Genomic DNA, 144,179 nt, shown 5'->3' with positions numbered 1-144,179 from the left:
ACCCAGATCACTGTGATCTGCTGCAGCACTTCCTTCCTCCATCCCTCTCTCAGGGATCTTCTCTCCTCCACTCCAAACTCACACACTCTACTCCACTGAACACTGAACTCTCAACTGAAATCCTAAACCTTCCCGCTCTTTTATGTATTCTAACTTCACCCGCCTCCCAGCACGTTTCGCGTTCCAAGCAGGGAGCCACCAAAGGTGCTCTGCTACACTCCAAGCAGGGAGCCGCAATGTGGCTTTGCTGCACTACTTTGTGATGATGAGTGGAGCCGCAATGTGGCTTTGCTGCACTACTTTGTGATGATGAGTGCAGGTGTTGGAGCGTGGTCAGGAGCCCCCAACTTACCTGGATGGTGGGGTACCGCACCTCAGGAGGAGGTGCAGTACCTCTGTGGCAACCGAACCCTCAGGGGCGCCACCCCCCCCCCGTTAAGCACAGCACGTCCGCGGGCTGCAAGTTAAACAGAGACAAACAATCCTGGAACATACAAAAATTTTATAATGCTAAATAAACAATTCTTATCTAAACTTCCCAATGTGGGAGGCACGGTTTCTTGAACGCTGCAAACAGTTTTAACTAGCTATCTAAATTTAAAATTACGCTACCTAATTTAAAGTGCTATGGAAGGAAACTCAATATCCAACATCAATTCACATTTTCTAGCAACACATCTCCTTTCTGTTACTTTACACATTTTTCTACTTTCTTTCTTACATGACAACCTCTGGTGTCTGGTTCATCACCTGTAACTTCAATTCTTTATTCACATTCAAGGCATATTTATATTTTTATTTTTTTTTCAACACTTTTGGTATACCATTTACTATATTTCTTTCTCATTATAATGCATTAGTACTCTCAATACACACTATTACTTCCTAGTTCCTATTCAAGAATAACTTTAAACATATCAATAAGTGCAATTGTAGACACTAGTCCGGCCAACATGTCTGGAAATGTCCTTATGGTGAGGTAGTTCTTCTTTCACGAAGAGATTCCTATGTAAAACCAAGAAAGAGCAACTAAAGAGGTGCAAACTATATACAAAAACAGTTCTGGACCATTCAGCGTTCATGATCTCTGCAGTTCAATATGAAAGCTGCCACTATAACTGGGCAACATTGGAAAAACAAAACTAGAACATGATGATTAAAAACAGGAAACAGGTACAAAAATAGAAAACAGAAGGCATAACAGTGCAAATACCCTCCTGGGTAACGAGAGTTATTTTACTGCAGGTTACTAGTGGTGGTCCACTCCTGGGGTTCTGGAAGCTGGTTGCTGGGACTGCTTCCAGGGGAGATGCTTTGGGTGTCTTGATGGGTTGGTGGATTCATCAGGAACCTTGGGAGTAGCTGCTACCTGAGGTACAACAAGGGTGGCGACTCTTGGTTGTGGGACTGGTGCTGATGTAGCCTGGCTTGTCGGGACAGGTACAAACACTGTTTTTCGATGACTGGAGTTGGAGGGGCAGCGGGCTTCTTCTGCCTGTAGACCTCAATGAAATCCTCTGGGATTCGTCTTATGTTCATTGCGTACCATCCTCTTAGCACCTCATGCCGGGTGAAAGTTACGTGTACTCCCGGGTGCAGGTCTCTGGCAGGGTGTCCTTTCCTCAAGTGGGACTCCACGTCCCTCCGGTTAAAGAATAGGTCGGAAATTCGACTGGGATCATGGATAAAGCCGAACCCCCTCTCATGGTTCACATTTAGAATGTGTCCCCAACCTGCTGAGTCCCGGGGACCGTAGTGACCGGCACGGACCTGCTCCTTCCGGCCCAAATCAGGGCCCAGCACCGCCAACCGCCGTTGCTCCCTCTCCCTCTGCTCGGCTGCCAGCTGGCGGATGGTTTCCTGACAAAAGGCCCATGTTTTATCTTCCTCTTCTTCCTCCCGGGACCTGCTCCTGCCCACCGTGGACCGTGGTACCACTGTCAGGGGTTCCAGTGTTTCCCCCCGGGGACTGACATCCCAAACTAAGTCCAGCACTATCTGTCCGTCCGCAGTAGCCGGCGGGCACCCAGTGGCTTCCCCAACTGCAGGGGCAATGGGCCTACTTGGCGCTTCCTGGCGGTGCAGTCTCTGCTCCGGTGCAGGCATGGTGGCAGTGGACGCCGTTCGGTTGGATACCGGGGACAGCGGTGGAGCAACTGGCGGCTCCAGGTCTGCAGGGATCTCCGGTGGGACCTGCGCGGCCGCGTCAGGTCCAGGCGGGAACTCCTCTTCCTCCGCTTCGGCTCCCAGGGCCTCAGACAACTCCTCCGGCGGTGGCGGCAGGGAGAGGATAATGGATGCTGCTGGTGGTTTGGCAGCTGTCGCAGGTTCCACAGAGTCTGCCTGAGGAAGATCCGGTGCAGCAGCGACGGGTACCGGTGTTGCGGGTACCGCAGGTGTAGGCCCCTCCGGGGCGCGCTGCAGGTTTAAGGTCCATAGCGCCTCCTGCATCAGTTGCAGATGGCACGTCAGCTGGGCTATTTTATCCTTCAGCTGCTGGCGGTTCATCTCGGAAACTAGGTTGGAGCCTTCAGCCATGACGCCGAGGAGGTTTAGCTTTACCTCCCTGCGCTCCACAGGCCTCCTCCCTTCTCCTTCCAAGATGGCGCTCTCACGTTCTCCTTCCTGTCTGGGCTCTTTTCCCGCCACTGGCTTCCGCTCCTCCTTCTGGGGGCGGCATCTTCTTGCAACTCCTCCATACCAAGCCAGTATACGAACCCCTCGGGGGGTGGGCCATGTTGCTGTCGCATAGTAATTCAGGCAGGGGAGGCCCAGGACAGTTTGTGGTCTTTTCTTAGGACCTCCCATGTTATCATGCCCTTCTTCACCGCGCCAGCGGCCATTTTTAGCATTCATTTTACAGTCTATTAAATTGGGTCTTCTGCACATTTTCAAAAACCCTGAGTCTTAGGCACACAGAACCCGATGGCATCGGGTCTCATCATCCTGTTCGTGACGCCAAGTTGGGTCACCCTCCCAGGGCTGTGGGGTACTCGGCCAGTGTCAGCGGGATGTGTCACAGTGGCAGGGACCCGGTCCGTGGCCCTGGGCGCCCAAGTAATAGGGGAGATTGAATGGTGGAAATACAATAGATTAGATGACTAGTTCGTGATGCCACCTGTGTTGTTCGGCAATTAAGATGTTAAGCCAACGCTGCATGCAGATCCTCTAGGACTGGTGGTGTGGTGCAGCAAAGATGTTGAAGCTCCCCACAGGTGGAGCTGTAGTTCCAGGGCAGTGTAAAGGGGATGATAGCACGGAGACGTGGACGGTGCAGAGATGTAGCGGTGCTGAGGGTGTTGGCGCCAGAATGAGTGGAGGACATCAGGGCTTGTAGTTCCAAAGCTTTACTCACAGTCTGTAGTACATACAGGTGCCTGCCTCCGTGCTGTGTCCTCCGGGTCAGGGACTCGGTCAACCTCCAGGCAAGATGGAATGCTCCCTTCCAACACCCCACCAACATGTGCCTTTCTGAACGTCTAATCTATAGCGCCTTTGAATGAAGTACTCCCAGTACTGAGTTACACTGGAGTTCCTTGCTCCTAAGTCCCGGCTCACTATCAATGTTGCTGTTGTGCCCCCAAGTCTTAGATGGGAGTAGTGCATTTACAGCCCACTACTCCTCCGGTGTCTGCTGTAGGATCATTAGTATCCATACAACCTCGGGGACTGGGCCCCGGCCTTGCGCTTAGAACTTCTAGGCAGGGTTCTTCTCTAACCCACGTCCTCTGTTCCCTTTTACTCCTCACGTTCCGTACTAGTCTCTCCTTCTTATGGAAAATCAGGTTTCTCTTCAATGTCTTTCTCTTTCCTTCCTCCATCCCTCTCTCAGGGATCTTCTCTCCTCCACTCCAAACTCACACACTCTACTATACTGAACACTGAACTCTCAACTGAAATCTTAAACCTTCCTGCTCTTTTATGTATTCTAAATCCACCCGCCTCCCAGCACGTTTCATGTTCCAAGCAGGGAGCCACCAAAGGTGCTCTGCTACACTCCAACCAGGGAGCCGAAATGTGGCTTTGCTACACTACTTTGTGATGATGGGTGCAGGTGTTGGAGCATTGTCAGGAGCCCCCAGCCTACATGGATGGTGGGGTACCACACCTCGGGGGAGGTGTAGTACCTCTGTGGCAACCGAACCCTCAGGGGCGCCACATAAGTCCATGTAGCTGGTTGACCTGCAAATAATGAAGGACAAACTATGCAGATTGATTAAATACTCAATGAGAATTAATCTCATCCCACCTTCCCCCTGACTTGTGATGCTGGCATAAGGGCAGTTATGAATTATAAAAGGGGATCTGCCTCTGCTTCCAGAGACAATCTACCGGATATCAGCTTAAGGGACCAAGTTCCTAGCTGGAGGAATCCAGATCTGCTCCATTGCAGTCTTTGGCTTTTTCCGGCAGTGTTCATGCGGTGATGTCACCACACGAAAACTGCGGGAAAAAGCCGAAGACTGCCGAGTGCAGTGAATACCGGTGGAAGTTAATGAGCGGCCCCGGAAGCAGATGCGGCCGGGAGACAGCGGGATGGGAGGATGTGTCGCTGGACAGGTAAGTATAATTAGAATGTTTATTAATAATTTTCTGCTTTTTCTACAGCTCCCCCACCCCATCCCATATCTGTAAAGCCCGAGTTCAGGGTTCAGACACAAGTTCGCGTCATCACAGGCCCAAACTCGAACTTTTCAAAAAAACTCGGGCGAACCTGCTGATCCTGAACATCGGGGGGTTTGCCCATCACTAGCTGCAACACAACCCCAAAGTATGATTGATCCACTCCCATGCTTAATGGTTGGTGAGATGTTCTTTTCCTGAAATTTTGTGTCATTTTTTCTACAAACATACCTTTTATTATTGTTGTCAAAGAGATCTAATTTAATCTCATCCGTCCACAGGACTTGTGTCCAAAGATGCACCCAGGCATCTTCCCCATGCTATTCCCTTTCTATTTGAGCTCTATTTCAGTCCATTTCAATTATTTTCCTGTCTCCTCAGGAAAATTTCCCACCGCGCTCGCACTGACGTCCATAGGTGAAGTGAGTTCACTGGCCGTGAATATGCAGGACCTGTCTGATGGCACCACGAGCAGGAGAACTTTCTCACGCTTGCGGTGCCCTCCGACAAGAAATAGCAGTTCACAGGAAGACACTGAGCACACGGTGCTCAGTGTCTGCTGAATGACAGGTTGCATGGTAACATCATGCATCCATGCAGCCTGCCATCTAGATGTAAGAGAGCTAGACCCATTGTGGGACAAATGGATTAAAAGCATCTCTGTGGAAAGGTGAGGAACATTGTTGTTTTTTTACCTATTTTGCAGATGGTGAGGGCATCGGGGGATTGTGCAAGGTCGTAAGTATGGTTCAAATAAGATTATTAAAGGAAACTGTGACTTTCTTTCAATTAAAAGACTTTTTTCTAGGTGTCTGTGTTTTTATACAGTATGACTATGGGGTTAGTAATGGGGGTGTCTTATTGACGCCTCTCCATTACTAACCTCGGGGCTTCTTGTCACCTGACATTACAAAGGTTACACCAGCACCCCCAACTATCACCCCACTTGCCTCTGCTACAGGGCAAGTGGGAAGCTAAGTGCCAGAATAGGCACATCTTAGAGATACACCTTTTCTGGGGCAGCTGAGAACTGATGTTTTTAGCCTGGGGGCAGTATTCATGGTCTCTTGCTAGGCTATTAATATCAGCCCTCAGCTGTCTGCATAGCCTTTGCTGGTTATTAATTATAGGGGGACCCTACGTCATATTTTTTATTGTCGCCCATTTTAGTAACCAGTAAACGCTAAGTATACAGTTGTGAGCTCATATTAATAGCCTGGGAAGCTCCATTGGTATTACACCCTTCCCAGCCATAAACATTGGCCCCCAGCCATCGGCTTTCCCTCTGCTGGTTATGAAAATGGAATGAAAATGAAAATTTTTCCAAAAAATAATCTTTTATCAATTAAACACATGTACAGTAAGCTACACACACACTGTACTAATTGTATTTGCCACATACATCTGTATATCTACCTATTCTATTTGTATTTACCGTACATAATCCATCTCTTCTATCCTGTCGGCTCCTGCAGTGATTTTACAGTACACAGCAGATGAATTGCCGGCTTTTCTTCTATTTATGTAATAATATATATATATATATATATATATATATATATATATATATATATATATTGTAACGTTCCACACTTTCTGTGGACGGGGTTACTCACTTTGCAGGTCTTGGAGGTAGACACTGGCACATTCAGGGTTAAAACGAGTCCATTCAGTTTATTTGCTCCATAAACCTCACAGCAGCAAAACACAGTTTCCAGCCTTCACAGCAGTCAAAAGCAACATGAACAGTCCTTAGCTGGGCTTTGTTCCCTTAGGCCCTGTTCACACACAAGCCAGTGCAATGTCCATAGCAGAGCTCTATCTGCAGCTAGACACAGGAAGGCTTCTCATTCCTGAGAACACAAACCACTCTGTAGTGTCCCACCTGGACACATGGAAGTCTGTCCACACGCTGACAGACTCCCTCACACTCACTCACATGTGTTAAACACCTCAATTACATAGCCCTGTAACCACACCCATAGGTGAGGTATGGATCACATGAGCTGGTGACATGGTCAGGGCCTCACCACAGGTCCTGAACATACACATCTCTTCAGGCAAAACGGGGTACAGTCCGCACCCTCACCCAAAGGTGAGGCAATATGGGTAGCGAGACCCTCCCATCTCTCATAGCTACCCGCAACCCGAACCCAGTGCACTAAACGCCATATTAGTGCTCATGTACACTGACAACAAAATACTCCGGGTTGCATCGCAGGGAGCATCCATCCATGTGACATATACCTCCCATTAACCACGCGACCACCCATCACATCACAATCTATATATATATATATATATATATATATATATATATATATATACACAGTACCGTTCGAAAGTTTAGAGTCACTAAAAATTTCCATATTTTTTAAAGAAAAGCACAGTTTTTTACAATGAATCTAACATTAAATGATTCAGAAATACACTCTATACATTGTTAATGTGGTAAATGACCATTCTAGCTGCAAACGTCTGGTTTGTAATGCAGTACCTTCATAGGTGTATAGAGACCCATTTCCCACAACCATCACTCCAGTGTTCTTATGGCACTTTTTGTTTGCTAACTGTGTAAGAAGGCTAATGGATGGTTAGAATACCCTTGAAAACCCTTGTGCAAGTATGTTAGCACAGTTGAAAACAGTTTGGCTGATTAGAGAACCTATAAACTTGACCTTCCTTTGAGCTAGTTGAGAATCTGGAGCAATACATTTGTTGGTTCCATTAAACTCTCAAAATGGACAGAAAAAAAGAACTTTCATGTGAAAATCAACAGTCTATTCTTGTTCTTAGAAATAAAGGCTATTCCATGCGAGAAATTGACAAGAAAAAGATTTCCTACAACTGTGTGTACTACTCCCTTCAGAGGAGAGCACAAACAGGCTCTAACCAGAGTAGAAAGAGAAGTGGGAGGCTGCACAACTGAGCAACAAGACAAGTACGTCAGAGTCTGTAGTTTGAAAAATCGCCTCCTCACAGGTCCTCAACTGGCAGTTCCATTAAATATTACACGCAAAATGCCAGTGTCAATGTCTACAGTGAAAAGGCGACTCCAGTATGCTGGACTTCAGGGCCGACTGGCAAAGAAAAAGCCATATCTGAGACTGGCTAATAAAAGGAAAAGATTAATATGGGCAAAAGAACATAGACATTGGACAGAGGAAGATTGGAAAAAAGTGTTATGGACAGACAAATCCAAGTTTGAGGTGTTTGGATCACACAGAAGAACATTTGTGAGATGCAGAACAACTGAAAAGATGCTGGAAGAGTGCCTGACGCCACCTGTCAAGCATTGTGGAGGTAATGTGATGGTCTGAGGTTGATTTGGTGCTGGTAAAGTGGGAGAATTGTAAAAGGTAAAAGGGATTTTGAATAAGGAAGGCTATCACTCCATTTTGCAACGCCATGCCATACCCTGTGGACAGCGCTTGATTGGAGCCAATTTCATCCTACAACAGGACAATGACCCCAAGCACACCTCCAAATTATGCAAGAACTATTTAAGGAAGAAGCAGGCAGCTGGTATTCTATCTGTAATGGAGTGGCCAGCGCAGTCACCAGATCTCAACCCCACTGAGTTGTTGTGGGAGCAGCTTGACCATATGGTACGCAAAAAGTGCCCATCATGCCAAACCAACTTGTGGGAGAGGCTTCTGGAAGCATGGGGTAAAATTTCTCCAGATTACCTCAGCAAATTAACTGCTAGAATGCCAAAGGTCTGCAATGCTGTAATTACTGCAAAGGGAGCAGTCTTTGACGAAAGCTAAGTTTGAAGGAGACAATTATTTCAAATAAAAAATCTTTTTTTCAAACCTTGTCAATGTCTGGACTAGATTCTCAATTCATTTGGCAACCCATTTGATTAATAAAAGTATGAGTTTTCATGGAAAACACAAAATTGTCTGGGTGACACTAAACTTTCGAACGGTAGTGTGTATGTACTGTATATATATATGTATATATTGTATATGTGTGTGTACCGCTGACATCTATATACTGTATCTATGTTCTCTGTGTGCATTTATCTTTTCTATCTATTCTAACAGGTCACACATGAATTGCCGGCTTTTCAAAGGACAACGGTGCATAAAAATCAGATAGCACTCACATAGTCCAAGTGCTGTGCGATTTTTGAAAAAAATTTTTTCTTTCTCTTGCACACATAGACTTGCATTGGCGAATCTTGGCTGAGTCTCGGTGACAATCGCAGCATGCTATGATTTTACACGCACGCCGAATACAGCTGAGAAAATAAACACTGATGTGAGCTGCCCCATAGATTAACACTGGGCCGAGTGCTATGCGATGATTTTCTCGCATAACACTCACCCGTATTCTATGGTAGTGTGACGCTGCCCTTCATCAGCCGCTCCTGCGATGTAAATAAATAATTTTAAAAAACCCTGCGTGGATTTCACTGTATTTTTGATAACCAGCCAGACAGAACTCACAGCTGGGGGCTGCAACCCTCAGCTGTCAGAATCATAGAATCATAGAATGGTAGAGTTGGAAGGGACCTCCTGGGTAATCTGGTCCAACCCCCTGCTTAAAGCAGGATTCACTAAATCATCCTAGACAGATGTCTGTCCAGCCTTTGTTCGAAGACTTCCAATGAAGGAGAAATCACCACCTCTTGTGGCAGCCTGTTCCACTCATTGATCACCCTCACTGTTAAAAAGTTTTTTCTAATATCTAAGGCTGGTTTCACATTCGCGTTAAAACAACGCTGCGCCCTGCGTCGTTAAGCCCCGCCCCGATCCGGCTCCCTGCCCGCCCCATCCGGGATCACCGCCTACTTTCGCATTTGCACGCATGCGATCGGCGCACCCTATCTTTAGCATAGGGTGCGCAGATCATGCGCTGCCAGTGTGAAAGTAGCGTGCTGCGCACTTTTGACGGTGCGCCGTGCGCGCCGAAATGCAGCATGTTGCATTTCGGCGCGCACGGCGCACCGTCAAAAGTGCGCAGCACGCTACTTTCACACTGGCAGCGCATGATCTGCGCACCCTATGCTAAAGATAGGGTGCGCCGATCGCATGCGTGCAAATGCGAAAGTAGGCGGTGATCCCGGATGGGGCGGGCAGGGAACCGGATCGGGGCGGGGCTTAACAACATAGGGCGCAGCGTTGTTTTAACGCGAATGTGAAACCAGCCTAATCTGTGTCTCCTCCCATTCAGTTTCATCCCATTTCTTCTAGTCTTTCCTTGGGCAAATGAAAATAAAGATGATCCTTCTATGTGACAGTCCTTGAGATATTTGCAGACAGCTAATAGTTGTTAGGAGTGGCAGAAGACACTAAAATAAAAAATATAAATAAAGTGCCTTCGCCACTCGGGGTCCACCGTGCTGTAGATGGAACAACCGCTGCTAGGTGGTGGCAGAGCTATAGGCGGTAGAGTGCACAGGTTAAAGTGCGTCACCAAGTGCACTGAACAAACTCTGTTGAGCTCACAGAGCTCTAATTATAAATGGTAACACAAAAAGACGCTGAGTCTGTTCAGGACACAGAATCTCAGCGCAACACACGCGGTATGCGGTCACCGGAGAAACACAAGATACTAACTCCGTAAGGACCTACCGGAAATGTGTGTAAGGCGTCGCAAATGCAGCGCGGCTATAGCAGGGCTGCTGCAAAGACACTGCTGACTAGCAGGCGCAATGCTGACGCTTAGGCTGCTGTAGTATGGAGGATAACGCGCTGGCGCTTGGCGCTGGGTACTGGCACTAACACAAACACTCACACATGCGTAGTATCAGAGGGTAGGGGTTTCATAATAAGTCAGTCACCAGTCCATGCATCCATCAACAAACATGCAGCAGCAGTATGGCTACACTAGCGCATGGCGGAACGGCCATACGCACTTTTTATAGCGCACGGGACCTTCCGGAAATCTCCAAGAGTCCAGGAAGAGCCAATAGGATCCGGAGCGGGACCTGAACACCTGACTCCCGAAGTCCAATAGGAGCTCGTCCCATGAGCATGCCCAATAGATGGAATAAAGGACTTAGCCTCTGGAGACAGTTGTTGTGAGACAATCTCCTCAGCAATCCCTTCTGCTGCAGCAGATGGGCAAGAGACTGCAGCATGTGAGAATCTGGGTTTCTGTCTAGACGTGTCAGAAACCAGATTCCTAACAATAGCTCTCCTCTCAGTCTTCTTTTTTTGCAAGCTAAACATTCCAAAATCCTGTAACCGTTCCTCATAGGACATGGTTTGCAGACCAGTCACCATTCTAGTCACTCTTCTCTGTACTTGCTCCAGTTTGTTGATGTCTTTTTTAAAATGTGGTGCCCAAAACTGGACACAGTATTCCAGATGAGGTCTGACCAGAGAGGAGTAGAGGGGGATAATGATTTCACCTGAACTAGGCTGTATGCTTCTGTTAATACATCCCAGAATTGTATTTGCCTTTTTTGCTGCTGCATCACACTCTTGACTCATGTTTAATTTATGATCTATTAGAATACCCAAGTCTTTTTTCACATGTGCTGTTGCTTAGCCCAATTCCTCCCATTCTATATATGCTTTTTTCATTTTTATTGCCCAGATGTAGTACTTTGCAGTTTTCCCTGTTAAAAACCATACTGTTAGTTGCTGCCCACTGCTCCAGTTTATTTATATCTTTTTTGAATCCTCTCTCTTTCTTCTTTAGTATTAGCTATCCCTTCTAACTTTGTTTCATCAGCAAATTTAATCAGTGTACCCTCAATTCCTTCATCTAAATCATTGATAAAGATGTTGAACAAAACAGGGCCCAGAACAGAGCCCTGTGGTACCCCACTTGAGATATATTTCCAACTGGATGTGCAGCCATTTACGACCACTCTTTGAGTCAAATCACTAAGCCAGTTATGAATCCACCTAACAGTTGCCTTGTCCATTCCATACTCAGTCATTTTTTCAATAAGGATGGTGTGAGATACTTTGTCAAATGCTTTGCTAAAGTCAAGATATACTATATCTACAGTATTTCCCTGATCCACCCTGTCAGTGATTCTGTCATAGAAGGAAATTAAGTTAGTCTGACATGACTTATTACTTACAAACCCATGCTGACTCTGGTTAATCACTTCATTCTTATCCAGGTACTTAAATACATGTTGTTATAATCTGTTCAAAGCTCTTTCCTGGTATAGAAGTCAGGCTCACCATCCTATCATTCCCTGGGTCCACCTTTTTCCCCTTTTTGAAGATAGGAACAACATTTGCTCATCTCCAGTCTTCTGGGACTTCTCCTGATCTCCAAGAATTTTTAAATATTTTGGAGAGTGGTTCAAAAATTTCTTCTGCTATCTCCTTCAGTACTCTGGGGTGTAATTCATCTGGACCTGGAGACTTGAATTCATTTATGTTAGCTAAGTATTCCCTAACTATCTTTCTGTTTATAGATATCCTGGATTCTTCTATTCCTTTAATAGGACAGTGAAGATCAGTTGATGTTACATTTCCTTTCTGAGAGAAAACAGATGCAAAATAGGAATTTAAAAGTTCGGCCTTCTCAACATCCTTTCTTACCATTTCATAATTTTCATCTTGTAAAAATCCTATAGCATCTTTGACTTTTCTTTTACTTTTGACATATCTCCAAAATCCTTTTTTATTGCTTTTGACGTCTCTTGCAAGCCTTAATTCGCTGTCAGCTTTAGATAATCTGATGCATCCCCTGTAGGTTCTGCAGACAGCATTATATTCTGCTTTAGATATGCCTCCCTCTTTCCATTCTATAAACATTTCTTTCTTCCTTTTTAGCATGTGCTTAAGTTCTGTGTTCATCCATTCTGGTTTCCTTAAATGGTTCCTTTTCTTCCCTCTTTTCGGAATTGTTAACGATTGTGCTATGAGAATCTCATGTTTCAAAATTTCTCATCCTTCCTTGACTTTTTTGTCCTTAAGGATATCCAGCCATTGGATCCCTCCAATTCTCTTTCTGAGTCTCTTAAAATCTGCCTTTCTTAAATCTAACCTTGAAGTTGGAGTCTTCACAGGTCTTCCTCCTTTAGTTATCCAAAATTCTAAAATAGCATGGTTGCTACCTCCTAGGCTCCCAGCCACTCCTCAACCATTTCCTCCCTGTTTATAAGGATTAGATCCAAGGTAGCAGTTCCCCTTGTTTTCCCCCCTACCTTTTGGAAGATAAAGTTGTCAGCAAGAGAGGATAATAATTTGCTTGACCAGTTAGTTTTGCCTAAGAGAGAATCCCAACAAATGTCTGGATAGTTGAAATCTCCCATGACCAATATGTCATATTTTTGGAGAACTTGGCCATTTGATGCATAAAGAGTTTATCCATATCTTCAGCTTGCAGACTGTAGTAAATGTCTACAATGGTGTCCTTTCCATTGTTCTCTCCTTGTATTCTTACCCAGTTTACAGAGAACTCCCAGTCTCTGAAGCTTGGATATCTGTGCAGATATACGCTTTTCTAAAGGTACTGTCACACTTAGCGATGCACCAGCGATCCCGACAACGATATGACCCGGTCAGGATCGCTGGTGCATCGCTAAGTGGTCGCTAGTGAGCTGCCAAACAGGCAGATCTCACCAGCGACATAGCAGCGGTCGGCGGTCGCTACTTACCTGTCAGACGAGGCGATGAAGACGTCCTCCCGCCCGCGTCCACGCATCGCTTGTCGCCGCAGCAGGAAGCTGACAACGAGAAACTGCCCAGGCCGCTCTCGCGCGATCAGCGATAACCAGCGGGGGAGCCGGTCGGAGGTAAGTATCACACATAGCGATATCGCTAGCAATATTGCTGCTACGTCACAAAACCAGTGACGTTATAACGATATTGCTAGCGATATCGCTTAGTGTGACGGGCCCTTAACATACAATGCTACACCTCCTCCTCGTTTATCAAGTCTGTTTCTCAAAGATAAGTTCTATCTTTCTAGACTTGTATTCCAATCATGTGTATCGTCCCACCAAGTTTCAGTGATTCAAATGACATCATATTTCTTTTCTTGCTTTTCTTGCGTTAGTAGTTCCAGTTCTCCTTGTTTGTTTCCCATGCTTTGTGCATTTGTATAGAAACATTTTAGTTTGTGATTAGTTTCTCTTTCTCCAATATTTTTATTATTTAGATTTTTTTGTCTTCGTTCTTCCTTTCCACTTCTAATAGCAGAATTCTCAATAGTATTTGTCAGGTGTATGGATTTTTCTGGCCTTTTGCTTCCCTTCCCACATTGTTCTAGTGTAAGGCTCTCCTGATGAGTGTAGCAAGGCGACTTCCAAATACATGCTTTCCAGTCATCGTAAAGTGCACCCCATCTCTAGCAAGTAGTCCATCGTAAAGGTAATTCGCTCCATGATCCAGAAAGCCAAATCCTTGCTGACGGCACCATCGACATAGCCAGTTGTTCATCTGCAGAATCTTATTTTACCTCCTTGTTCCATGGTCATCCACTGGGAGGATGGATGAGAAGACCACCTGTGCTCCCAGTTCTTTCACTTTCTTACCTAAGTTTTCAAAGTCTCTGCAGGTTGTTTCCAGGTCTTTTCATGCGGTGTCATTTGTCCCCACAAATCCCCATAAAGCAGACAACTGGGGGCTGGTATTCTTAGATTGGTAAGGGGCCATAGATATTGCCCAACAGCCTAAAAATAGCAGCCTGCAGCTGCCCAGAAAAGATAAAATCTATTAGATGCGCCAATTCTGGCGCTTTGCCTGGCTCTTCCCACTTCCCTGTAGCGGTGGCAAGTGGGGTTCATATTTGTGGGGTTGATTTCACCTTTGTATTGTCAGGTGACACAGCCCTCGGCTTAGTAATGGAGAGTTGTCTATAAGACACCTATCCATTACTAATCCTATATTTACATGGTAAAGACACAGCAAGAATAAAGTCCTTTATTAGAAATAAAACAATACACATTTTTACTTTTTTATATAAAAATAACAAACACAGCTAATACTCACCTAATGCCTAATTCCACTGAAGCCCTCATTCTCCTGTAATAAAACTAAAATAAAAAAACAACAATATTCCTCACCTGTTGGTCATTCTATCCCACGCCATAATCCATGTCTGGGGGATAAACAGTTTTCAACTTGGACGGTGCCAAGATGCGACCGTCCAGGCTGAGAACCACTGGTGACTGAGCTGCTATGAGCGCAGCATCAGTGACCGGCGGTGATGTCATCAAGGTTACCTCCGGTCACTGAGGCTGTGTTCACAGCAGGGCTGAACTGCCGTGACTAGAGTTGAGCGAAACAGGTCGGTCAGATTCAAAAGTCGCCGACTTTCGCCAAAGTCAGGTTTCTTTAAACGAAACCCGACCACAGTGTGAAGTCGGCCATGCGGTCGGCGACCAAGCGTCAAAGTCGGGTTTCGCCGCATGCTTGCACATGACTTTTTTCAGCCAATGAGAGAAGCGGAGCGGGAGAAGGAGAGAGAGCCAGAGAGAGGGAGGGAGAGGGAGAGGGAGAGGAGAGAGAAGAGAGAGAGATTTCGCTGCCTCTAGTGTTAAAATTCATGCCAGGTGTGTTTACAGTCCTCCACTCACTGCCGACTTTTCTCCCCATTGACTTGCATTGGGTTTCGTGTTTCACGACTTTTCCCTATAGTCGGCCGATTTCGTTCGACTCGACTTTTGAGAAAGTCGGGTTTCATGAAACCCGACTCGACCCTAAAAAAGGCAAAGTTGTTCATCTCTAGCCGTGACATCAGCACCGTGGGAAAAGTCAGTGATGAGGTCACCGCAGTTCAAGCCTATTGACTTCACCGCAGATTATGGTGAGAAATTCTCACGGTGATCTGCTGTGAAGTCACTGAGCTTGAACTGCAGTGACTTTTACCCACGGTGTTAGCGAGGATCTCACTGAGGTCACAGCAGTCCAGCCCGGCTGGGAAAGTAGCCTCAGTGACTGAACGTAACCTCAATGAGGTCGCCGCCGGTTACTGACGCTGTGCTCGCAGCAGATCATTCAGTGGTTCTCAGCTTGGATGGTCTCATCTTGGCACCGTCCAGGTTGAAAACGATTTCTCTCCCAGACATGGATTACACCATAGGACAGAATGGCCGATAGGTGAGGGATATTGTTGTTTTTTAATTTTAGTTTTATTACAGGATGTGAAGAAACCAGAGTATATCTTAATTGCCCAGACGGCTATGTTTTACCAGGCCTGGATGAATTGACTTTTTGTCTGTATATTTGGCTTGTGTATTTAAGTATGGATTCTGGTGGGTCAAGAAGGCTGACTTGCACAATGATATACAATGTAACAGTGTGTGATTATCTGATGTTTGTTTATATTCTGGAATCAGTTTGTTGACTTGAATGTAGATAGGGAATGCTGTGAGGGTGTACTGTAGGACGCTGGGTAATTCTAAAACAAGCTTACCTGCCTCGGGTATAAAAGACCCTGAGACAGAGAGACGGTGTCTGATTTCATCACATTCTGCTAAATACTAAACGGACAAGAAACTGTTCAGGATCCCAGCTGAGGGTATGTCAGACCTGGCTGAAAGAACACAGGACTGCTCTCGGTTACCTCCCTACGCTTGTCGTGACCTCCTCTCTGTGTGTTATCACAGGTGGAATAATGACCCTGGGAGCTCTAACATAACATCCACTAGCATCCCTATGAGCCAGCGGAGGGGAGAGACCTTGTAATGTGCACCATCTTGGGGAAATTGCTGGAATTGTTCTGTTTTCTACTGGGTGTTGTGGTTCAATAAAGCTTGGCCACACTGGTTTACCCTAACCCTGTGTTGTCTGTGTAGTGTTCTGGCCACAAGGAGATAGATTGGGCGTTCAGTGGTATGAGCCCTGGTCCATGCAGTCTTGCTAAAGACAGCCGGGCCAGCAGACGAGAGCACCCACTAACCCCATTTTTTTAATTTTAGTTTTATTACAGGAGAACGAGGGCTTCGGTGGAATAGGTATTTGGTGAGTATAGCTGTTTGTTATTTTTAAATAAAATGGAAAACTGTGTTTAGTCTTGTTTCCTAATAAAGGACTTTATTCTTGCTGTGTCTTTATTTACCATGCAACTATAGGATTAGCCTTATAGATGCCTCTCCATTACTAATCCATGGGCTTGATGTCACCGGGCAATAAAAAAGGTGACATCGACTCCACAAGTATGAACCCCACTTGCCACCGCTACAGGGCAAGTGAGAAGAGCCAAGCAAAGCACCAGAATTGGCGCATCTAATAGAGGTGCCTTTTCTTGGCAGTTGCGGGCTGCTATTTTTAGGCTGGGAGGCCAATATCCATGGCCCCTTGCCAGCCAGAGAATACCAGCCCTCAGCTGTCTGCTTTAGCAAGGCTGGTTGTCAAAAATTAAGGGAGGACCGACTCAGCTTTTAAAAATTGTTTATTTAAATAATTAAAAATATGGCGTGGGGACCCCTCTATTCTTGATAATCAACCTTGCTGACAGCTGAGGGTTGCATCCCCCAGCTGAATTTTGCCTGGCTGGTTATCAAAAATATAGGGGAACCCACACAGGTTTTTTTTTTACTTATTTATTTACAGCGCAGGAGCGGCTGATGAATGCTCCAATCCGCTGTTATTATCGGCAGCAGGTGTCGGATGATGAGAGCTGTAGTCCCATCAGCTGACACCAGTGACCGGAGGAAAACTTTATACCTCCGATCACAGCTGAGTGCTCACGGTGTCTTTGCTGTCTTCTGACAATGTGGGAATCGTGGCTCTCTGACCGGCAGGGATGATTTCACCACCGATCAGAAGCACTATGCTGGCGTTTCCAACACTGCCACACAGCATGGGAAGCACCGGCTTTTGTGCTGTGTATGTGTAAGAGGGGGCCAGGATGGTAGACGCAGCCAAGGACACTGGGGCTCTGGTGTCCTGACCTCCTCCCACAGAAAAACCATCAGCTTCTACCGGCATACCTGTTCGGGGTGCTGGTCCACTGCTGGTCCTGCACACTTGGTTCCAGTGCTCAGGGTTGAAATAACGGACACAGGTACCAGTTCGGATGCTAAATCAACGATTTTACTTTCTTCTTTTACAGTCTTGGACATATAAGTTATACTACAGTTCACACAGCATTCCTCCTGCACTTTCTCTTGCTTACTTTCTGTATCCACACGCACATTCTGGGGTAGTAGCGCCCTTGGCGGTACCACAGCATCACTCCGGTAGGACCTCAAGTTATAGGGGATCCCATTCATCCGCTTCGCCTCAGATTTGCAAGTTTCAGCCCTATTGAAGATCTGCCACATGGTGAATACTCTGCGCCCTGCATGACTTTTGGACCACTCCTTCCTTTCTGTTCCTGCTGCTGTCATAAACTGTAATTTCCCCGGGTGCTCTGGTCTTACCCAGCCCCATCTGACTGTGCCCGTGCTTTTCTTCTTTTCCACAACGTTGCGTAGCTGCTATGGCATCCTGGGCTTAGAGCCCTTGTGGACTTGTCGGGCGTGCTCACCCTTCTGACTTATTCCTATAACCTATGCTTGCTTAATCCATAGCAGCTCCTCCTACAGTAAACCCTTATGTGAACTACCTATCAACTATACCTAACAAGGCCCACTAGTATACCCCCATCTAGTGGTCCACAACAGAACTACGCTTACCCAGTCTATGGAACTATTTTCTAACAATGCCCTCTACTATTGAACCCAAAGGATGCACTGGCTTACCCTAATCTAAGCATTAATATATGGCATACAATACAATATAATACAATATATTACATCATGGTAACACATAATGTGGCAGTACCAATGAACAGGAGGTAATACACCGTAGTGTAGCAGTACTGAAACATCATAAAATCTGTATATTATTTACAATATATATTACTATTAGAACTCCTTAAAGGGGAGGTGGCATTAAAGGGATATTCTGCTCAATCCCTTACATATGTTCGGCTTTAATTGGCAATTTAATCGACAATTAAATTGGCGAATATTGCAAATTCGGCGATTGTGAGCCGAACCGAACATTGAAATATTCTATCATCTCTAATATTGAACGCTGTCTTCCACTCATTCCCCTCTGTAATGTGAATGAGGTTATACACCGCCTGAGGTCCATTTTTGAGACCTACTTTACACCTACAATCTGATTAAAGAGGTCGGGAATGAGAGGGAGCGGATAAAGATCACGGACAGTGATCGCATTAAGTTCGCAGAAATCCATGCATGAGCGTAACCCACATCATTTTATTTAGAAAAAGGAACCACATGGCAATGGGGGATAAGTATGGTCTTATATGACCTCTAGCCAGGCTTTTGAAGATGTGGTCCTTCATGGCCTGCCTCTCTGGAGCAGAGATATTATAAAGTCTGCTTTTAGGCAGCTTGACACCAGCGATAATGGCACAATCATAAGGACGATGGGGAGGGAATTTTTGGCACCTCTGCTCTGAGAACACGTCCCCAAAATCCAAAAACTGGGAATCCACCATAGCAAATCGGGTACCCTAGCAGCATCCTTGACAATACCCACTCCATTTTACTACCTCCTGACTCTGCCAATCTATCACAGGATTGTGCAAAGTGAGCCAAAGAAGTACCCCAGGTGAGTCAGACCCTCTAGCACATAACAGTCTATCACCTCAGAGTGCATGGCCCCCATCTGAAGCTGTAAGTCTCAGACGACTTGAGTAAAATGCCCCTGTCTCAAGGGGGTGGAGTCGAAGGCGATTATGGGTCTGGACAGAATATGTGGATTGAGGCTTTGCACCTGGACGAACTTAGCGTTGATCAAATTAAATCCTGCCCCACTATCCTGAAATGCAGACACGTCCACCTTAAACCCACCCAGGAGGAAAAATTGTGCGCTTCCCACAGAGGTGATTAGGACACCCGGGTTGCTAACCTCCCTGCCACCCGGGCCACCTAGTTTTCCTGGTAGTTGTTTACTATGTGGTTGGGAGGGAAACATGCCCACGAAATGGCCCTTTTTACAATTGAAACCACCCACTTTCTCTTTACGCCAGACAACAGGCAGTTTACCAGAGTGAGGTGCTACATCCACCTCCATGGGTTCCTCAGTAGGCTCAGTACTGACTTCCCTCATCCCCAGACCTCCCTCACATGGGGGGGACTCCCTATGTCTCTGGCGAAGACGGCAATCAACCCGGATCGCCAGAGACATGGTTGCCTCAAGGGAGACTGGAGTCTCATAGACGGCTAAATCATCCTTCACCCTTAAGGTAAGCCCCCCACAGAACTGACTACGGATTGCAGGGTCATTCCATTTAGTGTCCGTGGCCCACCTCCGAAACTCAGAGCAATATTCCTCTACCGGCCAGTCTCCTTGCTGAAGTTGGCACATTGTGGACTCAGCTAAGGAGATGCAATCGGGGTCATCATGTATAAGGCCCAGTGCCAGAAAAAATTCCTCCATTGACTGAAGCGACTGAGAGTCAGACAGGAGAGAAAACGCCCATGCTTGGGGGTCCCACTGGAGTAGCGAGATTACTATCCCCACACGTTGCTCCTCTGTACCTGAGAAACCCAGACATAACCTGAATTTCAGCTTACAGGCCTCCCAGAACACAGCAAACTTGTCACGCGCCCCAGAGAACCTGTCACGCAAAGCAATCTAGGGCTTCAATATGGTTTGCCTGGGAGATGAGAGTCCCACACCAGATGTATTAGGGTGCTGCAAAACTACCATGTATAAGTCTGCTACCTTCAGACTGAGCTGCCACAGTTTCCCTGTCAGAGTTATGCATTATGGATACATATTTGATCAGAAAAAATGGTTACGGTCAGAGTTAATGTGATGACACAGCTGTCGGGTGACCCAGGACCAGGGGCTCCTTCCCTGTCCCTAACACTAGGGGGCGCTCTAGCACTATTAATTTCTATTTTATTGTTGACATACTCTAGGCAAACACTCCTGAATTTTACTCCTCAATTCACAATGACAAAGAAACATATAGGAGTAACCTTCCACTAATGTAATTAAAGACTCCAATTTCTCAAGATATAAATTCAGTACAATATCGCATTCTGCTAGCAAAATTTTCAACAAGTTGCAAATCACATCACGACCTCTTGGTTGCCACATATAGAAACATATGGCATAAGCAACTCCTGTCAGAGTAAGAAACCCGATAATCTCACACCAAACCACATAGTCTGTCAGAAGCCGTCAGCCCAAAAGGCTACCTCAGACAGACTTATCTATAGCCACACCAACTAGCACAACCCAGAGGAACCCTGGCCGTAACCCTTTAACCCTTATGTAGGGATCTGGACTTTTTTCAGAGTCCACTGGGTTGTGTCCACAAAGTAGCTGCTGGCCGGAGAAGTGAGTCTAAGGCAAGTCAATAACAGGAGAAAAGGAGTCAAGAACAAAATTGGAAGACAAAACCATAGACAGACTTGCAACTGAGGTGAGATACCAGGTGGTCAATCAAGGTCAGGCTAGTCAGTGTCAGAGTGAGAAGAGATATAGAAGAAATGAAGTCAGGGTCACATGATGGGTCAATATCAAGATCAGAACAGGAGAAGAAATACTGAGGCACCAGGAGCAAAGTATGATTTACAACTCCCAGCAGTATTCTGGGTTAGGAAGCTGTTTAGGTCGGAACTACAGATCCTAGTCACACCAGAATACCTGGCTAGTCACAGACACTTTATGACAGAGGCTGGAGCAGTTCCTTGTAGAGATGGCTCACAATCATTTCAGGACATGCTGAGCCAAAAGGACAACTATGTAAGTAGCTTGGTAAACTTTTCAGTAGGACCAAGATTATAACTGTTCGATGATAATTGTATGTTAAAACATTTCATAGTAGTAACATGAAGCTCATAAGCCCCATTGTAAAAAGAGGAGCAAGAACCCCCCAAACTTTCCTTATAGTGCTGGTCTACTCATTTGGAACAGAGATAACTTTTTTGCACCCTCTATAGCTACTCCCTCATGTATTGTATTTTACCAACCATATTACAATTTTTTTTCTACTCATTTTGCTCATCATAACCTCACCTTGTGCTCATCAAAGCACCACACTGAATGGACCATTTGTCATTGACTTTTGCACTTAACACCGGAACACAATACCAGCAAACAAAACCCGCACAGACGTGCACAATGAACACATATGTCCCTTGACCAGAAGTGCATCAAACATTTAATTTGATTAAGTCTAATGCAGATGAATTTATTTGGTAATCAATCTTCTAATACGAGGAAGGACGCCAGGTTCTTCATTAAGAGTTCATGCCTGTCTTCATTAACATCATTTAGTTTTTTTTTTAGACTTTTCCCTAATTAGGTCTGGTTCCCACCAGCAACTGCTAAAAAATCCCCCGTCTCTTTCATTATATTTGTTTCTGCACTTCTAAATTACTTTTGATCCCTATGCTGATTAAATTACCTTTGTGGGCCTCCACTAAAATCTTGGGGAAATTATCTAAAAATCATGAAATCAATTTCTTTACGCTGCTTTAATCTTTTATGTGTTGGCCACATAGAGGGATGGCTCAACACGTACAGACCCTATGAAAGTGTGCAGCCCGGGATCCCTTGCCAGTCCTCTGCTGCCTTTGAGAACCATCTGGGTCAATTTCCTTCCAAGTTAATGAAATGCAAATATAAATTCCAGCAGTTCTTCAGCTGCAGGCTGCCCAACTCATTAGCATGACAGAGGCTGTGAGATGAGGCCTGACCCTGTGCACTTCCCCTCAATCTCATTAAGTTGTAACTCTGTCCTGGCCACATTCATGGTGTCTATTGACGCTGAAAGGCTTCTTTATACTAAACTACCTAAATTCACATTCGCACGTTTTTATTTACAATGCTGTTCCACTACTGCATCCACATGAGTAAATCTTTCATGTCTGGTGTGAATGTCTTCTTCTATTCCCCAGAAAAATACGTATTCACTGCATTTTTAGAAGTAGAATTATCAGTCTATGCCAAAATTTGCAGAATATAGATATACAGTGAATATAAAAAGTCTACAAGCCCCTGTTAAAAGGTTAAAATGCCAGGTTTTATACCAAGAAGAAACATTTCAGAACATTTTCCACCTTTAGGCTATGTGCCCATGTTAGCATTTTTAAACGCTCAGGAAACTGATCCCCTTCCCAGAAAACGCGCGTTTTATTTCTGTGCGTTTCTTGCGCATTTTTTGCACAAAAGACGCGCGTTTTTGACGCGTTTTTTTCCGCGTGTTTTCTGGGAACATTGGAAAAGGCTAAAAACGCTTAGCAATGCTGAAATTAATGAGCATGCTGCATTTTTAGCTGCTAAGCGATTCCTGAGCGCTTAAAAACGCATGCATTGGCACAAAAAGCCAAAAACGCATGCAATTTAATGTGAAGCTTCTTTTAAGCATTTCTGCAGCGTCTGAGCTGGCACAAACGCTGCGGAAACGCTTAAAAAAAACGCAACGTGGGCACACAGCCTTAATGTCACCCATATTCTGCACAATATCATTTTAAGGAGTGTGGTGTAGTAACCACTGAGTCCGCTAGGGGGCGCTGTGTTGATGTCCCAGGAGAAAGGATGAATGGCAGAATACTGAATGGCCGTTATGTATCTCAAAGTGGGTGGCTTTGGGATGGAGACTTATGTGTTGATCAGCATTGATACTGCTGAGGTGTTGTTTCAATGTGTAAGGGAGAAATCTCCAGGTAACTAGAGAGATGGGTGGACCTGGTTACCTACAAACCCACCCAGGGGGTGTGTTTAAAGCACTATTGTAAAGAGTGTGTAAAAGCTTGAAGGACCTGTGATGAGGTCAGAGTCATGTGACCCGGTGGGCGTGGCTATGGACCATATAATGTGGCCAGGCTAGGTCACATGGGGGTGAATGCTGGGACCTGGTTGGTTCAGTGTGGAAGGTCCCGCTGAGATGGGTCTTCCTTCCTGACAGCACGTGTGGACGCTGTGTTTAATGGCTGCAAGTGCCTGAGAGTTCCCTGGAGGGAATGAATGTCTGCAGTATGGAGAAGCAGCCATGAGAGAACCCTGACGGGGTGAGATATAACTGTGTGGCTGAAAAGCCTGCGTATTGGACAATGCTAACAGAGTGAAGCTCTGTCATGGACGCTATGCCGTTTATATATTGCTGGTCATGGACTGTTCTGAGTTTATGGAAAACCTGTGCCGGATCTGATTTTGTGGCTGCCAAGCGAGTCATCCCCTACTTAAATGACAGCGCTACCACACAGGAGGAAAATAAAAATAACAAAACTGAAAGAATATGGTTACATAAGTGTGAACATCTTCTTATAATTGGTGATGTGATTGTGTTCAAACTTAGCCAATCATGTTTACACTTATGTTAAAAAGTTGTCCGTAAACAGCTGCCATCCGTATGATCCCATGGTCAGTAAACATTGCGGATTTGATACTCTGTACACCCAGAGCGTTAAACCTGCAGCGGCCAGATGTTACAGCATGGTGGATGGGATTTCAAGAAATCCCACCTCCACTATGCGCTCAGAGATGCCCGCGGCTTCCCTGCATAAACAGACATGCGGCGCGTCTTTCCAGACCGCAGCATGTCTATTTATGTTGCGTAGACGCTCAGTCTCCGCAGCATAAATTACCTATAGACTATCATTAGACGCAGAAAAACCGTATTATCTATAGTCACATGGGTATTAAGTGCGGGAACGCAGCTTACTACGCATGTGAACTAATTTAAATAATGTCTTACCTTGTGCCACAGCCAGAAGTTCGCATCCACTGCAGTTCTCACATTGAGCTGAGCTGACCGCAAGAACAGCCGGGCATGTGACCGCCGGGGACTGGGTTATCTTCGGTCACTTGCCAAGTTCTCACGGTCAGCTGATCAGCTGATTGTGAGAAATGCAGTGCAGGTGACCACCGGGGATTGAGTTATGTCCGGTGGTCATCTACATGCTCTGCTGTGTCTGGATGTCAGGCTGGATGGTGGCATAATGCCACCATTCAGCCAAAGGTATTCAGATTTAGCAGAGCTGGACTCATCGTGGGACAGTATGTATATCTTCTCCACGGACAGATATGGTATATTGTTGCTTTTTTATTTTATTTTTTTTACAGGAGATTGAGGGCTTCGGTGGAATTAGGCGATGCACTAAGTATGGTTTAATTAAGATTATTAAAGGAGTCTGTGTCATTATTTCAATTAAAGGACTTTATTCTGTCTGTGTGTTTATTTACCATGTAACTATAGGATTAGTAATAGATAGTTGCCTTAAAGACGCTTCTCCATTACTAATCCATGGGCTTGGTGTCACTGGACAATACAAAGGTGACATCAACCCAGAAATATTACACCACTTGCCACCGCTACAGTGCAAGGGGGAAGAGCCGGGTAAAGTGCCACAAATGGCGCATCTTTGGATGCGCCAAAATATTTTAAAATATTGTTTAAAAACAGTCAGTGAAATATTTTACCTCACAAAATGAATCCTCTGTGATCCCCTGCTGTAATGTCAGTATTGTCTTTTGCTTCCTCCCCTGCCCAGGAGATGTGGTATGCTCCGTACATGGTCAGACACAGAAAATTTTTAAAATTAACTTTCGTTTGTGGGAAAACCCCTTTAATATGACCGGCTTTCTCTGCCTGTAGACACATTGCGGGATCAGCCAAATGATTCACTGTGCCTGTTCAGAATTTGCGCAGGCGCAGTGCGACGGTGTTCCGCTTGTGGCACCACGCAAGAGGCTGCGTTAGTATGTGAGTGTGTGAGTGAGTGTGAAGTCCGCGGAAGAGGAGGACAAAAGCAAGCCATTTTTCTGGCAACCTACGTGTCAGCAGGGGAGGGTGGGACAAAATCCTTTGAAACCCATGCATGGTTCATTTTAATGACGGTTAGATCATCAACATTTTGGGTCGACAGACGGGTCCTTTTTTCTGTCAGGATTGATCCAGCAGCACTGAAGACTCGTTCAGATAACACACTAGCAGCTGGGCAAGCGAACTCCTGTAAGGCATATTGTGACAATCCAGGCCAGTTGTCAAGTTTACTGGCCCAATAGTCAAAGGGGAATGACCAGTGAGGGAGAACATCGATATGGGAGGAGAAGTAGTTTGCTACCATAGTTGACAACTGCTGTCTCCTATCACTTTCGATCGATGCAGTATTACCAGTCGTGTGAGCGGTACTTGAAAAATCAGTCCACAACATGGTCATGAAACCCCTGTTGCCCCCTACGGCTCGTTGGAAAAACATCACCGCTGCTGTGTGCTGGGAATGCCTCAAACAAACGGTTTACCAGAGTTGCTTGTTTGTTAGCCAATATTAGCTCTAGGTTCTCTTGTGGCATGATGTTTTGGAATTTGCCATTATAGCGTAGATCCAGGATGCTGGCCAACCAGTAGTCGTCATCGTTCATCATTTTGGCAATGTGGGGGTCCCTTTTTAGGATCTGCAAGGCATAATCAGACATGTGGGCCAATGTTCCATGTGTAAATGATGCACTACGAGTGCTGGGTGGAGGAGCACTTTCTGGCAAATCAACGTCCCTTCAGTCACGTACAAACCCTGTACCTGACCTTGCCACACCAACATTTTTTCTTGACCCCTGAGAAGCATCCTCCTCCCCAAAATAATCATCCTCCTCCTCCTCTTCCTCTTCTTCCTCCACCTCATCCACGAGACTTCCCTGAGCAGACAATGGCTGACTGTCATCAAGGCTTCCCTCCTCTTCCTCCTCGGCTGCAGACGCCTGCTCCTTAATGTGCTTCAAAGTTTGCATGAGCAGATGCATAAGTGGGATGCTCATGCTTATGATGGCGTCGACTGCGCTTACCAGCCGTGTGCATTCCTCAAAACACTGAAGGACTTTACAGAGGTCTTTCAGCTTCGACCACTGCACACCAGACAACTCCATGTCTGCCTGCAAACTGCCTGCCCGTATATCCTCCCACAAATGAATTACAGCCTGCCTCTGTTCGCACAGCCTCTGAACCATGTGCAGGGCGGAGTTCCACCTTTTTGCAACGTCGATAATTAGGCGGTGCGCTTGGGAAGGTGGAGCAATCGCTGCAGCTTCTGCATATGGCTGGAGTGTTCGGGCGACGGGCGGATGTGCGAGCACAGTCTTCGCACCTTATGGAGCAGGGCTGTTAACTCCAGATAATTATTGAGGAAGCACTGCACCACTAGGTTCAAGGTGTGAGCCAGGCAAGGTATGTGTCTGAGTTTTGAAAGGGCTATGGCTGCCACAAAATTCTGGCCGTTATGACTAACTACCTTGCCTGCCTCAAGATGTAGACTGCCCAGCCATGACTCAGTTTGTCGCTGCAAGTAGTCGGCCAGTACCTCCGCAGTGTGTCTGTTGTCGCCCAAACACATCATCTTCAACACAGCCTGCTGACGCTTACCACTAGCTGTTCGATAGTGGGACACCTTGTGTGCAACACTGGCAGCTGCGGATGGAGTGCTCGTGTGACTGCGTTCTGTGGACGAGCTTTCGCTTCTGGAGGAGGAGGAGGGTCGAACGCCTACAGCCAACTGTTTCCTATACCGTGGGCTAGGCAGCACTGTCCCACCGCCGCTGTTCCCTGTGTGGACCCTGCATCCACCACATTAATCCTGTGCGCAGTGATGGACACGTAACGGCCCTGGCCATGCCTACTGGACCATGCATCTGTTGTGAAGTGCACCTTTCCACTCACTGATTGCTTGAGTGCATGGACAATGCAGTCTTTCACATGCACGTGGAGGGCTGGGATGGATTTTCGCGAAAAGAAGTGACGACTGGGTAGGTCATTGCATGGTACTGCGTAGGCCATGAGCTCGCGGAAAGCTTTGCTTTCAACCAACCGGTAGGGCATCATCTCTAACGAGATTAATTTGGCAATGTGGGCGTTCAAAGCCAGTGTACGTGGATGAGAGGATGAGTACTTTCTTGCCCTACTCAGTCTCTGGTAGGGTGAGCTGGACTTGAGAGCTGCATATGGCGGAACTAGCGGTGGACATGACGGACTGAGAGAGGGTTGGTGATGGTGTTGGTGGTGTTGCTGAAGGCCTAGATTCAGTCTTTCATAGCAATAACATTGTGATTCCATGACTGCTTTGCCCTTGCGACGACACCTTGACATTTGCTGCTGGTGGTGGGCTAACCGGTGGGCTTACAGTGGGGGAAGCGATGTAGCATTGCTGACTACCTTCATTCGGAGCAGGTGCTCATGTGGTACATGAGGTTTGGTAGTCCTTCCACGCTTGCAAGTGCATGGTGGTTATATGTCTAAGCATGCAACTGGTATTCAAATTTCTCAGATTTTTCCCTCAGCTAAAGGTCTTTGCGCACTTCTTACAGATCACTTTTGCTTGATCATTAGGATTTTGTTCAAAAAAGTGCCACACTGCACTCTTCCTACTATGGAAGACATTTTGAGACCTTGCACGCTGTGCTAATTTGACCGTCTGACCAAGCTGTCCTGCAACTCTTATGGTTTTTGTAACACGTTTTTGGACTGCTACGGTCCTGCCAGATAACAGCTGTTGCGATGTCGTTGCCTGCTGCGGATCCTCCTCCTCCTCTTCTGAGCTATTGGCAGCGGCACCCTCTTCCCCCAATCGATGCCAATCTGGGTCAACAACTGGGTCATCCATCACCTCCTCTTTAATTTCATGTGCACCTTCCTCTGTGTCACCGTGTAAGGTGGTATAGTTTGCGGGAAGGGGCACCTGAGTTTCATCAGGGTCTGATTCTGCCTCAGTACATTGCGAGGACAATGTAGTGCTCTGAGTGAATGTACCAGCAGAAAAAACTAGTAGTGGCTGTGCATCAGTGCACTCCATGTCAGATTCATCTTGGACTGGGGAATTCACGATTTGACTTGCTAACTCAGGCATGGTATGTGAAAAGAGCTCCATGGAATAATCGGTAGTGTGGCCTGCCACATCCTTCAATTTCGGTAGGGGTGAAGGTCACAAGGAAAGGTGTTGTTCCTGACCAGGGGCCTCCAATGACGACTCAGTGCTTTTATTTTTTGAAACTTCAGAAGAGGAGGCGAGAGAGCTAGAGGCTGTGTCAGCAATATAAGCCAAAACCTGTTCCTGAAGCTCCGGCTTTAAAAGTGGTTTACCTACTCCCAGAAAAGAGAGCGTTCGAGGCCTTGTGGAGCCAGACGATGACGCAGGCTCAACACCGTCTGCCTTAGGTGCTATTGTGCTTTTGCCACTACCAGCAGATGCACCACCACCACCATCAGTCCCAGCTGGCAACCCCCGCCCACTTCCATGGCCTCTTCCACCATACTTCCTCATTTTTGGAAAAATGTACCCAAAATACCACCAGCTATATGGTACTGTAAAAGAAGGTAGAAGGTGTAACTACTATTGGTGAGAATTTGAATCTCACTAGAGATTTGAGGACGCAGAACTATTGTCTCTGGCCCAGTAGAGATTACACCTCAATGTAACAGGCTGAAATTGGGTGGTATATGACAAGGTGGAGGGTGTCTATAGGATTGGTGAGAAATTGGATCTCACTATAGATTTGAGGATGCTGAACTATTGTCTCTGGCCCAGGAGAGATTACACCTCAATGTAACAGACTTAAATTGGATGGTGTATGACAAGGTGGAGGGTGTCTATAGGATTGGTGAGAAATTGGATCTCACTAGAGATTTGAGGACGCTGACAATGATGCTCTCAAGTATGGACGCAGGCAGCCTAATAAGCAGGACCAGCGTCGGACTGGAACACCTTGGGCCCACCAGAGAAAATCATTCTTGGGGCCCACTATGTAGCTGCATAGAGTTAAATACCAGACCACCAATTATGCGGTAAAACACGCTAATATCTGGGTATAATATAAGGTTGTACATGTCTTAATTATGTAGCAGGAGTTGGGGTAGCCCCCTCATAGAATATAAAGCAGCCCCCTCACATAGTATAATGCAGCCATCTCATAGAATATAATGCAGCCATCTCATAGAATATAATACTGCCCCCCTCATAGGGAATAATGCACCCCCTCATAGGGTATAATGCACCCCCTCATAGGGTATAATGCACCCCCGCATAGGGTATAATACTGCCCCCCTCATAGGGTATAATACTGCCCCCCTCATAGGGTATAATGCTGCCTCCTCATAGGGTATAATACTGCCCCCCTCATAGGGAATAATGCACCCCCTCATAGGGTACAATGCTGCCCCCTCATAGGGTATAATACTGCCCCCTCATAGGGTATAATACTGCCCCCCTCATAGGGAATAATGCACCCCCTCATAGGGTATAATACTGCCCCCCTCATAGGGTATAATGCTGCCCCCTCATAGGGTATAATGCTGCCTCCTCATAGGGAATAATGCTGCCCTCCTCATAGGGTATAATGCTGCCTCCTCATAGGGTATAATGCTGCCTCCTCATAGGGTATAATGCTGCCCTCCTCATAGGGTATAATGCTGCCCCCCTCATAGGGTATAATACTGCCCCCCTCATAGGGTATAATGCTGCCCCCCTCATAGGGTATAATGCTGCCTCCTCATAGGGAATAATGCTGCCCTCCTCATAGGGTATAATGCTGCCTCCTCATAGGGAATAATGCACCCCCTCATAGGGTATAATGCTGCCTCCTCATAGGGAATAATGCTGCCCTCCTCATAGGGTATAATACTGCCCCCCTCATAGGGTATAATGCTGCCTCCTCATAGGGTATAATGCTGCCCCCCTCATAGGGTATAATGCTGCCCTCCTCATAGGGTATAATGCTGCCCCCCTCATAGGGTATAATACTGCCCCCCTCATAGGGTATAATGCTGCCTCCTCATAGGGAATAATGCTGCCCTCCTCATAGGGTATAATGCTGCCTCCTCATAGGGTATAATGCTGCCCCCTCATAGGGTATAATACTGCCCCCCTCATAGGGAATAATGCACCCCCTCATAGGGTATAATGCTATATAGATATATAGATATAGAGTTAGCTAGATATAGATAGAAAGATAGATGTAGAAATAGATAGATATAGAGATAGATAGTAGATAATGGATAGAAAGTAGATAATGGATAGATATAGATAGAAAGATTCATAGAGATAGATAGAGATAGATATAAAGATAGATATAGAAAGAAATATAGATAGATAGATAGATAGATAGATAGATAGATAGGTAGATAGATATAGAGATAGATAGAAAATAGATAATGGATAGATAGATAGATAGATATAGATAGATAGCTATAAATAGAAAGATATAGAGATAGATAGATAGATATATAGATAGATATAGATAATAGATAGAGATAGATAATAGATAGAGATATACAGATATAATAATAATAATAATATAGACATATATAGATAGATATAGAGATAAATATATATAGATATATGGCTATAAATAAAAATAGATATAGAGATATATAGAGATAGATATAGAGATAATAGATATAGAGATAGATAGATAGATATAGAGATAGATATAGAGACAGATAGATATAGAAAGATAGATATAGAGATAGATATAGAGATAATAGCTAGATATAGAGATATGTATAGAGATAGATAGATAGATATAGAGTTAGAAAGATAGAGATATAGAGATAGATAGAGATAGCTAGATAGATAGATGAATAGATAGATATAGATAATAGAGATAATAGATAGATATAATAGATAGATATAGAGATAGATGGATAGATCAATAGATAGATAGATAAAGAGAGAGAGATAGAGATAGAGATTGATAGATAATGAGATATAGAGATAGATATAGAGATATAGTGTTAGATAGAAAAATAGATATAGAGATAGATAGATATAGAGATAGATATAGATATAGAGATAGATATGGATATAGAGATAACAGATATAATGGTAAGACAGGATGTTGAGAAGGCTGAACTTTTAAATTCCTATTTTGCATCTGTTTTCTCTCAGAAAGGAAATGCAACATCAACTGTTATTCACTGTCCTATTAAGGGAATAGAAGAATCCAGGATATCTATAAACAGAAAGATAGTGAGGAAACACTTAGCTAACCTAAATGAATTCAAGTCTCCAGGTCCAGATGAATTACACCCCAGAGTACTGAAGGAGATAGCAGAAGAAATTTTTGAACCCCTCTCCATAATCTTTGAAAATTCTTGGAGAACAGGAGAAGTGCCAGAAGACTGGAGAAGAGCAAATGTTGTTCCTATCTTCAAAAAGGGGAAGAAGGTGGACCCAGGCAACTATAGGCCGGTGAGTCTGACTTCTATACCAGGAAAGATCTTTGAACAAATTATTAAACAACATGTATGTCAATACCTGGATAAGAATGAAGTGATTAAACAGAGTCAGCATGGGTTTGTAACTAATAAGTCATGTCAGACTAACTTAATTTCCTTCTATGACGGTATCACTGATTGGGTGGATCAAGGAAATGCTGTAGATATAGTATATCTTGACTTCAGCAAAGCATTTGACAAAGTCTCTCATACAATCCTTATTGAAAAAATGACTAAGTATGGAATGGACAAGGCAACTGTTAGGTGGATTCATAACTGGCTTAGTGATCGGACCCAAAGAGTGGTCGTAAATGGCTGTACATCCAGTTGGAAGAATGTCTCAAGTGGGGTACCACAGGGCTCTGTCCTGGGCCCTGTATTGTTCAACATCTTTATCAACGATTTAGATGAAGGAATTGAGGGTAAACTGATTAAATTTGCTGATGACACAAAGCTAGGAGGGATAGCTAATACTAGAGAAGAGAGAGAGAGGATTCAAAAAGATTTAAATAAACTGGAGAAGTGGGCAGCAACTAACAGAATGGTTTTTAACAGGGAGAAATGCAAAGTACTACATCTGGGCAATAAAAATGAAAAAAGCATATATAGAATGGGAGGAATAGGGCTAAGTGACAGCACATGTGAAAAAGACTTGGGTATACTAATAGATCACAGACTGAATATGAGTCAACAGTGTGATGCAGCAGCAAAAAAGGCAAATGCAATTCTAGGATGTATTAACAGAAGCATACAGTCTAGATCACGTGAAGTCATTATTTCCCTCTACTCCTCTTTGGTCAGACCTCATCTGGAATATTGTGTCCAGTTTTGGGCACCACATTTTAAAAAAGACATCAACAAACTGGAGCAAGTTCAGAAAAGAGCGACCAGAATGGTGACCGGTCTGCAAACCCTGTCTTATGAGGAAAGGTTGCAGGATTTGGGAATGTTTAGTTTGCAAAAGAGAAGACTGAGAGGAGACTTAATAGCTGTCTACAAATATCTAAAGGGCTGTCACATTGTAGAAGGATCAACTTTATTCTCATTTGCACAAGGAAAGACTAGAAGCAATGGGATGAAACTGAATGGGAAGAGACACAGATTAGATATTAGAAAAAACTTTTTGACAGTTAGAGTGATCAATGAGTGGAACAGGCTGCCACGAGAAGTGGTGAGTTCTCCTTCAATGGAAGTCTTCAAACAGAGGCTGGACAGACATCTGACTGGGATGATTTAGCGAATCCTGCTTTGAGCAGGGGGTTGGACCAGATGGCCCAGGAGGTCCCTTCCAACTCTACGATTCTATGATTCTATGATTCTATGATTCTATGATTCTATAGAGATAGATAGATAGATAGATAGATAGATAGATATAGAGATAGATAGATAGATATAGAGATAGATAGATATAGAGATAATATATAGATAGATATAGAGATAATATATAGATAGCTATAGAGAGAGATATAGAGATAGATATAGAGAGAAACAGATATATATATAGATAGATATAGAGATAGATAGGTAGATAGATATAGAGATAATAGATATAGAGATAGATAGATATAGATATAAAGATAGATAGAGATAGAGAGAGCGGTAGATAGAGAGAGATAGATATAGAGAGAGATAGATACAGAGATAGATAAATAGATAGAGAGATAGATATAGATAATAGATAGAGATAGATAGATAAAGATAGATAATAAATATAGAGATAACAGATAGATATAGAGATAGAGTAAGATAGAAAGATATAGAGATAGGTAGATATAGATAATAGAGATAGCTAGATAGATAGATATAGATATAGATAGATATAGATAGAAAGATAGATATAGAGATAGATGTAGAGATAGAAAGATAGATATAGAGATAGATGTAGAGATAGAAAGATAGATATAGAGATAGAGCGATAGATAGAGATAGATATAGATAATAGATAGATATAAATAGATAGATAGATAGAGAAAGATAGATATAGAGATAGATATAGAGATAGAAAGATAGATAGATATACAGAGAGATAGATATAGAGATAGAGATAAATAGATAGATATAGAGAGATATAGAGAGAAATAGATATAGAGATAATAGATATAGAGAGAGATAGATAGATATAGAGAGAGATAGATACAGAGAAAAGATATAGAGATAAATAGATAAAGATAGATAGATATATAGATATAGAGATAGAGATAAATAGATAGATAGATATATAGAGAGATATAGAGACTAGAGAGAAATAGATATAGATATAGAGATAATAGATATATATAGAGATAGATAGATATAGATATAGAGAGAGATAGATACAGAGAAAAGATATAGAGATAAATAGATAAAGATAGATAGATATATAGATATAGAGATAGAGCGATAGATAGATATACAGAGAGATAGATATAGAGATAGATAGAGATATATAGATAGATAGCTATAGAGATATATAGAGAGAAATAGAGATAGATATAGAGATAGATAGAGATAGATATATAGATATAGATATAAAGATAGATATAGAGATAGATATAGATATAGAGATAGAGCGATAGATAGCGAGAGATATAGATATAGAGATAGATAGATACAGAGAAAAGATATAGAGAAAGATAACGGATAGATAAATAGATAGATAGGTATAGAGATAGATAGATATAGATATTAGATAGAGATATATATAGATAAAGATAGATATAGATGGTAGCTAGATAGATAATAAATATAGAGATAATAGATATAGAGATAGATAGAGTAAGATAGACAGATATAGAGATAGATAGACATAATAGATAGATATAGAGATATATATAGAAAGATATAGAGATAGATAGATATAGAGATAGATGTAGAGATAGAAAGATAGATATAAAGATAGAGCGATAGAGATAGATATAGATAATAGATAGAGATAGATATAGAGATAGATAGATATAGATAATAGATAGAGATAAAAAGATAGATAGATATGAGAGATAGAGAGAGATATATAGAGAAATAGAGATAGATAGATAGATAGATAGATAGAGAGAGAGAGAGAGCGAGAGATATAAAAAAAAAACAAAAAACCACAATACTCACCTCTCCTCCTCGCTCCCACGCTGATCTCGGCTTCAGTGTCAGGAGCTGCCCCCTCTGCCAGACACACAGCGGGTGCGCGATGTAGTGACGTCATCGCGCACTGGCTGTGAGCCAAGAGCAGAGAGGACTGAGGGCGGCGCCGGCCCTGATGCAGAGCGGCTTACTGGGCTGGGGGCGGGGCCTCTGGGGGTGGAGACTGTGAAATGATATTCACTGCTTCGCAGTGAATATTCATTTCTCTTTAGCAGCGGGGACAGGGGCTCCTGCCTCCTGACACCCGCTGCTACTCCGCTGGCAGGGTCCCCCATAGCAGCTGCATGGTGTGCGACACACCACTGGCTGGGGGCCCCTGGAGCAGCGGGGGCCCTAGGCAACTGCTGACCCTGTATGCCAGCAGGTGCCAGGGCCCACCAGATGCCAGGGCCCACCGGAGAATCCTCCGGTTCCCCGGTGGGCCAGTCCGACGCTGAGCAGGACTGCTGCAGATTGCACACAGAAAAGGGTGGAAAAATGAACGCTTGGTAACTGTGCAGAAAAGAGGAAGAAAAGTATTTTTGCTTTTAAAATAGCAGTTTGCACAGCAGTGTGCAAACAGCAATGCAGCTATCAGGGAGCCTTATAAGGCAGCCTAATAACCAACAGAGCTGATGCACAAAAATAGAGCCTCCCCTGTCACTGCACACAAAGTGTTGTGTTGTAAGTGGATATCGCTAACAGCAAAAGCAGTTTTTTTGGTTCTTCTTCCCTGCCTAACGCTCTCCCTATAGAATCAGCAGCAGCAGCAGCACCTCTCCCTATGCTAAGATCGGCATAAGTAAGATGGCGGTCGGTGTTCACGCCCTTTTATAGCCCCTGTGACGCCACACAAAGCCAGCCAATCACTTGCATGCCCTTCTCAAAGATGGTGGTGACCGATGCCTATGTCATCGCGTTGCCCACAGTGTGCGTTCTCCATCATTGGCTGAAAAAGGGCGCTGGAAGCATGTTTTGAAACGTGACTTTGGCGCTCTGGTCGCCGACTTCGTGGCTGACCTCACGCTATGGTTGGGTTTCGTTTCATGAAACCCGACTTCAGCGAAAGTCGGCGACTTTTGAATATGACCGGCGCATTTCGCTCAACTCTAGTCATGACATCATCACAAGTCCTTTAGCTTCCCAGGATCTCGCATCTACTGAGAGTTTAGACAGGGAAGAGAGGGAAAAAGCAGCAGCAAGCGGAGTGGGGCAGAACCATCCTCTCTGGCAGCAGTGATGGCCCCTCTCCGGAGTTTCACTCTGTCCGCACTGCTCGCCGCCGCCAATGTGTTGATTGGAACATAAAGCCCAGAAAATCTCCGGATTCGGGATTGGATCTGTGCACCAGCTACTGGCCAGGCAGGAAGGAGGAAAGAAGAAACCCACCACACACAGGCGGACCCCCCACTGTCAGTATGTGCTGGAGAAGAGCAGCAATATGAACACCAACATCATGTACGCCAGCAGGAAGAGGCGCAAACCCGTGCAGAAGGTGTAAGCCACTCCAGTTATGGATCACTGTAAGCCTAATAGGGATTAACGTGAAAGACCTGAGAGCGGTGGAGGGCCACTGCTGGCATGGAGGGGATGGGGCAACGCTGTCTGTCCGGTCATACTGCCTGCCACTGTGTGTATATAAAAGCTATGCTGCAGAAAAATGCAGTGTATAAAGAAGGAGCGTGAGGTGCCGGAGGAGGCTGTGTAGAAAGGAGGATGAGGTGCCGGAGGAATAAGGCCCCTTAACTGCTGCCGTTATTTGTTATAACTAACCACAGTTAGTTATTATCCCCGGGCAACGCCGGGCTATTCAGCTAATATATATATACATACATAGAGTGCCTTGCAAAAGTATTCGGCCCCCTGGAACTTTTCAACCTTTTCCCACATATCATGCTTCAAACATAAAGATACCAAATGTAAATTTTTGGTGAAGAATCAACAACAAGTTGGACACAATTGTGAAGTTGAACAAAATTTATTGGTTATTTTAAATTTTTGTGGAAATTAAAAAGCTGAAAAGTGGGGCGTGCAATATTATTTGGCCCCTTAAACTTAATACTTTGTTGTGCCACCTTTTGCTGCAATTACAGTTGCAAGTCGCTTGGGGTATGTCTCTATAAGTTTTGTACATCGAGAGACTGAAATTCTTGCCCATTTTTTCTTGGCAAACAGCTCGAGCTCAGTGAGGTTTGATGGAGATCGTTTGTGAACAGCAGTTTTCTGCTCTTTCCACAGATTCTCGATTGGATTCAGGTCTGGACTTTGACTTGGCCATTCTAACACCTGGATACGTTTATTTGTGAACCATTCCATTGTAGATATTGCTTTATGTTTGGGATCATTGTCTTGTTGGAAGACAAATCTCTGTACCAGGACAGGTCTTTTGCAGACTCCAACAGGTTTTCTTCAAGAATGGTCCTGTATATGGCTCCATCCATCTTCCCATCAATGTCAATGGGTCGCCCTCCCAGGGCTGTGGGGTACTCGGTATCGGGCCGGTGTCAGGGGGTTATGTCACAGCAGCGGTGACCCGGTCCGTGGCCCTGGGCGCCCAAGCAATGGGGAGATGTAGTTAATGGTAGAATAGTTTGTGACGCCACCCGTGGTGTTTGGCAAATATGGTGTTAGGCCAACGCTGCATACAGATCCGCTGGGACTGATGGTATGTGCAGCTTAGATAGTAAAGCTCCCCACAGGTGGAGCTGTAGTCCCAGGGCAGTGTAGATGTAGCTGGCACGGGGATGTAGCAGTGCCGAAAGCATAGGGAACAGACAAGACACAGCGGTTGTAGTTTCTGTACCTTTACTGAGTATATGCAGTCCAGAGTCCTGATTACAGATGGTATTGGAGCAGGTTAGCCTGGAAGCAGATCAGGATTCTCTCTCAGTCAGCAGAAGGGCTGTGCAGTCTCCTTCCTAGCGCTTTGTAGTGTGAAGCACTCCAGTACTTAGTTACTCTGAAATGCCTCTCTTCAGATGTTCCTAGAACTTTACTTGTATGACAGACAGCTGTAGCCTCTCTCGGGGACTCCTCTCCTGAGTCCTGGCTCTCTATTCAGTTGCTGTTGTGTCCCAAGTCTTTGGTGAGAGCAGGGCATTTACAGCCTCCTACTCCTCTGGTATCTGTGGCAGGACCATTAGTATCCGTACCACCGTGGAGACCAGGCTCCAGTCTTTGCGCTCTAGCGGTGAAGGAGCTCTCCTCCCGGAGCTCAACCTCCACCCCGCTCAACACGTCTGCACACATGGATCTCCTCACACTCTCTTCCTACTCCTTTCTCCTGACCCTCAGAGAGTACTCTGCTCCTCAATCCTGGTTCAGAGTTCCCCCTGGTGGCCCGGAGTGGAACTGTGTTGCATGCATTAGGTTAACTGCTGGAGAGACCCATCACTGCTTCCAAGCCTGGCATTACCCTCCCCTGGTGGAAGGCAAAGCGAGTGTGGCGACCGTACTCCTGGGGGCGCCACATTAACCATCTTCCCTGTCCCTGCTGAAGAAAAGCAGGCCAAAACCATGATGCTACCACCACCATGTTTGGCAGTGGGGATGATGTGTTCAGGGTGATGAGCTGTGTTGCCTTTACGCCAAACATATCATTTGGCATTGTTGACAAAAAGTTTGATTTTGGTTTCATCTGACCAGAGCACCTTCTTCCACATGTTTGGTGTATCTCCCATGTGACTTGTTGCAAACTTTAAATGACACTTTTTATGGATATCTTTGAGAAATGGCTTTCTTCTTGCCACTCTTCCATAAAGGCCAGATTTGTGCAGTGTACAACTGATTGTTGTCCTATGGACAGACTGTCCCGCCTCAGCTGTAGATCTCTGCAGTTCATCCAGAGTGATCATGGGCCTCTTGACTGCATCTCTGATCAGTTTTCAACTTGTTTGAAATGAAAGTTTAGAGGAGCGGCCGGGTCTTGGTAGATTTGCAGTGGTATGATACTCCTTCCAATTCAAAATGATCACTTGCACAGTGCTCCTTGGGACGTTTATAGTTTTGGAAATCATTTCGTATCCTAATCCGGCTTTAAACTTCTCCACTACAGTATCACTGACCTGCCTGTTGTGTTCCTTGGTCTTCATGATGCTCTCTGTGCATCAAACAGAACCTTGAGACTATCACATAGCAGGTGCATTTATATGGAGACTTGATTACACATATGTGGATTATATTTATCATCATTAGTCATTTAGGACAACATTGGATCATTCTGAGATCCACAATGAACCTCTGGAGTGAGTTTGCTGCACTGAAAGTAAAGGGGCCGAATAATATTGCACGCCCCACTTTTCAGTTTTTGCATTTCCCCAAAAACCAATAAATTTCATTCAACTTCACAATTGTGTCCCACTTGTTGTTGATTCTTCACCAAAAATTAACATTTGGTATCTTTATGTTTGAAGCATGATATGTGGGAAAAGGTTGAAAAGTTCCAGGGGGCCGAATACTTTCGCAAGGCACTGTATATGTATGTATATATACTATATAATCGTCTTATTCTGTCTGTCTGTAACAGAAATCCCTCGTCGCTGATTGGCTGCGGCCGGCCGCGGGTCATCTCCGGCCGCACTGACGTCAGCGGCGACGCAGCCGGGAGATGACCGGTGCTAGCCGGTTCCCAGGGTCCGGAGGAGAGGAGACTCCTCCAGACCCTGGGTACCATAAACCTGTAAAAAATAGAATTAAAATAAAAAATGGTGATAAACTCACCTTCCGACGGCCCCCGGACTCTTTCTTTCCTCTCCCCACGTGCCCGGCATCTTCTGGTCCCAGTAATGCTTTGTGCGAAAGACTGCGGATGACGTCGCACTCTCTCGAGAGTGACATCATCTCCGGTCCTTCGCGCTAAGCATTACTGAGAATGGAAGATGCCAGGAGCTGTTGTGAGTTCATTTTCCCCTTCGTCACTGAGGTCTGGTGAACTCCCTATTCTGGTAAAGGAAGGTAATGAGCCTGATTATCAGGCACCTGAGGATAATGATGATGACTGGCTGAGTGGAGTCACGGACTGGATATAAGGCTGCCGACGCCCTTCTGCCCTGCGGGTGATTTCTCTGTGGACTTCTAGGAGACCAGTCTGATTCCTGCTCCTCTAAAGCTAAGTTTTCTGCTTTGCCTTTTAGCATTTGTGTTTTGTTTTTGTTTGCCTTGCTTTTCTGGGTTCTGCCATTCCCTGCTGGGGTGAGCTGAATCTCCTTTTGCCTGTTGCTCTGTCTTCAGAATATTCCTGAGTACTGACATAGTCTTTTTGAAGCCTAGCGTCTTCAGGGCCTTTTTCACTGTCAGTCTGTTGGCTCTTATTTTTCATAGGGTTTTTCACGGATTGCAGACAGCAGCCTTCCTGTCCTTTCCTATCTAGTTAGCTTGGGCCCCGTCTTTGCTCAGTCTATCTTTCTGTCTGTGTTGTGTTCTTTCTTCTTGCTTCACCGTCATTATATGTGGGGGGCTGCCTTTTGCTTTGGGGGTCTGCTCTGGGGCAGTTTAGATTTCCCTTTCTGTCTTTAGGCTATTTAGTCCTCCGGCTGTGATCGAGGGGTCTAGGGCTTCGTAGGAACCCCCCACGGCTACTGCTAGTTGTGTTGATAGGTTCGGGGGTCTGCAATCCGATAGCTGCCAACCTCTCTGGTTTTCTGGACTTAGCTAGCATTTCTGTCTTTGCCTCCTACGGTGACTCAATCATAACAGAATCACCCGCCATACCGCAGATCCTAGGGTACTCAATAGCAGGAAAGAATTGTGTTTATAAAAAAAAAAAAAAAAAGAGTGTGTATATTCTTTCCTCTATATCTCTGAGGCCGTAGGGGGAATTTTTTTTCTCTCAATGGAGATAAAGCAATTGTCTGATCGTGTGGAGCAGCTCGCTGCGGAAGTGCGGGGAATTTCCGCCTACCTTGCTTGTTCGCATGCTGTTGAACCAAAGATCCCTACACCTGATGTATTTTTTGGGGATCAATCTAAATTTTTGAGTTTCAAAAATAATTGTAAATTATTTTTTGCCTTGAAGCCTAACTCGTCAGGGAGCTCCGCGCAGCAGGTTAAAATTGTCATCTCTTTGCTGCGTGGCGATCCCCAGGATTGGGCGTTTTCTTTGAAACCAGATGATCCTATTCTGACTAATGTGAACGCATACTTTCAAGCCTTGGGGTTGTTGTATGACGAACCTAATGCTATTGATCAGGCTGAAAAGACCCTGTTGGCATTGAACCAGGGTCGAGATTCTGCAGAGTTGTACTGCCAAAAGTTCCGAAAGTGGGCAGTCCTTACTACCTGGAATGATAATGCCTTGGCTGCTCTCTTTCAGAAGGGTTTGTCAGAAGCCGTAAAAGATACTATGGTGGGATTTCCTGTTCCCTCTGGTCTGGACGATTCTATGTCATTAGCCATTCAGGTTGATCGGCGTTTACGTGAACGCAGGATTGCACGAGAGGTGTTGCCACCGGTTGAACAGACGTCTGAACCTATGCAATGTGATAGAGTTTTGTCTCAGGTGCAACGTCAGGAGTTCAGAAGGTGTAATAAGCTGTGTTTTTTCTGTGGAGATGCCTCGCATATTATTTCTGTTTGTCCTAAACGAGAGAAACGCTTTGCACACACGTTTTCTGTTGGTGGTGTTCAACCTAAGTTTCTTCTGGCAATTACTCTGATCTGCTCCCTGTCCACATTTTCCACCAAGGCTTTTGTGGATTCGGGAGCAGCGCTAAACCTAATGGACTTGGATTTTGCTAAACGTTGTGGATTTCCGATGACACCTCTGCAGGCGCCTATCCCTTTGAGGGGGATTGATGCTACTCCTTTGGTGAAAAATAAACCTCAGTTTTGGACCCAGGTGGTCATGCGGGTCACCCCAGACCATCAAGAAAATTGCAGATTTTTGGTGTTGCATGGTCTGCATGATGCCGTTGTTCTGGGGTTTCCCTGGTTGCAAATTCATAATCCGGTTTTGGACTGGAAATCTGTGTCTGTGGTGAGTTGGGGTTGTCGGTGTGCCTTTAGTGAGGCTCCGGTTTTTTCCACCTCTCCTCAGTTGCATGATGTTCCTGACTATTTGGCGGACTTTTATGATGTATTTAGTGACAATGAGTCTGCGTCCTTGCCTCCTCATAGGAGTTATGACTGTGCAATTGAACTGAGCCCGGGGTGTAAATTTCCCAAGGGTCGGCTCTTCAATTTATCTGTACCCGAGCACGAGGCTATGCGGTCCTATATTAAGGAGGCGTTGGAGAAGGGTCATATTAGACCATCCTCTTCACCCTTAGGTGCCGTTTTTTTTTTTTGTGGCCAAAAAGGATGGTTCTTTAAGGCCTTGTATTGATTATCGTGCCCTCAACAAAATTACTATTAAATATCAGTATCCGTTACCCCTGATTTCGGATCTATTCTCTAGAGTTAGAGGTGCTTGCTGGTTTACCAAGCTTGACCTCAGAAGGGCGTATAATCTTATCCGCATTAAGCAGGGGGATGAATGGAAGACGGCGTTTAATACTCCGGAGGGACATTTTGAGTACCTGGTGATGCCTTTTGGGCTCACTAATGCCCCTTCTGTCTTCCAGTGCTTCATGAACGATATTTTCCGAGACTTTGTCGATAAATTTTTGATTATCTATCTGGATGATATTTTGATCTTCTCCAAGGATTGGGATTCTCATGTGGAACATATTCGGACTGTGTTCCGGATCTTGAGGGAGAATTCCCTGTATGTCAAAGGATCGAAATGCCTTTTTGGAGAACAGAGGATTTCATTTTTGGGATTTATTTTGTCTCCGTCAACTATTGAAATGGACCCGGCCGAGGTACAGGCCATTTATGATTGGGTTCAGCCCACTTCTTTGAAGGCCCTCCAGAAGTTTTTGGGTTTTGCTAATTTTTATCGGAAATTTACAGCAAAATTTTCTAGTATTGCCAAGCCATTGACTGATCTGACTAAGAAGGGTGCTGATGTGTTGAATTGGTCTCCGGAGGCTGTTGCTTCCTTTCAGGAGCTGAAGCGAAGATTTACCTCCGCCCCGGTTTTGCGGCAACCTGATGTCTCACTCCCGTTCCAGGTAGAGGTGGATGCTTCTGAGATTGGTGCAGGAGCTGTTTTGTCCCAAAAGGATCCTGTAACATCTAAAATGAATCCCTGTGCTTTCTTTTCCCGAAAGTTCTCTCCATCTGAACGTAACTATGATGTGGGGAATCGGGAACTGTTGGCCATGAAATGGGCATTTGAGGAGTGGAGACATTGGTTGGAGGGAGCTAAACATCAAGTTGTGGTCCTCACTGACCACAAGAATTTGATTTACCTAGAGTCGGCTAAACGCTTGAACCCTAGACAGGCTAGGTGGGCCTTGTTTTTTACACGTTTTGATTTTGTGGTCTCTTTTCTTCCTGGAACTAAGAATGTCAAGGCTGACGCCCTCTCTAGGAGCTTCTTTGCTGATTCTCCTGTGGTGACCAAGCCTGCTACCATCTTAGGCGAAGGGGTAGTTCTTTCTGCCATCTCACCCGATTTGAGACTTGCTCTGCAAGAGTTCCAGGAGGACAAACCTGAGCGTTGTCCCAGTGGAAAGTTGTATGTTCCTGACCAGTGGAAGAAGAGAGTGATGTCTGAAGTTCATTGCTCTGCATTGGCTGGTCATCCAGGTATTTTTGGTACTAGAGATCTGGTGAGTCGCTCTTTTTGGTGGCCCACCTTGTCTCATGATGTCAGGAATTTTGTGCAGTCCTGTGGGACTTGCTCCCGGTCTAAATCTTGTTCTCGCTCTAGTGGGTTGTTGATGCCTTTGCCGGTCCCCAGGAGGCCATGGACCCATATTTCAATGGATTTCATCTCTGATATGCCGGTCTCTCAAAGAATGACTGTAATTTGGGTGATTTGTGATAGGTTCTCTAAGATGGTTCATCTTGTACCACTCCCTAAGTTGCCGTCTTCCTCTGAGTTGGTACCCCTGTTTTTGCAACAGGTGGTTCGCTTGCACGGGATTCCTGAGAACATTGTATCTGACAGAGGAGTTCCGTTTGTGTCTACATTTTGGAGGACTTTCTGTTCCAAGCTGGGAATTCAGTTGTCCTTCTCCTCTGCTTTTCACCCTCAGACCAATGGGCAGACAGAGAGAACAAACCAGACCTTGGAGTCGTATTTGAGATGTTTTATTTCTGCTGATCAGGATGATTGGGTTTCATTTTTGCCCTTGGCCGAATTTGCTTTAAATAATAGAGCTAGTTCTGCCACTTTGATGTCACCTTTTTTTTGTAACTTTGGGTTTCATCCTCGATTTTCTTCAGGGCAGGTGGAGCCTTCTGCCTGCCCAGGTGTTGACACTGTGGTGGAGAGAATGCACCAGATCTGGGACCAAGTGGTGGATAAGTTATCTCTCTCCCAGGAAAAGGCCCAGCGGTTTTCCAATCGACATAGGAGCATTGGTCCCCAGTTTAAAATTGGTGATATGGTGTGGTTATCATCAAAAAATATTGCTATGAAGGTGGCTTCTCCTAAGTTTAAGCCTAGATTTATTGGACCTTACAAGATTTTCGATATTATTAATCCGGTCTCTTTTCGTTTGGCTCTTCCTGTCACATTTAAAATCCATAATGTGTTTCATAAGTCCTTGTTGAAGAGGTTTGTTGAACCAGTTGTTCCTGGGGTGGCACCTCCGGACCCTGTATTGGTTGAAGGTAACATGGAATATGAGGTAGAGAAAATACTGGATTCCCGTCTGGCTAGACGGAGACTCCAGTATTTGGTTAAGTGGAAGGGTTATGGTCAGGAGGATAATTCCTGGGTCTCTGCCTCTGATATTCATGCCAAAAGATTGTTGCGTGCCTTTCATCGAGCTCACCCTGATCACCCTGGTGGCGTGGTTGAGGGTTCGGTGACCCCTCCTCAAGGGGGAGGTACTGTTGTGAGTTCATTTTCCCCTTCGTCACTGAGGTCTGGTGAACTCCCTATTCTGGTAAAGGAAGGTAATGAGCCTGATTATCAGGCACCTGAGCCTAATGATGATGACTGGCTGAGTGGAGTCACGGACTGGATATAAGGCTGCCGACGCCCTTCTGCCCTGCGGGTGATTTCTCTGTGGACTTCTAGGAGACCAGTCTGATTCCTGCTCCTCTAAAGCTAAGTTTTCTGCTTTGCCTTTTAGCATTTGTGTTTTGTTTGCCTTGCTTTTCTGGATTCTGCCATTCCCTGCTGGGGTGAGCTGAATCTCCTTTTGCCTGTTGCTGTGTCTTCAGAATATTCCTGAGTACTGACATAGTCTTTTTGAAGCCTAGTGTCTTCAGGGCCTTTTTCACTGTCAGTCTGTTGGCTCTTATTTTTCATAGGGTTTTTCACGGATTGCAGACAGCAGCCTTCCTGTCCTTTCCTATCTAGTTAGCTTGGGCCCCGTCTTTGCTCAGTCTATCTTTCTGTCTGTGTTGTGTTCTTTCTTCTTGCTTCACCGTCATTATATGTGGGGGGCTGCCTTTTGCTTTGGGGTCTGCTCTGGGGCAGTTTAGATTTCCCTTTCTGTCTTTAGGCTATTTAGTCCTCCGGCTGTGATCGAGGGGTCTAGGGCTTCGTAGGAACCCCCCACGGCTACTGCTAGTTGTGTTGATAGGTTCAGGGGTCTGCAATCCGATAGCTGCCAACCTCTCTGGTTTTCTGGACTTAGCTAGCATTTCTGTTTTTGCCTCCTACGGTAACTCAATCATAACAAGGAGCGTGGTGAGAGGAAAGAAAGAGTCCGGGGGCCGTAGGAAGGTGAGAATAACTTTTTTTTTTACATTCTATGTTTTACTATTGATGCTGCATAGGCGGCATCAATAGTAAAAATCCACACTTGCGGACAAAAAACAATATTACTCCTTCTCCAAAATGAAGCGAACCACAATTATATTAAAAACATATAACTTTATTAAACAAAATAAAGACATTTAAAATTGGCTACATATTCATTGTTTCCTGATAACATACCCCAAAAGGGGGAAAAAACCAGCAGACAATAACAATGGAGGTTCTAATCCATACGCATATCCAAAGTGTTATTTCATATAAACCTGTACCTAAGTATCATTAATAATACACTAAGAATAGCAGTTTATTTAATCACCATCCAAAACAAACATTAATATTCCTATCCAGAAAAAATCATCATTGATCTCCAAGGATATGATTTTTTCTGGATAGGAATATTAATGTTTGTTTTGGATGGTGATTAAATAAACTGCTATTCTTAGTGTATTATTAATGATACTTAGGTACAGGTTTATATGAAATAACACTTTGGATATGTGTATGGATTAGAACCTCCATTGTTATGGTCTGCTGGTTTTTTTTCCCCTTTTGGGGTATGTTATCAAGGAACAATGAATATGTAGCCAATTTTAAATGTCTTTATTTTGTTTAATAAAGTTACATGTTTTTAATATAATTGTGGTTCGCTTCATTTTGGATAAGAAGGAGAAATATTCATGCGAATTGGCCATATTCTAGAATACCCGATGCGATAGAATCGGGCCACCATCTAGTATATATATATATATATATATATATATATATATATATATATATATAAATCATCCCGTTTCTCCCCCATTAAAAATTAAGAAATAAAAAATACACATTTTTGGTATCACTGCATCTGTAAAAGTCTGATCTCTCAAAATATCAACGCAAAAAATGTAATATGAGGCGAACAAACTATCGTATCTACCCAAACATGATATCAATAAAAACATTGGTTCAGGGCTCAGAGAATGAGCACTTATACAGCTCCATATCCTGGCAATGAAAAATGCTAGGGCTCTCAGTAAATGGCGACAAAATTTTTATTTGCTTATAAATGTCTGAATTTTTTTCACCAATAAGTAAAGCAGAAGCTATACATGTTTGGTATCTGCATAACCATATTGACCTGGAGAATCATTTTGCCAGATCATTTGTACCATAAAATGAATGCTGTACATAAAAAAACACAATTGCAGAATTACGCTTTTTTTCTCACGCTATTTTGCTGCACTTGAACATTTTTCCCTGCTTTCCAGTACATCACATGATAATATGAATGGTTTAATTCAAAAATACAACTTGTCCCACAAGAAACAAGTCCTCACATGGCTATATCGACGGAAACATAAAAAGTTAAGGCTCTTGGAATAAGGGAAAAAAAATTGAAGGTGCAAACGCAGAAAATTACCCTGTCAGGAAGGGATTAAAGAACATGACGTATACCTCACATATTAAGTCATGCAGGTAGTGCACGTTATTAAATTTATTATATATGAAGTGTTAAAAATCTCCCCAAAACTCAGATTCAACCATTTATGTTTTCATAAAGTAGCCTGTGTAAAAATCATACCTGCAGTGTAAGTCTGTGTGCACACGATGCAGATTTGTAGCGGATCCGCAGCGTATTTTACCGCGCAGAAACGCTGCATTTCTGCAGTGTGATGTACAGTAGCCTTAAAATCAATCTAAAAAAAAAACCGCTGTGCAGACGCTGCGGATTTTTCCGCGCGGTTTTCCCGCGGTACAAAATCCGCAGCATGTTACTTCTTTTGTGCGGTTTTCCATCTCCCCTGTTACCAAATCCGCAGGGGGAAAACCGCGATGGAAAACCGCACAAAAAACGCATGAAAAATGGAAGAAATCCGCAGGAAAAATGCAGGTCATTTGACCTGCGGATTTCTTCCATTCTGCGCGGAAAAATCCGCAGGGCCAAAAAGTCCGTCTGCACTCACCCTAAATGTAACTTATTTCCATTTACATAGAAAACATTTTATTACACATGTTAATTAGGGATCCTCGGTGCAACATTTTCTTGGCCAAGGGCTTCCGTGCACTATTCTGCCCCCTCAATTACAATCCTCTGCACCGCCACTTGTGTTGATTGACAGCGCTTACTCTGGAGCTGAGTAGTAAATTTAGTTGTGCTTTGATATTTTAGGAATAGGGCCATATTTATTGGCTAACCCAATGTTAGATGTTTGAACGACAGTATTCTGAGCAATAAATTAAATAAAAGAGAAGCAACAGCATCCGGGTAAATGTTAAAACCATTCCAATTCATACTTCTTTAGATTAAAACATAAGGGTCTGTGCACATTTTGCGGTTTTGTCGTGTTTTTGTTGCACTTTTTCTGCGCAGAGTGCCAGCAAAGTGAATGAGATTCCATAAATCCCACATGCTACTTATTTTTTCCTCGTGGATTTGCTGCAGATTTAAATCTGTAGCATGTCAATTCTTTAAGTGTTTTTGCTGCAAATTTTATCCAAACAAATTTGCTGGCAGCGGATTATTCAGGATACTTTCCAAGCGTGTGGCAACAGAGCTTCTTTATTCAGGAACAAACAGGAACAATATATGATAAGCTTAACAGATAAGGAATAAATCATTTTTGTGTCTATCTGGGCAGCATCTACAGCAGATTGCTTCTCTCATACACTGACACAGGAAAAGCAGGAAAAACAGTCACATGCTGTCCCTGTGTGAGCCTTTGGGAGTTTTTTTTGTTCAAACTTTATGAACAGCATACAAATCTAGCAACTAAACACTCATAGACAGGAATGGAGTTGTTGCACCAAACATATTCCAACACCCCAACTCAACAACTACTTATCCTGTTAGTTCCACTGCAGTTCTGAAGTCCATAAACTTGGCTCTTGATAATGGCTTTGTCATACCATCAGCTATCATCTTGTCAGACTCGCAATAAACAAACTCAAATACACCACGTTCCACTAAGTCATGTAAGTGGTGATGTTTAACATCAATGTGCTTAATCTTTGCACTAATCTTGTCACTGCTGGCAAGTTTAATGCATCCTTGGTTGTCTTCAGAGATAACTGTTGGTTGAGCTAATGTCTTGTCGAAATCTTCCAAAAGTTGTTTCAACCAAATTACTTCTTGACTTGCATAAGCAGCAGTCTCATATTCTGCTTTTGTAGAAGATAATGCGACTGACACTGACACTTGTTTTCTGCTGGACCAAGTGTCAGCTCATCATCTGGTCGTGCATCTAGTGCAGTCACAAGTGTGTCATAACTCTCTGGAAGACCATTTAATGGAAGTGCAGCAACATGAAAATCTTAATTTTTTCTCCAATACCCCTGAGACAAATCTCTAGGGTGTTTCTTATAAAGTCCTGCATATTCTGTCCATCACTTAGCTTAGACTGATACAGCTTTCTCATGAGATAAAGCTTATTGCCGATATTTGATCTTTCATGCACTTTCTGTAACTCATCTGATTATCATCTACACTGAGGGCGATAGTGCTTTGTGCTTTCTGATCCTTCTCAAGCCAATCATCTGGTAATGGATGAGGCACTTGTTCCTGAGTATATTTCCATGTACCTTCTCTTATGAGTAGCATATTCACCTTGAATTTCCAGGACTGGTAGTTCTGGTTAGTGAGGCTTGGCACTGAGAACTTGATAGGATTTCTGCTAGTGGACATCTTCTCTGTTACTCTGTGCTGCTTTTGCTCTGGGCTTCTGTTGCTGTGTTACTCTGGGGTTTTGTGTCACTCTGGGCCCATAACTTATTGGCAGCGGATAATTCAGGATACTCTCCAAGCGTGTGACAATAGAGCTTCTTTATTCAGGAACAGTATATGATAAGCTTAACAGATCAGGAATTAATCACTTGTGTGTCTGTATCTGTGCAGCATCTACAGCAGGCTGCTTCTCTCATACACAGACACAAGAAAAACAGGAAAAACCGCTGCTATGTCGCTGGGGAGATTTGCCTGTATGGCAGCTCACTAGCGACCACTTAGCGATGCACCAGCGATCCTGACCGCGTCATATCGCTGGTCGGAATCGCTGGTGCATCGCTAAGTGTGACAGTACCTTAAGGGACAGGGAGGTCGGAAATAAAATCCATTGATATATGGGTCCATGGCCTCCTGGGCACCGGCAGTGGCACTAACAATCCACTAGAACGAGAACAGGGTTTGGACCGAGATCAAGTCCCACAGGACTGCACAAAATTCCTGACATCACGAGATAAAGCAGGCCACCAAAAAGACCGACTCACCAAATCTCTGGTACCAAAAATACCAGGATGACCAGCTAACAGGGAGCAATGAATTTCAGACATTACTCTTCTCCTCCACTGGTTGGGGACATACAATTTCCCCATAGGGCATCGTTCAGGTTTGTCCTCTTGAAATTCCTCCAGGGCAAGTCTCAAATCGGGTGAAATGGCGGAAAGAACCACACCCTCATTTATAATGGTAGTAGGCTTAGTCACATCAAGAGAATCCGCAAAGAAACTCCTAGAGAGGGCATCCGCCTTAATATTCTTAGTGCCTGGAAGAAAGGAGACCACAAAATTAAAACGTGTGAAAAACAAGGCCCACCTAGCCTGTCTAGGATTCAATCGCTTGGCTGATTCGAGATAGATCAAGTTCTTGTGGTCGGTGAGAACCACAACTTGATGTCTGGCCCCCTCCAACCACTCTTCAAACGCCCACTTCATAGCCAACAACTCCCAATTCCCCACATCATAATTGCCATGCCATGTTGCGCTTGGAGAGCACCTGTTGTGCCCAAACAGTGGAAACCCCCCAATTCTAACTCCAACCCTAACCCCAACACACCCCTAACCCTAATATCAGCCCTAAACCTAGCCCTAGCCCGAACCCTAGCCCTAGCCCTAACCCTAATGGGAAAATGGAAATAAATACATTTTTTTAATTTTATTATTTTTCCCTAACTAAGGGGGTGATAATGGGGGGTTTGATTTACTATTTATGGCGGTTTTTATATTTGGCAGCTGTCACACGCTAAAAGACGCTTTTTATTGTAAAAATAGTTTTTGCATCACCACATATTGAGAGCTATAATTTTTCCATATTTTGACCCACTGAGCCATGTGAGGTCTTATTTTTTGCGGGACGAGTTGACGTTTTTGATTGGTATCATTTTCGGGCACGTGACATCTTTTGATCGCTTTTTATTCCGATTTTTAGGACGCAGAATGAACAAAAACCAGTGTTTCATGAATTTCTTTTTGCGTTTACACCGTTCTGCGTGCGGTAAAATTGATAAAGCTGTTTTATTCTTCGGGTCAGTACGGTTACAGCGATACCTCATTTATGTCTTTTTTTATGTTTTAGTGCTTTTATGCAATGAAAACTATTTTATATAAAAAATAATTATTTGTGCATCGTTTTATTCTGCGAGCTATAACTTTTTTATTTTTTCACTGATGATGCTGTATTGCGGCTCGTTTTTTGCGGGACAAGATGACGTTCTCAGCGGTACCATGGATATTTATATGTGTCTTTTTGATCGTGCGTTGTTGCACTTTTTGTTCGGCGGTATGATAATAAATCATTATTTTTTGCTTTGTTTTTTATTTCTATTTTTTAAGGGGTTTGCTAAAGGGGTTAACTAACGGGACAGTTTTATAAGGCGGGTCGTTACGGACGTGGCGATACCAAATATGTGTACTTTTATTGTTTTTGTTTTCTTTTTATTTCCAAAATTTTTTTTTATTATTTATTTAGCGATTTTTAAAAAATTATTTTTACACTTTTTTTTTTTAAGCTTTATTACGTAGGTTGTCCCAGGGGGGACATCACTGTCCTGACAGATCGCTGATCTGTCACATCACAGATCACTGTGATCTGTCACAGGCATAGACGCAGATTTCCTCATGCCTGCGCTTTGCAGGCACTGAGGAAGCCAGCTCCCTGCAGGCCCCCGAAGTCCCCGTCGCCATCTTGGATTCGGGGACCTGCAGGGTTGGAGCCCCCCGCAGCAGCGCTGCACATTGCGCTGTTGTGGGGGGCTCAGGGAAGCACGGAGGGAGCCCCCTCCCTGCCGATGCTTCCCTTTAACCCCCGGTACACCGCGATATGTTTGATCGTGGTGTGCAAGGGGTTAACGTGTCGGGGGCGGTCCGTGACGCCCCTGACACATTGTGCCAGGTGTCAGCTGTGATAATCAGCTGACACCCGGCCGCGATCAGCGGCGCTCACCACGTGGGCGCCGCTGATTGCTATGACGTAATATTCCGTCCATGGGACTTAGGTCCCAGGTCACATGGACGGAATATTACGTCTATTGTAGGAAAGGGGTTAAAAGAGGTTAACCTACTCCCAGAAAAGGTAGCCTTCCAGGCGTTCCAGAGCAAGACCATGACGCAGGCTCAACACCTCCTGCCTTAGCTGCTATTGTGCTTTTGTCACTACCAGCAGATGCACCACCACCATCAGTACCAACTGGCCCCCCCACGCCCACGTCCGCGGCCTCTTCCGCCATACTTCCAAATTTTGGAGAAAATGTACCCAAAATAACATCAGATATATGGCACTGTATCAGAAGCGTACAGCTCTATACAGTCAAAGGATAATTGTCAATCTCCCTATATATTTCATGAGTCACACAGAGACACTCACAGGCTCAGTATGGATTAGACAAGAATATAAAAAGTAGAAAAAGGGTACAGAATCATCAGATAGCAGGTATATATAGTATAGTTTAAACATTCTAAATCTCCGTATATATTTTAGGAGGCAGACAGAGACGCTCTCAGGCTCAGTATGGATTACAACACAAAATAAAAAGCCGTAAAACGGTAATGGATCTGAAGTGTACAGTTGTATACAGTGTAGGGGTCATTGTCAATCTCAGTATTTATTTCCAGAGTCAGAAGCAGACTCTCACTTGGTCAGTTTGGATTAGACCAGAATACAAAAAGCAGTAAAAGGGTAATGTATCACAAGCGTAGAGCTGCATACAGTGTTGGGGTAATTTTTAAATCTACATATAAATTGCAGGAGTAACCCACAGACTCTCACATGCTCAGGATGGATCACACCACAATATTCCAGGTGTCAATGATACACTTAGGGTGGTGGGTGGAGGAGGACTTCCTGGCAGAAAGGGTACAGTATCACCAGATACCAGGTATATATAGCATAGTTTAAACATTAAAAATGTACGTCTATATATCAGGAGTAGTGTTGAGCCACCCCGCTAGTGTTCGAGTTCAGTTCGGTTCGTCGAACAGGAGGCAAGTTCATCGAATGTTCGTCGAACGTTCGACGAACACCGTCGAACCCCATTGAAAACAATGGCAGGCAAACACAAACACATACAAGCACAAAGAAAACAAATTACAAAACACCTTAAAAGGTGTCCCAAAGCAGACAAAATGCTCAGAAGACACAAATAACATATGGAAAAGGGCAACTACATATAGAAAAGAGGTGGAGGAGTAAAAAGAGGAGGAGGAGACACAGATATAGGCATGTCATGCCCTTATAAAGTCAAAAAAGGCTGGAATAAAAATCTAAAATAAAAAAAATCTAAAATTCTAAAATCGAAGACGATCATATACCGTCGGACTTTACAACCATAAATCATGCCAACTGCCGATTGGGCGGCTTATTCCCACGGCCCTCCAAACAGCGTCCATGAAGGAAAAGTGTTTGGTTTCCGGGGGCAGTATGGTTGCAAAGTTGAACCTTAAAGGAATGTCCACAAGGGCACCACCAAGAGTGGAGCCTGCGGCTTAATTGGACTCCACACGGGTAACCTCAACTATGCCAACCACGGAAAGGATGGACAGATTGCAAGCTTTGTCGATTCTGTGGGTGGTGGCGCATGGCCGTTTTTAGTTGTGCTAACGATTTGTCAGCTTAATTCCGTTAATGAACGAGACTCCGGCATGCCCCCGCGGTCCGCGTCCAGCTTACTAGAGGGACACGCGAGGCTCTGGCACACGGGATCGAGCAATAATAGGTCTGTCATGCCCTTACATGTCCGGGGCTGCATGCGCGCTACACTGAAAGTACCAGCGTGTGTTGCTTACAGGTGTGGATAACCCACTGAACCCCGTAAGTGATGGGGATCTGGGATTCCAATACTTCCCCATGAACGAGGATTTCCCAGTAAATGCAGGTCAACTGGAATTCCGGAATTAGGCCTAACCGGCATTCCAGAAAGAATGTGAAAAAATTAAGTGTCCAAACCACAGGTGCTGTAGCTTGCTTAACAGCTGGGCTCCTCTGCTGAGTAGCACGCAGTTCTTACATAAACAGGCAGCATAGCTTGGTTCACGGGTGGGCAACTCTGCTGAGTAGCAGACAGTGCTTACATAAACAGGCGGCATAGCTAGGTTCATGGGTGGGCTCCTCTGCTGAGCAGTAGACACAGGTACTAGGCCCAAAGTATTCACTGGGCTAAATGGAGTTAAAAAATGGTTCTTACATAAACAGGCGGCACAGCTTGGTTCACGGGTGGGCTCCTCTGCTGAGTAGCAGACACAGTTACTAGGCCCAAAGTATTAACTGGGCTAAATGCAGTCAAAAACTGGTTCTTTCATAAGCAGGCGGCATAGCTAGGTTCACGGGTGGGCTCCTGTGCTGAGTAGCAGACAGTGCTACAAGGCCGAAAAGGATTTTCTGGACAAGATGCGGTAAAAAATTGTTAGAAACACACATGGTGTAGCTCCTTGACAGGTGTGCTACACTGCTGGCTACCAGACACCGCTACTATGCCATGAAACTGTCTATAAACATTGAAAACCATTATTAATGTGAAAATAAAGTTACGCTTTTGGTGAACGAACCTGTTGTGAGTTCAATTTCTGGTCTACCATTTGTGAGTTCTCCTTCCAGGCTCCCTCTGGTGGTAACAGGAGGTAGTGAGGCTGATTTAATCAGTGGAGATCTGCCACCTGATAAGGAGGATGACGATTGGACCTCAGGAATCTCAGACTGGATTTAAGACAGCCGACGCCCTATTCTGGTGCTGGTGATTCCTTCTGGTTTGTCAGGTCTTGGTTCTCAGCTCTGTTCCAGTCAGCTCAAGCTAAGTTTTTCTGCTAATGTTCACACTTGATTTTGTTGGTCTATTCAGTTTTTTGTGTGGTCAGCCAGCTCCGGCTGGGGCTGTGCTGAATTTCCACTCTTATTTATCTGTATTTGCCAATTTGCTTTTTGTCCCTTATTAGATTGGCCTCTTTTTGCTCTGTCTCAGAATATTTCAGAGTGCTGATATAGTGGGAGAAGTCTAGTGATTTCAGGGTTAATTTTGTTATCAGAAGTGTTGGACATAATTTTTGTAGGGTTTTGGCAGATTGCAGACAGTGTCTTTCCTTTCCTATCCTTTCTAGATAGTTTGGGCCCCATCGTTTGCTCAGCCTATTTTCCTGCCTCTGTTTGTGTTTTCATCTTGTTTCACTGTCAATACATGTGTGGGGACTGCCTTTCCTTTGGGGTCTGCTCTGGGGCAGTTAGTTTTCCCCTTTTCTTGCTTTAGGCTTATTTAGTCCTCCGGCTGTGACGAAGCATCTAGGTTCATCGTAGGAACGCTCCACGGCTGCTGCTAGTTGTGTGGTTAGGATCAGGGATCTGCAATCTGCATAGTTACCAACCTCTCTGGTTTTCTGTGACTTAGCTTGTTTTGTTTTTTCCTCCTCGGTGACCCATTCATAACAGAATCACCAGCCATACCGCAGATTCTAGGGTACTCAAAAGCAGGAAAAAGTTGTTAAAAAAGAAGAAAAAAAAGTGTCAGAATTTTTTTTTCCATGTATTTTTTTCCTCTTTTTTTTTCTGGGGCCGTAGGAGGATTTTTTTTTCCTAATGGAGATTAAGCAATTGTCTGATCGTGTGGAGCAACTTGCTGCTAAAGTGCAGGGAATTTTCACCTACCTAATTCAGTCACATGCTGCTGAACCTAAGATCCCTACTCCTGATGTGTTTTCTGGGGATCGGTCTAAATTTCTGAATTTTAAGAATAATTGTAAATTATTTCTTGCCTTGAAGCCTAACTCATCGGGGAGCTTTGTGCAGCAGGTTAAAATTGTCATCTCCTTGCTGCGTGGCGATCCCCAGGATTGGGCTTTTTCTCTGACACCTGAAAATCCTATTCTGACTAATGTGGATGCATTTTTTTCAAGCCTTGGGGTTGTTGTATGATGAACCTAGTGCCGTTGATCAAGCTGAGAGAACCCTGTTGGCATTAAACCAGGGTCAGGATTCTGAGTTATACTGTCAAAAATTCCTAAAGTGGGCGGTCCTTACTACATGGAATGATAGTGCATTGGCAGCTCTCTTTCGGAAGGGTTTATCAGAGACCGTAAAAGATGTTATGGTAGGATTTCCTGTTCCCTCTGGTCTAGATGATTCTATGTCATTAGCCATTCAAGTTGATCGGCGTTTACGTGAACATAAAACTACACGGGAGGCGCTGCCACCTTTTGAACAAACGTCTGAACCTATGCAGTGTGATGGGGTTTTGTCTAGGGCGCAACGTCAGGAGTTTAGAAGGCGTAATAAGCTGTGTTTTTCCTGCGGAGATGCCTCTCATACTATTTCTGTCTGCCCTAAACGAGAGAAACGTTTTGCACACACATTTGCTGTGGGCAGTGTACAAACTAAGTTCCTTTTGGCAATTACTCTGATCTGCTCCTTATCCACGTTTTCCACTAAGGCTTTTGTGGATTCAGGAGCAGCATTGAATCTGATTAATTTGGACTTTGCTAAACATTGTAGTTTTTCTATGACGCCCCTGCGGACACCTATTCCTCACCTATAAACCTCAGTTTTGGACCCAGGTGATAATGCGAGTTGCCCCAGATCACCAAGAAAATTGTAAATTTTTGGTGCTGCATAATTTGCATGATACTATTGTTCTGGGTTTTCCCTGGTTGCAAACTCATAATCCAGTTTTGGATTGGAAATCTGGGACTGTGGTGAGTTGGGGTTGTCAGTGTGTTCTTAGAGATGCTCCTGTTTTCTCCACCTCTCCTCAGTCTCATGATATTCCTCATTATCTGGCCGATTTTTCTGATGTATTTAGTGAGCGTATGTCTGCGTCTTTGCCTCCTCATAGGAGTTATGACTGTGCAATTGAGTTGATGCCTGGGTGTAAATTTCCTAAGGGTCGGCTTTTCAACTTATCTGTACCCGAACATGATGCTATGCGATCCTATATTAAGGAGTCGTTGGAGAAGGGTCATATTAGACAATCCTCGTCACCTTTAGGTGCTCGGTTTTTTTTGTGGCCAAGAAAGATGGTTCATTAAGACCGTGTATTGATTATCGTTCCCTTAACAAGATGTCGGTTAAATATCAGTATCCGTTACCTCTGATGTCTGATTTATTCTCCAGAGTTAAGAGTGCCTGCCGGTTTACTAAGCTTGACCTCAGGGGGGCGAATAATCTTTTTCGCATCAAGCACGGGGATGAATGGAAGATGGCGTTTAATACTCCGGAGGGATATTTTGAGTACCTGGTGATGCCTTTTGGGCTCACTAATGCCCCTTCTGTCTTCCAGTCCTTTATGAATGATATTTTCCGTGACTTTGTGGATAAGTTTTTGATCATCTATCTGGATGATATTTTGATCTTTTCAAGTGATTGGGATTCTCATGTGGAACACGTCCGGACTGTGTTCCGGATTTTGAGGGAGAATTCCCTGTTTGTTAAGGGATCGAAATGCCTATTTGGTGTACAGAGGATTTCATTTTTGGGATTTATCTTGTCTCCGTCGACTATTGAAATGGACCCGGCCAAGGTACAGGCCATTTATGATTGGGTTCAGCCTACTTCTTTGAAGGCCCTCTAGAAGTTTTTGGGTCTTGCTAATTTCTATCGTAAATTTCTAGGTAGTTTTTCTGGTATTGTCAAACCACTGACTGATCTGACCAAGAAGGGCGCTGATGTGCTGAATTGGCTGTCTCAGCATTTCAGGAGCTTAAGCGGAGATTTACTTCAGCTCCAGTTTTACGGCAACCTGATGTGTCACTTCCATTTCAGGTGGAGGTAGATGCTTTTGAGATTGGTGCAGGAGCTGTTTTGTCCCAAAAAGACCCTGTGACTTCTAAGATGAATCCCTGTGCCTTCTTTTCTCGAAAGTTCTCCCCATCTGAACGCAGCTATGACATGGGGAATCGGGAATTGTTGGCCATGAAATGGGCATTTGAGGAGTGGAGACATTGGTTGGAGGGAGCTAGACATCAAGTTGTGGTCCTCACCGATCACAAGAATTTGATTTATCTGGAGTCGGACAAACGCTTGAATCCTAGACAGGCTAGATAGACCTTGTTTTTCACACGTTTTAATTTTGTGGTCTCTTTTCTTCCGGGCACTAAGAATGTTAAGGCAGACGCCCTTTCTAGGAGTTTCTTTGCCGATTCTCTTAATGTGACCGAGCCTACTACCATCCTAGGTGAGGGGGTAATTCTTTCTGCCATTTTGCCCGATTTGAGACGCGCCCTGGAGGAATTTCAGGAGGATAAACCTGAGCGTTGTCCTATGGGAAAATTGTATGCTCCTGACCAGTGGAGAAAGAGAGTGATGTCTGAAATTCATTGCTCCACATTGGCTGGTCATCCAGGTATTTTTGGTACCAGAGATTTGGTGAGTCGGTCTTTTTGGTGGCCCGCCTTATCTCATGATGTCAGGAATTTTGTACAGTCCTGTGGGACTTGTTCTCGGTCTAAACCCTGTTCTCGTTCTAGTGGGTTGCTGATGCCCCTGCCGGTGCCCAAGAGGCCATAGACCCATATCTCAATGGATTTTATTTCTGATCTTCCTGTCTCTCAGAGAATGACTGTTATCTGGGTGATTTGTGATAGATTTTCGAAGATGGTCCATCTTGTACCACTCCCAAAGTTGCCATCTTCCGCTGAGTTGGTACCCTTGTTTTTACAACAGGTGGTTCGGTTACTTGGCATTCCTGAGAACATTGTGTCCGACAGAGGAGTCCAGTTTGTTTCCAGATTCTGGAAAGCCTTTTGTTCCAATCTGGGAATTCAGTTATCCTTCTCCTCCGCGTTTCATCCCCAGACCAATGGACAGACTGAGAGAACAAACCAGACCTTGGAGTCTTATTTAAGATGTTTTATATCTGCTGATCAGGATGATTGGGTCTCATTTTTGACCTTGGCCGAATTCGCGCTGAACAATAGAGCTAGTTCTGCCAATTTGATGTCACCCTTTTTCTGTAATTTTGGGTTTCATCCTCGATTCTCTTCAGGGCAAGTGGAATCTTCGTCCTGCCCAGGTGTGGACACTGTGGTTGTGAGAATGCAGCAGATATGGGACCAAGTGGTGGATAAGTTGTCACTCTCTCAGGAAAAGGCCCAGCGATTTTCCAACCGGCATAGGACCATTGGTCCCCGGTTTAAAGTGGGTGATATAGTTTGGTTGTCGTCTAAGAATATTCCTATGAAGGTTGCATCTCCAAAATTTAAGCCAAGATTTATTGGACCTTATAAGATTTTGGAGATTCTTAATCCTGTTTCTTTTCGATTAGCTCTTCCAGTTACGTTCAAGATCCATAACTTATTTCACAAATCTCTGTTGAAGAGGTTTGTTGAGCCAGTGGTTCCTGTTAGGAATCTGGGTCAGTCTATGCTTATGCAGCAACCCAGATTCTCACATTTGTCTCCAAGTCCTTTTTCCCTGCTACTGAGCATGCTCACGGGACGAGCTCTCACTGGAGTTCAGGAGTCAGGTGCTCAGGTCCTGCTCCTGATTTGATTGGTTATGCTCGGGGCTCTGGAGATTTCCGGCAGGTCCCGTACGCTATAAAAAGTGCGCATGGCCGCTATGCCATGTGCTAGTATTTTCTATACTTGCTGCTGTGTGCTTGGTGATGGATGCTTGGTCTGGTGTATGACTTATTATGAAACCCCTCCCCTCGGATATTACGTTTGTGTGAGTGATTGGGACAGCAAGTATTGCGCTAGCGCCAGCGCGCTCAAGCATCATTCGTTACTGCAGCCAGCGTTCTGCATTGCGCCTGCTAAATTCGCGCTTGCAGTCGTTTTTGGCGTCCGCAGTTGCAACGCTGTGCACACGGTCTGCCACGGTAAGTCTATCCGGTTGTAGTGTTGTCTTGAACTACTCCGATCCCTGGCTACCGCACGTGTGCCGCTGATGGTCTGTGAAGCTGATACAGACTCAGCGTTCTTTGTATTTTTGTTTTGCTTGCAGCTCTGTCTGGGAAACAGCCTGCTTCTGCTTTACTTTTCATGTGCAGCTCTGTGACCTCAACAGAGCTACTTTTGTGCACCAGGTGCAGTTAAACCTTATGCACATTATCGTCCCTACAGAACGGGCCAAGGTGGCCTTTATTATCTCCCTACTGTCGGGCAAGGCGCTGGAATGGGCGACGCCACTTTGGGAGCATGGTGACCCGGATGTTCGGACCGCGGCTAATCTGCTCACCGCTATCAAGCAGGTGTTTCTCGGTCCTCGGGTTACACACGATACCTCACTCCAATTACTTGCCTTGTCTCAAGGCTCACTCTCAGTGAGTCAATACGCCGTCCGTTTTCGGACACTGGCGTCTGAGTTAGAGTGGTCTGACAAGGCACTTATTCCGTTTTTTTGGAGAGGTCTAGCTGAGCACGTGAAGGATGCTCTCTCCACTAGAGAGATCCCTACCACTCTGGAGGAATTAATCGCCATCTCCTCCCGTATCGACCTCCGTTTTTCGGAGCGTGGTTTGGAACGTGCTCACACCAAACGTAGAGGTACTCCGGCTCCCAAATTTTTTGAGCCTTTGGATCTGCCCGAGCCAGAGGTTCCACCCCCCGAGCTCATGGAGGTGTCTCGTGCTATTTCGGAGACATCTCCGGCGCAGGAGACCATGTGCGGTTGTCACCATCTGCCTGCTGCTTCCCCGGAAGACAGCGCCCCGCAATGGTCTGATTGCGAATCGATAGGCGAGACTTTTGTCCCTCCTCGCCAGTGGCCTAAAGTTCTCGCGTGGGCACACGCTCCCAATGCGGACGGCCATCGTGGCTATATGCAGACCACGAAGTCACTGGCCGGTTCGTATTGGTGGCCGCAAAGGGCTCGGGATGTAAAAAAATTTATTCGGGCATGCACCCTGTGTGCTCGGGATAGCTTTCCCGAACGGAGAGTGGCTACGCCCGCCCATACACGGCGACCTTCTCCTAAAACTCCCACTGTCTCCTGGGTGTCCCTCCTGAGACCTGGTGATCTGGTCTCCCCCGGTACAGTCCGCATCTCTCGGTTCTCGGTTTCACCTACCAGGAGATCAGGCTCGCCTTTTGACGAGTCTGAGACCTGTGCTGCTGTCGGGCACAGGCTGGTGGATCGGAGGGTTCAGGGAGGAGGGGGCCCTAGGGGGGGTAATGTTAGGAATCTGGGTCAGTCTATGCTTATGCAGCAACCCAGATTCTCACATTTGTCTCCAGAGGCTAAGTCCTTTTTCCCTGCTACTGAGCATGCTCATGGGACGAGCTCTCACTGGAGTTCAGGAGTCAGGTGCTCAGGTCCTGCTCCTGATTTGATTGGTTATGTTCGGGGCTCTGGAGATTTCCGGCAGGTCCCGTACTCTATAAAAAGTGCGCATGGCCGCAATGCCATGCGCTAGTATTTTCTATACTTGCTGCTGTGTGCTTGGTGATGGATGCTTGGTCTGGTGTATGACTTATTATGAAACCCCTTCCCTCGGATATTACGTTTGTGTGAGTGATTGGGACAGCCAGTATTGCGCTAGCGCCAGCGCGCTCAAGCATCATTCGTTACTGCAGCCAGCGTTCTGCATTGCGCCAGCTAAATTCGCGCTTGCAGTCGTTTTTGGCGTCCGCAGTTGCGACGCCATGCACACGGTCTGCCACGGTAAGTCTATCCGGTTGTAGTGTTGTCTTGAACTACTCCGATCCCTGGCTACCGCACGTGTGCCGCTGATGGTCTGTGAAGCTGATACAGACTCAGCGCTCTTTGTATTTTTGTTTTGCTTGCAGCTCTGTCTGTGAAACAGCCTGCTTCTGCTTTACTTTTCATGTGCAGCTCTGTGACCTCAACAGAGCTACTTTTGTGCACCAGGTGCAGTTAAACCTTATGCACATTATCGTCCCTGTGTTCTGCCATTTTAGCAGCGGTTATTTCACCTGCCGCACGGTGGACCCCGGGCGGCCAACATGTTTATTTATATTTTTTTAAGCGTGTTCCGCCGTCGTAACAGTTCCTATGGCAGCACCTCCTGACCCTATGTTGGTTGAAGGTAATGTGGAATTTGAGGTAGAGAAAATATTGGATTCTCGTTTGGTTAGACGGAGACTCCAGTATTTGGTCAAATGGAAGGGTTATGGCCAGGAGGATAATTCTTGGGTCTCTGCCTCTGATATTCATGCTAATAGATTGGTTCGTGCTTTTCACCGGGCCCATCCTGATTGGCCTGGTTGCGTGGATGAGGGTTCGGTGACCCCTCCTCAAGGAGGGGTACTGTTGTGAGTTCATTTTCTGGTCTACCAGTTGTGAGTTCTCCTTCCAGGCTCACATGGTGTAGTTCCTTGACAGGTGTACTACACTGCTGGCTACCAGACACCGCTACTATGCCATGAAACAGTCTATAAACATTGAAAACCATTATTAATGTGAAAATAAAGTTACGCTTTTGGTGAACGAACCTGTTGTGAGTTCAATTTCTGGTCTACCATTTGTGAGTTCTCCTTCCAGGCTCCCTCTGGTGGTAACAGGAGGTAGTGAGGCTGATTTAATCAGTGGAGATCTGCCACCTGATAAGGAGGTTGACGATTGGACCTCAGGAATCTCAGACTGGATTTAAGACAGCCGACGCCCTATTCTGGTGCTGGTGATTCCTTCTGGTTTGTCTGGTCTTGGTTCTCAGCTCTGTTCCAGTCAGCTCAAGCTAAGTTTTTCTGCTAATGTTCACACTTGATTTTGTTGGTCTATTCAGTTTTTTGTGTGGTCAGCCAGCTCCGGCTGGGGCTGTGCTGAATTTACACTCTTATTCATCTGTATTTGCCAACTTGCTTTTTGTCCCTTATTAGATTGGCCTCTTTTTGCTCTGTCTCAGAATATTTCAGAGTGCTGATATAGTGGGAGAAGTCTAGTGATTTCAGGGTTAATTTTGTTATCAGAAGTGTTGGACATTATTTTTGTAGGGTTTTGGCAGATTGCAGACAGTGTCTTTCCTTTCCTATCGTTTCTAGCTAGTTTGGGCCCCATCGTTTGCTCAGCCTATTTTCCTGCCTCTGTTTGTGTTTTCATCTTGTTTCACCGTCAATACATGTGTGGGGACTGTCTTTCCTTTGGGGTCTGCTCTGGGGCAGTTAGTTTTCCCCTTTTCTTGCTTTAGGCTTATTTAGTCCTCCGACTGTGACGAAGCATCTAGGTTCATCGTAGGAACGCTCCACGGCTGCTGCTAGTTGTGTGGTTAGGATCAGGGATCTGCAATCTGCATAGTTACCAACCTCTCTGGTTTTCTGTGACTTAGCTTGTTTTGTTTTTTCCTCCTCGGTGACCCATTCATAACATGAACCGTTCTCGGATGGAACCTCGAACAGCCGAATTTTAAGCAAAGTGTTCGAGTTCAACGAACGGCTCGAACACCGCCCAAAATAGCTCGAATTTGAACTTGGCGAACAGGTCAACTCGAACACTGCTCATCTCTAATCAGGAGGCAGACTCAAACAGTCTCAGGCCCAGTATGGATTCGACAAGATTGTAGAAAGTTGAGAAAGGGTACAGCATTATCGGATAACAGGTATATATGTAGCATAGCTTACACATTAAAAATCTATGTCTATCTATCAGGAGGCAGACTCAGATGGTCTCAGGCCCAGTATGGATTCGACAAGATTGCAGAAAGTTGAGAAAGGGAACAGTATCACCGGATACCAAATATACATAGCATAGCTTAAACATTAAAAATCTCCGTGTATATTTCCGGAGTCCGACAAAGACACTCACAGCCTCAGTATGGATTAGACAAGAATCTAAAAAGTAGAAAAAGGGTAATGTATTCGAAGCGTTCACCAGTATACACTGCTGGGGTATTTTTCAATATTCATATATATTTCAGTCTCAGTAAGACAGTCCAAACTCTCCGCAAGAGGAAACGAGATGGATACAAGTACAGATGGAAAGTCGAGTGATTGCAGAAACTTTGGAATTACTAATCACGGGAAAAACTCCCAGGAGAATTCTCAGAGGCGATGCTGACCCTCAATTACTTCATCTGTGGAGACAGTGAAAACAGTTCTTTGTGAAGAAAGGTTTGCTGTATCGCAGTACCGTGGATCCCATCACCGTTACTCATCTCCATCAAATTATGATCACAGGGAGAGATGCAGACATTGTCCTCACTGCCTATCATGATCTATCAGGTAACTTTGGAGTGCAAAAGACAGAAGCCACAGGCCGTAGGCGATTCTATTGGATTGGCATGAGAGGACACATTTAAAAATGTGGGCAGGAATGTCACACGTCTGTGAGTAAGAAAACCGTGAAAGCTGATGATAAACCACCACTGCATCTCATTGTGAGTCGACGTCCATAACAAATGGAAGCCATTGATCATCTGAAGATAGAGCCCAGCAGGACAAGGCATAGCTACGTCTTAACCATCATCTATCAGTTCACCAAATTTGTATTGGCAGTCCCAGTGAAGGATTTAACAGCACAGACTACACAGCGGTGGAGCAGGGAGAGGTACGTATTGCAAGTGCTGGGGCCCTGAGCAAGCAGGGGGGGCCCACTCATGGGCGGCGGTACTGGCACAGGGCCCCTCATAGTACGCTGGTGTGTCTGACGGCGGGTGTGCACCCCCACCGTCAGAGACACTTGATTGTACTATGAGGGACCCTGTGCCAGTGCCGTCGCCCAAGAGTGGGCCCACCCACCTGTCCAGATCAACGGCACGGGTGCGTGCGCCAGGTGGTGACCACGGCCCTGGAGGGGGAGGCAGCCCAGTTAGGGAGGTTGAAAAAATGGCATATGTTGATGTTGGACATTCAGCAGCTGCAAATGGAGCAATTGGAGAAGTTCGAGGAAGAGGAGGACAAAAGCGAGCCATTTTTCTGGCAACCTACGTGTCAACAGGGGAAGATGGGACAAAATCCTTTGAAACCCATGCATGGTTCATTTTAATGAAGGTTAGATCATCAACATTTTGGGTCGACAGACGGGTCCTTTTTTCTGTCAGGATTGATCCAGCAGCACTGAAGACTCTTTCGGATAGCACACTAGCAGCAGGGCAAGCGAGCTCCTGTAAGGCATATTGTGCCAATTCAGGCCAGGTGTCCAGTTTACAGGCCCAATAGTCAAAGGGGAATGACCTGTGAGGGAGAACATCGATATGGGAGGAGAAGTAGTTTGTAACCATAGTTGACAACTGCTGTCTCCTGTCACTTTCAATCGATGCAGTATTACCAGTCATGTGAGCGGTACTTGAATGATCAGTCCACAACATGGTCATGAAACCCCTGTGTCCAACGCCACTTCGGCTGTGTGCACCACGAACACCTCTTCCATGTTGCCCCCTACGGCTCGTGGGAGAACCATCACCGCTGCTGTGTGCTGGGAATGCCTCAAACAAATGGTTTACCAGAGTTGCTTGTTTGTTAGCCAATATTACCTCTACATTCTCCTGTGGCATGATGTTTTGTAATTTGCCTTTTTGCGTGGATCCAGGATGCTGGCCAACCAGTAGTCATCATCGTTCATCATTTTGGCAATGCGGGGGTCCCTTTTTTAGGATCTGCAAGGCATAATCAGACATGTGGGCCAATGTTCCAGGTGTCAATTATGCACTGCGAATGCTGGGTGGAGGAGCACTTTCTGGCAAATCAACATCCCTCCAGTCACGCACAAACCCTGTACCTGACCTTGCCACGCCAACATTTTCTCTTGCCCCCTGAGAAGCATCCTCCTCCCCTAAATAATCATCCCCATCATCCTCCTCTTCCTCTTCTTCCTCCACCTCGTCCAGAAGAGTTCCCTGAGCAGACAATGGTTGACTGTCATCAAGGCTTCCCTCCTCCTCTTCCTCCTCGGCTGCAGACGTCTGTTCCTTAATGTGCGTCAAAGTTTGCATGAGCAGACGCATAAGTGGGATGCTCATGCTTATGATGGCATCATCTGCGCTTACCAGCCGTGTGCATTCCTCAAAACACTGAAGGACTTTACAGAGGTCTTTCAGTTTTGACCACTGCACACTAGACAACTCCATGTCTGCCCTCAAACTGCCTGTCCGTGTATCCTCCCACAAATGCATTACAGCCTGCCTCTGTTCGCACTGCCTCTGATCCATGTGCAGGATGGAGTTCCACCTTGTTGCAACGTCGATAATTAGGCGGTGCTTGGGAAGGTGGAGCAATTGCTGCAGCTTCTGCATATGACTGGAGTGTATGGGCGACCGGCGGATGTGCGAGCACAGTCTTCGCACCTTATGGAGCAGGGCTGTTAACTCCAGATAATTATTGAGGAAGCACTGCACCACCAGGTTCAAGGTGTGAGCCAGGCAAGGTATGTGTCTGAGTTTTGAAAGGGCTATGGCTGCCACAAAATTCCGGCCGTTATCACTAACTACCTTGCCTGCCTCAAGATGTAGACTGCCCAGCCATGACTCAGTTTGTCGCTGCAAGTAGTCGGCCAGTACCTCCGCGGTGTGTCTGTTGTCGCCCAACCACATCATCTTCAACACAGCCTGCTAACGCTTACCACTAGCTGTTCGATTGTGGGACACCTCGTGTGCAACACTGGCAGCTGCGGATGGAGTGCTCGTGCGACTGCGTTCTGTGGACGAGCTTTCGCTTCTGGAGGAGGAGGGTCGAACGCCTACAGCCAACTTTTTCCTATACCGTGGGCTAGGCAGCACTGTCCCACCACCGCTGTCCCCTGTGGACCCTGCATCCACCACATTAACCCAGTGCGCAGTGATGGACACATAACGGCCCTGGCCATGCCTACTGGACCATCCATCTGTTGTGAGGTGCACCTTTCCACTCACTGATTGCTTGAGTGCATGGATAATGTGGTCTTTCACATGCAGGTGGAGGGCTGGGATGCTTTTCGATAAAAGAAGTGCTGACTGGGTAGGTCATAGCGTGGTACTGCGTAGGCCATGAGCTCGCGGAAAGCTTCGCTTTCAACCCACCTGTAGGGCATCATCTCTGACGAGATTAGTTTGGCAATGTGGGCGTTCAAACACAGTGTACGTGGATGAGAGGATGAGTACTTTCTTGTCCTACTCAGAGTCTCTGGTAGGGTGAGCTGCATATGGTGAAGCTAGCGGTGGACATGGCGGACAGAGAGAGGGTTGGTGATGGTGATGGTGATAGTGTTGGTGGTCTTGCTGATGGCCTAGATTCAGTCTTTCGTAGCAATAACATTGTGATTCCCTGACTGCTTTGGCCTTGCGACGACACCTCAACATTTGCTGCTGGTGGTGTGCTAACCGGTGGGTTACAGTGGGGGAAGCGATGTAGCGTTGCTGACTACCTTCATTCGGAGCAGGTGCACATGTGGTACGTGAGGTTTGGTAGTTCGTCCATGCTTGCAAGTGCATGGTGGTTAAATGTCTAAGCATGCAACTGGTATTCAAATTTCTCCGATTTTTCCCTCGGCTAAAGGTCTTTGCGCACTTCTTACAGATAACCTTTGCCTGATCATTAGGATTTTGTTCAAAAAAGTGCCACACTGCACTCTTCCTACTATGGAAGACATTTTGAGGCCTTGCACGCTGTGCTAATTTGACCGTCTGGCCAAGCTGTCCTGCAACACTTTTGGTTTTTGTAAACCATTTTTGGACTGCTACGGGCCTGCCAGATAACAGCTGTTGCGATGTCGATGCCTGCTGCGGATCCTCCTCCTCCTCTTCTGAGCTATTGGCAGCGGCACCCTCTTCCCCCAATGGATGCCAATCTGGGTCAACAACTGGGCCATCCATCACCTCCTCTTCAATTTCATGTGCACCTTCCTCTGTGTCACCGTGTAAGGTGGTATAGTTTGCGGGAAGGGGCACCTGAGTTTCATCAGGGTCAGATTCTGGCTCAGTACACTGCGAGGACAATGTAGTGCTCTGAGTGAATGTACCAGCAGAAAAATCTAGCAGTGGCTGTGCATCAGTGCACTCCATGTCAGATTCATCTTGGACTGGGGAATTCACGATTTGACTTGATAACCCAGGCATGGTATGTGAAAAGAGCTCCATGGAGTAATCCGTAGTGTGGCCTGCCGCATCCTTCACTTTTGGTAGGGGTGAAGGACACAAGGAAAGGTGTTGTTCCTAACCAGGAGCCTCCACTGACGACTCAGTGCTTTTATTTTTTGAAACTTCAGAAGAGGAGGTGATAGAGCTGGAGGCTGTGTCAGCAGTGTAAGCCAAAACTTGTTACAGAAGCTCCGGCTTTCAAAGCGGTTTACCTACTCACAGAAAAGGGAGCCTTCGAGGCCTTGTGGAGCCAGATGATGATGCAGGCTCAACACCTCCTGCCTTAGGTGCTATTGTGCTTTTTCCACTGCCAGCAGATCCACCACCATCAGTCCCAGCTGGCAACCTCCGCCAACTTCCACAGCCTCTTCCACCATACTTCCTCATTTTTGGAAAAATGTACTCAAAATTCCACCAGCTATATGGTACTGTAAAGCAAGGTACAAGGTGTATATAGTATTGGGGAGAATTGGAAGCTCCCTAGAGATTTTAGGAGGCTGACAATGATGCTCTCAGTCCAAGTATGGCAGCAGGCAGCCTAATAAGCAGGACTGCTGCACACAAAAGTGTGGAAAAATGAACACTTGTTAACTGTGCAGAAAAGAGGAAGAAAAGTATTTTTGCTTTTAAAAAAGCAGTTTGCACAGCAGTGTGCAAACAGCAATGCAGCTATCAGGGAGCCTTATAAGGCAGCCTAATAACCAACAGAGCTGATGCATAAAATATATCCTCCCCTGTCACTGCACACAAACTGTTGTGTTGTACAGTGGAAATCGCTACCAGCAGAAGCAGTTTTTTTGTTCTTCTTCCCTGCCTAACGCTCTCCCTTATTCAGAATCAGCAGCTGCAACCTCTCCCTAATGCTAAGATTAAACGTGCGCTGCTAGACAAAACGACTCCTTTCCAAATTGCGTACTTGTATACTTTTATTTCCCAACGCGTTTCGAAGTTAAAACTTCTTCCTCAGGGGATGATATGTACAAACAGACAAGGTAGTTCCCAGTTTTATACATACAAATTTCAAAAAATGGCGCCAAAGGTCACATGTTACAGGGAAAGAATGTCAAAGGTCGACAGTATGAAAAAATGTACAAAAAAATGTTTAAAACTATATTGTTTCCACCTTAATAAATTCTCTTAAAATATTTATTTACAGATCATATGAAAAAAGAAAAAAAGAAAAAGAAGAATAAACGAAAAAACGAGAAAATAAGAGGATAGACCTGTATTAGAACTATAAAAGAAACTGGAAGGAGCAGTAGATCACAACTCAGACCATCATCCTACATGAGCAGACGAATGAACATGAGAAAGAAAAAGAAAGGAATAAAGAAGGATAATGAATATACATATATATATATATGTTAAAAACAATTTTTTATTCAGTATTAAATAAAAGTGTTTTATATATAAAAAATGTGATCACGTGATGAATACTTGATAAAAATGTGTGATATGAATAAAATAATGATTATTGGAAAAATTATGTGCATACTATATTTAAGTATAAAAATAGACAATTATAATTAAAAATGATAGAATGATAAAAAAAGGGGGTCATCATATGCAAATAAAAGATCGTAAAGATCGTAGTTATCTGTGAAAAGTCAGTGGCTCAACAGAAAAAAGAAATCATCTTTTTTGGATCTATAGGTTAAATACCTTAAGACCAAATGGTTTAAACGAAATAACTGAGGTTTTTCTGTGAAGGCGCTTCAAATTGTTATTCTTTACTCTGAATGATTATTGTGGGTTAATCTACATTTTATTAATGTTTGTTCTTATTCACTTTTTATCATGTTTTGCGTTTTTGTCAGTGCGACTTTCTGCTGATCTCATCTGTTTTATCTTTTGTCAGTGCGATCCTCTGCCGATTTTATTTGATTGATCTATCTTTTGTCAGTGCGATTTTCTGCTGATTTTATTTGATGTATTTAGTATGGTTATAATCTAAATGTTTTTTCCAGCCTTAATGTTTCAAAAAAGCTTTTCCTTCTGTTTCTTTGCACTGACAACTTTATATCGTCCTGCGGTCTGGACAGGTGCGGTTCCTCCCCTTCTTGGATGCGATCCGTCTTCCCTGGGTGCTCCCCTCCTTCGGGAGTTTTCTCTTTTTTCTGTTGAGCCACTGACTTTTCACAGATGTCTTTGTAAATTTATTTTTTATTAAATCCCCATCATCAAGTACCTTTCACATGTGCCTATAACTACGATCTTTACGATCTTTTATTTGCATATGATGACCCCCTTTTTTTTATCATTCTATCATTTTTAATTATAATTGTCTATTTTTATACTTAAATATAGTATGCACATAATTTTTCCAATAATCATTATTTTATTCATATCACACATTTTTATCAAGTATTCATCACGTGATCACATTTTTTATATATAAAACACTTTTATTTAATACTGAATAAAAAATTGTTTTTAACATATATATATATGTATATTCATTATCCTTCTTTATTCCTTTCTTTTTCTTTCTCATGTTCATTCGTCTGCTCATGTTCATTCGTCTGCTCATGTAGGATGATGGTCTGAGTTGTGATCTACTGCTCCTTCCAGTTTCTTTTATAGTTCTAATACAGGTCTATCCTCTTATTTTCTCGTTTTTTCGTTTATTCTTCTTTTTCTTTTTTTCTTTTTTCATATGATCTGTAAATAAATATTTTAAGAGAATTTATTAAGGTGGAAACAATATAGTTTTAAACATTTTTTTGTACATTTTTTCATACTGTCGACCTTTGACATTCTTTCCCTGTAACATGTGACCTTTGGCGCCGTTTTTTGAAATTTGTATGTATAAAACTGGGAACTACCTTGTCTGTTTGTACATATCATCCCCTGAGGAAGAAGTTTTAACTTCGAAACGCGTTGGGAAATAAAAGTATACAAGTACGCAATTTGGAAAGGAGTCGTTTTGTCTAGCAGCGCACGTTTAATCCAAAAATTATTTCTTTGAAATCTGATGATCTATGGTCACGGCGTGGCCATTTGGATGTGCAGCAGCTTGACCTCTATTCCTTTGTGCCTAAAACTCTCCTGCTATTGGTGAGTATAACAGCTTGAATCATATCTATTTTACTTGGGTAAGACCCTATTGCGCTCTTTCTCTTTTAGTTTTAATGCTAAGATTGGCAGAAGTAAGATGGCGGTCGGCGAGCACGCTCTTTTATAGCCCCTGTGATGCCACACAAAGCAAGCCAAACACTTGCATGCCCTTCTCAAAGATGGTGGTGATCGATGTCCATGTCATTGCATTGCCCACAGTGTGCGTCCTCCATCATTGGCTGAAAAAGGGCGCTGGAAGCATCATTTGAAACGCGACTTTGGCGCTCTGGTCGCCGACCTCGTGGCCGACCTCACGCTATGGTCGGGTTTCGTTTCAGCGAAAGTCGGCGACTTATGAATTTGACCGATCCGTTTCGCTCAACTCTATGTATAAAGAATCCGTTATTTTTGGATCTTGAAGAGGGACATCAGAGACCTTGGTAGGGTTTAAGTTAAAATCTTTAACTATGAAAGATAATGTATCTTTAAAGAGCTTCTTGATAAAAGACTCAGAGGCTTTTACTGTATTTGTTTGTTGAGTATCAGATATTTTAAATTCCTTTTCAAATATATTAGTACCCTTTCCCAAGATATTTGCCAATGCTAAAAGGGCTCTACAGATATTAATCATAAAGCTCTCTGATGGGTAGTCGTCAGAAGCTGGTATGTTGTCTATTAAAGAAATATTAGAGATATGGTCCCCAAGTCCCGCGCCAAATTTCTCTTGACCCAAATTTATTTTATTTGTCTGAAGTAGGGATTTTTCTATGGGCTCGTGAATTTCATGACTAAGGCTGAGTTCACACGTGGCGTTTTTTTCGCGTTTCCGCGGCGGTTTTAACCGCGCGATTTTGCCGCGAAAACGTGAAAAATAAGCATCCCATGCATTCCTATGGGATTCCGCAATGCTGTACTAATGCTGCGGTTTTTACCGCGGCGGAATCGCTTTGCGGTAAAATCCGCAGCATGCTCATTAATTTGCGGAATCGCGGCGATCCCGCACCCATAGGAATGCATTGTTCCGCTTACTTCCCGCAAGTGGCTGTGCCCACCATGCGGAAAGTAAGCAGAACATTTGCGGATGGTACCCACGGTCCGGAGGAGAGGAGACTGTCCTCCGGGCTTTGGGTACCATATCCCTGCAAAAAATAGAATTTAAAAATAAAAAATATTGTTATTCTTACCTTCCGACGTCCCGCGCAGTCTTCCTGCTTCTCTTCACGCTCTCGTTCCCAGTAGTCCTTTGCGAAAATGCCCGCGATGGCGTCCGTTCTCGCGGGATCGCGAAGTTTCGCGGTCATTCGCGCGACGTCATCGCGAATTACCGCGAGACGTCGCGATCCCGCGAGAACTGACGTCATCGCGGGCATTTTCGTAAAGGATTACTGGGAACGCCTGCGCGGGACGTCGGAGGGTAAGAATAACACTATTTTTTATTTTTTTTTTACATTCTATCTTTTACTACTGATGCCGCATAGGCGGCCTCACTAGTAAAAAGTTGGTCACACTTGTCAAACACTATGTTTGACGAGTGTGACCAACCTGTCAATCAGTTCTCCAAGCGATGCTACAGATCGCTTGGAAAACGCTAGCATTCTGCAAGCTAATTGCGCTTGCAAAATGCTAGTTTTTCCGCTGGAAAATCGCGGGAATTTAAAATGCGATTTTCCAGCGGACTGGAATTCCGGAATTCTCGCGGTAATTTCCGCGAGAGTTCCGGTACGTGTGCACTTAGCCTAATAGAATTCTCTGAGGAAGAATGTTGGGATGAAATTTCTGCAGAATCTGTATCATTGGTAAAATCACTATCCCCATATTCAGAGGAACCCAACATTTCAGTAAACTCTTCTGAGTGGACACTCTCTAGCCCTTCCATTGAATTAGAAGAATTATATGTGTCATGATTTAAATCCAGCTGATCTGTTTGATCATCTATGTCGATGCTATTTTTATTAACTGGTTCCATAGTACAGGTAGAATTAGGAGATTTTTTTTAAATTAATTCTTCAAAGCTTTTAACACAGATAAGCCTGGTTTCATCTGTTATGGATTTTTGGTATGCCAACATTTGTTTAAAAGGGTCGCTTTCGTCACAATGTACTGCCAACCTGATTTGTATATGGCAGTGTTCCCCAACTCCGGTTCTCAAGAGCCACCAACAGGTCATGTTTTCAGGATTTCCTTAGCATTGCTCAGGTGTTTGAATTCTTGTCTGTCCAGGTGATGCAATTATCACCTGTGCAATACTAAGGAAATCCTGAAAACATGACCTGTTGGTGGCTCTTGAGGACTGAAGTTGGGGATCACTGGTATATGGATTCTACACTAGATTTCACCCAACTTGCTTGTCAGATCTATACAAAGATGGTGTTGTTGTATCAGGGCACAAGCCCCTACACATCCACACCGTTACTTCCATATGTAATATCATGCTGACAGGCTCCCTTAAAATAACAAATAATCTTATTATTTTATATATTTAAATGATGTTTTTCTTTAGGCCAGACTAAACAAGACGCAATTGTTAACAGATTAACCCTAAGCGACATCGGATCAACACATCACACATGGTTTCACCATGGCCAGCTCTCCTAATGAGATACCATAGACGAGACCTGATTGCCAATATAGTGATGCTTGTAATGAGCTAACTGAGGACATTTTCCATTAAACAGCCCCTTTTGATTGGTAGTAAAACCTTCCCCATTAATTCCTTATCAACTTTTGTTCCAATATTTATATCCTGGCACATATCACGTTTTAATTGGCTTTGCAAATTACCAATTGTGCGCTACCATTTTACCACATCACACATATAAAGGCTGCTTTTGTTTTGCTCCCATCATTGTTTCCATTTGAGTCTTATTTGTGGGATTAAACAGTTTTTGTTCAGAAACAAGTTCAGCAATGTTAAGAAAAAGAAGACGGGGTATTTCAATCTATGGCTTCTCCCTGTGTACTCCCTGCTTACAAAGTATTCCATAGACTGAAAGGGATTTGCTTTCAATGTATAGTTTCCACTAGATTTGCTTCTGTAAGGAAATTTAGTCATTTGATCCACAAGGGATTACTCCGGAGATATAGACCACCTAATCTTTTCAAACCCATTGATTGATGGTGGTCAGTACGATCTCCCACTATTAACTGTTCAATCGCTAGAACATGGCTGACATGGACTAGTCTTTGAATATAACCAATGCCTTGTCATGTCTCAATTTGGTTTATTTGGCCATAAAAGAAGTATTGAAAATGCACAATAAGGATATAATAATTATTTATTATATTAACAAATATTAACTCTAATTTTATTAACCACTTTTTATGATTATTTTCTGTTTCCTCTCCTCTCCTCCCTTTTTCTCCCTACATACATAATCTTTTAACAGGATGTAGTTCTTCCGTGATAGAACACATATTTTTGGGATGACTATTATGTTTAAACGATATTCTATTTAATTTTGTGCTCGTTATTGATTGTTCTTTCTGTTTGTAATTCTGATTTGTTAAGTTACCACTGACCACTAAGAAAGTCAGAGGTAATAACCAGTTTGTAAATACCTGAGGATAGAGTTGAACCAACTCTGAAACTTGTAGTTCCAATAAAACATTTGTGTTCTTCCGTTTCTAAACATCCTTTTCTATGCTGCAGTCTTCTCTCTTCATCCTGGGCAAATCATAGTTCTGGTCTTCATGAGCGTCAAAACTAGTGGTCAAAGCAGCCTTATTGCGGATCTACCTTTACTCTTCTCAGTGTTGCACCTGAAGTCAGGTGAGCAGTGCACAAGCACTCACTAATAGAAATGAGCAAAACTTTTAAGATTTGTTTAGGGTTGGACTGCCGAACTTCCTGATTTTCACCGAATTTATCCACACCCCATTGAATTCAATGGGAGGTAAAACCAGACACACAGACAACACCTTCAGGGGGGCCAAAAGCTGCCAAAACAGCTCAAATTAGTTGCAGACACCAGGAAAAGTGGCATCAATTGTTCCAGAATGCAAGTAGTATAATTGTGCAGCATGGATGCATGGGACGGAGCCTGGGACAGGGCTTGGAGCAGCATTTCTAGCTTATCATTGATCAGTAACAGGTGGATAAGTGACAGGTGTAGGCCTTGTGCTCTGAGAGCCCTGCCAAATTCAGGCAACACACATGAAGGAGACCCAACTTGGAGTCCAAACATTTCCAAAAATTAGGGGCAGACACCAGGAAAAGTTACATCAATTGACCCACAGTAGAAATTTAAAAATGGCGCAGCAGTCAGCCATGGGCCATGCATAAAAGGTTGGTGAAAGACCGATGTAGGCCTGCTGTGCTGGGAGCCCTGATACATCATGCAACAGCTCAAACTGCTTTCCTGCTCAGCAACACACAGGTGGTACAAATATCAGCTTCATAGACTACTATTGTTAGAAACATTTAACCCCTTAGCGACAGAGCCAATTTGCAGCTTAATGACCAGGCCAATTTTTACAATTCTGACCACTGTCACTTTATGAGGTTTTAACTCTGGAACCCTTTAACGAATCCCACTGATTCTGAGAATGTTTTTTTCATAACATATTGTACTTCATGTTAGTCATAAAACTTATTCAATATGACTTGCGCTCATTTATGAAAAAAATGGAAATATGGCGAAAATTTTTAAAATTTCACAATTTTCAAACTTTTAATTTTTATCCCCTTCAATCGGAGAGATATGGCACACAAAATAGTTAATAAATAACATTTCCCACATATCTCCTTTACATCAGCACAATTTTGGAAACAAAATTTTTTTTCGTTAGGAAGTTATAAGAGTTAAAATTTGACCAGCAATTTCTCATTTTTACATTAAAATTTACAAAACCATTTTTTTTAGGGACCACCTCACATTTGAAGTCACTTTGACGAGTGTACATGACAGAAAATACCCAAAAGTGACACCATTCTAAAAATTGCACTCCTCAAGGTGCTCAAAAGCACATTCAAGAAGTTAATTAACCCTTTCCTTGCTTCACAGGAACTGAAGCAATGTGGAAGGAAAAAAGGAACATTCAACTTTTTTTCACAAACATTTTACTTCACAACCAGTTTTTTTTAATTTTCACAAATTTAAAAAGGGAAAAGGAACCACAAAATATGTTGTGCTATTTCTCCTGAATATGCCGATACCCCATATGTGGGGGTAAACCACTGTTTGGACGCTCGGCAGAGCTCAGAAGGGAAGGAGCATCGTTTTCAATGCAGAATTGGCTGGAATTGAGAGCTGACGCCATGTCGCGTTTGGAGAGCCCTGATGTGCATAAACAGTGGAAACCCCCCACAAGTGACACCATTTTGGAAACTAGACCCCCCAAGGAACTTATCTAGATGTGTGGTGAGCACTTTGAACCCCTAACTGCTTCACAGAAGTTTATAATGTAGAGCCGTGAAAATTAAAAATCATATTTTTTCCACAAAAATGATCTTCTCACCCCCAAATTTTTATTTTGCCAAGGGTAACAGGAGAAATTAGACCCCCAAAGTTGTTGTGCAATTTGTCCTGAATACACTGAAACCCCATATGTGGGGGTAAACCACTGTTTCGGAGCATGGCAGAGCTCGAAAGGGAAGGAGCGCCGTTTGACTTTTTCAATGCAGAATTGGTTGGAAATGAGATTGGACGCCATGTCGCATTTGGAGAGCCCTTAATGTGCCTAAACAGTGGAAACCCCCCAGTTCTAACTTCAACCATAACCCTAACCACAACCCTAACCCCAACACACCCCTAACCCTAATACAAACCCTAACCACAAACCTAACCCTAACACACCCCTAAACATAATCCCAACCCTAACCCTAATCCCAACCCTATCCCTAATTCTAACCCTAATTCCAACCCTAATCCCACAATTTACAGCTTTGAAATTAAGGGACCGGTGTAGGCCTGCTGTGCTGGGAGCCCTTTCCAATTCCAAATTCAGGCAAAGCACATGAAGGAAACCCAACTTGGAGTCAAACCATTTACAAAAATTAGGGGCAGAAACCAGGAAAAGTGGCATCAATTGTCCCACAGTAGAAATTTTATAATGGCGCAGAGTTAATGAATAGTACAGGGCCTGACCCAGCATTTCTAGCTTACAAATTGATCAGTATGAGGTAGATGAGTGCAGATCTGGTGCTCTGAGACCCCTTCCACTACTGGCAACCCACCAGATGGAGACCCAACTTGCAGTTTCCATATTTAAAAAAAATACTGGCACACACCACTAAAGTGGCATCAATTTCCTCAGAGTAGAAATAGTACAATGGTGCTCTGAGACCCCTTCCACTACACGCAACACACAACAAGGAGACTCGAACAAGAGTCAATATTTACCAAAAATTTGGCTGGTCGTTAGAATGTAAAAGGAGGAGGAATAGGGGAGGAGGAATAGGAGGAATATTATGTGCTTTAAAAAAAGGCAAATTGGAATAGTAACAGCGGTGGACACCAAGGTACTTGTTAGCAATGACAGCAGCAGTAGAAACAGCAGCCACAGAAGCAACAAAAAAGGTGTCACAGACTGCAATAATGCAAGACCGATGTAGCACACTGAAAGATACACCATTGACTAGTCTGCCCAGTCTACGACTTGAGTGCAAAAGTCATTGGAGATCCATGACTTGTCATCTTGATGAAACAGGCTGTCTACACTTTCATGGGACAGCTGGATGCACTTGTCCACCAGGACACCACCAACGGTGCTGAAAACACGTTCTGAGAAAACGCTGACGGCCGGACATGACAAAACATTTAAGGCGTGACTGGCGAGCTCAGGCCACTCTTCCATTTTTAAAGACCAAAATGCAAAATGTTCCAACCCCCCCTAATGGCATTGATATTGAGTTTGAGATACTCCTGCATCATTCTCTCCAGTCGTTCACTACGTGTCAAACTTGTACTCTAATCTGCTGGTGCATGGGCTTGTCTAAAAAGCGAATCACAGAAATTGCTTCTGCCACTTACGCTGCTGATGCTGCTAATGTTTTTGAGTTAACAACTCGGCGTTCCATGGGTTGGAAGTCTAGAACTGCACAGTGTGTCTCACTGCTGTCTTGGGCAAAACCTTGCCTAAGATTATCTACAAGCGTGTTTCAATACTCCAGCATGCACACGTCCCTTTCCAGGAGGGGGGGGAAATCTGGCAAAATTTACTCTTGTACCATGGATCTAACAGAGTGGAAACCCAATAGTCAGCACTTTTTCTAATCCTAACAATGCAGTCATCATGTTGCAGTGCAGAAAAAAGGTGCTCATGTGTTGGACGCTTCCATGAGGCCCAAATACATAATGTTTTGGTGGAGGGGTAACACCCAAGCTTGCTTCCTCCAGACAACCATGCACAACAGAGAGGGGATCATTATCCTCTTCATCTCCTGATTGATGTGCATCCATCACCTCTTCCTCCTTGTATTCCTCCATTTATTCCTTAGCTCCTGCACCTTCAGTAACAGTTTTTCTGGTACCCTGAGCTCCCTCGATCACAACAATCCACCCTCCAATGTTACCCAACTGTGCAATGACAGTCCAAAACTTAGAGCTACTGTTATCCTTTCCGCATGGACCACCACCTCCTCCCATAGACTATTCAATGTGTATGTAGATGTAGATGACCAGAATAGTGATGCTGATGATGGCATCGTCAGCGCTAATTATTTTAGTATTAGTATTATTATTAGTAGTATTAGTATATTAGTATTTTAGTAGCCATTTTGAAACTGTGGAGAAGGGTGCAGAGGTCCTTCATCTGTGCCCACTCTGCAAGAGTGATTTGCACCACATCTATAATACATTGGCTCAGGCTATGCAAAATGACATACTGCACCAGGGCTTGTCACTGCGTCGCAGCAACATGTGCAGAGTAGAATTCCGTCATGTTGGCACATCGCATATCAAACATTTAACCATTAGTCTGAAAGACCTCAGTAGCAATGTAAGTCGATGCGCACACAGCGATTGTACTTCCTGTAGCAGCATATCTGGCCGGGATAGTGGTGGAGAAATTGCCACCAGGTACAATTTGCCCCTGTGTAAGGCCGCCACCAGGTTTGAACCATTATCGCACACAGCCTTCCCTGGCTCCAGGTTCAGTGGAGACAGTCATTGCTCAAACTCCAAGGCACAATAATTTTAACACTGCCTGATTGTGGTGAGCCCTGGCTGCACAGAATGGAGGTGGGGGGCATTATACCTGCACTGTAGGAACGCCTTTCTCATTAAGGGAGAGGCAGAAGCAGTGGAGGAATTGTTAGATACAGAGGTTTGTCCTGCAAGCTTTGCGGAATTCAAGACTTGTGGAGCAGCCCCTACTTTGCCTGGTCCCACAGCCACCAGAGTCACTTAGTGCACAGTTAGCAAGATTTAACGCCAGTGGCCATGCTTGCTTGTCCAGGTGTCAGTGGTTCAATGCAGCCTGTCTGACATAGATTTTTTCAATGAATGGGTGATGAATGCTGGTGTAGCACAGACACAGCTTTCTTAGAGAAATAATGACGACTGGGCAACTTGTAGTGAAGGACTGCGACAGCCATCAACTTTCAGAAACAGTTTGTATCTACCAGGTGGAAAGCCAGCATTTCCGAGGACAACAGATTAGAGATGGTGGAGTTCAAGCTTTGGCATGTGTAGGAGGAAAAAATCTTTTACATGACCACAACTGCAGGACCAAGGGCTGGTTACAGTGCAGAGAGAGGGTCGAGTAGGGTGTACACGACAAATTGCTGGACTGTGAGTGAGGTTCAGGCAGAAATGTTATGGTGGATTGAGAAAGATGTGGTATGCTCGGTGCTGAGATCGGTCAAAACAGCAGGCATGTCCACTTGCATAACAGCTGACGGGCTCTCACCCCAACTGTAGTGGATAATCAATGGAGGTTCTGCGGTTGGAGACCTCTGTGAGAACATTTGTCACAGAGGTCATACAGCACCACTATCCTAGCCAAAGTCCTAACAAAAGCATTAGTAGAAACTCGATCATTACTGAACTTTGACCGAATGTTGCCGAATTTGAGAAAAATGTTCGGGAATCCGAACACAAATCCGAATCTGCAAGGTTCGTGCCGACTTTAGGATTGGCAAACTATTTTCGAACAAGTTCGCTTAGCTCTACATACGAACATCAGGTTTTAGAGATAGGTACAGATTCAGACACTGCAGATGTGGAAATAAATACTGTATCAGACAATGCAGGTTTAGTACTGATTCAGACAGTAGGTTGTAGAGATAGGTATAGATTCAGACACTGCAGGGTTAGTACTGATTCAGACAAAGCAGGTTTTAAAGATAGATCCTGACTCAGACACAATAGGTACAGAGAAAGGTCCTGATTCAGGCACAGCAGATTCAGGGAGCGACAGATACAAGGTACAGGTTCAGAGTTCAGGTCTAGGCCATACAGACCTAGGGAGGATTTCAGACAAGATGAGATACAGGTACAGGTTCAGGGTTCAGGCTTAGGTCATTCAGACCTAGGAAGGGGTTCAGACATGATCAGATGCAGTTACAGGTTTAGAGTTGAGGTCTAGGCCATACAGACCTAGGGGAGGGTTTCAGACAAGATTAGATACAGGTACAGGTTCCGAGTAAAGGTCTAGGCCATACAGACCTCGGGAGGGGTTCACACAAGATCAGATACTGTTACAGCTTCAGAGTTCAGCTTAGCGTATACAGATCCAAGAAAGCAAATTTAGACAAGATCAGATACAGATCAGAAGTGAAATGTGATGTTTTCTTGTTTCCTTCCTCAGAGTTGTCCCTCCTATATTACTATGTACAGTATATATTGCTGTATTATAATGTTTCTGATTAACCTCTGTGGTACTGCTACATAGAAATATGTATTATCGCCAGTCTTTAATGGTATTGCCACATGTACGTGTTACCATTGTGTATTGCATAATATTATGTGTCTGTTGTCTATGTATAGTTAGGGTAAGCTAGTGCATCCTTCTTGGGACATTAGAGGAGGGAACTCTTAGTAGATAGTTCCCCCATAGACCAGGTAGATGTAATTATGTTGCAGGTCACTAGATGGGGGCATACTAGTGGGGCCTGATAGGAAGTTCATAGAGATTTAATTGTAGGAGGGGCTGCTGGGAGTTAAAGTTAGTGCTGAAGAGCAGTTTAGTCAGATGGGGCCAGGGTGCTCAAGTGTCCACATGGGCTATAGGCCCAGACAGTCTGCAGCCACGTAACGTTAAGTCGTTATAGCCCACGTTACCCACGGCCACTGCGTGTCTTAGCACTGGGCCAGAACAGGAAAGGAAAGATGTGGCATCTCATTGCCTGGGTCAATGCTTTTAGGGCAGAAGTTGGCTGGACTGAGGAGATGAAGGGAGTTGGAGCTTCGACAAGATCGGTACAGATGGGCTGGATGCTTGACCATGGGCCACCAAATGTAGTGACTGATGAATTTGTGTCTGGGGCGAAACAGACTGAAGGAAAAGTCATTATAGTGAGGTGAGGCCAGGAAGGAGCTGGGTAGCAGTCTAGGACGGTCCGGTCCAGGTGTGTATTGCACAGAAGTGACAACGAGCCAGGGAAAGATGAGGAAGCAAGCAAATGTTATGATGTACCAATTGTGGATGTAACGTGTGAAATCCTAAGTAAAGAAAGTTTTAAAGTTGTCTTGGACTGTGTCTCCATTGATGGGGGTCGCCCAGAAGAGGGACCGCTATGGCCTAGGAAGTGCCCGGGTGAAGCTGAATCTGGAGATTCAGGTATGCCGAGGAGAAGAATATTGTTTCATGTAGGGGAAGGGCTGGATACCGCTGCTACAGTTATACAGGTCACGACTACAGTCCTGTCCCTCCCTTACACTGACCCAGGAAGTATTTGGGTAAAGACAGGACCTGACAACAGACTTAGCAGCTTAAAGACAAGCTAGATACTAGATGTTATCCTACATGTTAAACAGGTATCTCGCTATAGGGGCGTGTTAGGGACGGCAGAACGCACTAAATATTAAATAGCAGAAACTGAATTCGCTGCCCGGGGTCCACCTTGCAGAGGTGTTAAACTGCTGCTAAATAATGGCAGACGCGCTATATGGTGGTATAGCACACGTGGGTTATACGTCACCCGATGTGCGCTGGCGAGCTCTGTTAACCTCACAGAGATGCCTAAAACATAAATGCCGAGGCTGTTGACCTCACAGGTCTCAGCGGTGTGCACACACAGTATACGGTCACAGGACTAGGCCCAAGATTCAGGGTCAATGTTAGTCTAGACCAAAAAAAAGTTGTAACTTGCATCAGACATGATTGTTGGTGGTGTGATAGGAAATGTGAATCATAATCAAAAGATATACTACCACGTGTTACAGCGTTGTTCTCTTTGTGTATTAATGCCATTGATACCTGAATTTTTCCTTTTTTCTAATGTAACGTCCTACAATAAAAATTGATTGGAATAAAAAAAAAAATGTTAGTCTAGACCTACCGTGCGTGCGACGTCGCTACCACGGACACTAATAAGTGCTGCTGACTGCAGTGCAGCGACCGACTCAGCCGCCACACGACAATACCCAAGAGGGGGCGCACTGTCGGACGCTAGTGCTGTAAGATGTGAACTGTGGCCTGTAGCGCGCCACTGGCTGGCGCTGACTCTATGACTAAGTCTCTATCCACACACGTAATATCAGACGGAGGGAATCTTAATGAGTCATTCGCAGGCACATGTATTCATCATCATTCACACAGATAGCAATTAGAGTCTATACTAGGGCATGGCCGAGCGGCCATGCGGGCCTTTTATAGCCGTGCGCTTCCGGGACCTTCCAGATCTCTGAGATGGACCAATCAGATCAGGAGAAGGACCTGAGCACGTGACTCCCGATCTCCACTGGGAGATTGTCTCGTGAGCATGCCCAGTAGGGCAGCGAGAGGACTTAGCCTCTGGAGTGGCTTTCTGCAGAGCAGGCTGCGCTTCCATTGCTGGTCCAGAGGTGGCAGCAACAACCAGACCCAGAGAGCTGGTCTGAGCAGGGCGTCTGGATCGCTGAGATTGCTGTGCAGGTATCTGAGAGGTCAGAGGGGAATGGGAGACCGCTGGCTGCATGGCTCCGGATTCCTGCTGTGCAGCTGCAGGAACCCGACGTCTAACGGGATGATGCCTTATATACCAAGTGCCTCCCAACAATTGGCTGGGGACATTTCAGAAGCGTGTGCCCAATCTCTTTAAAAAGCAGGAAGTGCACGTGCATTTACCAGAGACCTGCAAAGCATGGGGATCTGGGAGCTGTAGTGTATAGCAGCTACTGTAGTCAGGATGGTGAAGAGAGGAAGGCATGCTGAGATGGTGGTGATACCTTGCTGGATTCTCGGATTTGCTTGATTAACCCCTACCTGACATCAGACGTACTATCCCGTCCATGGGACCCGGGCCCCTATGCCCATGGATGGGATAGTACATCTACCGCGATCAGCGGCGCCCATGTGGTGAGCACCGCTGATCGTGGCCGGGTGTCAGCTGATTATCACAGCTGACACCTGGCACAATGTGTCAGGGCCGGTCACGGACCGCCCCTGACACGTTAACCCCTTGCACACCGCAAACAAACATGATCGCAGTGTACCGGGGGTTAAAGGGAAGCATCGGCAGGGAGGGGGCTCCCTCCGTGCTTCCCTGAGCCCCCCACGTCAGCGCAATGTGCAGCGCTGCTGCCGGGGGCTCCTTTCCTGCAGGCCCCCAAATCCAAGATGGCGACGGGGGCCTTCGGGGGCCTGCAGGAAGCTGGCTTCCTCAGTGCCTGCAAAGCGCAGGCATGAGGAAGCCTTGTGCACTGCCTGTGACAGATCGCTGATCTGTGATGTGACAGATCAGCGATCTGTCACAGAACAGTGATGTCCCACCTGGGACTATTTAATAAAGTAAAAAAAAAAAAAAAAAAAGTGTTAAAATAATTTTTAAAAAATCGCCAAATAAATTACAAAAAAAAAAAAATATATTCCCCCAAATAAATCCATTTTTTGAAAAAAAAAGAAAAAAAAAAACAATAAAAGTACACATATTAGGTATCGCCACGTCCGTAACGACCCGCCTTATAAAACTGTCCCATTAGATAACCCTTTTAGTGAACCCCTTAAAAAATAAAAATAAAAAACGAAGCAAAAAATAATGATTTATTATCATACCGCCAAACAAAAAGTGTAATAACGCGCGATCAAAAAGACGCATATAAATATCCATGGTACCGCTGAAAACGTCATCTTGTCCCGCAAAAAAAGAGCCACCACACAGCATCATCAGCAAAAAAATAAAAAAGTTATAGCTCGCAGAATAAAGCGATGCAAAAATAATTATTTTTTATATAAAATAGTTTTCATTGCATAAAACCGACAAAACATAAAAAAACGACCTAAATGAGGTATCGCTGTAACCATACTGACCCAAAGAATAAAACTGCTTTATCAATTTTACCTCAAGCGGAACGGTGTAAACGCACCCCCCCAAAAGAAATTCATGAAACGCTGGTTTTTGTTCATTCTGCGTCCCAAAAATCGGAATAAAAAGCGATCAAAAAATGTCACGTGCCCGAAAATGGTACCAAAAAAAACGACAACTCGTCCCGCAAAAAATAAGACCTCACATGACTCAGTGGGTCAAAATACGGAAAAATTATAGCTCTCAATATGTGGTGATGCAAAAACTATTTTTACAATAAAAAGCGTCTTTTAGCGTGCGACAGCCGCCAAACATAAAAACCGCCATAAATAGTAAATCAAACCCCCCGTTATCACCCCCTTAGTTAGGGAAAAATAATAAAATAAAAAAAAAGTATTTATTTCCATTTTTCCATTAGGGTTAGGGCTAGGGTTAGGGTTAGGGTAGGGTTAGGGTTAGGGTTAGGGATAGGGCTAGGGTTAGGGCTAGGGTTAGGGCTAGGGTTAGGGTTAGGGCTGAGATTAGGGTTAGGGGTGTGTTGGGGTTCGGGTTGGAGTTAGAATTGGGGGTTTCCACTGTTTGGGCACATCAGGGGCTCTCCAAATGCAACATGGCGTCTGATTTCAATTCCAGCCAATTCTGAGTTGAAAAAGTCAAATAGTGCTCCTTCCCTTCCAAGCTCTGACATGCGCCCAGTGTTTTACCCCCACATGTAGGGTATCAGTCTACTCAGGACAAATTGCAAAACAATTTTTGGGGTCCAATTTCTCCTGTTACCCTTAGGAAAATAAAAAATTGGAGGCAAAAATATCATTTTTGTGGAAAAAAATGATTTTTTTTTTTTCACGTCCGAGCGTTATAAACTTCTGTGAAGCACTTGGGGGTTCAAAGTGCTCACCACACATCTAGATAAGTTCCGTGGGGGGTCTAGTGTCCAAAATGGGGTCACTTGTGGGGAGTTTCAATAGTTTAGGTACATCAAGGGCTCTCCAAACGCACATGACACCCGCAGACCATTCCATCAAAGTCTGCATTCCAAAACGTCACTGCTTCCCTTCCGAGCCCCGACGTGTGTCCATACAGTAGTTTTCTCCCACATATGGGGTGTCAGCGTACTCATGACAAATTGGACAACAACTTTTGGGGTCCAATTTCTCCTGTTACCATTGGGAAAATGAAAAAATTGGGGACTAATTGATCATGTTTGTGGAAAAAATATGATTTTTTTTATTTTCATGCCCGGGCATTATAAACTTCTGTGAAGCCCTTGGGGGTTCAAAGTGCTCACCACACATCTAGATAAGTTCCTTAGGGGGTCTTGTTTCCAAAATGGGGTCATTTGTGGGGGGTTTCCACTGTTTAGGTACATTAGGGGCTCTCCAAAGGCAACATGACACCCGCAGAACATTCCCTCAAAGTCTGCATTCCAAAACGTCACTACTTCCCTTCCGAGCCCTGACGTGTGTCCATACAGTAGTTTTCTCCCACATATGGGGCATCAGCGTACTCAGGACAAATTGGACAACAACTTTTGGGGTTCAATTTCTCCTGTTACCCTTGGGAAAATAAAAAAATTGGGGACTAATTGATCATGTTTGTGGAAAAAATACGATTTTTTTATTTTCATGCCCGGGCATTATAAACTTCTGTGAAGCCCTTGGGGGTTCAAAGTGCTCACCTCACATCTAGATAAGTTCCTTAGGGGGTCTAGTTTTCAAAATGGGGTCATTTGTGGGGGGTTTCCACTGTTTAGGTACATTAGGGGCTCTCCAAAGGCAACATGACACCCGCAGACCATTCCATCAAAGTCTGCATTCCAAATCGTCACTACTTCCCTTCAGAGCCCCGACGTGTGCCCATACAGTAGTTTTCTCCCACATATGGGGCATCAGCATACTCAGGACAAATTGGACAACAACTTTTGGGGTCCAATTTCTCCTGGTACCCTTGGGAAAATAAAAAAATGGTGACTAAAAGATCATGTTTGTGGAAAAAATACGAATTTTTTATTTTCACGCCCGGGCGTTATAAACTTCTGTGAAGCCCTTGGGGGTTCAAAGTTTTCACCACACATCTAGATAAGTTCCTTAGGGGGTCTAGTTTCCAAAATGGTGTCATTTGTGGGGGGTTTCCACTGTTTTGGTACATCAGGGGTTTTCCAATCGCGACATGATGTCCGATCTCAATTCCAGCCAAAAACGTCAAATGGCGCTGCTTCCCTTCCGAGCTCTGCCATGTGCCCAAATAGTGGTTTACCCCCACATGTGGGGTATCAGCGTACTCACGACAAATTGCACAATAACTTTTAGGGTCCTGTTACCCTTGGGAAAATAAAAATTGGGGTGAAAAGATAATTTTTGTGGAAAAAATATGATTTTTTAATTGTACCGCTGTATGTTATAAACTTCTGTAAAGCCCTTGTGGGTTCAAAGTTCTCACCACATATCTAGATAAGTTCCTTGGGGGGTCTAGTTTCCAAAATGGGGTCACTTGTAGGGGGTTTCCACTGATTAGGTACATCAGGGACTCTCCAAACGTGACATGGCGTCCGATCTGAATTCCAGACAATTTTGCATTGAAAAAGTCAAACGGCGCTCCTTCCATTCTGAGCTCTGCCATGCACTGAAACAGTCGTTCCCCCCCACATATCACGTATCAGCGTACTCAGGACAAATTGCACAATAACTTTTGCAGTCCAATTTCTCCTGTTACCCTTGGTAAAATAAAAAAAATTGAACCTGAAGTATTTTTTTTGTGAAAAAAAGTTAGATGTTCATTTTTTTTTAAATATTAAAAAAAATTCCTGTGACGCACCTAAAGGGTTAATAAACTTCTTGAATGTGGTTTTGAGCACCTTAAGGGGTGCAGTTTTTAGAATGGTGTCACTTTTGGGTATTTTCTATCATATAGACCCCTCAAAGTGGCTTCAAATGTGATGTGGTCCGTAAAAATAAAATGGTGTTGTAAAAATGAGAAATCGCTGGTCAACTTTTAACCCTTATAACTTCCTAACAAAAAAAAATTTTGGTTCCAAAATTGCGCTGATGTAAAGTAAACATGTGGGAAATGTTAGTTATCAAGTTTTTTTGGGTGCCATATCTCTGTGATTTAAAAAAAATTCAAAGTTGGAAAATTGCGAAATTTTCAAAATTTTCGACAAATTTCCATTTTTCTCACAAATAAACGCAAGTTATTTGAATGAAATTTTACCACTAACATGAAGTACAATATGTCACGAGAAAACAATGTCAGAATCACCGGGATCCATGGAAGCGTTCCAGAGTTATGACCTCATAAAGGTACAGTGGTCAGAATTGTAAAAATTGGCCCGGTCATGAATGTGCAAACCACCCTTGGGGGTGAAGGGGTTAAAGTAGAGAGCATAATGGAAGTGAATGTGAAACTCAAGCATTTCTCACTCTACATCCTTGGAGTTCAACAGCTTGCAAAGAGTCCAGCGGATAGGCTGGAGTCACACTAAATGTATGAAAAATCGGTCCGAGTCTCACTGCCGAGAGTAGCATGAGTGTAATGTGAGAGTCATACGAGTACAATCCGATTTTTCACATCTAGCATCTTATTTACATTCGATAGAAGCGCGATTGCTATCTGGTTGAAATGCCATTTTAGCATGAGCTTTTACATAGTACAATTGTCTATGTCATTTATACACAATTTTCAAAGGAAATATTCTTCAAATATTATCTAGAGAGATATGGAATAGATAGATAGCTATAGATGAAAAGGCAGCTATTCATCTGCCGTGTACAGTAAAATCACAACACGACAGGTTAGAATAGAATAAATACAATAGATATACACATAGAATAGACAGATATAAAGTTGTCACTGACATAGATAGATAGATAGATAGATAGATAGATAGATAGTAGCCGTGTGCAGTAAAATACAGCAGGACCCAACAGGATAGAATAGATGGCTTACATACATCATATACACATAGAATAGGTAGATACTGTATATAGATGTCAGTGTATTTAGTTATTAAAAGATTGTTTGTCTGGAAAAAATGGCGTGAGCTCCAGTGTAATTTTCTTAATCAGCGGAGGGAAAGCTGATGGCTGGCGGCTGATGTTTATAGCCTGGGAAGGGAGTGATACCCTCGGTGCAGGAGCAGTCCTTTTCCAGAAGGTTTCTCAAGGTCGGAAGCATCCCTGCTTCTTCTTCTCTAAGACCTTCTCACCGGCGGAGAAGAACTACTCCATCGGGGACAGGGAGCTGCTGGCAATGAAGTTGGCCTTTTCCGAGTGGAGACATCTCCTGGAGGGAGCCCGGGTTCCCTTCCAGGTGTGTACGGACCATAAAAATCTGGTCTATTTACAAATGGCTCAGCACTTGAACTCTCATCAAGCTAGGTGGTTGCTCTTCTTCTCCCGCTTCCGCTTCACCTTGCACTATCTCTCTGCAGAGAAGAACGTCCGTGCGGATGCTCTCTCGCGCTCGGTGGTTTCAGCAGAGGAAGAGGAGGCTGAGCCTCGGCTAATTCTCCCTACTGAGAGTTTTAGGACCATGGCTCCAATTTTTACAATTCTGACCACTGTCCCTTTAACTCTGGAACGCTTCAGTGGATCCCGGTGATTCTGAAAATGTTTTCTCGTGACATATTGTGCTTCATGATAGTGGTAAAATTTCTTTGATGTGACTTGCGTTTATTTGTGAAAAAAAAGTTTCTTAATTTTGAATTTTCATGCCTTTAAATCACACATACTGTATATGTCACACAAAATGCATAAGTAACATTTCCAACATGTCTACTTTACATCAGCACAATTTTGGAACTCTTTTTTTTGTTAGGAAGTTACAAGGGTTAAAATTTGAACAGCGATTTCTCATTTTTACAAAACCATTTTTTTAGGGACCACATCACATTTGAATTCACTTTGAGGGGTCTATATGTTAGAACATACCCAAAAGTGACACCATTCTAAAAACTGCACCTCTCAAGGTGCACAAAACCAAATTCAAGAAGTTTATTAACCCTTCAGGTGCTTCACAGGAATTTTTGGAATGAACATTTAACTTTTTTCACAAGAAATTTACTTCAGATCCAAATTTTTTCATTTTACCCACGGTAACAGGAGAAATCGGACCCCAAATTTGTCCTGGGTAAGCTGACAACCAATATATTGGGGTAAACCACCGACTGGGTGCATGGCAGAGCTCGGAAGGGAAGGAGCGCCGTTTGACTTTTTCAACGTAAAATTGGCAGTTGGAATTGAGATCGGACTCCATGTCACGTTTGGAGAGCCCCTGATGTGCCTAAACAGTGGAAACCCAACACAAGTTACACCATTTTGGAAACTTTTCTAGATATGTGGTGAGCACTTTGAATCCCCAAGTGCTTTACAGAAGTTTATCATGTAGAGCCATAAAAATAAAAAATTATATTTTTTCCACAACAATAATCTTTTCACCCCCGATTTTTTATTTTACCAAGGGTAACAGGAGAAATTGAACCCCTAAAGTTGCTGTGCAATTTCTTTTGAGTACGCCGATACCCCATTTGAAGGGGAATACTACTTTTAAGGCACAGTGCAAAGCTCAGAAGGGAAAAGGTGCCATATTGGAGTTCAGATTTTGCTGGAATGGTTTGAGGATGTCATGTCACATTGGCAGAGCCCCTGAGGTGCCAAAACAACAGAAACCCCCTATATGTGAACTCATTTTACAAACTACGCTCCCCATTGAATTGATCTAAGGGTGCAGTGATCATATTAACACCACATGTGCCTCACAGAATTTTATACCACTGAGCATTGAAGAAAGAGTAAATTACATTTTTACCACTTAAATGTTGTTTTAGCCCCAAGTTTTTAATTTATCTTTGGGCTAATAGAAGTTTTTTTTACAACAAACAGAGCTCCATTTTTCTTGAGTGTGCCAATACCCTACATGTAATCGGGAAATATTTTTCAGGCACAGTGAAAAGCTCAGAAGACAAGGAGTGCCAGATTTTACTGTTATGGTTTGCAGGTGCCATGACCCACTGGGAGAGCCCATGAGGTGCCAGAACAGCAGGAACCCCCCATAAGTGACCCCATTTTATGAACTACACCTCTCAATGAATTCTATAAGGCATGCAGTGATCATATTGACACTATGGGTGTGTCACAGAATTTTATACCATTGGACAGTGAAGACAAAATTACTACATTTTTACCACCAAAATGTTGTTTTAGCCAAAGATTTTGCATTTTCACAAAAGAAGTGGGTAAAAATGACATCTAAATTTGTCCCACAATTTCTACTGAAAGTGGCAATACCCCATATGTGGCTCTAAGGTATTACTTAGGCTAGTTTCACACTAGCGTTACCGGGCGCAGCGCATGGCCGCCGCTAAGCTCCGCCCCGGCCGCTCCCCCTCTGGTCAGCTTCTCCTCTGATCGCATGACGCTGCATGTGATCAGCGTACCCTATATTTAGCGTTGGGTACGCTGGTCGTGCGCTGGTACAATTTTCACGGCGAATGCGTCCTTTTGGCGCTGCGCAGACGTGCGCCAAAAGCACTGTGTTGCATTTTTGTGCACTCGGCGCAGCGCCAAAAGGGCGCAAGCGCCGTCAAAATCATACCAGCACACGACCAGCATACCCAACGCTAAATATAGGGTACACTGATCACATGCAGCGTCATACAATCAGAGGAGGAGCTGGCCGGAGGGGGCGCGGCCAAGGGCAGAGCTTAGCAGCGGCCGTGTGCTGCGCCCGGTAACGCTAGTGTGAAACTAGCCTTAGCCATACAGAGAGACTTGGGAGGAACAGAAAGCTTATTCAAGTGAATAGGTCTGTGCACATGTCAGTGTGTTTCCATGGACCGTGTGTCCGTCAGCAAAACATGCTGACATGTCCGTTTTTAATGTCAGCATGGGCCACAGAATGTCCGCACATGTGCAGACGCATAACACATGGATGTCATCCATGTGACATGCATTGGCACCGGGAAAGAAGCCTTAAGCGCTGTTCCTCGGCGACAGGTGCTGAACATGGCTCTCATCATTCTCCCCTGCTCTGCTGGCAATGGCGCGAGCAGGGGAGAATGATGAGAGATACATTTAAGTGATAAAAGAGACAGCAGGTGGCCGCTGATGACCATATGATAGCGGAGATCTCACCGGATCCCACCGCAGTTCAGCCCGGATGGAAACAAAGCCTCACTGGCCAGAGGCAATCTCTATGACATCACCCCCGGTCAATGATTCTGCATTCCCAGCAGCTCATTCACCAGTGTTTTTCAGCCTGGATGTTCTCATCTTGGCACTGTCCAGATTGAAATCTAATTACCCCTCGGACATGGATTACGGAGTGGGACAGAATGACAGATAGGAATGGTATATTGTTGTTTGTTTTAGTTTAATTACAGGAGAACGAGGGCTTCGATGGAAGAGGCATTTGGTGAGTATAACTGTGTTTGTAATTTTTAAATAAAAAAGTAAAACTGTGCTTTGTTTTATTTTAGTTCTAATAAAAGACTTCTTTATTTACCATGTAATTATAGGATTAGTAATGGATAGGTGTTTTATAGATGCTTCTGCAGTGCACGTGACTGCTGGAGACCAAGCTATCTCTGGTCATCAGTGATCATCCTCTTCAAGGTCCGCTCTGTCTGGATGTCAGGCTGAGTGGTGGCATAATGGCAACTTTCAGCCAAAGGGATCCAGATGTAGCAGAGCTGGACTCATCATGGGACAGTTTGTATATCTTCTTGGCTGACAGGTATAGTATACTGTTGCTTTTTTATTTTAATTCTCTTACAGGAGGACGAGGGCATTGGTGGAATAGGTGGTGCAGCAAGTATGGTTTAAATAAGATATAGTAGAGGAGTCTGTGTCATTATTTCAATTAAAGAACTTTATTTTGGCTGTGTCTTTACCAAGTAACTATAGGATTAGTAAAGGATGGGTGTCTTATAGACGCTTTTCCATTACTAATCCGTGGGCTTGATGTCACCTGACAATGCAAAGGTAACACCAACCCCACAAATATGAACCCCACTTGCCAAAGCTACAGGGCAAGTGGAAGAGCCAGGCAAAGCGCCAGAATTGGTGCATCTAATAGTTGTGCCTTTTTTGGGCAGTTGCGGGCTGCTATTTTTAGGCTGAGGGGGTCAATATCCATGGCCCCTTACCAGCCTGAGAATACCCACCCAAAGCTGTGGGCTTTAGCAAGGCTGGTTGTCAAAAAGGGTGGGGACCACACACCATTTTTTAAAATTATTTATTTAAATAATTTTTAAAAAACAGCGTGGGGACCCCCTATTCTTGATAACCAACCTTGCTTAAGATGACAGCTGAGGGTTGCAGCCCCCAGCTGTGAACTTTGCCTGGCTGGTTATAGAAAATAGAGGGGAACCCACGCCGTTTTTTTCATTTATTTATTTATAGTGCCGGCATCTGATGAATACCCCAAACAGCCGCTGCTGCTGTCACTGTTATTAGCAGCAACATGGGAGTAGTAGTCCCATCAGTCGACGCCTGCTGTCTCTTTTATCACTTAAATATAACTCTTATCATTCTCCCCTGCTCTCGCCGATCGCCGGCAGAGCAGGGGAAAATGATGAGAGCCGTGTTCAGTACCCGGCGCCTTGGAACAGCGCTTACTGTAACGCTTCTTCCCTGGCGCCCGTGTGGTATTGATGCGGCACACGCGTGCCACATGTGTGCCGCAAGTATTACAGACACGGACACTGACATCTCTGGTACCGGAAATTTTAGGACGTGTGAAAGAGGCCGTATAGTGGGTTTTTATTTTTGGCTGCTGTCACACACTAGAAGATGCTTTTTTTTTGCAAAAAAAAAAGTTTTTGCATCACCACATTTTGAGAGCTATAATTTTTCCATATTTTGGCACACAGAGCAATGTGAGGTTTTGTTTTTTTGCGGGACAAGTTGATGTTTTTATTGGTACCATTTTCGGGCACATGACATTTTTTGATCACTTTCTATTTCTATTTTTGGGAGGAAAAATGAACAAAAACTAGCAATATATGAATTTCTTTAGAAGGGGGTTTATACCTTTTCGTGTGTGGTAAAATTGATAAAGCAATTTTATTCTTTGGGTCAGTATGACATGCACTGTGAGCTGTGAGTACGACTACAGCGATACCTCATTTACAGTGGGTACGGAAAGTATTCAGACCCCTTTAAATTTTTCATTCTTTTCATTGCTGCCATTTGGTAAATTTAAAAAAGTTTTTTTTTCTCATTATGTACACTCTGCATCCCATCTTCACTGAAAGAAAAACAGGAATGTAAAAATTTTTGCTAATTTCTTAAAAAAGAAAAACTGAAATACCACATGGTTAGGCTGTGTTCACACAGCGTTTTTTTAGCGGTTTTTACCGCGGTTTTCGCTATAAAATCACTATAAAAACGCTAAAAATAAGCTGCACAGTCATTTCTATGCATTTTGCACTTTTTGTGCACATTGATGCGTTTTTTACCGCAAAAAAAAGGCATCGCGGTAAAAAACGCAGCATGCTCATTAATTTTGCGGATTTTCCCCTTTTTAGGCCTCTTCCATGCGGTTTTAAACCGCTGCGGAAAAAAAACGCATCAAAAATGCATCAAAACCGCGCAAAAAACGCAAACGGAAAAATAGGTGCGGTTTCTGGGAAGGGATTCAGGTTTTTGAGCAGAAAATTTCTGCAACGTGTGCACTTAGCCTTATAAGTTTTCAGACCCTTTGCTCAGACACTCATATTTAAGTCACATGCTGCCCATTTCCTTGTGATCCTCCTTGAGATCGTTCTTCTTCTTCATTGGAGTCCAGCTGTGTTTAATTAAACTGATAGGACTTGGTTTGTAAAGGCACACACCTGTCTCTATAAGACCTCACAGCTCACAGTGCATGTCAGACCAAATGAGAATCATGAGGTCACAAGAACTAGCCAAGGACTCAGAGACAGAATTGTGGCAAGGCACAGATCTGACCAAGGTTACAATAGAGTTTCTGCAGTACTCAAGGTTCCTAAGAGCACAGTAGCCTCCATAATCCTTAAAAGGAAGAAGTTTGGGACCACCAGAAGTCTTCCTAGACCTTGCCATCCAGCCAAGCTGAGCAATCGTGGGAGAAGAGCCTTGGTGAGAGAGGTAAAGAAGAACCCCAAAATCACTATGGCTGAGCTCCACAGATGCAGTAGGGAGATGGGAGAAAGTTCCACAAAGTCAACTATCAATGCAGCCCTCTGCCAGTCAGACCTTTATCACGAAACAATCACTGACCTCAGCGAGACCAGTCAAAGAAAACACTGTGGCAGCCGGCAAAGGCGCTCAATCAGTGAAATCCTAGGTGCATTGCTCCCTGGGAAATACGAATATGCATATGTGGCACCCCTGAGGCTCAGTCGCCACAGAGGTACTGCACCTTCTCCTAAGGTGTAGTGCCCCACCGACTAGGTAAGTTGGGAACTCCTTTCCACACTCCAACACCTGCATCCCACACACAGGATAGTTTAGTAGGTCCACCTAGCAGCTTCAAGCTGAGGGTAGCAGAGCACCCTTCGTGGAACCCTGCTTCGTAACACGAGATGTGCTGGGAGGTGGGTGGAGTTAGTATAAAAGAGGGGGAAAGTAGAGAATTACAGGTCAGTCTTGGGTGAGTCCCAGAGGAGAAGGTCAGTCTGACGGGAGGTCAGGCGAGAAGAGTTCAGTTCTGAAGTTAGTTTGAGTTCAGTTTGAGTTCAGTTTAGAAAGAGTGCTGCAGCTGCCTCAGTGATCTGAGACAGCTGGCATGGGAAAGAGAAGAGAAGGAGAAGGACCTGCAACCTCAGCTTCCATAAGAGAGAGAAGGAACAGCGCGGAACGAAGAAGTAGGAGAACAGAGGAGTCGTGGGTTGGAAGAGGAACCCTGCCTATAGGTTCTCAGTGCAAGGCCGGGGCCCGGTCCCCGAGGTTGTATGGACACTTATGGTTCTGCAGCAGACACCAGTGGAGTACTTGGCTGTAAATGCACTACTCCCATCCAAGACTTGGGACACAACAGCAACCGATTCGCGAGCCAGGACTCTGAGAGGGGTCCCCGATAGAGTCTACTGCTGTCTGTCATGCAAGTGAGGTTCTAGGAACATCTGACAGAAGGAATTCCAGAGAACTACGGTACTGGAGTTCTTCCCACTAAAAGGCGCAGGAAAGGCACATGTTGGCTGAGTGTTGGAGAGGAGAACCCTGACTTGCCCGGGAGGTTGATTGAGTCTCTACCCCGGAGGACACGGCACGAAGGCAGGCACCAGTGGGTACCACGAACTGTGAGTAAAGCTTTGAAACTGCAAGCCCAGGTGTCCTCCATTCATTCATTGCTAACACCTTCATCACCGCTACATCTGTGTACCAGCATCTATACCATTCTGCGCCTCTCCTCATCCATTGCACCTACACTGCCCTGGGACTACAGCTCCACCTGTGGGGAGCTACACCATCTTTGCTGCACCACACCATCAGTCCCAGCGGATCTGCATGCAGCATTGGCTTACCATCTCCCTTGCCAAACACCACGGGTGGCGTCACGAACTATTCAAATAAACTTTAACATCATTAACATCACCGCCATTGATATTGGGCGCCCAGGGCCACGGACCGGGTCACTGCTGCTGTGACACATTCCCCCTGACACCGGCCCGGTACCGAGTACCCCGCTGCCCTGAGTGTGAGGGGCGACCAAATTTTGGCATCACAAACAGGATGACGAGACCCGATGCCATCGGGTTCTGTGCGCCTGAAATTTGTGAGACTTTGTGCTTTTGAAAATGTGCAGAAGACCAAATTTAATAGACTGTAAAATGGACATTAGAAATGGCCGCTGGTGCGGAGAAGAAGGGCGTGAAGAGATGGGAGGTCATAGGAAAAGACCGCGAAGAGTATTGGGCCTTCCCTGCCTGAACTACTATGTGACAGCAACATGGCCCACCCCCCGAGGGGTTCGTATACTGGCTTGGTATGGAGGCGCTGGAAGAAGACGCCGCCCCCGGAATGAGGGGCAGAAGAAGCCAGTGGCGAGAAAGGGGCCGAGGCAGGAAAAACGCGAGAACGCCATTTTGGAGAGTGAGGGAGGCCTGCGGAGCACGGGGAAACGGATCTCCCTGGCGCCATGGCTGAAGGCTCCGACCCAATCTCAGGGATGAACCACCAGCAGCTAGAAGACGAAAGTGCTGAACTGACCACCCGTCCGCAGCTGAGGCAGGAGGCCTTGGAGCAGCTGAGATGGCAGCAGGCCCAGGAGGGGCCTACGCCTGCGGTACCCCCAACATCGGTACCCGCCGCTGCCGCACCGGAGGCCCCCGCGGACCCGGAGCCACCACCCGCTGCCGCCGGCCCGCTTCCACCGGCACCGGAGCAGAGATCACACCGCCAGGAGGCCCCAGGTACGTCCGATGTCCCGACACCGGGGAAGGCCCTGGGGTGCACCACGGTCGCAGCGGCTGGCCAGGTTGTGCTAGATCTGGTCTGGGACCGGGATACCAGCCCCTGGAGGGAAACAGCACTAGTAGCCTAAAATTTAAATCTCGTTACCCAGGAGGGTTTGTTTGCACCAGTTGTGCCCTTTTGCTATAATGTTTTTGTTTTTCTGGTAGCACTTTTGTTGCCCTGTTTTTGATTGGCAGCGTTTCTGCATTTGGAACTGAGGAGATCATGAACGCTGTATGATCCAAAACTTTTATTGTAAATAGTTTGCACCACTTTAGGTGCCCTTTCTTGGTTTTACATAAAAAGACACTTTGCGAAGAAAATGTTTTTGCATGGACACTTTTCGAAGATGATGTCTACCGCAAAGGACACTGCAAGAGATCCCGGCTGGGAGCGGTGTCCAGCACCTTACAAGAATAACTGTTGAATGTTTTACTGTGAAGTATTTGATAATGTGTTTTATGAGTATTAGTAACTGAGAAATGGATTTTATAGAAGAATTAGGAATGTCTGATATAGAGATGAGTGATATGAATAAAGAATTGAAAGTAGACAGGTGACGGACCAGGTATTTGCGTTCAGCGTCTTGTGTCTAGAAGAAACAGTGAAAGTAGAAAAATAAATGTGTATTAAAGAAGGAAAATGCAGAGAATAGCACTTTGAATTGAGAATTGCACTTAGAAATAAATATTTTAGATAGGATTTAAGATAGAATTGTTTGTAACGTTCAAGATGAGTACCTCCTATACTAGGAAGATTAGTATAAGAAATGTTTATGCATTGCAAAATTTTTGTATGTTTCTTTGCTGTCTGCTTTGTTATCTTGCAGCCCGCGGATGTGCTGTGTATAACGGGGTGGTATGTGGCGCCCCTGAGGCTCAGTCGCCACAGAGGTACTGCACCTTCTCCTAAGGTGCAGTGCCCCATCAACTAGGTTATTTGGGAACTCCTTTCCACACTCCAACACCTGCATCCCACACACAGGATAGTTCAGTAGGTCCACATAGCAGCTTCAGGCTGGGGGTAGCAGAGCACCCTTCGTGGAACCCTGCTTCATAACATGAGATGTGCTGGGAGGAGGGTGGAGTTAGTATAAAAGAGGGGGAAAGTAGAGAATTACAGGTCAGTCTGGGGTGAGTCCCAGAGGAGAAGGTCAGGTCAGGCGAGAAGAGTTCAGTTCTGAAGTTAGTTTGAGTTCAGTTTGAGTTCAGTTTAGAAAGAGTGCTGCAGCTGCCTCAGTGATCTGAGACAGCTGGCATGGGAAAGAGAAGAGAAGGAGAAGGACCTGCAACCTCAGCTTCCATAAGAGAGAGAAGGAACAGCGCGGAACGAAGGAGTAGGAGAACAGAGGAGTCGTGGGTTGGAAGAGGAAACCTGCCTATAGGTTCTCAGCGCAAGGCCGGGGCCCGGTCCCTGAGGTTGTATGGACCCTTATGGTTCTGCAGCAGACACCGGTGGAGTAGTTGGCTGTAAATGCACTACTCCCATCCAAGACTTGGGACACAACAGCAACCAATTCGCGAGCCAGGACTCTGAAAGGGGTCCCCGATAGAGGCTACAGCTGTCTGTCATACAAGTGAGGTTCTAGGAACATCTGACAGAAGGAATTCCAGAGAACTACGGTACTGGAGTTCTTCACACTAAAAGGCGCAATAGAGGAGTCGTTCAGGAAAGGCACATGTTGGCGGAGTGTTGGAGAAGAGAACCCTGACTTGCCCGGGAGGTTGATTGAGTCTCTACCCCTGAGGACACAGCACGGAGGCAGGCACCAGTGGGTACCACGAACTGTGAGTAAAGCTTTGAAACTGCAAGCCCAGGTGTCCTCCATTCATTCGCCGCTAACACCTTCAGCACCGCTACATCTGTGTACCAGCATCTATACCATTCTGCGCCTCTCCTCATCCATTGCACCTACACTGCCCTGGGACTACAGCTCCACCTGTGGGGAGCTACACCATCTTTGCTGCACCACACCATCAGTCCCAGCGGATCTGCATGCAGCGTTGTCTTACCATCTCCCTTGCCAAACACCACGGGTGGCGTCACAAACTATTCAAATAAACTTTAACACCATTAACATCACCGCCATTGATATTGGGCGCCCAGGGCCACGGACCGGGTCACTGCTGCTGTGACACATTCCCCCTGACACCGGCCTGGTACCGAGTACCCCGCTGCCCTGGGTGTGAGGGGCGACCCACAAATAAAGTCCGTGGAGCCTCATTTAAGAGTCTCAAACACGGAACTAGCCAGATCTTCCTCCAGGGAAGGACCCAGACAAGGAGTGGCTCCCATTAAGTCAAAGGGCCACTTAATATGGTGGTAATGGTGGTTTCCGAAAGGAGACACTCCTTGGCTGGGTCCTTCCGTGGAGGAAGATCTGGCTAGTCCCGTGTTTGAGACTCTTAAATGAGGCTCCACAGACTTTATTTGCAAGTCAGACCTTTATGGCAGAGTGGCCCGACGGAAGCCTCTCCTCAGTGCCAGACATATAAAATCCTGCATAGAGTTTGCTAAAAAATGTAAGAAGGACTCCCAGACTATGAGACATAAGATTCTCTGGTCTGATGAGACGAAGATAGAACTTTTTGGTGATAATTCTAAGCGGTATGTGTGGGGAAAACCAGGCACTGCTCATCACCTGCCCAACACAATCCCAACAGTGAAACATGGTGGTGGCAGCATCATCATGCTATGGGGGTGTTTTTCAGCTCCAGGGACAGGACGACTGGTTGAAAGTGAAGGAAACATGAATGTGGCCAAGTGCAGAGATATTCTGGATGAAAACCTGTTCCATTTTGCTCTGAACCTCAGACTTGGCCAAAGGTTCACCTTCCAACAAGTTAATGACCCTAAGCACACAGCTATAATAACAAAGGAGTGGCTTCAGAACAGTTCTGTGACTGAAAGGAGCTACTCCTTGGCTGGGTCCTTCCCTGGAGGAAGATCTGGCTAGTCCCGTGTTTGAGACTCTTAAATGAGGCTCCACGGACTTTATGTGCAAGTCAGACCTTTATGGCAGGGTGGTCCGACGGAAGCCTCTCCTCAGTGCCAGACATATAAAATCCCGAATAGAGTTAGCTAAAAAACGTAAGAAGGACTCCCAGACTATGAGACATAAGATTCTCTGGTCTGATGAGACGAAGATAGAACTTTTTGGTGATAATTCTAAGCGGTATGTGTGGGGAAAACCAGGCACTGCTCATCACCTGCCCAATACAATCCCAACAGTGAAACATGGTGGTGGCAGCATCATGCTATGGGGGTGTTTTTCAGCTCCAGGGACAGGACGACTGGTTGAAATTGAAGGAAACATGAATGCGGCCAAGTGCAGAGATATTCTGGATGAAAACCTGTTCCATTTTGCTCTGAACCTCAGACTTGGCCAAAGGTTCACCTTCCAACAAGTTAATGACCCTAAGCACACAGCTATAATAACAAAGGAGTGGCTTCAGAACAATTCTGTGACCATTCTTGACTGGCCCAGCAAGAGCCCTGACCTAAACCCAATTGAGCAACTCTGGAGAGACCTAAAAATGGCTGTCCACCAACGTTCACCATCCAACCTGACGGAACTGGAGAGGATCTGCACAGAAGAATGGCAGAGGATCCCCAAATCCAGGTGTGAAAAACTTGTTGCCTCATTCCCAAAAACACTCATGGCTGTACTAGCTCAAAAGGGTGCTTCTCAATACTGAGAAAAGGGTATGAATACCTATGACCATGTAATATTTTAATAATACATTTCGATTTTTTTCAGTCAAGATGGGGTGCAGAGTGTACATTAATGAGAAAAAAAATGAACTTTTTTGAAATTACCAAATGGCTGCAATGAAACAAAGAGTGAAAAATTTGAAGGGGTCTGAATACTTTCCATACCCATTGTAACTACTTTTTAGTCACATAGCATTGCATTGCATTGAAAGAGTGCTATATATCATATGACATTTGGAGTAAAATTTTGACTGATTTAGATTGTGGACACCATGTTGCAATTTGCAGAGACTACTAGGTGCCTAAATAGCACAAATCCCCCAAAAGTACATTCAATCAATTAATTCTTCTAGGGGTGAGATGAGCATTTTAACCCAAAGCTGTTTTACAGAGTTTTATAATGTTGAGGTGTGAAATTTAAAGAAACAAAACCATTCCACTAAAATGGAGCTTTTTTTTTAAGAGTTCAAAGGATAAAATGGGCCCCACAATTTTAATTTCTCCCAATATACAACAACATCCAATATGTGATTGAAAATTGCTGTTTAGACAATAGGCAGGACTTGGAGAGGAAAAACTGCTTTTGGGTTTTCGGAGTGCAAATTTGGCTGAAATAGTTTAGATTCCACATGCAGAGCCCCTTGATGCTAGAACAAGAGTGACAACACTTTGGAAACTGCACCCCTCAAAAAATTAATCTAGGGGAGTAAACAGTATTTTTACATCAAAGCTGTGTCACTAATTTTCACACCATTGGGCTGTGTGAAAGCCAAAAATTAATTTTTTACAATAATAAGTACATTTAGCACAAAATGATTCATCTTTACCATGGCTAATTTGAAAAATCTTACCTGTAAAGTGTTAAGTTATTTCGCCCAAGTAAGGCAATACTTTATATATTGTCATCCACTACTATTTGTGCATATGGCATGGCTCAGAAGAGAAACAGAACCATTTTGGCTTTTTGGGGCACAGTTTCCTGGAGTTGTTTGCGAGCATCATTTTCAGAACCCCTGAATATACTCTGCTATACCATACTTTACTATATGAAAAAAAGCAAAAATCATCACTACAAATGTCCCAGGTGATACTCAAAATAGAGAATTGTATTCATAAAAGTGCATAGAGGATGGAAGAAAAAGGTACATGTGTGTAGTGAGAAGTTGTAACAAGGGCGCAAACCCTTGCAAAAAAAATATCTAATATATAAAGTTGAATGTGTGTGTGTGTATGTTTGTATGTATTGTGGTGTGACAGGTGGTCGCGTGGTTAATGGGAGGTATATGTCACATGGATGGATGCTCCCTGCGATGCAACCCGGAGTATTTTGTCTATAGTGTACATGAGCACTAAAGATGTCATTTAGTGCACTGTGTCCGGGTTGCGGGTAGCTATGAGAGATGGGAGTGTCTGGCTACCCATATTGCCTCACCTTTGGGTGAGGGTGCGGACTGTACCTCATTTTGCTGTGTATGTTCAGGACCTGTGGTGAGGTCCTGACCATGTGACCAGCTCATGTGATCCATACCTCACCTATGGGTGTGGTTACAGGGCTATGTAATTGAGGTGTTTAGCACATGTGAGTGAGTGTGAGGGAGTCTGTCAGAGTGTGGACAGACTTCCATGTGTCCCTTCCTGTGTCTACGGCTGCAGATAGAGCTCTGCTATGGACATTGCCCTGGCCTGTGTGCACAGGACCTGAGGGAACACAACCCAGCTAAGGACTGCTTATGTTACTTTTGACTGCTGTGAAGGCTGGAAACCGTGTTTTGTTACTGTGAGGTTTATGGAGCAAATAAAGCGAAAGGAATCATTTTAACTCAGAATGTGCTAGTGTTTACCTCCAAGACCTGCAATGTGGGTAATCCCCGTCCACTCACATGGTGGAACGTTACAATTGGTGACAGACTGCGGGCAGCGGTTCCAAGAAGCACATGTTGCCGTACTGGCGGCTCTGAGCCAGGAGAGCAGACGGTCTGGAAAATCGTGAGTAATACTGACCGAGGTCAGCGCAAGTGACTGTTTTGATATTTCTGGGATACCTCTGAGGAGAAGAGGCGTCCAGGAACCTGTGTGGCCGTCACCAACAGATAACAGACAGGAGTCTGTGGTATGCTGACCAGGGTCAGGGAAAGACTATTTGAGAAGTCGCTATAGGGTGCCTCTGTGGATGAGGTACCCGAGAACCTGTGTGGCTGACACCAGCAGGTAATGGACAGGAATCCGTGTTGTACTGACCAGGGTCAGTGAGAGACTGTGCATGTGTTTTTTTTTTCTTTTTCCTCTGCAAAACCTGAAGGTGATTGCTGTGGCTCAGAGGGGTCACGAAGGTTTTTTTGCAAGGCAGCTTGCTGTGGCTCAGTGGGGTCACGAAGGTGACAAGCGTCTGGCTGTAACTCGGTGGGGTTACGAAGGAAGCTTGCAGTGGATCAGCGGGTCCACAAAGTCTGTGGTAGCAGGAGCTGCAGTTGCAAGTTGCAGCAAGAGGTTCTGCAGCAGCAGGAGCTGCAGTGGCAGCAGCAGCAGCTTGTGAGCGGCATCCGGAGGTGACAGTGGTTTGTGACTGCAACAGGAGCGGTGACGTATCATAGGAAGACAGTGTGAACCAGGTCGCACAAACTCTTAAAGGGCCAGTACAAGCCCAGAAAGTCCTAAGTGTACTGTGATACTGTTGGGGCAGAAAGACTGCTGTGTACAGGACTCTAGAGGGGACATGGGGAAATCCCAAAAGGGGTGGTGGCCCAAAAAGGGGTGGAGTCCCAGAGGGAGGCGGAGTCCCAAAAGGGGATAATGGCCCAAAAAGGGGCGGCACTGGTTACCTCAGCGAACATGTCTGGGGAACAGCGGTGTTTATGTCTTACCTATTCTGAGTGCGGCATAGACTTTCTGACTGATGACAAGCCACAGGTGTGTACCTTGATACTACAGCGGGAAGGAGTCTCTGGACGGCTGGACTCAAAGAGTCAGGTGACTCTGACAGGAACTCCTCTCGTTTTCTTTCTGACCGAGAAAAAGGTCAAGGTTCGCTGCAAACATGGGGTCACTGTGGACTATACTGTAGACAGAGTAATGATTGAGGGGTCCAAAAGCGTTGAGTGCCAAGGTGGCAGTATACCACCAAACTTAGTGTATCCCTTTGAGAGGGGCCGGGACTTTGTCTTGTTTGATGATGCATGGGAAGTTGATGAAGTGTGGGGTGGCTCAAAGGAGGAGGTAGCACCACCTAAGGTCGATAGTCCAGAGTTCCGGGTGACTGAGAGAAAGAGTGGGTCTGAGCAATTCGGGGATTTGGCTGGGGTGACCAAATGATTGACCGTGGGAAACGGGGTACCTCCAGGAAAGGGGTTCGACACCTGTGTGAGTAGGGACTTGCTGTTCCAGTTCCAGGATGACAGGGTGAGTGGGGGTGACTCCAATTCAGACTGTGACTCGAACACAAGGGAAAGAGAGTGTAGTAAGGAGGTCACTTTGTCTCGGACAAACTCCAGCACAGAGGGAGTTAGCAATGGGCTGGAATTAAAACAGATCTGTAGTAGGCTCGCTGAGACCATAGAGGAGGATGCAGGAACAGGTGGAGCTCTGAAGAGGCAGAGTGTAGATGGGCAAGAGAGCCCATGTGACAGTCTAATTAAAGAGCTGATGGTACGACACATGCTGGCCAAAAAAGAGCAGGACCGTGAGGTAGAGCTGCTTAAAGAGACAGTCGAGCGAGAAAGGGACCTGAGACAAGTGACTGAGCACAGAGTGGATGAGCTGGAGAAGAAAGTCTCTGAGCTCAGAAGTCACCTGTCAGCATGTAAAACCATGAACAAGACCCTGTTGGAAGATATAGAAGTGCTCAGAGAGACCCAAGAGAAGCATCAACAGGAGATTCTCCGGAGAGAGGATGAGCGTTGCTGCTTGGCAGAGGAATGAGATGGAGTTCTTCAAGAGCTCAAGATAAAGGAGTCTAAGGCCCAGCTCCAGAAATCCACGGATGATCGGGAAATCAAACTGTTGCGCTCTCCCGAGCTGATCACAATGGAGAGTGAGCTGGAGAGGCTGACCAAAGAAGGGGCCTCCACGGAGGAAGAAATCCAGCTGGGGAAGTGCCACGCAGATGGCCATACAAGGGATGCCGATGTCTTGGAAAACTGCGCTGACGCTCAAGACGAGTATGTCCAAGAAGGGGAGACTTCGCTTTTCAAGTGTATAATAGAGGTACCCGAAGACATGCGAGAAGTGTGTGCCATTGAGGATGTGCATGAGGCCTTTAGGAAGGCTATAGAAGCATGTAGTGTGATCTGGGCACCAGAGACGAAGCAGTTGGTCATACTGTCAACTAAAGAAGTCACAAGGAAGCAGGTTGCTATCCTGAGGGATATGCATCTACAATGCCTCCGCACAAAGCAGATGATCCTGTTGAAGAAAAAAGAAGCCGCTCGATGTCTAGAGTGTGCGAGGAAAGTTCAAAGTCAGCGGGGCATTGCAGAAGACATCATTCAAGTGCCCGGAGGTCTGGTGAGGAAAGTCATCGGAAGGTTTAGGAAAGTGATGCAGGAGATGGTGAACAGGTCTGGCGTGATGAGAGTGAGGATTCCGGCTGATGACAAAGCCCAGGACATGGGTGAAGATGGGATGGTTCCATTCCTCGTTGTCGGGTCCATGGATAGCCTTGGGAATATCCGGATGCTCCGGGAGTATCGCGTGTCATACCTGAAAGAAGTAGAGCAGCTAAGACTTGAGAGGGAGCAGATCAACAGAGAGATGCAGGAAATGGAAAGAAGATGGCCGCCACCTTCAACTCGCGGTATAGAAAGGCGAAGAGGTTCGCTTAAGACTGGAAGTCCTCAAGCTGGAGATAAGAGAGTACATAGAGATAAATGGAAGGGCTGCTCTTGGGACCATATAGACCTTAGGAGAAATGGCAAGCAGAGAGATGACAGTAGGTGGCCTGATGGAAGAGGAAGTAGTGATGCCTCAGTTAGCTCAGAGCTGACTGATCTAGGCGGGAGACCCTGTAGAAGACGTGGTGACAAAGAGTCAGTTCAGACAAGAGGTATGGGGGCAAGGGAGTCACAACACCATACTGACCGCCGAGGATGCGGGTGATCTGACATGGGCCCATCTTTATCAAAGAATGAGACAGAGTCGCATAATGGACGCCTACTGAAGGGTTCAGTAGCAGGGCCAGACTTTGATAGACGATTTGACTTGCAGAGACGACCGAGAAGGATCTCTGGTCGAGTAATAGAAAGCGCCAAGCCACACGGCTTTAGGCAGAGGGGGGAATATGTGGTATGACGGGTGGTCGCGTGGTTAATGGGAGGTATATGTCACATGGATGGATGCTTCCTGCGATGCAACCCAGAGTATTTTGTCTATAGTGTACATGAGCACTAAAGATGTCATTTAGTGCACTGGGTCCGGGTTGCTGGTAGCTATGAGAGATGGGAGGGTCTGGCTACCCATATTGCCTCACCTTTGGGTGAGGGTGCGGACTGTACCTCATTTTGCTGTGTATGTTCAGGACCTGTGGTGAGGTCCTGACCATGTGACCAGCTCATGTGATCCATACCTCACCTATGGGTGTGGTTACACAGCTATGTAATTGAGGTGTTTAGCACATGTGAGTGAGTGTGAGGGAGTCTGTCAGAGTGTGGACAGACTTCCATGTGTCCAGGTGGGACACTACAGAGTGGTCTGTGTTCTAAGGAAGGAGAAGCCTTCCTGTGTCTGCGGCTGCAGATAGAGCTCTGCTATGGACATTGCCCTGGCCTGTGTGCACAGGACCTAAGGGAACACAGCCTAGCTAAGGACTGCTTATGTTACTTTTGACTGCTGTGAAGGCTGGTAACCGTGTTTTGTTACTGTGAGTTTTATGGAGCAAATAAAGCGAAAGTAATCATTTTAACTCTGAATGTGCCAGTGTTTACCTCCAAGACCTGCAAAGTGGGTAATCCCCGTCCACTCACACAGTGGATTGCTACAGTATGTATGTGTGTATGTCCGGGATTGGCATCTGCACCGTCGCAGCTACAGCCACAAAATTTTGCACAGGCACACATCTGGACCCCGAGAGCCTCATAGGCTATGTTGTGAGGTGAAATTTTAACCCTGCGCGTTCCAATTCACCAAACAATTTGGCCTATTATTCTTATCATTTCTATGGTGTTATCGTCCTTCTGTAAAGCTGGAAATAACACAATTTATTACCGTGCCAACACAGACCACCCTCTGACACAGACTGCAGGGGGAGCCCAGTATCACACAGGATAGGATTAGATACATGGCTCAGCAGTCAGTATCACATGGGATAGGATTAGATACATGGCTCAGCAGTCAGTAACACACAGGAGAGGATTAGACACATGGCTCAGCAGTCAGTATCACACAGGATAGGATTAGATACACATCTCAGCAGTCAGTATCACACAGGATAGGATTAGATACACAGCTCAGCAGTCAGTATCACACAGGATAGGAATAGATACACGGCTCAGCAGACAGTATCACATAGGATAGGATTAGATACACAGCTCAGCACACAGTATCACACAGAATAGTATTAGATACACGGTTCAGCATACAGTATCACACAGAATAGGATTAGATACACAGCTCAGCAGTCAGTATCACACAGGATAGGATTAGATACATGGCTCAGCAGTCAGTATCACACAGGATAGGATTAGATACACGGCTGAGCAGTCAGTAACACACGATAGGATTAGGTACACGGCTCAGCAGTCAGTATCGCACAGGATAGGGTTAGATACATGGCTCAGTCGACGGTATCACACAGGATAGGATTAGATACACAGCTCAGCAGTCAGTATCACACAGGATAGGATTAGATACACAGCTCAGCAGTCAGTATCACAGGATAGAAAAAGATACACGGCTCAGCAGACAGTATCACACAGGATAGGATTAGATACACAGCTCAGCAGACAGTATCACACAGAATAGGATTAGATACATGGCTCTGCAGTCAGTAACACACAGGATAGTATTAGATTCTCGACTCAGCAGTCAGTATCACACAGGATAGGATTAGATACACGGCTGAGCAGTCAGTAACACACGATAGGATTAGGTACATGGCTCAGCAGTAGTATCACACAGGATAGGGTTAGATACACGGCTCAGCAGATGGTATCACACAGGATAGGATTAGATACACAGCTCAGCAGTCAGTATCACAGGATAGGAAAAGATACACGGCTCAGCAGACAGTATCACACAGGATAGGATTAGATACACAGCTCAGCAGACAGTATCACACAGAATAGGATTAGATACATGGCTCTGCAGTCAGTATTACACAGGATAGGACTAGATACATGGCTCAGCAGTCAGTATCACACAGGATAGGATTAGATACACGGCTGAGCAGTCAGTAACACACAAGATAGGATTAGGTACATGGCTCAGCAGTCAGTAACACACAGGATAGGATTAGATACACGGCTCAGCAGACAATATAACACAGGATAGGATTAGATACACTGCTCAGCAGTCAGTATCACACAGGATAGGATTAGATACATGGCTGAGCAGTCTGTAACACACGATAGGATTAGATACACAGCTCAGCAGAAAGTATCACACAGGAGAGGATTATGTACACAGCTCAGCAGACATTATCACACAGCATAGGGTTAGATACACAGCTCAGAAACAGGGTGTGCCAAAGGAGAGGACATTTTCATTCCAAGAATTCCACTCATTCCATCTGATTTGTTTTTTGATTTTAAACGCCTCCAGTTTCCAGTTCAACTGCTATTTGCAATGTCCATTAACAATGCTCAAGGACAGTCCTTGAAAGTAGTAGGGATTGATTTGCAATCTCCATGCTTTTCTCATGGTCAATTTTACGTGGGCTGTTCAAGAGTTGGAACTGCCAAATATCTGTTCATCTTTGCACCGAAAGGAAAAACCAAAAATCTTGAATGAGTTGAAAATAAAATACTATCAATACTTGGGTAATTGTTTAGTTAATTTGTGTTGCAAATCTGTAGTGTTGAATATATGATGTGAAATGTTTTTATGTGCAATATAATCATTATAATTTGTTATAACTAACCACAGTTGGTTACTATGCACAGGCAATGCCAGGCTCTTCAGCTAGTTTATATATAAATATGGATATCATATCCATCATCGTGAAATACCATATAGAAAAATTTACTAAATCATGTTGACAGTTCTACCCTGGTGAAAAATTTTTATGGTGTCAAGGTTAGGCAGATAGCATAAACCATAATGTTCAGGCTAGCTATACCCAATAATGCAGAGTAAATCTGTTCGGAAGTTACCTTCAATACCGTATGTGTATGTAGGGGCTCCAGTGGGCTGCGCATCCGTCATGATGCCTGTTTCGGATCAGCCTCAATCAGAGGGCATAAACGTAGTGAATGTACAAAGTTTATAAATTGGGAAATGTGGAAATGTGCGGTGACGCCACAGACCAGTGTCCTCTTTTGGATGTGGTATATCAACGAAATATTCCTGATCTGGCAGGGTTCCTTGCCATCAATACATGATTTCAGGATACATTTAAATGTCAATGATCGTAATATTCATATTAAATATCAATGTGACTGTGATAAAATAGAGTTATTTGATGTCACACTGGGAAGAGACTGTAATAATGAGATATAGTTGTCCTCAAAAGTTTACATACCCCTGCAGAATTTTGCATTCTAGGCATTTTTTAGAGAATATGAATGATAACACTAAACCTATTTCTCCACTCATGGTTAGTGGTTGGATGAAGCCATTTATTGTCAAACTACTGTGTTTTCTCTTTTTAAATCATAATGACAACCGAAAACATCCAAATGACCCTGATCAAAAGTTCACATACCCTGGTGACTTTGGCCTGATAACATGCACAGAAGTTGATACAAATGGATTTGAATGGCTACTAAAGGTAAAAGGTCAAAGGGTCTGAATACTTATGATGACCAAGTGATATAATTTCCGTACCCACTGTAAGTGGGTGAAATGGTGCATTGAGGCATTTAGTCATGTTAAAGGTGCACTGAAAATCTTTATTTACATATTATAATAAAGATATTTTGGGGAAAACAAAGAAAAAAACATTTTTTTTATTCCTATTAACCCCTTCCTGCCATCCGACGTACTATCCCGTCCACGGTACCCGGGCCCGTATGACCGGGGACGGGATAGTACGTCGGGCCCTTTAATGCGATACCGCGACTAAAGTCGCGGTGATCGCATTAAAATTCCGACGCCATCTCACCTTAGAAAAGATGGCGTCGGCATCCCGGGCTGCGATCCCGCCCCCCCGGCATCCAGAGCGCTGTGATTGGCTGTTCAATTCTGAACAGCCAATCGCAGCGTTTCTCATTGTTTCAGCCAATCAGCTTGGCTGAAACAATGATGTCCTAGGCGGGGATCGAGTACCGGCAAAGAGCACCCGGATTGGCGCGATCGCCGATCTGATCGATCGCGCCAATCGCAGTGCACAGCGGCGCTATATCGCCGCTGTGCCCTGCCAGTACCGGCCAGGATCGGTGCTATATTAGGGCCTGCAGGAGTTGGCTGGCGCGATCGATTAGATCGGCGATCGCGCCAACCACAGGGCACAGCTGCGGTCACCATGTGACCGCTCTGTGCCCTGCTGGTGACCTGGGCATGACCTGCCTAGTAATCGGAGCTGTGAGCTCCGATTCTAGGCAGTTGCCATGGTCACCAGGCAGATCAGGGATTGGTGGGATCGATGTAATCATTCGATCCCACCAATGACAGGTCACAGCAGCGATGTGACCGCTCTGTGACCTGCCCCCTGACCTGTCTGACCTGTCTGCAGGGGTCCTCACTCTAGCTGAGGATTCCTGCAGAGAGGTCGGACGCAGCAAGAGCTCCTGTGCTGGGTATTGTGGTGCCACAGCTTGTAGCATCACAATCCCTGCAGAAGAAAGAAGAAGAAGAAGAAAGAAAACTACAATTGTAAGTGTTAATTGATCCCTGATCCCCTGCCCAATCTATCTTCACTCCCCCAATCTATCTTCATCCCCCCATCCCCCCTCCACCCCCCCTCTTACCCCCCTTTTACCCCCCTCCACCCCACTTTTGCGTCACCTCCGTGCGCAGCCGGCGAGCGTTGATCGGTGACGCAGTTCACCGATCAACACTCGCGCTCGCTTTTTTTTCCTTAGCCCCCTTTGCGCCACTTCCGTTCACACATTCCGCAGCCGCAAAAGTTGGATAAGTGACACACGTCACTTATCCAAGCTTGTGCCTGCCGTTTTTCATTTTTTTCACCCCCCTTTGTGCCACCTAACTACAACCCTAACTGTTGATCCCTGCCCAATCTATCTTCATCCACCCCAATCCCCCCATCCCCCTTCCCCCTATTTTTACCCCCCTCCACCCCACTTCTGCGCCACCTCCGTGCGCAGCTGCCGAGCGTTGATTGGTGACGAGGTTCACCGATCAACACTTGAGCTCGTTTTTTTTTCCTTAGCCCCCTTTGCGCCACTTCCGTACACACATCCCGCAGCCGCAAAAGTTGGATAAGTGACACACGTCACTTATCCAAGCTTGTGCCTGCCGCTTTTCATTTTTTTCACCCCCCTTTGTGCCACCTAACTACAACCCTAACTGTTGATCCCTGCCCAATCTCTCTTCATCCACCCCAATCCCCCCATCCCCCTTCCCCCTATTTTTACCCCCCTCCACCCCACTTTTGCGCCACCTCCGTGCACAGCCGCCGAGCGTTGATTGGTGACGCAGTTCACCGATCAACACTTGAGCTCGCTTTTTTTTCCTTAGCCCCTCCGTACACACATCCCGCAGCTGCGAAACTTGGATAAGTGACACAGTTCACTTATCAGAGTTTGCCGTTTTCCTTTTTTTTTTTTTTTTTCCACCCCCCCCTTGCGCCACCCCGTGCGCACATCCAGCAGCCTAGTTTTGATAAGTGACACTTATCAGCTAGGGCCTGCTGTTTTATACTTTTTTCCACAGCTCTTTCTTTACAGAAAGTTTACACCAATCACTCCCCCCCCTCACGTACACATACAGTTTTCAATAAAGTGTACACCCAAGCACCATATTTACACAAAAATGTCATCAAATTCATCCCAACAGCGCTATTCAGTGGAGGAGGCATATGCTTTACTTGCCTCCGAAACTGATAGCGATTTGGATGACGATCCGACTTTTCTTTATTTTTCGGGTTCTTCATCCTCTTCTTCTTCCTCTTCTCCCTCCTCATCTTCCTCCTCGGGTCCTGCGGAACTGCCACGCAGACGCTCCAGGACAGAAGATGAGGCAGCGCCCACCATGCCCGCAGCTGACCCAGTGCTCCCCGTATGGACCGCGCCCCCCGAAAATTACGAGCCACTGATTCCTGATTTTGTGGCAGAATCAGGAATCAAGTTTGACACCACCGGCCTCACAGAAATTGACTTTTTCAAAGTCTTTTTCTCTGAGGATTTTGTTAACCTCATGGTGGAGCAAACTAATTTGTACGCTCGTCAATTTTTGGAGCAAAACCCGCGTTCAACATTTTCAAACTGGTCTCCTGTAGACGCAGTTGAAATGACGCAGTTTTGGGGCCTGGTCCTCCATATGGGGATACTGAAGAAGCCGGAAATTCGGCAATATTGGAGTGTTGATATTTTATACAACACTCCAGTGTTCCGAATGGTCATGGCCCGGACGCGTTTTGAGGCCATCCACAAGTTTCTGCATTATACTGATAATGCAGAGTGTCCCGCACAAGATGACCCCAACTTTGACCGTCTGTTCAAAGTTCGGCCGGTCATCGAACACTTCAACAAAAAGTTTGCTGAAGTGTACGTGCCCCAAAGGGACATCTGCGTGGATGAGTCCTTGGTTCACTTCAAGGGAAGGCTGCGATTCCGTCAATACCTGCCCAGTAAGAGGGCCAGGTACGGAATCAAACTCTATAAGTTGTGTGAGAATACCTCAGGGTACACCCACAAGTTTAGAGTTTACGAAGGGAAGGACACCCGGATTGAACCCCCTGAGTGTCCTCCTTTCCTGGGAGTGAGTGGGAAAATTGTGTGGGATTTGGTGCACCCACTGCTGGATAAAGGTTATCACCTCTACACTGATAACTTTTATACCAGCATCCCACTCTACAAATCCCTCTCTGAGCGACGTACCGCAGCCTGCGGTACTGTCCGCAAAAATCAGAGAGGCCTCCCGAAGACGCTACTTGGGCAGATGCTCCGAAAAGGTGAGAGCAGAGCCCAATGTAGTGACCACCTGCTGGTGGTCAAGTACAAGGACAAGAGAGATGTCCATCTCTTGACCACCATACACGGTGATGGCAGTACCCTCTGCACTGTACGGGGTACCTCTACACAGGTCCTCAAACCGACATGTGTAGTGGGGTACAGCAAAAAAATGGGGGGAGTTGATCTCTCCGATCAACTCCTCCAACCGTACAATGCATTGAGGAAGGCCAAGGTGTGGTACAAAAAGCTGGCCGTGCACATCGTCCAAATGGCAATGCTCAACGCATTCCTGCTGTCACAATGTGCATGCCCCAGCGATACGGCGTACCTTCATTTCCAGGAGGTAGTGGTTAAGGCCATGATGTTTGGCGCTCAGGAAGGAGCGGGCCCCAGTACTTCAGGAACTGAAGGTGCTCGTATTGTCCCAGGTCAGCATTTTCCGGGGGTGGTCCCGCCAACCCCAAGAAAAGGTAAGCCGCAAAAAAGGTGTCGAGTGTGTTACAAAAAAGGAATACGCAGGGACACCACTTACCAGTGCGACACCTGCCCCGAAAAACCTGGCCTGTGCATGAAGGATTGCTTCAAATTGTACCACACCTCCATGCACTACTAATTTACATTAGATTAGTTGGGGGCACATCTAGATTTGTGCATTGGGGGTCTAGTATCCAAAATGATGTCATATGTGGGTTTTTTTCCTGTTTAGGCACATCAGGGACTCTGCAAATGGAACATGACGCCAGCAGACCATCAAAGTCTGCATTCCAAAACAACACTACTTCCCTTTCGAGCCCCAACGTGTGCCCAAACAGTTTTTTCCCACATGTGGGGTACCAGAGTACCCAGGACAAATTGGACAATGACTTTTGGGGTCCAATTTCTCCTGTTACTCTTGGGAAAATTAAAAATTGGGGACTAAATGATCATTTATGTGGGAACAAAACAGGATTTTATATTTTCACGCCTGGGCATTATAATCTTTAGTGAAACACTTGGGGGTTCAAAGTGCTCACCACACATCTAGATAAGTTCCTTAGGGGGTCTAGTTTCCAAAATGGGGTCACTTATTGGGGGTTTCTACTGTTTAGGAACATCAAGGGCTCTGCAAACGGAACATGACGCCCGCAGACCATTCCATCAAAGTCTGCTTTCCAAAACGTCATTACTTCCCTTTCGAGCCCTGACGTGTGCCCAAACAGGAGTTTTCTCCCACATGTGGGGTATCAGGGTACTCAGGACAAATTGGACAACAACTTTTGGGGTCCAATTTCTCCTGTTACTCTTGGGAAAATTAAAAATTGGGGACTAAATGATCATTTATGTGGGAACAAAACAGGATTTTATATTTTCACGCCTGGGCATTATAATCTTTAGTGAAACACTTGGGGGTTCAAAGTGCTCACCACACATCTAGATAAGTTCCTTAGGGGGTCTAGTTTCCAAAATGGGGTCACTTATTGGGGGTTTCTACTGTTTAGGAACATCAAGGGCTCTGCAAACGGAACATGACGCCCGCAGACCATTCCATCAAAGTCTGCTTTCCAAAACGTCATTACTTCCCTTTCGAGCCCTGACGTGTGCCCAAACAGTAGTTTTCTCCCACATGTGGGGTATCAGGGTACTCAGGACAAATTGAACAACAACTTTTGGGGTCCAATTTCTCCTGTTACTCTTGGGAAAATTAAAAATTGGGGACTAAATGATCATTTATGTGGGAACAAAACAGGATTTTATATTTTCACGCCCGGGTGTTATAAACTTCTGTGAAGCCCTTGGGGGTTCAAAGTGCTCACCACACATCTAGATAAGTTCCTTAGGGGGTCTAGTTTCCAAAATGGGGTCACTTGTGGGGGGTTTCCACTGTTTAGGCACATCAGACGCTCGTCAAACGTGACATGGCGTCCGATCTCAATTCCAGCCAATTTTAGGTTGAAAAAGTCAAACGGGGCTCCTTCCCTTCTGAGCCCTGCCATGTGCCTAAACAGTGGTTCCCCCCCACATATTGGGTATCAGCGTACTCAGGACAAATTTGACAACAACCTTTGGGGTCCAATTTCTCCTGTTACCCTTGGGAAAACAAAATATTGGGGACTAAATGATCATGTTTGTGGAAAAAATATGATTTTTTATTTTCACGCCCGGGTGTTATAAACTTCTGTGAAGCCCTTGGGGGTTCAAAGTGGTCACCACACATCTAGATAAGTTCCTTAGGGGGTCTAGTTTCCAAAATGGGGTCACTTGTGGGGGGTTTCCACTGTTTAGGCACATCAGACGCTCGTCAAACGTGACATGGCGTCCAATCTCAATTCCAGCCAATTTTAGGTTGAAAAAGTCAAACGGGGCTCCTTCCCTTCTGAGCCCTGCCATGTGCCTAAACAGTGGTTCCCCCCCACATATTGGGTATCAGCGTACTCAGGACAAATTTGACAACAACCTTTGGGGTCCAATTTCTCCTGTTACCCTTGGGAAAACAAAATATTGGGGACTAAATGATCATGTTTGTGGAAAAAATATGATTTTTTATTTTCACGCCCGGGTGTTATAAACTTCTGTGAAGCCCTTGGGGGTTCAAAGTGCTCACCACACATCTAGATAAGTTCCTTAGGTGGTCTAGTTTCCAAAATGGGGTCACTTGTGGGGGGTTTCCACTGTTTAGGCACATCAGACGCTCGTCAAACGTGACATGGCGTCCGATCTCAATTCCAGCCAATTTTAGGTTGAAAAAGTCAAACGGGGCTCCTTCCCTTGTGCGCCCTGCCATGTGCCTAAACAGTGGTTCCCCCCCACATATTGGGTATCAGCATACTCAGGACAAATTTGACAAGAACCTTTGGGGTCCAATTTCTCCTGTTACCCTTGGGAAAACAAAATATTGGGGACTAAATGATCATGTTTGTGGAAAAAATATGATTTTTTATTTTCACGCCCGGGTGTTATAAACTTCTGTGAAGCCCTTGGGGGTTCAAAGTGGTCACCACACATCTAGATAAGTTCCTTAGGGGGTCTAGTTTCCAAAAGGGGGCCACTTGTGGGGGGTTTCCACTGTTTAGGCACATCAGACGCTCGTCAAACGCGACATGGCGTCCGATCTCAATTCCAGCCAATTTTAGGTTGAAAAAGTCAAACGGGGCTCCTTCCCTTCTGAGCCCTGCCATGTGCCCAAACAGTGGTTCCTCCCCACATATTGGGTATCAGCGTACTCAGGACAAATTTGACAAGAACCTTTGGGGTCCAATTTCTCCTGTTACCCTTGGGAAAACAAAATATTGGGGACTAAATGATCATGTTTGTGGAAAAAATATGATTTTTTATTTTCACTCCCGGGTGTTATAAATTTCTGTGAAGCCCTTGGGGGTTCAAAGTGGTCACCACACATCTAGATAAGTTCCTTAGGGGGTCTAGTTTCCAAAATGGGGTCACTTGTGGGGGGTTTCCACTGTTTAGGCACATCAGACGCTCGTCAAACGTGACATGGCGTCCGATCTCAATTCCAGCCAATTTTAGGTTGAAAAAGTCAAACGGGGCTCCTTCCCTTCTGAGCCCTGCCATGTGCCTAAACAGTGGTTCCCCCCCACATATTGGGTATCAGCGTACTCAGGACAAATTTGACAACAACCTTTGGGGTCCAATTTCTCCTGTTACCCTTGGGAAAACAAAATATTGGGGACTAAATGATCATGTTTGTGGAAAAAATATGATTTTTTATTTTCACGCCTGGGTGTTATAAACTTCTGTGAAGCCCTTGGGGGTTCAAAGTGGTCACCACACATCTAGATAAGTTCCTTAGGGGGTCTAGTTTCCAAAATGGGGTCACTTGTGGGGGGTTTCCACTGTTTAGGCACATCAGACACTCGTCAAACGCGACATGGCGTCCGATCTCAATTCCAGCCAATTTTAGGTTGAAAAAGTCAAACGGGGCTCCTTCCCTTCTGAGCCCTGCCTTGTGCCCAAACAGTGGTTCCCCCCCATATATTGGGTATCAGCGTACTCAGGACAAATTTGACAACAACTTTTGGGGTCCAATTTCTCCTGTTACCCTTGGGAAAATAAAAAAATTGTTGCTAAAATATTATTTTTGTGACTAAAAAGTTAAATGTTCATTTTTTCCTTCCACGTTGCTTCTGCTCCTATGAAGCACCTGAAGGGTTAATAATCTTCTTGAATGTAGTTTTGAGTAGCTTCAGGGGTGCAGTTTTTAGAATGGTGTCACTTTTGGGTATTTTCTGCCATATAGACCCCTCAAAGTGACTTCAAATCTGAGGTGGTCCCTAAAAAAAATGGTTTTGTAAGTTTTGTTGTAAAAATTAGAAATCGCTTGTCAAATTTTAACCCTTATAACTTCCTAACAAAAAAAAATGTTGTTTCCCAAATTGTGCTGATGTAAAGTAGACATGTGGGAAATGTTATTTAGTAACTATTTTGTGTCACATATTTCTCTGTTTTAAGGGCATACAAATTCAAAGTTTGAAAATTGCAAAATTTTCAAAATTTTTGCCATATTTCTGTTTTTTTCATAAATAAACGCAAGTTATAGCGAAAATTTTTTACCACTAAAGTGAAGTACAATATGTCACGAGAAAACAATCTCAGAATCGCCTAGATCCGTTGAAGCGTTCCAGAGTTATAACCTCATAAAGGGACAGTGGTCAGAATTGTAAAAATTGGCCCGGTCATGAACGTGCAAACCACCCTTGGGGGTGAAGGGGTTAAAGGAGCCTGTGCTTTTCTATCAATTAAAAGATTTTATTCTGACTGTGTCTTTTTTACAATCTAACTATGGATTTATTAATGGGGGCATCTCATAGATGTCTCTCCATTACTAACCTGTTGGCTTGATGTCAGCAAGCATAAAACAGCTGACATCAACCCCACCACCATTACCCCACTTGCCACCACACTAGGGCAAGTGAGAAAAGCTGGGCAAAGCACCAGAATTGGAGCATCTAATAGGGGCTGCTATTTTTAGGCTGGGGGGCAATATTAATGGTCCCTTACCAGTCTGAAAATACTAGCCCCCAGCTGCTTTGTTTTTAACTTCGCTGGTTGTTAAAAATGGGGGAGACCCCACAGCATTTTTTTAAAATAATTTATTTTAAATTTTTTTTTTAAAAATGGCATGGGACCCATCTATTCTTGATAACTAGCCAATATAAAGCTGACAAATGAGGGTGGCAGCCCGCAGCTGTATGTTTTGCCTGCGCTGGTTACCAAACATAGAAGAGACCCTGTCATGATCCAGGATGGGGTTTGTCTTTGGCCCATCCTGGTCAGACAGGGGTTAATTGTTTCTGCCTCTCTCTGGCAGAGGGTGGCTATTTAATGCTCACTCGACCTAGGTCTGGTGTCAGTTATACTCCTGCCCTCGGCTGAGTTAGTTGACCTTGTGCGTACGTGTGCCTTGTAACTGTGATACTTTATGCTTGTTTGGTTTTGACCCGGTTCTGTCCCTGTTACGAGTTCTGCCTGTTCCTTTGGTACTGCTCTGCTATTCCCGTGTATGACTCTTTTGCCTTGGACCTGACTACTCTCTGACTGCCCCCCTTGTACCGCATTGCTATCTCTTTGTATGACTCATTGCTTACGTTCTGACTATTCTCTGCTTGCTTCGCTGGTATCACTCTGCCCTCTCTGTGTATGACCCCCCCGCTTGTCTGACCTGAGTTCCCCTAATCTTCACTCCAGGATTCCTGTAATAGAATCCTACAATCATCTACTGCAGCAGGACGGTAAGCCACGCCCCCTGTGGTCACATGATCGTAGGTCCTGGTACTCTATACTACCTTTAGTGTCGCAGGTCCCGTGCTCAGAACTTTCACTACAGTAGTGGACCCCGCGCTCTCCCATAGTGTGGGTAAGGGGTAAGTCACCCTGCTCTGCGTGGCAGTTTGCCGACGCTGACAGGGTCCTGACATTAGAGTCCTGACAGACCCCATGTCATTTGAAATCAAAATATTTATTTATAGTACATGCGCCAGCTCATGAATATTCACATCAGCTGCGCCTGCTCAGGCGGTAACTTATTTACTGCCGGTCACAGCTGCTGGCTCACGCTGTCATCTGACATCTTGGGAAATGCAGCTCTCTGACTGGTAGTAATGATCTTACCACTGATGAGAGCCTGTGTTTTCTGCACTGTCATGCAGATGACAGCATGGAACCCAACACATGTTCGGGCCCCCTATTCATCTCAATGGGGTCCGGGTTTGATTATCGTTATGTTACCCGAACCAAACTTTTCTTTAGATGTTTGGCCAAACCCGCTGGACCTGAACATCCACAGGTTCGCCCATCATTAATGTTTACGCCATATGTGACATGATAAAAAATATACACCTAAACATGTACAGGTACCAGGTCTATTTGAGTACTGAACTGAGCATTGGATGGAAGTGTAACATGCTTTTACTTAGAATAAATATTGACATACTTCTAGGTATGATCTGCGAACTACATCGACTTAAACTGGGCAGAGAAAAAGATTTGACCATGATAGGACAAGCTAACTTTCTGAAAAGAAAGCTTACTGATCGCTGAGTGTCTTACAGTTGGGAACCCAAGAGCCAGGCTCTGAAAAACCCCATCTTGAATGAAACAGAGTGCGCATGCTCAACTACCTCTCCATTTATTGCCTGTGGGGCTGTAGAAGAAGACCAAGTACAGTGCTCCTCTATTTCCAGTAGTTCCTTAAACAATGAATGGAGCAGAGGTCAAGCATGCACATTTTTGCTCCATTCAAAACAGAGTTCTGTAGAGCCTGGTTCCTAGGTTCCAGAGCCCTATTCTTGAGATTGCTGTGGATGTTAGGAGTCAGACCCTCAGCGATCAGTAAGTTATCTTCTATCTTTTGGATGTGGGATAACTTACTACCTTGAAAAAAACCCTTAAAATAATTGTAAGAAATATTATGTATTTGCATTGCTCTACATTAGAGTTGAGCGATACCGTCCGATACTTCAAAGTATCGTATCGGATGGTATCGGCCGATCTTTAAAAAAAGTATCGGTATCGCCGATTCCGATACCGGAAGTCCCATTCAAGTCTATGGGACTTCCGGTATCGGAATAAGAAAAACCCTTTCCTGCCCTTGTACAGCCTCTCTGGGGTCTGTACGGGCCTTTCGGGGGGCTGTGCCGGCCTGCCAGGGGGTCTGTGCAGGCTCCGGTGGTCTGTGCCGGCCTGCCGGGGGGCTGTGCAGGCTCCGGTGGGCTGTGCCGGCCTGCCGGGGGGCTGTGCCGGCCTGCCGGGGGGCTGTGCAGGCTCCGGGGGGCTGTGCCGGCCTGCCGGGGGGCTGTGCCGGCCTGCCGGGGGGCTGTGCAGGCTCCGGGGGGCTGTGCCGGCCTGCCGGGGGGCTGTGCCGGCCTGCCGGGGGGCTGTGCAGGCTTCGGGGGTCTGTGCAGGCATCGTCCGATGGGACTACAAGTCCCATCGGGCGATGCCTGCTACCATGACAGTGATTGACACATTAGCCAATGATGGGACAGTAGTAGTCCCATCATCCGGCTAATGTGTTAAATGTAAAAAAAAAAAAAAAAAAATTACATGCTACATACATACAACATGCATACTACATACATGCTACATTCATACTACATACTACATACATGCTACATTCATACTACATAAATACTACATGCAACATACATACTACATATATACTACATACATACTACATATATACTACATGCATGCTACATACATACTACATGCTACATACTACATACATACTACATGCATGCTACATACATACTACATGCTACATACATACTACATATATACTACATGCATGCTACATACATACTGCATGCTACATACATACTACATATATACTACATGCATGCTACATACATACTACATGCTACATACATACTACATGCATGCTACATACATACTGCATGCTACATACATACTACATATATACTACATGCATGCTACATACATACTACATATATACTACATGCATGCTACATACATACTGCATGCTACATGCATGCTACATACATACTACATACATACATACCACATATATACTACATACATACAATACATTCATACAATACATACATAGACATACAGTACATATAACATAGAGTAACATACTTACCAATACTTGTCACATTGTTCCCCGAAGCCATTGTCGTCTACGGAATAAATATTAACATAACAAACCACAAAAATACTCACCCACGATCCGAAGCAGTCCACGAGTGTGTCCCACGACGATCTTGGGTAGAGAACTGCAGCATCAGATGATGCTGCCGTTCTCTACGGGCTGCAGGAATCCAATGACGGAAGGTAGGTATCCTTCCGCACTGTATTCCTCCGCCACTTAAAAAAAAAAAGTCCCTAGTCTCACTTTATGCCATTGCTGCGTGGTAAATTCCCACACAGCAATGGCATAAAGTGAGACTAGGGACTTTTTTTTTTTTAAGTGGCGGAGGAATACAGTGCGGAAGGATACCTACCTTCCGTCATTGGATTCCTGCAGCCCGTAGAGAACGGCAGCATCATCTGATGCTGCAGTTCTCTACCCAAGATCGTCGTGGGACACACTCGTGGACTGCTTCGGATCGTGGGTGAGTATTTTTGTGGTTTGTTATGTTAATATTTATTCCGTAGACGACAATGGCTTCGGGGAACAATGTGACAAGTATTGGTAAGTATGTTACTCTATGTTATATGTACTGTATGTCTATGTATGTATTGTATGAATGTATTGTATGTATGTAGTATATATGTGGTATGTATGTAGTATGTATGTAGTATGTATGTAGCATGCAGTATGTATGTAGCATGCATGTAGTATATATGTAGTATGTATGTAGCATGCATGTAGTATATATGTAGTATGTATGTAGCATGTATGTATGTGGTATGTATGTAGCATGTAGTATGTATGTGGTATGTATGTAGCATGTAGTATGTATGTAGCATGCATGTAGTATATATGTAGTATGTATGTAGCATGCAGTATGTATGTAGTATGTATGTAGCATGTAGTATGTATGTAGCATGCATGTAGTATATATGTAGTATGTATGTAGCATGCATGTAGTATGTATGTAGTATGTATGTAGTATGTATGTAGCATGCAGTATGTATGTAGCATGTATGTAGTATGTATGTAGTATATATGTAGTATGTATGTAGCATGTAGTATGTATGTAGCATGCATGTAGTATGTATGTAGTATTTTTTTTTTTTTTTTAACATTTAACACATTAGCCGGATGATGGGACTACTACTGTCCCATCATTGGCTAATGTGTCAATCACTGTCATGGTAGCAGGCATCGCCCGATGGGACTTGTAGTCCCATCGGACGATGCCTGCACAGACCCCCGAAGCCTGCACAGACCACCGGCAGGCCGGCACAGCCCCCCGGCAGGCCGGCACAGCCCCCCGGAGCCTGCACAGACCACCGGCAGGCCGGCACAGCCCCCCGGCAGGCCGGCACAGCCCCCTGGAGCCTGCACAGCCCCCTGGCAGGCCGGCACAGCCCCCCGGCAGGCCGGCACAGACCCCCACAGGGTGCACAGACCACCGGCAGGCCGGCACAGCCCCCCGGCAGGCCGGTACAGACCCCGGGCAGTCCACACAGCCCCCCCGGCAGGCCGGCACAGCCCCCCGGCAGGCCGGCAGAGACCCCCGGAAGGCCCGAAATGACGGCGCATCATGATGCGCACACACCGCGCATCATGATGACGTCAGTCTGTCAATCAACTTTGAACTTCCGATTCCGATGCCGAATTCCGATATTGAAAAAATATCGGAAGTCGGTATCGGAATTCCGATACAGCAAGTATCGGCCGATACCCGATACTTGCGGTATCGGAATGCTCAACACTACTCTACATGTACTTTGCCCAACTAAACTATGCAACTGGGCATAACAAATGTTTCCCGATCAAAGGAGCAAATTTCATCAGTTGCCACTACTTGAATTTAAAAAAATATGTATTTTTTATACTTTTGCTCCTTATAAATTCAGCAACAGAGCAGCTAGCTGAGGCCATCATCTTGCTGAATAGAAATGGGCAGGCGAAAGGTTAAAAAAATATATATTCACTGCTTGACCTCACTGCTCCCTGTACGGTTTTCTGGTCCTCCACACTTCTGTCGCACAACATCTCTGGCCTGGTGTTTACTCTAGGCCAGGGCTTCAAGCTGTGAGCAGGCCCGAAGTTCACTATGCATACTCTGTGGCATACGTAAGGACGGAGGTCTTAGCCTAGAGTGAGCACCAGGTCGGAGATGCGGAGCAACTAAGGTGCAGAGGACCAAACAGAGAACATGGAAAGAGCAGCAGGGGCAGCTGAAAAGGTGAGTCGAATATGTTTTTTTCCTTTTTAACCTTTTGCCAGTTGTTTACGTCTTTGACCACCCCCACTGACTGGTCTGCCTCACTGCATCTCTGAGTAGGTTCCAGAGTTTAGCACCATAAAGCCCCCTTTACACATAGCGATATCGTTAGCAATATCGCTGTAACGTCACTGGTTTTTGTGACGTTATAGTGATATTGCTAGCAATATCGCTATGTGTGATACTTACCTCCGACCGCTCCCCCGCTGGTTATCGCTGATCGCGTGTGAACGTCCTGGACCATTTCTCGTTGGGCGCTTCCTGCTGGGCTTCCTGTGGCGCCGACGAGCGATGCGTGGACGCGGGCGGGAGGACATCAGGATCGCCGCGTCTGACAGTAAGTAGCGACCCCCAACCCCTGCTATGTCGCTGGTGAGATCTGCCTGTGTGGCAGCTCACTAGCGAGCACTTAGCGATGCACCAGCTATCCATATCGCTGTCGGGATCGCTGGTGCATCGCTAAGTGTAACGGTACCCTTAAGGTTTGTCCATCCCCTGATTTACCATAATTAGATTATACAGCAAAGAATAAGGTGAAAACAATTTTCTGCAGGGCAACAAATCTAAGTTTGTATCTGACCAATACATTTATTGAAAAATGCCATAGATTTCTAGATCATTTTGATACCAAAGTTTACTTTTAGACAATTTTAGATTTATTTTAATTTGCTTTGTTGCTACAAACTAGCAGAATTATACTTGTTTTAGCCAATATATCTTTGCATCCAGGTAGGTTGAGACTATTTAGAATATCTAAATAGTTCATTCTTTTGGTCTGAATCTCACCTCCCAATTTCCTAAAAACATTAACTTCTCTATTGTCATGAGTGTCATACAAACTATAAGTATCATATTTTCTTTCTATCTTTTTCAGTAATTAGTGTCTGGAATTGTTTTCTCTCTTAGGTTTCATGTTCAATGTATTCTACGATTTAGTTGTTATCAAATGTGATCCAAAATGTAATCAAATTTTTAATTTTATAGGAATGGGGAAAAAAATGAAACAAATGAAAAATAAAAAAAATCTAAGTAATTGTCCAGCTGTGTTACTAATAGGTCTCCATTTCTAAATATTGTATTTTAAACCAACCTCTGTGGGAATAATTTGGTCTGGTCCATACAATAGTGACACAGATTTATGTGAAATAAGGATCAAAGTGTTAATATCCCTATGTTATCTGTCTTCTAGAGCTTTTTAAAATCTTAGGTCAAATCAATGAATTTAATGAAGGCACTTTAACACAATGGAATGCCATTGAATTTTGACCCATATAAAGAGAAGTCAGTCCAGGTCACAAAGCTTTAGCAGAACTTTAAGTAGTTAGTACACAAATGTGACAGAACATTTAGAATCTCAGAATCTTGCAAGCCTCATTGACAAGCAGTTAAAAGTGTTTCAAATAGCTGCATGACTTAACTTTGATAAGGTAGTACCATTGTCTCCCATTGTCTTCTTTCTCTTTAGATGAAAACTTGCCCGAAAAAAGAACAAGGCCATGAATGCGAAATGTGTTGTCTGCTTTACTGGAATCTGACTTTCTTTCAATGCTCTGGCCAGTGTTCAGGCCTCTTGATTGTTTTTAAGATTTATACTTTGTTTTAATTCTTTAAAAAAAAAAGTTTAGAATTCATTGATAATTCTTTGTTTCTATGTTTTGATATTTGGCGACGATGACCCCCATTACTCTTACTATTATGGCATTTAATAGAATAGTGTCTAGAGATACTGATACAAATCAAGTGGCAGAAAAGATGATAATAATAAATCAATTGTATCATCATGGACAATTTCTACAAAAATGTGGCCAACGGTGATCAAAAGAAATGTAGTAATACATGGTGGCAATTTAGATGAAAGGTTGTCAATGTATTACGACGACGATTCTAGCATGACAAATTTGGAGCTGTTCGTAGAGATCGGGGTCTCCTTTTAGGCTTTTAGGGTCAGCTCCTATTAGGGCATATGGAGAGGGGTTATTTTATGAGACAACCCAAGTGCTTTTAGATTAAACTCATCTGAACCTGGACAATTTCGTTAGGACCAGCCAACTCTCTAATATGTATCTGGGCAATCCAGCTGTCCTCTAATGTTAGGGAAAAGAAGGATTGGACGTGTTGAATTTCATGCATAGACTTAATGTTGAATGATGGCAGTCTATTCCGTTTACCCTATTGAAAACTAGAGCCAAACATGCTACAGATTACATTTAAAGGTACATGCAGCTAACATCAAGAAGCACTTCCATCCATATTTATTTTATTAAATGTGTGTATATGTGCATGTAATGCAGTGTGAGTGTATTAATATACTCACCTACTGCTGCTCTCTCTGGTGTTCAGCGCCATTCTCAGTGACGTCACCGCAATTTCGAGTAGCAGGAACACTTTTTGTATGAGCTGAAAGTCTATTTTACAGTGAAAGCCTATGGACATTCCATAAACTTACTCTGTGTGACCCACTTGTGGGTCACACAGAGCCATGCGTGACCTGGAGACTGTGAAGAGCATTGACATCATTGAGAAGAGAAGAAAGGCGGTGGATCCTGGAGATGGATACACAGATTTAATTTAAAAAAAATAGATGGGAGCCCTTCTTTCTGTAAAATATAACCCACATGTTGTATGAAATGTTGCCTATTATAGCACACACCACAGTACATAACCTGATTACAACAGTCACCACCGCACACAGTCACTCAATTAGGACCACTTTATGGGGACCATGTTTTTTTCTTGGTATTTGGGAGGCTAATTTTGCAATATATTTTCTACTTTTAAGTGCTTTTCAGATTAGGTTACCAAGTGTTCCTCCATTATACCAATGTTAAAAAGAACTAGTACAATTTACATGTATATTAGGAACCATAAACCACAGTAAGATTCTGTTGACAGGTCAACTCAGACATTCAGTTTGTCTGTTCCATCTTAAGAACAGACAACTCTAATAAATGACACACATAAATAGTCACACATCCAATATAAGAGAATACAATACTTTATTCACATATGCAGTATACAAACTAGTTACACAAACATCTAAAAACAGTCCTCATGTGCTATTGTGGCGCCCCTGAGGCTCAGTCACCACAGAGGTACTCCACCTCCTCCTGAGGTGTGGTACCCCCCAATCCAGGTAAGGTGGAGACTACCAACCATGCTCCAACACCTGCACCCCACACCACAAAGTAGTGTATCAAAGCACCTTCGGCGGCTCCCTGCTTGGAGTATAGCAAAGCACCCATTGGTGGCTCCCTGCTTGGAACACGAAATGTGCTGGGAGGTGGGTGGAGTTAGCTTATATTACAAAGAGCGGGAAGAGTTTAGGAATTCAGTCATTCAGGCATTCAGTCATGCAGTCATTCAGTCACTGGGAGCGAGTGAGGATGCAGAAGGACAGAGAGTGAGACAGAGAAGATCCCAGGGAGAGGGATGGATGAAGGAAGTGCTGCAGCAGCCACAGTGACCTGGGTCTGCTGGAACAGGAAAGAGACATAAAAAGGAAACCTGATTGTTCCATAGAAAGAAAGGATTAGTACGGAACATGAGGAGTAAAGGAGAACAGAGGACGTGGGTTAGAGGAGAACCCTTCCTAGAAGTTTTAAGCGCAAGGCCGGGGCCCAGTCCCCGAGGTTGTATGGATACTAATGATCCTGCAGCAGACACCGGAGGAGTAGACGTTAACAATACTTTATTCCCACATCAGACTTGTGGGCACAACAGCAACTGAATAGTGAGCCAGGACTAGGAAGCAAGGAGTCCCCGAAGCAGGCTACAGCTGTCTGCCACACAAGGAAAGTTCATAAGAACATTGGACAGGAGGAACTCCAGTGTAACTCAGTACTAGGAGTACTTCATATATAGGCGCTATAAGAGGAGACGTTCAGAAAGGCACATGTTGGCGGAGTGTTGGAAAGGAGTATTCCATCTGGCCTGGAGGTTGACTGAGTCCCTGACCCGAAGGACACGGCACGGAGGCAGGCACCTGTTTGCACAACAGACTGTGAGTAAAGCTTTGGAACTACATGCTCTGGTGTCCTCCACTTATTCCTGCGCCAACACACCCGGCACTGCTACATCCTGGTGCCCGACATTGCCTCACCTACGCCTTCCCTTTGCCTCTACATCTACACTGCCCTGGGACTACAGCTCCACCTGTGGGGAGCTATAACATCTTTGCTGCGCCATACCACCAGTCCCAGAGGATCTGCATGCAGCATCGGCTTAACATCTCCCTTGCTGAACACCACAGGTGGCGACATGAACTATTCATTGAATCCACTACATTCCACCATTCAATCCCCCTTTTTACATTGGGCACCCAGGGCCACGGACCAGGTCACCGCTGCTGTGACATTCCCATCTGAGAGACCGGCCCAGTACCGAGTACCCCACAGCCCTGGGGGGGGCGACCCACTATACCTCGTGAAATAGCAATACACGTGAAGTAGCTTTCACTACACTGCATTATATTGATTAATGCTGTAGGGCTGCTATTTATAAATTTGCTGATTGTAACACCTTACTGTGGACTGGAACACCTCACTGTGGACTGGAACACCTTACTAGGGACTGGAACACCTTACTGTGGACTGGAACACCTTACTAGGGACTGGAACACCTTACTGTGGATTGGAACACCTTACTGTGGACTGGGACACTTTACTGGGGACTGGAACACCTTATTAGGGACTGGAACACCTTACTAGGGACTGGAACACCTTACTGTGGACTGGAACACCATACTGTGGACTGTGGAACACCTCACTGTGGACTGGAATACCTTACTGTGGACTGGAACATTTTACTGGGGACTGGAACACCATACTTTGGACTAGAACACCTTACTAGGGACTGGGACACCTTACTGTGGACTGGAACACCATACTGTGGACTGGAACACTTTACTGTGGATTGGAACACCTCACTGTGGACTGGAACACCGTACTAGGGACTGGAACACCTTACTGTGGACTGGAACACCTTATTGGGGACTGGAACACCTTACTGTGGACTGAAACACCTTACTGTGGATTGGAACACCTTACTGTCGATATTAAATAATATCTTAATGTCCACATTATTTTATGCACGTTTTATATAAAGGATACAAATATGCACACATACAGATTGGTCCGGAAATATTTGGACAGTGACAGAATCTACGTGATTTGGTCTCTGCAGGCCACTATTTTGAATTTAAAATGAAACAACTGAGATGCAATTGACGTGTAGACTTTCAGGTTTAAATAAAGGGGTTTAAGAAAAATATTTTGATAAACTTATAGAAATTGCAGCCATTTTCTACAAAGTCTCCTCATTTTAGGGGCCTAAAAGTAATCGGACCAATTAGCTTAAATGTTACTTTTTAATCTTTTGTAGAGAATCCTTTGCAGGCAATGACTTTCTGAAATTTGGAAGCCATGGACGTCACCAATCTGTCATGATCCAGGTTGGATTGTGACAGATTTTGCACAAATAATCTTTTTTTTCCTTTAAAGTTAGTTTAGCCCCCAGTGGCCATTAGGGTCATTTCACTGTGGTTTCTTTAGTTCTAGTTTGCCCCCGGTGGCCGCTGGCGTCATTACACTGTGGTTTATTTAGTTCTAGTTTTGCCCCCGGTGGTCGCTAGCATTATTACACGTAATTACCAAGCAGGTGATGAACCTGGCTCCTTCCTATAAAGGAGTGGCAGGTGGTCTCATTCACTGTTGGTGATATTGGTCATTTCCAACCAAGTTTGGTGTAGCAAGGAGCTATCGAGAGGAGTTCCTTGCAGCTCAGTCAGAGCTCTGGTGTAGTAGCTTCAGTTGGAAGCTGAATACGGATGTCGTACTCTGTTGATGGGAGCAATAGCAAGAGAGCAAAGCTAAGTGGTGTTTTCCCTGTTTGTTATATTTTTCCTTGTGTGTGTATTAGTGCAGTGGTGGGATTAGTTTCTGCACTGTCCAATGCACTAGTAAAGGATAGGTGCAGGGCGAGCTAGGGATTAAGGTATCCGGCTCAGCGACAGGTGAGGAACCTGTATAGGGATCGGTAGGAGTTTAGGGACACTGCCTCAGGGGAGTGCAGGAGGTCTCCACGTCCCCGTTCCCTATTGCAGGGCCCATCACTGTAACTGTTTACCTGGTGTTCCCCATTACTCTGTAAATTCGCCCTGCTGGAGGCAGTGTTTCCAGGTACACGTTTCATCTAAATTCGCCCTGCTGGAGGCGGTGTATCCAGCTGCATGTGACACAATCACTGGGTTTCCTACTTTGCAATGCTTTACCAGGGCTTTACTGCAGCTGACCAGTTGTTATTGAAATTTATTTGATGGGGTTGAGATCTGGTGATTGACATGGTAAGTATATTTTAGGTCATTGTCCATCTGCATTTGGTTGAATCTGAGCAGGTGGTATTGCCCTGTACACGTCAATATTCATCCGGCTGCTTCTGCCTTCATTCTCATCCTCAATAAACACTACCCTCTGCATCTGTACTGTTACACACTTAACATTATGGCTGGTCCATACAATCAGGGCTATTGTTACCACCCACCTTTCGTGTCTCCCCTTTTTCCTCATAGATTGTAAGCTTGCGAGCAGGGCCCTCATTCCTCTTGGTATTTGTTATAATCTATGTGATTATTGTTATGCTGTAATGTATATTGTCTGTACAAGTCCCCTCTGAAATGTAAAGTGCTGCGGAATATGTCGGCGCTATAGAAATAAAATTTATTATTATTATTATTATAGTGACCCAGTGACATTGAAAGTCATGCATGCCCACACCACCACTCTGCCTCCATGTTTTATAGAGGATGTGGTGCGCTTTGGCTCATCAGCATTTCCTAGCCTATGCCATGCTTTCTTCTTCCCATCATTCTGGTACAAAGTTGATCTTAGTTTTATCTGTCCAAATAATTATTTTCCATAACTGAACTGGTTTCTTTAGATGTTTTTAGGCAAAGTCAAATCTGGCCTTTATATTTTTTAGGCTGATTAATGGTTTGCATCTTGTGGTGAATCCTCTGTTGTTGCTCTCATGAAGTTGTCTCTTTATAGTGGACTTTGATTCTGAAACACCTACTTTCAGGGCAGTGTTCTTCACTTGGTTGGATGTTGTGGAGAGGTTTTTCTTCACCATGGAAAGGATTCTGCAATCACCCTAAACTTTTGTTTTCCGTGGCTTTTTTGCCTTCCCAAGCTTAACAGTGCGTTCATTTTTGCAGAATGTATCAAACTTTCAATTTGACCACTCCTAATATTTCTGCTATTTCTCTGATATAGTTCTTCTTTTTCTCAACCTAATGACAGTTTGTTTCTCTTCCATTGAGAGCTCTTTTGACGACATTTTGTGGGTTTACAGCAACAGGTTCCAAATGCTGGAATCAGCTGCAGGCCTTTTACATGTTTAATTGATAAAGGGTTAATGAGCGAAAAGCCCATGCAGTCCATTAAAGAGCTTTTGAGATAGTTGTCCAATTACCTTTAGTCCCTTGAAAAAAAGGCAACTACATGTGCTTGTAATGAGAGGATCTCGTCTCACAGGTGAGCTGGCCAAGCCTCCAGCAAAACCGGTATTTATATGTATTATTATTATTGATTTTTTTTTCACTCACCATATAATATTTATTTTGCACGTTGTGTCTATCTATTCTCTATCTATCTAGAAAAAAGAACTAAAAGCAGCACAAAAATTATTGGTGGGGTACAAAAGCTTCCCAGGTATGTACCAAACCTAATAAATATATATGGAAAAAAAAAATGGAAACAGCACACCGTCTTGAGGTCAAATCATGTGCATTTTTGTTTGAGAAAAATTCACATTCCTGGACCGAAACGTCGACAGATGGGCAATTAAAATGCACGTGATTTGACCTCAAGACAGTGTGCTGCTTCCATTTTTTTGCTATATCTATCTATCTATCTAGATATCTACTATCTATACATACACACAGCAGGTAAATTCAATTTCTAAAGGTGCTATTGATATGAAATTCTCACTACATGTTGGTAACAGTCAATTCAATCCACACAGGCAAACAAATACAAGTATGGGTGTCAATAAATTAAGTAATGTGTAATAGTGAGAAATGACACAGTTAAAAAGTATTGAACAAGCTTACTGACATTTATTTAATGACAACTCCTGTATGGAGAAACTAGTCACATGCATTGCTCAGGTATGATTTTGGCCCATTCTTCCATACACTCTTCAAATCATGAAGGTCCCGTGGGCTCCTTCTATGAGCTCTGAGTTTTAGTTGCTTCCATTAATTTTCTATTCGATTCAGGTCACGTGGTTGGCCAGGCCATTCTAGCAACTTTATTTTGTTTTTCTGAAACTAATTAAAGGTTTCCTTGTCTATGTGTCTGGGATCATTGTCTTGCTGAAACGTCCACTTTTGTTTCGACTTTATTGGCGTTTTTCATCTCTCTTTCTTTATGTGTTCAAAACTTTTTTCCTGGGTCATTTCTCATTATCACACATATGGAGACAAGAGGGCCAGTGGGTGCTCTCGTCCGCTGGCCTGGCTGTCTTAAGGAAGACCGCACACCTTTCCTGTTGGCAGAATACCACTCAAACAGCACAGGGTGAGGGTAAAACAGTGTGGCAATAATTTATTGAACCATTAACAGACAATAAGATATAGAACAGTTTCATCATATACCCAGGATGGTGCAAATTACAAAGTCTCACCCTTCCTCTAGTTCACTGGGATTAGAGCAGTTGGGACTTCAGTGGCATCCCGTGGGCACCCACAGAGAGGAAGTAACGACAAGCTTAGGAAGGTGACAGTCCATTGAGGTATGTGGCCAGGTGACATTGTTGTGGATTTTTGATTGATATAGATATGTATCTCTGCGTGTGCTGTGGTCTGTCCTAATTAGACAGAGTCTTATTGAGCGCGCAAAGGAAAAGAGGAAGCTACACTTGGTTAGCAACAACTCATTCCAGCAGAACTCTGCCAGTTTATTCACATTCATGGTTTTTTATCAGTTCGTACAAAGGAGTGGTTACTCATTAACATAAAGGCTGAACTTCTTATCTAATTGGTCAGTTTAAATACATGAACATATATGGGTGTCCGACCTAAGGTGACTTAAGAATCAGATGATATACTGCCCCTTGTATTCCAATGTCAGCAAGACTCCAATATTGGCTTGGACCATCTGGCCTAACTTCCTCTTCTGTGTGTCTGGGACAAATGTCACAAGACAATGCTATCATGAGATCACATCAGCTCCCCAGACTCTCTCATGGGGGGGGCAGGAGGACATTTCCACCAACTAGTTATAGAGTTCAATCTGTAAATATGTATCTGTGTGCATATGGCTATATAAGAATACATGAGTATATGGAGTATATAGCAGTATATAGCCTATAGCAGGCAAGTGAGATCTAGATGGAAATACATATACATATATATTTTCATAACAACATGACTGTACCAACCTGGCTTGTCCACATGTCTCCATGGGGCCAGGTGATTGGAGGGTCCCAACTTGACTTCTATGAATGTTTCCATGGGGACAGGTGACCGGAGGGTCCCAACCTGGCTTCTCTGAATATCTCCATGGGTTTAGTGATGGTCAATGAAGCAGACTTGCATTCCCCCAGCTAGGGCCATGGTTCCTTTATCTAGCATCCTGTAGAATGTCAAGTTTGTTCTCCAGTTAATATAGCCATGGTGCTTTGGATGTTGTTCTGTAGTGTCTCATTACAGAAAGCTAGAGATCCCTTTTTATACCCACAGCTGTCCTCCAGGCTATGATCCACTTGTCAGAGGGAAGGTGGGATGAGATTAACTCTAATTGGGTATGTAATCAATCTACATAGTTTGTCCTTCGCTGTTTTGCAGGTCAAACATCGATTGTTCAGTGATTCTTCATTCCTGTCATCCAAAGATAGCAACACAATGAACTGTAGGACTGATTTAATAGGTAAATAGCAGCCATTCAACAAGTCACCACCATCAATTCAAGAGTCAACATTCAAACTCATATGAACAATAGTCTATGTCTCTTGGACCACTAAAGAAAAACACATCAATTCAAGAGTCAAAGTTCAGACTCATATGAACAATAGTCTATGTCTCCTAGTCTAATGAAAATATACATACAATATAAGCTTGTCATTACCTCCTCTCTGTGTGCGTGACAAAGGAGGAGTAGTCGGCCCTGGAAGCTGTGAAGAAACAGCTGAAGCAATTTTGGTCTGTTTTGCATTGCCTCCACTTTACCGATCTGAGGTTTGATTTTGCCTCTATCTACTACATATCCTAGGTATTTGGCATCTTCTTTCCCCAAGGCACATTTTTGGATTTATCGAAAACCTTGCCTTCTTAAAAGCATCAAACACCATCAGGAACTTTCACAGATGACTTCACCAAATCAAGCTGAAGATTACAATATCATCCAGGTATGCTGTGGCGTAATTCTTATGGGGTGCGAGGATTCGGTCCATGGCCCTTTGGAAGGAGGCCAGGTCTCCCTGTAATCCATACAGCATTCGGATGTATTGTAAGCATCCGTCAGGCACAAAAAGTTGTATTTTAATTGGCTTCTTGTGACATAGGGATTTGCCAATATCCCTTTGTTAAATCCAAAGTAGTTATTTACCTTGCCATACCAAGTCTCTCAATCAGATCATCAACACGCAGCATTAGATATGCATCAAACTTTGAGACTTCATTCAGCTTCCTATAATTGTTTCAGGATCTCCATTTGCCTTCGGGATTTGGAACCAGGAAAATTGGGCTAGACCATCTGCCCTTGGATTCCTCAATGAATCAGAGTTTTCAACAAATGACTTTACTCCTTGGGGATCAGCTCTCGTGAGGCCTTTGGAATTTGATAGGGCTTCAAGTTCACCCACACATGGGGCTCCATCAGAACCTCGTGTTCTATGTCCTTTGTACACCCCTGCCATTCTGAGAACAGGTTCTTGTTCTGCTGCAGCAATTCCCAACACTGCTGTTTTGGGGCCTTCAACAGAATCTCTGCGCTATTGCTACTCCTTCAACATCTGCTTCTGGCTTGACTAGCAAATATGGAGTTTTAGTGCTCTTTGTTTTGCCACGGCTTGATGAGATTGACGTGATAGAAATTGTACAGCTTACATCATCCCGGGTGATGAATCTTTTAGTTCACTTCAGCAAGTTTTTCCATAACCTCATAAGGCCCTTGCCATTTGGCCAAGAACTTATGCTCCACAGTACGAATTAGGAATCTGTACAATGGTTATATATTATTTACAATCAGGGCTCTGTGGGGCCCCAATGATCACTACCAAGACTCCATGTTCTTTATATTGAATATAGTTCTTAGTGACATTGACTGTTATGGACTGACCTGATTTGGAGTAGTGATATTGCAACCACTAGGGGTAGCACCAGCAGGTAGCATAGTCAGGGAATTGCCAGAGGTCAGTAACAGAGCAGTAGTGTAGTTGGGAAGATAAACAGCAATGTAGTTGGGAGAAGCAGAAATTATAGTCAGGTGATAGCCAGAGATTGGTACATGGTAGCAACAGTAGGATCTTGAGGATAAGCAGCAGGTGGAAAGAAGCTACACTAAATCCTGGCAGCTAAATAATCATGCAAGGAAGGAAGTGCAGTGCTAGGTTTAACCCCTTAACGACCAGGGGTATTTTTGGTTTTGCATTTTCATTTTTCCCTCCCCTTCTTTCCAGAGCCATAACTTTTTTATTTTTCCGTTTATATGGCCATGTGAGGGCTTATTTTTTGCGGGACGAGTTGTACTTTTAAATTACACCATTGGTTTTAGCATGTCGTATACTCGAAAACGGGAAAAAATTCCAAGTGCGGTGAAATTGCCAAAAAAGTGCAATCCCACACTTGTTTTTTGCTTGGCTTTTTTGTTAGGTTCACTAGATGCTAAATCTGACCTGCCATTATGATTCTCCAGGTCATTACGAGTTCATAGACACCAAACATGTCTATGTCCTCTTTTATCTAAGTGGTGAAAAAAAATTCCAAAGTTTGCTAAAAAAAAAATTAAAAAAAAAAAATTTGCGCAATTTTCCGAGACCCGTAGCGTCTCCATTTTTCATGATCTGGGGTCGGGTGAGGGCTTATTTTTTCCGTGCCGGACTGATGTTTTTAATGATACCACTTTTGTGCAGATACGTTCTTTTGATCGCCCGTTATTGCATTTTAATGCAATGTCTTGGTGACCAAAAAAACGTAATTCTGGCGTTTTGAATTTTTTTCTCGCTACGCCGTTTAGCGATCGGGTTAATGCTTTTTTTTTATTGATAGATCGGGCGATTCTGAACGCGGCGATACCTAATATGTGTATGTGGGATTTTTTTTTTACTGTTTTATTTTGATTGGGGCGAAAGGGGGGTGATTTGAACTTTTATGTTTTTTTAATTTTTTTTTATTTTTAAACATTTTTTTTTTTTACTTTTGGCATGCTTCAATAGCCTCCATAGGAGGCTAGAAGCTTGCGCAACCCGATCGGCTCTGCTACATATGGGCGATGAGCAGATCGCCCATATGTAGCAGATTTACTGCTGTGCTTTCAGCGCCGACCACCGGGTGGCGCTGAAAGCCTTATGCCTGGAACAGCCATAGAGGTCTCATAGAGACCTCTGGTTGTCCAGGCAACGTGACGCCGACCCCCGATCACGTGTCGGGGGTCGGCGATGACGTCATTTCCGGCCCGGCGGCCGGAAATGCTATTTAAATGCCCGCTGTCAGCTTTGACAGCGGCATTTAACTAGTTCATAGGCGCGGGCGGATGGCAATTCCGCTCGCGCCTATTGCGGGCACATGTCAGCTGTTCATAACAGCTGACATGTCCCGGCTTTGATGCGGGCTCAGCGCCGGAGCCCTCATCAAAGCAGGGGAGATGTCCGATGACGGACTGTGTCCGTCATTGGACATTAAGGGGTTAAGTAGGGAGTAGGGCGTTCAATCAGGAGATCACAGGGTTGAGCCAATCAGGAACTCAGGGTGGATACCATTAAGAACAACACAGATACTAGTATCTGATTAGCAAGAAACTGTCCAGTGAGCTGAATAGCATAGAGAGGAGAGATGCCGCCTGGTGCACATGAGCTGCTGGCTTCGAATCCTGACATTGACTGTCATGCATGGCCAAAACTTACCACCACGGCTTCCAGCCTCTCCTAACTTTTCTCCCATGCACATTTTTTGCACCATAGTTCGGCAATTGTAAAGGAAGCTCCCAGCAGCAGATCTTGATGGTTTGCATGCCCAATTGCAATCAGCATGGCTGAACATTTCTCAGAGAGTTTAGTGTGAAAAATTATGTAGGTTTAAAACATAGCTTTTATTTTAGCCATATATATAAGACTCTTCGTCGAAACACGTAGGTCTGTGATTTCCTACTGCATTATATTGCTAATCAGTTCATTATGGTCCACTTCTTTTTATATGGCTAAAATAAAAGCTGTCATGAACTCATTTTCTGCTCCACCAGTTGATAGTTCCCCTTCCGTTCTCCCTCTGGTGGTGACGGGAGGTAGTGCTGTTGGTTTAAGTGGTAGTGATCTGCCACCTGATGAGGAAGATAACGATTGGATCTCTGGAGTATCAGACTGGATATAAGACAGCCGACGCCCTATCCGGGTGCTGGTGATTCAGTCTGCTTCTCAGGCCCTGGACTTCAGCTCTCTTCCAGTCTTCTCAAGTTAAGTTTGTTTTTTGCTACTGTTCACACGTGCGCTTGTTGGTCAATTCAGTTTTTTGTGTAATCAGCTTGCCCCTGCTGGGGCTATGCTTCCACTCCTATTAATCAGTATTTGCCAATCTGCTTTTTGTTCCTTATTAGATTGGCCTCTTTTTTGCTCTGTCTCAGAATATTTCAGAGTGCTGATTTAGGTTTAGAAGTCTAGTGACTTCAGGATTAATTTTGCTATCAGAAGTGTTGGACAATATTTTTGTAGTTTTTTTTTGGCAGATTGCAGACAGTGTCTTTCCTTTCCTGTCCTTATTAGTTAGCCGGGCCCCATCGTTTGCTCAGCCTATTTTCCTGCCTTTGCTTGTAATTTCATCTTGTTTCACCGTCAATATATGTGGGGGGCTGTCTTTCCTTTGGGGTCTGCTCTGGGGCAGTTAGTTTTCCTCTTTTCCTGCTTTAGGCTTATGTAGCTCTCCGGTTGTGACAAGGCGTCTAGGACCAACGTAGGAACGCTCCACGACTGCTGCTAGTTGTGCGGTTAAGTTCAGGGATCTGCAATCTGCATAGTTACCAACTTCTCTGGTTTTCTGAGACTTAGCTTGTTTATTTTTTCCTCCTCGGTGACCCATTCATAACAAAAAGCTATGTTTTAACCTACATAATTTTTCCTGCTGAACGCTCTCTGCTTTTGGATGTTTGCACTGCAGCTGCTCTGGCTCTGTTCATGCGGGAAACCTGAAGCTCCACACCCTGAAAGGTGAGCGGACTAATTGCTGTCTTTTTTTATTAACATTTCTCAGACAACCATTAATAACCTCATTAATATCATGCCAAGGTATGTAAGTGTGGGGATTTCGGAGCATGGTGCTCATATTAAATACTGAATAAATTGAGATTTTCTTTGAAAATATGGTTTCTAATTTTTCATGATTTGCATATAATTAATAATCTTTATTTTTATATAGCGCTAACATATTATCATCACTGTCCCCGATGGGGCTCACAATCTAAATTCCCTATCAGTATGTCTTTGGAATGTGGGAGGAAACCCACACAAACACGGGGAGAACATACAAACTCCTTGCAGATGTTGTCCTTGGTGGGATTCAAACCCAGGACTCCAGCGCTGCAAGGCTGCAGTGCTATCCACTGAACCACCGTGCTTCCCCTATTTGCATATAACTAACATCAAATCAATCTCATGATTTCCATAATTCCACAACTTTCACTTTTTGTATTGCAATTTCAATGTTGAGGAATGTTTATTGCTAATGTGAAGCTTTCTGCAGCAATTTATGTATATGTAAGGCTGGTTTCACATTTGCGTCTTTGAACGCAGCGTTTCATCCGCATGCGTTCAGCGTACATATCTTTAACATGGTGTATGCAGGGACATGCTTTTGCATGCATTCGCCTGCGGATGCTTACGCATGTGTCGTTTTTAGGTGTGCGGCGGGGCGTGGCTAACACAACATGTTGCATTTTTTGAGGCGTCAAATATCCTTGGCCATATGCATGCAGACGCTCACGGAAGGAGTGCATCAAAACAACGCATTACAGTCTATGGGAACGCATAGGTACGCAAGGACATGCGTACGCATGTGTTTTTCTGAGTAAACATGTCCAGGAATTGGTTTAAGCCATCCCCCACACGAAGCTGTATAAAAAGAGGGTGTGGGCACTGGAAGTCCAGTACTCTCAAGCCTCTGGAAGAGATTGCAAGCAATTGGATTCTGTGAAGACTCAGAGATTTACAAAATGTGAGTATACAAGCTATATGTCTACATATCTGTTTTTCTCCCTGCAGTCTGTAATCATTTCTGTCTCTCTTGCAGCTATAGCCATGTCCTACAGTGCAGAGCAGACCTCACACAGTGGACAGTAGACTGAAGTGAGTACATTTGCTACTGATTGGTAAGTATTCACTGTCACTATTTACACATGTGGCAAAATCATGTTTTTTATTTACAGAACACTTCAAGTGCAGACGAGCAGGAGCAGCAGACTCAGGCCCAAGTTCCGGTGACAAGACAGCTTGTAAGTATTCTTGACTGTTTTATGTTCTTGTTGACTGTATTTTGTTTGAAGTGTTTTATATTTACAACATTAATGTCTTTCTTTCATTTCTAGGTTCCATAATGGGATGAAGAATCCATCGACAATGACCTCCTCATAATGTTGGTGGAATAGAGAGTTCCGTTGTGGGACACCCGGGAGCAGCAGCACTCGGACCCTGTGGTGATTCGGCGGCTGTGGAATGAGATGGTCCAATCACTGATGGATGACTGGGACAATGCCACGCCGCAAGTCCGAAAGGATTTTTGTAAGTATTGCAATGTTGTCTGACGCGGCAGTAAACTTGTAGGCCGGGATCACACAAACGTGTGTGCAGAGGCGTATCTAGGCTTTCTGGCACCCGGGGCAAGAATTTGGTTCGCCCCCCCCCCCCCCCAAGTACATATGTGACTTGCACACTTAGCCATGTACCCACGAGCTGCTCTCCCTAATACTCTCAATGTTCAGTAAAAAACTGAAAGCAGGAAGAGAAGCTCGTTGTCACAAGACCATAAGTATGAAAATCCCATATGAGTGAAGTGTCCATGTGATGACACTAGAACCTGCAGAACTGAATCCTGACATTGCAGCTTCTGAATTCTCACAATGAGTGCACTGCACACTTTTAGGATTCTCCCTTGCCGATATACAGTCATGTCAGCACAAGTATGTGATTTATATACTTCTGGCCACATTCTGACTAGACGTGCCCGGCCTCGCTCTGTTCATTTTCATTGAGTGAGGCCACACACGTCTAGTCAGCATGTGACCGCATGTATGTAAATTACCGGCACGAGAGAATCCTAACAGCGCTCAGTGAGCACTGTGAGAATTCAGAAGTCTGCAGTCACAAGGAATGACTGCAGACTCAGCACAAACCTTGACAACCCCTTTAATATTCCTAACATATAAAAACATGAGAATTAGTCAGTATCACAAATAATATTTACATCCAGGTTCCTTATAGATGACGTTGTCTCTGGAGTCGTTCTCCTTTTCTTCTTCTTGTCCAGACCCCATGATGAGTTTTCTCATCCACAACCGTCTCTGCAGACTTCCATCTTCTCCGGTCTTCTGCACCAACTCTCCACACGATGCCCTTAAAGATAGAAATGTCATTATAATGCTCCTACATAAAAATATCTGCAATATACTGTCGCCTCACACTATTCCCCTCCTTCCTCATACTGTCTCCTCCAACATCCCTCTGTTCACCATACTGACTCCTCATATTTACCCCCTCACTCTCTATACTGTCTGTTCACTCATACCCCCGACTCCCCATACTGTGTCTGCACACATTCACGCGTTCGCACCCCTTACTGTCTGCACCCATCCCCCATACATGCCCTCATACATACATACTCTTCATTTTATGACCTCAAATCTCCCCACACACATTAAATCCCATCCCCACTCCAAATCCCCCCATCCCCAATCCCCCACACACATTAAGTACCCCCCATCCCCACTCCAAATCCCCCCACACATTATGTACCCCTACTCCAAATCCCCCCACACATTAACCATCCCCTCTCATTATCCCCAATCCCTACTCATTAACCTCATCCCCACTCATTAACCCCCCACACATTAACCCCCATTCCCACTCATTAACCCCCACACATAAACCCCATCCCCACTCATTAACCCCCCACACATAAACCCCATCCCCACTCATTAACCCCCCACACATAAACCCCATCCCCACTCATTAACCCCCCACACATAAACCCCATCCCCACTCATTAACCCCCCACACATAAACCCCATCCCCACTCATTAACCCCCCACACATAAACCCCATCTCCACTCATTAACCCCCCACACATAAACCCCATCCCCACTCATTAACCCCCATCTCCACTCATTAACCCCCCATACATTAACCCCCATCTCCACTCATTAACCCCCACACATTAACCCCCATCCCCACATTAACCCCCATCCCCACATTAACCCCCATCCCCACTCATTAACCCCCCACTCATTAACATCCATCCCCACATTAACCCCCATCTCCACTAAATTAACCCCCATCCCCACATTAACCCCCCACGCACAAACCCCCATCCCCACTCATTAACCCCCCACACATTAACCCCCATCTCCACACATTAACCCCCCCAACACATTAACCCCCCCACTCATTACCACCCATCCCCACATTAACCCCCATCTCCACTCATTACCACCCATCCCCACATTAAACCTCATCTCTAGTGTTGAGCATTCCGATACCGCAAGTATCGGGTATTGGCCGATATTAGCTGTACCGGAATTCCGATACTTAGTTCCGATACTTTTTTCATATCGAATACCGGAATCGGAAGTTCCCATAATGCTAGGAGCCCGCTCGATTTGATTCAGCCAATGGGGATCCTCAGAAGTGTGGGCATATCCTGTTAGGCATGTAGGCATGTTAACTACTGGCATGGCTGTGATTGGCTGCTGAAATGATGTCATGATGCACTATAAAAAGCGCTGCAGCCGCCATTTCTGGTCACTCTGCTGTGAATTCAGTTAGGGACAGGCTGCTGTTGAAGACTGTGAGGGATAGTTAGAAATAGCGATTCTAAAAACAATATTGTGCTTTATCCAGGCTACATAAACCACCACTGTAGCTTGCTTTTCCCTAGCAGCGCTGTTTTCACAGCTGTCTGCAAGGGCTGTGTGAGTGCAGACCCACGCTGTGTAGTGTGTCCTGCAGGCACGTCTGCTTGTAGGCCGGCCAGCGTGTGTCTCTGCCTCATACACATTTTTCTTTTATTGCTGCTTTTTTTTTCTCCTGTATGGTGTGCTTCCATACGTATCCATATACGTTGGTTGCAAACACTAAAGGAGTGGACAGCGGAGCCTTTCAGCAGCCTTTCAGTGCTATAGCCCATTTCTCTGCACTGTTTTTGGCTGTCTGATAGGTCTCTCTGTGTGTGAGTGCAGCTCACGTTGCAGTGTGTTCTACAGCCACCGCTAGCTGTAGTCCGCTCAGCGTGCGTCACTGCCTCATACATAGTCCTTTTTTTGCAGCAAATTTAGCCAGATTTTTGCTCCTATATTAGTGTGCTTCCAACTGCATCCATTGTCATTGGTTGGTTGCAAACACTATATAGGATTAGGTAGAGGAGCCTTTTTGCTGGCTTGTGCCCTTCAGGGCCAGCCAAGCTAGTATCACCCTATTTTTTGGAGCCTCATCAATTGCATTGTAGGTTAGCTTCCTGCATTGTAATCGCTCCAAAAAGTTTGTGATACCATAGCTTTCAAACTTTGGTCACATCCTTTCCTTTCCCCCCACCCCAAAAAAAAAAAAGGAAATAAAGTTCACCAAACACTCCACTTTACAGTTGTCTAGGCCACATTAGATCATATTAAAGTGTAGTACACACACTCTTAGCCAAATTAGTGTTTCTTATACTGGTTAGCAGGTGTTCAGGAATAAGAACACTAAGCCACCCCTTTTTTACTTTTCTGCCTATCTTTATCAGTCTACCAAGATGAAGAAGGCAGGGAGTAAGGCACGTGGTCGTGGCCGTGGAATTTCAGCAGGGAGAGGACGGGGGGATTCAGCAGGGAGAGGACGTGCGAATTCGGTATCTGCTGCGGCCACCAGTGACCCGGCATCCCCCACTTTTACCAGGCAACAGTCCTTCATGCGCAGCTTTGTAGGACCTCGCCGTACCCCACTGCTGCGTGACGAACAAATTGAAGCCGTTGTCGGATGGATGGCAGCTAACGCATCCACTTCAATGACTTCCGCATCCTCCCAAGGCCAGAGCACTGAAGAGCAACCATCTGTCTCTTCACCACCTGCCAAATTGCCCAGGCAGTCTGAGAGCCCTGGACAGGAGCCATCTCAATCTTTACTTCTGTTCTCAGAATCTGTTGGCTTGGAAAGAGGTGGCCAGTCAAGCAGCATTCTAGAGCGTGAAGAAGAGGGAGTATACAGTGATGCGCAACTGCTTTGTCCCTCTGAATCTGAAGAGGCGGGTGGGCCAGTGCCTATGGTCAGCACACCTCAGTATGCATCAGATGATGATGAGACTCAGTTGCCAATTTCTGGTGCGTACGGTGCTGGCGAGACAACCCAGGACCAGCCGGTGCTTGAAAAGGGGAGAGGAGATGATGAGGTCCTTGACCCATCATGGCGTCAGCCACAGGAAGGTGGTGGGAGCAGCTCTGAGGAAGAGATTCCCCGAACAGCCAAAAGAGGAGGGAGAGGGCGAGGGCAGACTTGGTTGCCTGTAGCCTCCACTTTGGCACCCGTGAGGAGCAATCCTCTTCCAAAACACAAAACGGGCGCTCCCAGGACTTGCAGTGCGTGGTCTTTTTTTGACACAGTTGCAGATGACATTTGCTTTGTCAAATGCAAGCTGTGTCATCAGAAAGTGAAACGAGGCAAAAATGTGACCAACCTCAATACCACAAATATGTGGAAACATGTGCGTACCAAGCATGAGGTGGAGCTACACAGACACACTGAAGATGTAGGCCAACCTTCAGCAGCACCTACCACCTCTTCAGCTCGTGTTGGGGCCTCTTCCTCCAGCTCACACACAGCTGGTTCGGCTTCCTCACTGGAACGCCATGGAAGCACCACTGCCACTGTTGTCCAGAGACCCAGTGAAATTCCACCCACTGAACCACGTTCGCAGTCATCAGCACCCTCCCAGGCCACTCACCAGCAATCGGTAGCACAGGCATGGGAGAAAAGCGGCCATACTCGGCAAACCATCCCCGAGCACTGGCTCTGAATGCCGGCATTGCCAAACTACTGGCCCTTGAGATGCTGTCATTCAGGCTGGTGGAGACTGACACATTCCGGAACTTTATGTCATTGGCAGTTCCACAATACAATGTGCCCAGCCGCTTTTATTTCAGCAGGCAAGCTGTCCCTGCCCTGCAAAAGCATGTGGAGGGAAAAATTAAAAATGCGCTACTAAATGCCGTCAGTAGCAAGGTCCACCTGACCACCGATGCGTGGACCAGTAGCCATGGACAGGGACGATACCTTTCCCTCACTGCCCATTGGGTCAATGTTGTGGAGCCGGGTACAGATCTGGAGAGTGGCTCTGTACGTATTCTGCCAACTCCAAGGATTGCAGGAATGCAGTCTGTACATATTGAGTCCTCCTCCTACTCTAGTTCCTCGGAATCAGCACTGCGTGAGCCTGTTAGGCCAGATATGAGCACAGGTGTGGTCAAACGTCAACAGGCCGTCCTTAAATTAATTTCTTTGGGGAATCGGAGCCACACAGCACAGGAGCTCTGGAATGCCATCAAGCAGGAGAGCGATGTGTGGTTTGTGCCAGCGAATCTCCAGCCAGGTTTGGTAGTGAGTGACAATGGCCGAAATCTAGTGGCAGCTCTGGGCCTAGGCAACCTCACTCACATACCATGTCTGGCACACGTGCTGAATTTGGTCGTGCAGAGCTTTCTGAGGGACTATCCGGATCTTGATGCACTGCTGCACAAGGTTCGCCTAGAGTGTGCTCACTTGCGGCGTTCCAGCATGGCAAGATCGCGCATTGCATCTCTGCAACGCCGATTCCGCCTGCCAGAACATC

Source organism: Dendrobates tinctorius, unplaced genomic scaffold (assembly GCF_039654945.1).
Source record: "Dendrobates tinctorius isolate UK_male_01 unplaced genomic scaffold, ASM3965494v1 ptg000075l, whole genome shotgun sequence".
NCBI lineage: Eukaryota > Metazoa > Chordata > Amphibia > Anura > Dendrobatidae > Dendrobates > Dendrobates tinctorius.
Note: the sequence above shows the minus strand (reverse complement) of the source record.